Genomic DNA, 129408 nt, shown 5'->3' on the forward strand with positions numbered 1-129408 from the left:
CCCTTACAACTTATTGTTTGTAATACATCTCTGTTATTATAGCAAGGACTACAGCAGTGCTATAGTCCTTGTTCTTACTTAGCTTCTAGAGTGAGCTCGAAAAGTTGACTTTGTTAGCCATCACTAGAACTTTAAATACATCCCAGTACTAAATCGCGTAGCGGCATATAAATTTTTCAATACTTACCTCTTGTTGACGTAGGTATTGTAATGCGATTGCATTTTACCATAGCTAAATGTTCGTTAATGTTTACCTTTATATTATGTTAACAAACGATTAGCAATAAACGTAGGCGCATTTATAGAATATATTTTTCTACTAGCTTTTACCTGTAACTTTGTGCACATAACCAGGATAAATAGTAGTAGGCCACTATTTATTCATAAGGACCTAGATGCCCTTTTTTATCGGAATCAATCGATTGAAACATCAAGAGGTTCACATTTCTAATACTAAGCTATTTCCCCAGCTTCGCTGCGTGAATTAGCATATAAATAACGGGTACCTATATAAGTATATAGAGGACACTTTATGCGTTAAGTTAGGATATAATCTACTCATGTACCAAATTTCATTCTAACCCGTTCCGTCGTTTTATTAACAAACATACCAGTATTTTTAGAACTTTTATTTTTTTCTTTACTTATTTACGTTATCTTTGAATATTAGTAAGGAAAATTAGAATTGCTACTTGATTGTTAGCGGTGCAGGGGTCGATTCTGAAGCGACATTTTCTGTATCTTGTATTTCATGTATTAGAAATTTAGTTTCTATTGGTATAAACTTCTAATATTCTCGAGTTTATTCTAAAAATAAAGATTTCGCTGTGATAACTTATTGAAATTTTAACTTTAGAGAATCTATCTCCTTTTTGTCAGAATGAAGGGCATTTAGCGATTAGAATGCAATCTTTAATACTAATTTTTTTACGATTCACCATTGAACACGAAGTGATTCTGCTGTGATTATGACTCTAATTTATATGAATTTGACATGCACATAGAATATTATTTTGAAATTAGAAATGCTATCAACACAGGATATAATGTCGATGTATGCAAATGCAGTGTATACGTACCTGTAACAAACTTCAAAACTGTATAAAACTTTTAAAGATACAAAATAAATAATAACAAAGCGCATGCGTGGTTGCGCGCGCTGATACGTAGTTATATAATGTACATTATGATTTTGATGTGGTCATTCTTTAATTATATAGACCTTAAATATAGTATATTATACTGTGGTATAGACTTTTACAATTTGGTTTTGATAATTTTAATATTCAATCCCATATATCTACAAAAAATATACACAGATGATCTATTTATACAGTGCCGTATAATAAGTATAATAGCCAATGTTACATGTTGATACTATAACTTTTTATAGGTGAATAAATTTTTAAAACCGGTTGAGTAGTTTTAAATTTATCTATTACAAAGAAATCTTTTCTCTATAATATTAGTATAAGGAAAGAGGTAAATAAAGATATACAAGTAGATTGGTAGGATTATGCAGTTAAGAGTATGAGAATAAAGGATAATAAAAAATATAGTTTTTTGAATTTATTATTCCATAAAACTAACATAAACATACAAAAATAGTTAAAATAATAGCAGATTCTGACTGTGACTTCAATGTTTATTATAAGAGGAATATATCTAAATATTATATTATTAAAATTTGAAACAATACTGTATCACAAATGTCATCTCAGAAATAAATATTAAACACCTTAGAAGTCTTAATTCTAAGTCATAATTGATGATTTAAACTGTATTAAGAAATTAATTTATACAGATAAAGTGATTAGAATCTCTAATGTTTTATTTGTTATCAATAATATTGTTGAATTATTGACTGTATCGTTTTCATAATCTAGGTTCCAGCAAAAAGTACAAGGACTGTTTATAGAACAGATACAAGGGCTCGCTTTGTGACAGGAGAATAGTTTATCATATTAACACACATGTAACATGTATATTTAAGCTTAGCTAGTCTAATAATTATCAATTGTTTTTAATTTACTATGAAAATAATTTCAATGACACATTACAAGTAATTAAATATTTAAAACAAAATGTTTGACATTAATTATAACTTTCTGTATTAAAAATAATTTCTGTATTAAATGTAACATACCTATCAATTTCTATGCCCTATGATTGAAAATCTATATTTCAATAATGATTATGGTGATATTGATCTTTTTTTCAATACAGTAAGTAACATTTTACAATAGACATAAGATTTACATATTCATAGCAATTTTAGTATTTGGTTGCTGATATTACAGTCAAATACAAGGTACAAAATGAAACTGATCTCACCAAATTATTCCTAAGTTATATATGATATTGTAAAATTTAAGCATGACATTCAAAAAGTATCAAATGCTTAATAAATTAATACATTGTTCTAGATACAATATTACAACACCCCTTTCAAGACAATAATGTAAGTAAGTGATGTGAATACTCTAAAGAGAATGATTTCTCCTTGGCAATGTAATGATAGTCAACTTTCCTTTTTAATTTTTTTTAATCAACATTATCACAAATGTAGGCTAAGATTGACAATTGCCAATGAAATCTCCAGGGGCCATAAAAAGGTTAATGTTTTGCTAATCCCCTACCACATAGCGAGATGACCATTAGAGCATGGCCAATATTCCTCCAGATGGTTATTTAAGATTCATTCAGTAGCAGCCATTGCACGTGCCTGTGCTCGAACTCTCTTATCATATTCTAGCCGATTTTGACTGAAAAATAAAACAGAAGCAATAAAGTGTAATGTTCTGACTATTAATTCCATTCAATTTTCAATACACCTATTTTCTATTTCATATTATAATATGTACATAAAATATGAAAGGTTACAAATAAACTCAAAAATTTCTATCTGTAATTGTTGAGGCCAAGTTTTTATGCATTATATTATTATGTAATTATTCCAAGGATATTTTATTAACTTGAATGTTTACATACCAATAAATTGTATACGCTTCAGCTTGTGCAGGATCTTTAACATTTGGTTCATTAAGTAGGTCTTGGATACCAAGGAGGATCTGTTTAATTGTGATGGCAGGACGCCAATCTTTTTCTTCATCTAGAAGTGATAAACAGACTGTCCCTGATGGATAGACATTTGGATGGAACAATGGTGGCTCAAACTTGCATTTAGGTGGGCTTGAAGGATAATCATCTTTAAAAATCATACGTAATTTATATAGTCCTCCTTCCCATGGTGTCTGAAAAAGTTTGTTATTTAATAATTAAAAGGTTAATTTCTGATAAAAAGGTGTAAACAATATTTATAACATGCCATTGTTTATAAAGGAAAAGTGACAATGTAAATTGATCATAAAATTAACTAATAAAACTAAAAACTAAATAACATATTAGTAGAAGTATGACAATGTTCAAAGATAAATATGTTTATAAATGAAGTAAAAACACTGACTAACCCCCTTTTTTCCGGGAATAGCACACTCCCAAGTCATAAGATTCAAAGAGCCATCTGGATTCTTCATCGGTCTGGCAACAAAACCCTAAAACATAAATTTGTATTGCATAGTAAAGCAGACAATATGCAAATTGGAGTAATGAAAATATACAATAAATACTTACAAAAGGATGATCCTTGCGCCAAGCTTTTCTTTCCTCTGCTAAACGTGCACTTGCGATGCCAGACATTTTCTACTCTACCTAGAACAACAAGTAACATATTTACTATTTTTTCAACACACTAGTTAATATTAAAAGTAGCCACATATTAATCACATAATAATACTCACTTTAAAAAGTTATTGCAACCAAAATATTAAAATAAATTATTGAAATACCACAAATTAAGCGTCCACGATGCGTCAAATCAGTTCCGTGCTAGTGATGAGCGATATTACTCGATATATCGATATCTAGGATTTTATTCAAGTAAATCGATTCTAATGATACTTTTAAATTTCAAAATGTTAATATTTTTAAAAAAATATTGGCACATTGACAATATTAGCTGTAACTACACTAACACTGCTAAACGAAGTCCTTTCCCATGAGGGGGTTTTGCCAGTAGCTACCATACTTGGCAGGCGAGATGGCAAATGCATCCTGGTGATGTTTTAAGTGATTCGTTGTTCCACAATATTACCTATTTTTTTTAAAAAGTGATTTTTTATTTGTTTTACGTCTGTAATCTAGCATATCTCCCTTATTTATTAAAACGCAAATTTCTCATAACTTTATTTTAGCTATTGAACTGTTTTATCTCTTTCTCTTGTGCTAAATACCCAATTTGAAAGAAAGTGACAAAACATTATAATACTTAAAATAGGTTTGTATAAAGTTTTAGACTTTATGAATTAGAGAATATATGTTTTTTAATAGGATGTAAGATAACTACACCATTTTAACTGAAAACAGGGACATTATGTACTCTAAATGTAACCATATGAAATTATGTTGAACTACGTTTCTGCTAGTACGTTTATTTAATTCTAAAATAGTATGCTGAGATATGCATACTATTTTAGAATTAAATACGTGTGCTGAGTCCGAGGTTTTTGATAATTCATCTTTGAACGTGTGATTTCATATTTTTATTTAGTATAATTGCCTATCTTCAATGCTTGTTCTACTATAATGTTATTATTACTAGCAATGTCATGTGTATTTTGTTTTTATTTTAAGTTCAAGATTTTGTTTAGCTAGTTTTTATGCACAGGCTTTATTTTATTCGTCTAATCAACTCATTTGCATTAAGTTATATGCAAGTTAATTTATGATACGTACACTTGTACTCATACTGTTGGGTTGTTGTAATAACTACGTTGCTTATCTAATATTTGGTTTGTTGGAAAAAAACTACTCAAACCAATCTTGGGCTTGAAATACGTGTCAAGTGAAATAAATGCATTATATAAATACTAGTCTGTTAAAATTAAAAATTTATAATACATATTCAGCAGAAAACATGATACTAGTTGATTCTTGATAGAAACAAAAAAATTTTCTATAAATTTATTTTATAAAACTGTATGTCCTTGTAACTTCAAAATTTTAAGATTTTCTACATATACCTTGGCACCCATATATATCTGAATTTTTTTTCGTCGGAGTCGAAAAGACGAATATTCGTAACTTGGCTCTCAATTTACATATGTAATGTTGATCGTTTTGTATAGACACCGCATCTACCTGCTCATCTAGAGGTATAATGTTGAACGTTTTGTATAGAGACCGCATCTACCTACTCATCTGGAGGTATAATGTTGAACGTTTTGTATAGAAATCGCGTCTAACTGTTCATCTGTCATATAACTGGGGTAAATTTGACAGAATCCTTCAATCTAGGGATTTTTAGCTTTGACATTATAACTCAATATCGATATATATTGGATATCATCGCCCACTTCGCATTGCACACTCCGAGGTCATAATATTAAACGTAGAGTAAATTAATCGATAGACTATAAGCTTGAAGAACTCGAGTAGCGTAAATTGAGTTACTCATCGCTAATCTGTGGTATGTTTCTATAAAAGAGTATATAATTGGAAAAAGAGACCCCATTTCATACAAGTCACGTAAAACAACTTGGTCAGGAATATTTTATCAACGTACAAAAAAAACCTTATTTTCTTGTTATGTTGGCCAGTCTGATATTCAAAATGGAAATTAATAGGGTTATAATAAAACTATAGTTAAATAATTTTTCGATATTAATAAAATGTAAATATTTTATTGAAACGGAAATTATGCAAAGAAAGAAATATATAATTTTTTTGCCAAATTAAACGTTTCAATGAACATTTTTTTATATAAAACAAAAGATAACGTTCTTACACATATTTATTATTTTATACAATAATACCTTGAGATATCAATTTCTTAATATTATTGATAGTGAACACAAGTTTGTACCACTTCTCGTAATATCTAGTCAATTTCTAGTGTAGACCTCCTAACAGTATCAATATTAATTAATTAATTATATATAGTCCTAATTCTCGCGTCAAAATAAAAAGAAATATGAAATACGAAGCTAAAACTCTTCGACGAATAGTTTAGATGACAGCCATTTGCATCGCACTTGACAGTATTTTTGTTAGTTGGCACTATTCTGATATGGTAATTTTTGACATGTTGATTTCTGACCAAATCCATACATATAAAACTGGTATGGAAGTTGCGCAAAACTTGTTTCTTTGATTTTTATTTTTATATACACAAATAATAATTATTAATAAAAAAAAAAATAATAATTAATTTGTTAAATATAATATAGAGATTAGGAAAAAAATATTTAATGGCGGACGACGAGCAAGACCCTAAGGAATATCGGTGGGAGACGGGTTACGAGAAAACATGGTAAGATTAAACCATTTATATTTTTGGTTAGGATTTCGGTTTCTATTTTTTTATTTTTTATTACGTAATTAAATTATTTTTTTTTATTTCTAATTGATATTTTCCTCAACTTTTATTACTTATTACTGACCGAAAGATAGAAAGAAAGACTCATTCCATATCTTAGACTAATACAGGATACTGGTGGGAAAGCAATTGTTATTAATGAGAACTAATAGCCCCATCGCTAGCCTAATATCAGGTCGATTTCCTTGTGGTTCTCTCTGGTTAATAATTGTTGAATTCGTTACGATGGGCCAACGGTACTGTTTCATCCTCACCTATCATCCTTCCCTGGTGCCTCGCTAATGTATAATGATAGTGCAGGCAGGGTCACTATTTTATTTTCATTAAAAAAAATACAGGATATATTTATTTTAATTAATGGAAGCAGAGGTGTGGTATACAGTTAATCATAATTAATATATTAATAATTTTACTATATAAGATGGTTATTTTTAGGGAGGCTATAAAAGAAGATGAAGATGGTTTAGTGGAAGGTTTAGTGGCAGAGTTTGCACAAAAAGCTGCCCGTAAGGCTGCAGCGCCTCGACGTGGTCCCATCAGGCTTGGTATGATGAGACATCTCCTTGTAGCCATAGATTGTTCTGATGCTATGAATTCACAGGATTTAAAACCATCAAGATTTCTATGTACTTTGAAGGTACTTATTTCATACTTTTCATTCTTTGTTTTTACTTTTTTATGTTTACTTTAATTAAATAGTTTATTGTGACTAAATTCTTATTTTAATAATTATATTGTCTTTCTTAGTAGTATAGATATATTTATTTTTTCACTAGTTTTTGCCTTTGATTTTATTCATTTACCAGTAAAATATACCATAAAAAGTAGCCTATGTCCTCCATTGTATATAGTATGTGTGTATAAAATTAAATTGTGACTGGTTAAGTTACAAAGAGGAAACAAACTCACTTTCACATTTATATCATTAGAAAGTATGTTTATAAGACTTGGAATGAAAAATGAAATTAAAATTTTATAAACAATGCACATTGTTTACTTAAATAAATTTTAAGTAAAATGCACTAAAATACACATAGATTCATATTCATAAAGATTCATAAAGATTTTAAGTAAGAGAAATATGCTTTGAGGGTACAGAAAATAATTTTTGCATATAAAAGCTAACTAATATAAAATATAGTTTATAAATATTTTATTTAATAGAATATATAACAATTCTTTTAAGTATTTTTATAAGTTTCTAATAAATTAGTGCAGAATTTATGTAAGATATTAAAAAATAACTTTTCAGCTCTTGCAGAAGTTTATTGAAGAGTTTTTTGATCAAAATCCTTTAAGTCAACTTGGCGTAGTAGCATTGAAGAACAAAAGAGCTGAGAAAATAACTGATCTGTCAGGCAATGTGAGAAAACATATAAAAGCCGTGGAGAGGTATATTACTAGATATCAAATATTTTTAACAGTACTTACAAATTAACATCTCATTTTCTCAGTTTTCTTCATTTTAACAGTTAATTTTTACTAAATTTTATCTATGACTATGGATATGGTCAGAATATGATAATTATTTATTATTAATACAAACATTTATAATGTGTTATATAATTATAGCCTGTAGAGCTTAATGAAAAAGTAAACAAATATTTATTAAATTTAAAAAAATTAAATTAAACTGACTGATATTAAAAAGTAGTACAAATCAAAATCGATTTTATGCTTGAATGTTTTATTTAGAGAGTTTTTGTGATAATTTCAACTATTCTTGGTTATGTCTTCAGTTGCCCTCAAAAAGAAGGAAGTTCTCAATTCAGTTTTTTTTTTTAATTTTTGTTACCTCATAACTCCATTAGTTGTAAACTGATTTAGAAAATTCTTCTTTTTATCTGATATCCTTTCAGATAAAAATATTTACATATTGATCCCATAGAAATTTCATCAAAATCGGTTCAGTAGTTTAGTTTGTTAAATCAAAAATTTTTTTTTAAATACAATTATTATTAAATTTTATTGTAATTATTTATATTTATTATTAGGTTATGTATTTTTTTCAGTTTATCAAGTATAGCTTTGGTCGGTGAGCCATCTTTACAAAACACACTTGAATATGCAGGGAGGGTTCTGAGACCATTGCCAGCACATGCATCAAGAGAACTCCTAGTATTATTTGCATCACTTACAACTTGTGACCCTGGTGATATAAATACTACTATTCAAGTATGTATTATGGTTTGTTTAATTTTTTATACAACTTAGAATGGCAAATAAGTTGATGAAGGAATTGTGGAAAGTGGTGACTGTTACCTATAGACTCGAAAAGCATCATTGTTATTATAAAATACAATTGTTACTCCACAGCATTAACATCTTTATTTAAAAGAGTGTTGTTAGTGTACTCTTTATTAGAGATATTATTCACATATTTTTTGGCATAATATTATAGTCAGTAATATGATTTAGTATTATTATTTTCCTTTTATTATTTTAATACATCGCCATTTGGTCCCAGCATAGAACTGGCTACTTCTTCTTTTCCTGTGGGTGTTGTAAGAGGCAACTAAAGGTACTTAATAGTCGAGGGATGGGCAGCAGCGTCCCTCTGAAAACATCATCAAAGCTTAATTGTGGTTGTAAACCTGCTTACCAAACATGGCAACTATTAGCAAAACCCTACAATGGCAAAGGCATCATGTTCATCAGCAGACAGTTAATTGTTAATATAATGATCATGATGATGATGATGATGACTTTAATATATCTATTATAATAAGTATTTTTATTTACTCTCATAATAATTTTGTTTTATAAAGGCCCTGAAAACAGATGGAATCAGATGTTCTGTAATTGGACTAGCAGCTGAAGTAAGAATTTGTAAAAAATTGTGTCAAGACACTGGTGGTGAATATGGGGTATGTATTAAATTTCAGTTTATATATATATATATATATATATATATATATATATATATATATATATATATATATATATATATATATATATATATATATATATATATATATATATATATATATATATATATTTATTAGGTCAAAAAATACATGTTTCAATTTTACATTTGTTTCCATGAAGTCTTTGGGCCTCCTCTACTTACAAAAATTATTAACTAATATATAAACTTTAGATACATAAACAATTTAGATTTATACACATTTTTATATACATATTTTGTCATATACATATATATATACAGTTTAGTAATATTGAGAATATGTTGCTTATGAAATTTTTTTGATTGTCAAATCTTGCTTTTGTTTAAAATTATATCTAATCGAAGACACAGTTTTTGAATAGAAAAAAGATATCGGTTCATAATTGGCATAGAATCTATAACATACAAAAATGTGATGTAATTTTTGTAATATCACTTGTATATTATAGTAACATAAAAAGTGGCATACAGTACTCTTACTAAACACATCATTTCACCATCCCCTGGAATTGGAATTTATGTAAAAAGTATAGGATGTGTTGTGAAATATAGGCCAGTTGGTAACGCTACTCCCTGTTCTCCTCAGGATGTAGTAATCGGCGATTATGACAGCAATTCAGCAGTAGTATGGAAGATAAAACCTTTAAAACCTAGTATTTAAAAAATACTACACTTGTTTGTGGTCCCGGCATAGAGTAGACCATCCTTTCCTTTCCATTGGATGTCGTAAGAGGCGATTAAGAGAGGATGAGGGATGGGCAGCAGTGTCCCTCTTAAAACATTTCTAAAGCCTAACTGCGGTTGCCAATCCGTCTGCCAAGCGTGGCAACTACTGGCCAAATTCCCGGGAATGATGATGAATGTATCCGTATGAATAATTATATTCGACGACGATAACTATAAAGTGTTTTTTTTTAATAAATGACAATGCAATAGCAACCCCGCCTGTGCTAACGATATACACCGGCGAGGCACCAGTGAACGATAAATGGTGAAGATGAAAAGGCAGATCAGTTAGCTCATTGTGGCGAATTCAATGATAAATTAGTCACGATATTTCCAGGGGGAACCGCGTGGAGGTCGTCCTGATAGGGTATATTAATAGCAATAGGGACAAACTTCCCCATTACTAATAATCCCTTCCCCCACTATAAATTGTTGGTAAATGCAGGTGGTTTGGGGGGGAAAGGGATTGTTAGCAATGGAATCCATCGTGAACAATTCTTGTTGAATTCGTCATGATGGATAACTGACCTGTTTCAACCTCACCTATTATTCTTTACTGGTGGGGTGCAGGTGGGGTTACCATTTCATTATCACCCATAAAAAATGCAGGTGGTTCTGGACGACGTGCACTACCGGTCGCTGCTGCTGGAGCGCACGAGCCCGCCCGCGCAGGCGGCGTCGCGGCCGCTGCACGCCGGGCTCGTCAAGATGGGCTTCCCGCACTGTGCACCACCCGACGCCTCCTCCGACCCCGCCACCAACGCCGACCCACCTATCACATTTTGCATGTGGTCTGTACACATTTATGCACTATACTATACTATAGTCTCTTAATAGAAATTAATTAAAGGGTAATCAAGTATGCTTGAAATTATTAAATAAATACTCCCCAAATTAGTAACTAATTGAAATGTTTATTAAGAATGTTCTTTGATTATGCCACTCATTTATAGTTTATGCCACTCATATTTTCACTTGTATTATATTTTTTTATATTTTCAGATTATCCCACTTATATTTTTATTGTTCTATTGAAACTTATGTTTATTGCAACCCCAGAAAACGTTATTTATGTCCTTTACTGCCATTTACCGATAGGGAACAATCACCATATAAGCTATAGCTAGTATTTGATAAATTAAATTTTATAGAATGCGAAACGTTTCATAGCCACTTAGAAGAGGGCGAAGGCGTGGGCGGTGAAGGTCACCTGTGCCCGCAGTGCCGCAGTAAGTACTGCTCGCTGCCGGCGCAGTGCCGCACCTGCGGCCTCACACTCGCCTCCGCGCCACATCTCGCTAGGTAACTACCACGCGCTAACAACACAGCGTAAAGAATAACCAGTGGTTCAACGTTCAGAAGCACGTCTCCAACGTTTGCGATTCGAGGTGCTTTAGTAAATACCATATGCTAATATCACGATGTATGGAATAGTCATTAGTCATTTTTAGCACAAGGGGAAAGGTATTGTTTTTTTTTAATGGGTGATAATGGAATGGTAATCCTACCCGCGCTATCGGTATACGCTGGCGGGGCACAAGTGAGGGGTGATAGGTGATGATGAAAGCAGGTTAGTTAGCCCATCGTGACGAATTCCGCGTGGAGGTCGACCAGATAGGGTGTATCGCTAGTCAATGGGTCAGTTAGACACCAATACTAACAATCCCTTTCCCTCCAGAAAGGTATTGTTAGTAATGGGGACTCGTGATTTTTTTATGTCCATGGTACTGCTCATGTCTATAGGCGACGGTTACCACTTTCTATCATTTGGACCGTCAGCTTGTTTACCATTCTAAGTTTTATAAAAAAAATCTTATTGTTTAAAATACCCTGTTAGGTTGATCTCTATGCGAGAAACCACACAAAGGATTATGGAAACTATCCCCAGTAACTCTTAATGATATCATAACAATGTGCCAACTGGCCTGCTTTCAGACATTTCTACAGAAAAATATTTTGAATGTTGTGGCGTAGAAATACCATCGTGGAAATGCGTGATTATTTGTATATACAGAATTCCAGGACCAAATACTACGATGTTTTTCAAAAAATTTGAGATGATGTTGCACAGATTGAATTTTAAAACTAACACTAAATTAATTATAGCGGGAGATATCAATATAAATACTCTTATTGAAAATAACAATTCCAGTCATCTACGAGATATATTACAAAACTATAATCTTTGCATACATATACTTATTCCTACAAGACAGCAAACATGCATAGACCACATTTTCAGTAACATCTCAACGGCAGAAGGAAATGTTCATCAACTTTTCTTATCTGACCATAACACAGGACAAACTTTAACATTTGAATTAAAATGTAAAATACCTGAACTTGAATGTTATTATATTATGAGAAGGGACTTTAGTGAGGACAATGTATGCAAATTTAAAGAAGCTTTAAAAAAGTCTTACTTGGTCAGAGGTATTTAGCAAAATTGACACAAATATAGGGTTTGAATTATTTCATGACATATTTTGTTCTCTGTATAATCTCTGTTTTCCAATAAATAAAATCAAAATCAGAGAACAAAATTATAAAGCTAAGTGGATCACCAAAGGAATAAAACTATCATGCGCACATAAAAGAAAACTTAGATATAATGCGTATAAAGAAAATACAAATAAAACTAGATCAACTTATCTTAAATATACAAAAATTCTAAATAAATGCATTACTTACTCAAAAAGAATGCATAATAATAATATTATCAATAAGTCAAGAAACAAGTGCAAGGCCACTTGGGATGTCATAAATAAAAAAAGAAGCAATATAAGTAAACAAGAAATTAAAAGTATTAAGGTTGAGAATAAAAAAATAAATGATCCTCAAAATATTGCAAATGCATTTAACGATTATTTTATATCGTATACAAAAAAAAAAATTCGGAAAAAGCAAATTGCCAGCACAAAAATATTCAAAATCTGAATTCATCAGTATTTATAATACCTTGTAATGAAGAAGAAGTCATTAAAATTATAAAATCTTTGAAAAGTACAAGGTCTGTGGGTTTTGATGATATCTCAACTCATATATTAAAAAGAGTTGCAAACGAGATTGCTCCAGTGTTAACGTATATTGTGAACTTGTCTTTCATGCAAGGTATATTTCCAAATCGATTGAAACATTCAATAGTAATCCCACTACATAAAAAAGACGATAAAACCAAATTAAACAATTATAGACCCATTACATTAAACTCAGTATTTTCAAAGGTATTTGAAAGATTGATGCATATTAGACTGAATAATTTTATTAATAAATTTAATATAATTAAAAAGGAACAAAATGGATTCCAAACAAATAAATCGACAACATTAGCTGCATTTTCTGTTATTCGTAATTTGACACATTATATTGACAATAAAAAGAGAGTAACAGGAATATTTTTTGACATGACTAAGGCCTTTGACAATTTAAATCATACTATATTATTAAATAAGTGCGAAAGATATGGGATTAGAGGTCCTACTCTGAAATGGATATCAAGCTTCATCTCAAACAGAAAACAATGTGTACTTATAAATAAAATTGATAATACAAACACAAACAAGTCTTTTAAGTCTAATTATCATTGTAACCTATCGGGAGTCCCACAAGGAAGTATACTAGGACCTCTATTATTCCTCCTATATATAAATGACTTGCCAGATATAACTAAATATCAATGTGTTTTATTTGCCGACGATTTATCAGTTATTATTCCTGAAAATGAAAGAATAAAATCTGACTATGAAATTACTATAAAGAACACAATAAGAGACATAGTAAACTGGTTGCAATACAACGATTTAAGTGTCAATATATCTAAGACTAAGTATATGCAATTCTTGAATTATTCCATGAAACCAATAAACATTTTTATAAAATGTGATAATGAAATTGTAACCGAATGTAAAGAAATAAAGTTTCTAGGCTTTACATTGGACCAAAATTGTAATTGGAAAGGACATACAAATAATGTAAGGAAGCGTATAAACAGTTTTGTGTATGCTCTAAGAAGGTTAAAAAGAGAAGCAAATGAAACCACAGTCCTTACCGCTTACCACGGTTATGTAGGATCGATATTGAGATACGGACTTCTACTATGGGGAAATTCGGTATTAGTAAGAAAAGTTTTTATCACGCAAAAGAAATGTATAAGAGCGATTTGTGGTGTTGGTCCAACAGAATCTTGTAAACCTCTATTTAAAAAATTAAAGCTTTTGACACTTACCTCAATGTATATCTATGAGGTGGGAATATTTGTAAAAAAACATTTGTATTTATTTACAACAATGACAGAATATAATAAATTCACACCCAGAGACCCCACACAACTGAAACTACCCACCTGTAAGTCAACGCTGCATCAACAAAATTGCGGTGTAATGGCTATTCGAATTTATAATAGGATACCAAAAAAAAATAAGAGAATTGCCATTAAATTATTTTAAATTAAAATTGAAAACATGGTTAATAGAAAATAATTTTTACAATATTAATGAGTTTTTGTAAAATATAAATGCTGTGACATTGACTTAGTTGAAATTTAAATTGTAATTTTAATTTTATTTGACATTTTTATCATTTTATTATTTGTAGTAGCTTTATTGACTGTTTGTAATGCATGACCAAAGTGACACTTCGTACTAATAGTGATTTATTGTATATGTAATTGAGAATTAAATATATGATGTACCTGTATAAAATAGAAAATGGATAAATTCAATAATTAATATTTGCATGCCATTTGATGTGGCGAAACATAATGGACATCTTATAAACTTCACAAATGCAACACCTTTTCTACAATGTTTCTAGCAAATAAATTTCATTTCATTTCATTTCATTTCATTTCATTTCATCTTCACTTATCATCTTTCACTGGTGCCCCGTCATCGTATGTCGATTGTGAATAGTGCAGGCAGAGGCGCGGTTACCAATCCATTATTATTCATTAAAAAAGATAAAAAAAAAAAAACACTTTTAGCAGTCCTGAACGATTAATATGATCGTTTAGGTTACTGTTAAGACATGTTTATTGGACGACTGGTATAAAAGAACTCATTTCTTTAAGTCGAAGAAGTCTAACTAGACTATGCTAATGTCAAGCCACTAAGCAACTGTGCTTGTAACTGTTTGTGTTTTATTGTGTAGAGTGAGTTATTACAGTGATATTATTGGGTACAAACTCTTTTTCTTGGCCTCTCTGTGGTGTCTCACAATGAATTTTATGGTGTCTATAGTGCTGTTTATGTCTATAGGTAACGGGTACCACTTTCTAAACGATTTATTTGGTCAGCCTTTTTAATTAAGTATTTTTTTATTTTCTTAATTTTTTATTATTGTTATTTTATCCTTTCTTCAGGTCCTACCATCATTTGTTTCCAGTTGAGGCATATGAAGAGTTAAAAAATGAAGGACAAGCCCAATGTTGCTTCGCTTGCTTAAGAACATTTACTGATTTGGATAAACAGGTAACACTGTCATCCGCAAAGAAAAAAAAATATTAAAAAAAAACAGAACACAAAATTAAAGTCTATTGTGATGGCTAGAATTATACTCCAACATCAGGTTCATTTCTGACAAATGAATTGGGATATTTTTCATTTCATAACAATTTATATTGTCTCGATAAAGTTAGACATATTAGGGACTTTAAGGTGACTCTTAGGGTATCTAAAATAATAATAATTTTTATGTCCTTCCGTAAAAACAGATTAGATAATAAGTGATTTTTAGATAAATCAATTAGTTAATTATTTCTGCCTTTCGCAACCAGTTAAAGTGGCTTCCTATCCGACTTCGACGTGATATGCACATCCTTTCTTTTCTTTATAACATACTTAATAACCCCAATTCTCCTTCGTACCTCTGCTCTCGATTTAAATTATTACCACTACCAATCCGTCCTAAACGCTCCTGTCAAGTTCAGTCCAGGATTCTCGACCTACCTTTGTGTAGAACACATTTTATGGGCAACTCTTTCTCGTATCGAGCTGCCCAATTATGGAACAAACTCCCTTCCCACATACAAGAGAGCCCTTCAATTACCTCTTTCAAGAAAAGGTTGAAGTTACATTTTCTTTCGTTTGAGTCATAATCTTAATTTATTTATTTTTATAATTGAACTGTCAAACCTTAAAATCATTGAACTAAATTTCTATTCTAGGTAGTATATTCATTTATTTTAACATCCATTGTATAAGTAGGTAGATATTATATTTATTTATAGTATATGTATTTATGTAATATTTTATTATGTATCTTAATATTTTATTTAACTGTATATTTGTTTATGTACACTAAATATTAATAGTTGTAGCACTTCAACTGCCCGCTAACAACATGTTTTCTAACTGCATTGGGTTGACTGGAAGAGATCTCTGTCAGAGATAAGTCCACCCTTGCTCACAATATTTATAAATGCATTAACAATGTAATTTACAAGTGCAATAAAGAATATATATTGTCTTAATTATTGAATCTGTCAGATAAAATCACAGTGAATTAATTTAAAATCGTGTGGTTCTTAAACATTCCGTTATGGGGTTGTTATTGTAATAGATATACCGCTGCAACCGGTGCACGGAGTACTACTGCTGGGAGTGCGAGGGCGCGGTGAGCGGGTCGCTGCACGTGTGCCCGGGCTGCGCTTCACGCCCGCACCTCTACCAGCGCCTGCCCTCCGCCGACCCGCAGCCGCAGCCGCAGCCGCAACCGCAGCCGCAGCCGCAGCCGCAGCCGCAGCCGCAGCCCCAGTCCCAGCTCGTACAGCCGCTCGGCTGAACGCGTTCGATCATTGGGGATGTACATTAATTATATGAGATTTTTTTTCAAATCGTTTTTTCTATTTCGGTTTAAATTTAGTGAGACGTGATAAAATCTTTTCAGCTATGATGATTTTTTTTCATACTTATTTCTCTTCCTCTTTGGTTAGATTTAGTGGGATGTGATAAGATCTCTTCTGCCGTGATGATTTTTGCAAATATGTTTTTCTTCTTTCTCAGTTGAATTTATAATAAGATAATTTTATGAATATACAATGCAAATTTTATTATGTACTGTATATATAAATTTACCGAAAAAAATGTATATAAATGAGTATAAAACTCATACGTAAATATGTTGCGTGGTTCAGAAGTAAGCTGAGTAGCAGACACGCGAACAAGACTGTTTTATACCCTTTAGTTAGAAGTTCACATTCAGTCAGTCGGAACTAAATTATCATTATGTGCTCATAAATGTGAACTTCTACAATGTTATTTATTGTATAAAATTGAATTAAGAGATTAAATAATTTTTTTTAAAAGAAAACATGTATATTTATTTATTATTTATACATATATATATTTTTATCACAATTTGTAAAATTCTATTAATGTGATTACAAAATAATTTCTTACTAAGTACACGCAGTTGGTTTACTACATTAAAATTACATATGTACTTAACGACACGACCATTAATATAGATCACAGATAAAAATCTCGTAATACAAAATGATTTTCCCATGTATATTCTGACACTGAACTTACGTATCTATGTATACAGGCTGTAACGGAAAAGGTATAACAATATGGATAGTTTCTCCAAGGAACATGGTGCGATCATGTGATCGTATTCACCTTTGTATCGTTTAAGAAGATAGACATTTTCAATTTTATTGCCTTTTTTTTTGTGTAAGTTAAGCGATATTTTTCACCAATACAGCGATACTGATTTTGATAATTTTTTTTGCCTTAAATATATCTTACTCGTGTTAGTCCCATATAAATTTTGTCATGATTAAAGTTTATATTTTGTTAAATAAATTTATAAACACAATTTCATATTGTGAGCCATGTTTTTTAGAGATATATATCTTGTTTCACGAGTACTTATCACTGGCATTCAAATTGTGAGACCCTTTCTCTTACATCTGTATAATTTAACACATAACGAGACAAATACAAATTGTATTGTCATTGTTATCTGTAACATTTATATTTTACTTAAATGCACCATTTAAATGTTTGAAAAATAAGTACAATATACAATCGGAACAAGCCACTTGTTTACACATCACAGGTAAGTATTTATTGATTACATATAAGCCAAATTCCTTATTATTACACATAGATCTCTCATAATTATATTGCGCTTGTAAACAAAAAAAAAAAAACAGCAATAGATTTATATACATACATTTCAATTGGTCGAACATTATAATACTATACGGCAATAAAATGTGTACATTAACAGGATATATTTGGACGATCATTTAGACACAATTTCGTATTATATACTTATTATAAAAAGGACAGAGAGTGTATTGTTTAGCACCTGTTATATAGGTACATTGTAATGTGAAAATTTTAGTACTATTCCAAGACTAAGATTACAACAAAATTATAATTTTTGATCAATTTTATTTCTTGTTATTCGAGAATAAGTGTCTCAAATATCTGATATTTTAGACACGTTGTAAAATAATAGTTACAGAATTGGAACTAATAAAAATCTAATATAAAAATAGTGTTTGATGAGTCACTTCGCTAGGGCAATCTTAGACATCCAATAAGGTTCAAAATTGTTCAAACATTATTACTTTCACTACCAGCTTTCTTCCGAGTTAACCAAAAGAAGTTTGGTTTCTGGTAATACTGTTCAATTTGTATTAAGGATTTCCCCTTAGTTTCTGGTAGCATTAGGAAAAGTATGATGGTGGCAAGCAATGCAGAACCGCCGAATATGCCGAACACCCCCCCTATACCGATGGCGGTCTTCATTATAGGAAATAGTTTAGTGAAACCAAATAAGACTGAGTTAAAGAGGCAGAATATGTATCCGCCACACAAACCCCTGACTTTAGTCGGCAACAATTCCCCAATCATTAGCCCTGGTAATAAAAAGAAACCTAAGGTATTGAAACCTACGTAGCCGAGAATAAGGGTGGGGGTAAGTAGCCGTAGCCAGGACCCTGTGACAGAATCGTGGCGAGGGCGAGTGTACAGAGAGCTGTCCCTGCGCCAGACACCAACACTAGCGCGCGCCGCGTCACTTTTAGCAACAGTATACACGCGATTATTGTCATCACTAGTCGCATTAAAGCAGTTGCGTTTGCCGCCATCTGTAATAGAAATGATGTGATTGATTGACGTGACGGTTTGGATTTTGTAATATTTTTATAGGTAATGTATCATCTATATATATGTCACACACGCATTATTGAAATTAAACCTATTTTATGTGTTGATCCAAGTAGAGGTTTATTTGTACGCCAAATTCCATCCAAATCTGTTTAGTCATTTATGAATAAATAAATAGTCATGTCCAGCTACTATATACATTACATTATCAGAATTATGAGTATGCTAAGTAAGTATGTAAGTAAATAGAAAAGTATCAGTTGAAATTATTGCGATATGTGTGTTGTGCATGCCAAAAGTTAACCAAAACAGTTTAGCTGTTTAAGTGTAATTGAATAATGAACATCTACCTAACTTTTCAGTCGACTTTAAAAAAGACGGAGTTTTTCAATTCGGCGGTTTTATTTTTATATTTGTTAGATAATAACTTCGTTAGTTATAAACCGATTGGAAAATTCTTTTTCAGGTTGGTCCTTAAGAAATTTTGTCAACATCCGCTCTGTAGTTTGGTTTTTAAATTAAAATAATTTATTTTGCCACGATTGAAGTCTGTTTTTTTGGGAACAAATTATTATTAGATTCACTCGTTGCTGCTTCACAGCGAAAGATCTTATCCTAAGATGTTATCAAACTTTCATATATATAGACATATAAACTTATAAAAGATATTTTTTATAAGTTTATGTAATTTAATACAACGAATATCGCAATCTACTATAGGGTTTGTCAGAAACTGTAATATCCAACCTGTACAATGCAGCCTATACGAGCAACTATTATGTTTGGCGGTAGAAAGAAAAGAGATAGAGGCGTCTACACCTATAAACTAATTGTTCAGTCTTCCTTTGGTATTAGACACCACCTACTAATTTATGTCTTTTGTGCGTATTGTACTTACATGTGGTTGCAATGATCCACCAGAGTCTTTCACTATGTCGACAGCGTAAAAGATAACAACATAGCTGCCCGACATTATCTGCAGCATGTTGAATGCATTGATGAGAAGCAGTGGCTTAAGTACTGGCGCGCGAGTCACTGTAGCAAAGAATCTGATAGTCTCTTCACCTCTTGCTTTCTCTTTCTCGCGTGCTGATATCAATTCGTGAAGTTCACGTTGGGCCTGAAAGAATAGGCTAATTTAGTTTTAGTTTCAGTATATAAGTATAACCTACTCCTTTACATTTTATTCAAATTCGATTGGCTGTTTAAGTGTAATTGAGTAATAAACATACAAACATCTTTACAAACTTTCATATTTATATATTAGCTGTTCTCCGTGGACTTATTCAAAGTAAATATGTTAGGTTATAACCTACTCGTGTACCGAATTTCATTCAAATTTGTTCAGCCGTTTATACGTTATTGAGTAACAAACATACAAACATCTAAATATTCAAAAATCTTTACAAATTTTCATATTTATTAGTAGGATATCCAAATAGCTTTTGTAATATGGCAAGTCAGTGTCACGTTTCGTTAATAAATAGAATGAGGCAGGTTTCTACGTCGTCAGTCTTTATCTACCCACGCTGTGAACATAATAATTGATATCTTCAATTCGAAAATTGTCGTTAATTTTAACTGATTATTTACAAACATTAGGAATCTTGTTTAGTAATACATACTTTACGTTTTAAGTAGCGTCTAAATTAGTACTTTGGTATTCTATAATCATTATTAAATCAATGGGTTTACATATTTTTAGACATATATTTAATAATTGTTAAATCACGTAAATATCCTAGTATTAGTTATTAAAAAAGTAAAATAGATTTTATTTTCTAATGAGTATAAAATGCAGTATAATTATTCATTATATGCAATATGATTAAACATTAAATTTCATGACCCAAATACAATTCAAGTCTAACATTACAAGAAATGACTCTCCGATTTATAATAGGTAGTTACGTCTACGTGTTTGTTTGTATCATATCGCATTGTCGTTTCGTTCGAGAACATTCTCTTCAATTGTAAGTGGACTCTTGTTGAGCTCATTAAGAAATCATTTAAAAAGATTGACGGAATCATCTTCGCCTGAATAGTTTTAGGTTTCAGCAAAACAAAAACCTTCTCATACCAAGCATTTATAGGAGACATCGTTATAAATTTGCGGTAGACATGTATATTCTGTCTAGTCACAACTTATCTAGTAAGTAGAGGATAATCATATTTTATTACCATACTTATTTTTCATGCAGGTTGATTGCGTAGTATTACAATTTAGATAGGAATTTAAGTATATTTAGCTATTACCGATTGAAGGCATAATATCTGCTCAATACAATAACTTTTTGTTTGTAGCCATAAAAGTATGGTGATAACTATGATATTACTTTGGTTTGACGAAGATATTTCTGGAATTGTGGTAAATGTTTTAATATTTGTATACCATACAACAGTATATATGTAGTCGTACCTATTTTTTTTAAGAAGGTGATAATGGAATAGTAACTCCGCCTGCGCTATCGGGATACGCTGGCGGAGCACCAGTGAGGGATGACAGGTGAGGATGAAAAGGCAGGTCAGTTAGCCCATCGTGACGAATTCCACTAGAATTAATCACGACGGTTTTCAGGGGGAATCGCGTGGAGGTCGACCAAATAGGGTGTATTGCTAAGAATGAGTCAATTAGATCTCAGTACTAACCCTTTCCCCGACTTATTTATTTTGTTAGCTACTAGCTTTTTATTCGCTACTTGGTACGCGTAGATTTCGGAAGCAGGAACATCAGTAAAACAGACTACTTCTGGATGGCGCCTCAAGATAAAACATACATCAGTATTAGATATTAGAGACAAGAGTGTTTAAAGAACTAATTTAATAAATAAATAACAAATCTACACGATAAAAACACTGAATTACATGATTTAGCCTTTAACTCTATTAGTATTTTATATTTCACAATCACTAAGTTAAGCACAAGCGCTCGGACTCACGGTTCGCTCTAAGAATCCCAAAACCCCAAAATAAAAGAGGCAATAGTGAACAATAGTTCCACACGGGACGTAATTATTATAAACAAACTAATGGTAACAAATTCGCAGAAGTAACACTACGAGTCATTGTTTCTGTAATTTAAACATCTCGCCATTATCGAGGCCCAACTTAGGGACAGGATCTCCGTTGTTTCTTGCTCTGTCATCGGTATGTAGTGTTTCGATTGCCAACACCAGTTTTTGACTTAGAGCTTCAAGGATATATCTGTGAAGATTGCATTTAATTTGGTATAGTAGTGTTTGCATGATACCGGAACAAACATACAAACAGGAACAAAATTTCTAAAAACTATTATTTCTATTAAGGTCCCTCATATAAATTTTTCTAAAACATCCTCCATGTACAGACATCATCTAGTTATAATTTTATTATATTAGTAAGATATAAGAACGAAAAACTACAAATAGAGCTGCTTCTCAAAAGCAAATTCAATTTTAGAAAAGTTAAAACAAATTGGCAAATAGTCATTAAAAGATTTAATTTAGTACTTTCTATTATTCGTAAGTGCCGTAAGAGGCGACTAAAGGAAATTAATGGAATTGACAGCAGCGTTCCTCTTAAAATATCATCAAAGCTTAACCGCGGTTGCCAACCCACCTGCCAAACGTGCTAATTATTGGATAAACCTCCCAAAGGCAAGGCCTGTGTTCACTAGCGGACAGACGGTCGATATCATGATATATGATGGCATCCTTACTATTATTAATATTATAAATGTGAAAGTGAGTTTGATTGTTTGTAACATCTTAACTAATTACTATGAATTTTGGTATACACGTATTGTATAGGCTGCACAAGGATATATGTTTCTTTTTTATTCCGATCAATAAATATATACTGGTCACGCGGACGAAGTCGCGGATAAAAGCTAGTAAAAAATACTATACATATGGATGATCTCATGCTAGTATATTTTTAAACAACTTCCAAAAGAAGTTTCTCAATTTGTTTGTATTTTTTGCCACTTGTTACGCAATTGCGTCGCTTGTTCCGAATCGATTTTCATAATTATTTTTGTAATTGATAGCATTTACTCACATGTTGTTGATGGGGCTGTCGTTTTTCTTTGCAGAACACAATTTTTTATGTAAACATACAATGTAGGTTATCTACGAAACAAGTTATTGTAGGGTTTCTATAAAACGACTAAACGAGCATGCGGCTCATCTGACAATAAACTGACTACCACTTCCGTTGATTACAAGCAAGGAATCCTTTTTTTATGATATTTAAAATGACAAACAAGCTGACGGCCTACCTGATGGAAAGTAGTAATCGTCGCTTATAGGAGGGGATAGGGATTGTTAGTAATGGGGTTTAACAGCTCCATTGCTAGCAAAGTACTTTATCAGATCGACTTCTGTGCGGTTCCTTCTGGAAACTATCGTGGTTAACTCTCGAATAGTCATGATAGGCTAACTGACCTAACTTCATTTTCACCTATCATCTCTCACTGGTGTTTTGCCAGTATAAAGGGGAGTTATCATTTTATTTTCATCCATTGAAAATCGTCGCTTACAGACATGAACAGCACCAAGGACAACAAAATATTATGTGATAAGCATGGTACCTCTTATGTATTGCTATTCTATATAGTATTATGTATGTAAAAGTGTGTTTGTTTGTAACTTCTTGCTGTTTTATCTGCTCAACCAATATTCGTCTTTTTTATAACACAGGGGGCATACGAGCTTGCAGCTTATCTGGTGGTAAGTGATTGTATTAGTATGTTGAGAAGAAATTGAAATTTGATATGCGCATACTTATCATTTGGGATGGAGAGGGTCACAGGCACATTTTATATTGGTCAATCATATCGGGTAAAAAGTGGGTAATATATACAAAATTAAATGTTTCTTATAAACAATTATAAATTAAAGACTTACAGTGTCCGAGTTGCCTCGTAAGCAAGACATGGCTGCCATAGCATCGTGGAAGCGGCCGCGGCGCGCCAGCCACGTGGGGCTCTCGGGTGAGAAGCACAATGCCACAAACGCCAAGATGGGCAGTACGATGGACATGAAGGCCACAGTTCTCCAGGGCAGGGCGCCACCTAGTGCGTATACGTATAACACTCCCAGTGAGTAGGCCACGAATGGCGTTCCTATAAGTAATCCGCGGAGTCTTGGCTCTGAAATTTCGCCGAGATAAACCTGTGGAAAATTAAGATAACTAAGTAAGTATTCCATAGAGACAGTGACTACATAGAAAATTCTTAAAGGCAATTTAGTAACAAAATGTAACTGGCAATAGTTTTAATATTGTGTGTTTTATCGGACTTCAAATAAGTGACAAAGAACCTATCAATAGATACGTTTTGGTTATTACATACCTACTTGAGATAAAAAAAGAGAGTAAGTTCGATGTTTTTTTTTTATTTTCACTAGTGTGAATACGCAATCGTATCTACCGATAGATTGTCGTTTATTGTAGAGGAATTAGGTAGCTACCTATTTTTACCATACCACCATTTTTTAACTTTTTTTTTGTCAACAAAAAAAGCATTGGGTGTTTCAAATGGATAATAAAAAGCAAAAAATAAGAAATAGGATTAAAACCAGACGGGCTTAGACTAGTATGTCAGTATTGCAATTATAACGTGTAAAATTGTTCTTGAATGCAGTTGAGCAAGCATATAATGCTTTAGCTATTGCTCAGCACATTTCATAATAAAAAATTGAACTAAGTCGGAACTGAAGAACAAGGATTCGCTTATTTGAATCTCTGCGAAAAAAAACAGGAATTACATAGTTATTCATCATACCAATCATATATGTAATATATGAAGTAGAACATACTTGCGAAGGTGCTGCCATGATGCCCACAGCGAATCCACAGACGATTCTTCCAAGCAGCATTAATGCATGGTGAGTGGCAGTGCCAATAATAATCCAGCCTAATATTAGTGGCAATATGCATGCCTGTAATGTCCGACGCCTCCCGATAGCTTCCATTATAGGGCCTGATAACATGGAACCCAGCGGCGTCGCCGCTGAATGTATACTTGCTGTAAATAATTAACGTTATGTAGCCATTGTTACTAATATAACGCACTGGTGGTAAAAGGGGGAAGCATAAGGGATAAATAGTAATGGGGACTAACAGCCCAATTGTTAACAATCCTGTTAGATCAATCTCCTCCTCCCTCGCAACAATTGTGTCTTATTTAAAGTGAACTCATCGCTGGGCTAATTGACCTGCTTTTTAATCCTTACCTATCAACCTTCATTGGTACCACACTAGTGTATACCGTTATTGCGGGTGGGGTTACTATTCCATTTTATTATTTTTTTTAAACTAGGTTATAATTTACCTTTGTACCAAGTTTTATTGAAATACGTTCATCCATTGAGTAACAAACATACAATCGTCTCATTATTCATTTATCATCATACCGTATTTAGTAGGATAAATAATAGCGAGCGAAGTTGCGGGTAACATCTTGTAATAAATTCATTACATATTGTTTTCCTTGTAATACCTATAGATGACATAGGTTATTGTATGTGCTTATACTTAGTTACCCATTATAACTTGTTTTCAGACCATGAGCATGGACTAATCACATGGTTTGTTGGTGCTTGTAATAGTTTCGTCACGCGATCATTTTGTTTGCATTTAAGCGGTTATTTATCGGAATATGGGTTCTTTTCATAGAATAATGTTAAACTTTTTTATTTTACAGGCAGTTTACGTGGATTTTGAGTGCTAACATTGTAAAAGTTACTAATAAATATTTCTTTGATTTTATAATAGTGTTTTCCTTAGTTACACTCATGTGGCACGTATTCGTAATTTATTTTAATAATAGTTGTTCACTACAGTTCCTATATTTGTTAAGAATACTTTTTATTTTATTATTCAAGATGATAGGTATTTATTTTGTTAGCCAATTTTGTATTTAATCAGTTGCTGTTTTTTATAAGTTTTACTCCAGTGGCCATTTGTATCTAAATATTATATTACATATCAAATATTTAAATAGATATGTAAAAAGTTATAATTATCTCTTAAACAATCAGGTAGTACGTGACAGTGGCTAAATTAGAGTGTGTTGACCGTGACTTTTCGCTGGAGCATGATTTCGTGCGTCTGAGCTAGAAACGATATCAAGCATTTAGTAAAATAGATAGGTATTATCATAGTAATTCTGTGATAAAGTCTATACTATTATAACAACTAGGTGTGTCCATAACTTCTTTCGCGTGATCGGAACATTTGTATTGATTGACAGGGATAAAAATGTCTAATATCTATACGTGTATGCCAAATGCATTGACGTATTGTGTATTAACGAAGTACATTACTCAACGGCCAAAAGTATATTTTGTCATGATTATTTTTAATAGTTGCCGCCAGTTTTGTAAAGATGCGAGGTGTTGAATGAAGGTAAAGATACAAATGACAGATTTTATCTCTTTGTACAATTGCTAATAAATTGTACCTACTCGTATGTTAGTTATTATTCAGTATGATATAAAAAATCAATCATGTTATAATAGGTACATAGGGTCATTCGATTAATTAATTATTAATTAATTTATTAATTAGAAATGGACATTTAAATACGATGATCTGAGGAAATGAAGTAGACGAGTATAGTGAATTAGGAATCTTAGAACAAGTTGCTAGATAACAATTCTTATTAATATTGAAAATGTGAAGGTCAGTTTGGGCGATTGTTTATTTCACCCTCTTGGCGTTTTAATAGGTTCAACCAATCATAATAAAATATGACATATACTTATGTAGTATTTGGTGTGGGTAAGAATACACGTAGGCTACTACTATTCCTGTCACACGGGAAAAGCTGCTGGCATAGCTATTTTCTGTATAAAATATACTTTATTATTTAAAATTAACTGACAGGGATCCAATACATCTGTATCTGTTTATTTTGTCTAAATTCTGCTTTTTTATTAAAAGTCTACCAATATATAAAAAATGGTCAAATCAGTATTCATAGTTTAAATCCAATTAACGATTGATCTTGAAAAAACGCAAGGCTCTTTATTAACGTTATCATTTCAATCTTTCATTGTGTAAAAGAAAGGTCAGGACGCGGCAAATTATCTTTGTTGGTGTTATTTTATCTAACCGATCCCTGAAAATTATAAGACGTTGCATAGTTGTTAAATGTACTGAAGAAGAGCCAAGATAGGTACTTTATAGTACCACAATTATTTTATGTTTCTTTTTGTAACTTTTTTTTATTTTATTTTAAATGTACATAGATATTTTTGAGTTATTTAAATGATAAAATTGTACAAGAACCGGGCCGAAAATGGCGATAAATATGTACTTATTTAGTTAGTCACTCACCGTTTACTAGGAAACAGGCTTGCGAGCCTAGTGTTAGTAATCTTTGATAACCAAATTATGTACCCGCATTTTTGTTTGAATAAAGTTTATTATTATTAAAAAAAAATAGAGTATACAGTATTAATTCTTAAAGTGTCAGTCTATAGAGTCAGTAGCTTGGTGCTGTTAAAATAATATAATAAAATTAATATGCTATAAAAACGTTACCGATTTTCGATTATGAAAAGACTTTATGACTCTGCCTGCAATGCTGAATTGGCGTAGAATTTACAATTATAGAGATAGAGGAATAAAAAATTTTCGCATAAAACGTAAATTTGTAGTATAATAGTGAAGCCACAAAACTATGCTCAGTCAAAATAAACAAACAACATCTCGCCCAGTTGATAAAAATATAATCTTCTTATAATTATATTAAATTTCCTGAATCGACCTCTAATTGTATGTGTTCCGATTTTTTTTATTTTAAAAAATCGGATAACCATGTATTAAAATATAAAAAATGAGAACACTTCTCAACTCACACATTCAAAAGAATGGCACACTTTTCAATTTTAATTCGATCGCGTTCTGTGTTATCCGTTAAAAAAATCTTGCACCCTATATTTCTACTTCTCTTACCCTCTGTTTTTCTGATCCTGTCTTTTGTTTTGCTTTTGTTTTGATGTATTCTGTTGTAGTTATATACTGTTATAAATTTTACTAATACCAAAACTGTCAAATAAATTAGGTAAATTTCTACAAGGTCATTTAATTTTTCTCTATAAATTTCTATTCTAGCATCTGACATCACTCGTAACAAATAATTTGGAGTACAATTCAGAACACTTAGACCAACTCACTGGCCCTCACCGAGATTGAACTCGTCCTAGGTATTACGTTGATATGTTACGTTGTAACATTTTTGAGGTGCATTTGGTTTGATATAAATGATATTAGTTATATATACAAGTTATCTTTAACCTTTCCAAGCCATGGTAAGATTTAATGAAAATTAAATTTACTGTTAAACGCCCATTCACAATAAAATATAAATAATAGAGTGTATGTATATGTACATCAAGGAAGCGAACCGGATCTGTTGTAAATTGTAATAAACGAGTCCGTAACTAGCATTTAATGCCCTATGAGAAATATAACATGTCCTGTTAGTATAATAGTTTTTAATACCTTGTATATCTACAGGAAGTGATATTAATTTTCCTCGCAAACGTTATCAAGATTTATGGGCTGTGACAACACGTGCAAGTAAGTGATGTTGAGAAGAACGCATTGATTGATATTTATCATTCGTGTTAGATAGAATTTTATTCGGATAATAACTGATTACGAAAAAGTTTTAGTGATAAGTAGATATGTTTATCGGAAAAGGAATAATGATGTTTAATATAATAAAATATCCAAAATCCAACCATAGTGCCTAGTCATGGAAGTACGCAATTTTCACAAAAGAACATTGGTAGGAGACATTTGAAATACTTTTCTGGTAATGTTTGACACACGGTAAGGGCCATACTTCTTCAGAGTATTTATAGAAATCAAATGTGGCACATGTAATGTTATGCTAGAATCTATGTTTATAAAAAAAGGTTTGCTGCTTTTATATTTAGTGGATCATCAACTTGTTTGCCATTGCCAGTTGTATAGGATGATATAAATAACATCGTCATCATTTCATCCGTTATCTATCCATTGCTGAGCATCATGGAAGTACGCAATTTTCACAAAAGAACATTGGTAGGAGACATTTGAAATACTTTTCTGGTAATGTTTTAAGGGCCATACTTCTTCCAATTTTTTTTTTTTTATACATAGAATGGCAAACAACTGCCTTAAGGAACGCTCTCGTTCCTTAAGACAGTTTACCATTTGGGGTAGTGTGCCAGTAGATGCCACGCTTGGCAGGCGGATGGGCAATCGCATATTGGCGTTGGTGATGTTTTAAGAGGGACGCTGCTGTCCATCCCTTGATTAAGTTTCCTTAGATGCCCCTTACGACATCTACGGGCAAGGAAGCAGTGGCCCATTCTATGCCGTGATCAAACAGCTTATAATTATAAAAATACATAAAGTAACATATAATCTATTAAATATTCCGTATGTCGTTACCTATCCAAGAGCCCATCTCATCGTCTATTCTCATGGTGGAATTCTCATCTCTGAGTTGAGGCAGTGCAACGGCAGAAAACCCAATGGGATGCCCTGCACCCGCAGCCAGTATTAATACAGCACATGTAATTAGAGCCTGCAACAAAACAATAGTAATAAATGTCAAACATTTTCCTGCGGATGAGTTCGGATAAAAGTCGCGGATCTCTGTCCTACTGTGTTTCGATTTGAAGGGATTTTGGATTGAAATTACAGTACAGAGGTATGACAATTTCAACCTTAAAAATGGTAATGCATGAAAGCTATATTGGACGTCAGTGTATTATACCATATTATTTATATATGATATACTAAGGATATCACAGAACATTCGAACACATGAGCCTGATGGCTCATACGTTTCCATCCCTTAGGAATAAGGTGTTATACCTCTTATATAATATCAAAACCAAAACATAGTAAGACAGAGGTATTGCATAGGTATAAGCGGATAACTTTAGGGGGTTCCTCTGATAAAGACTCACTTTTGTGTCAAAACAAAATAAAAATATTATTATTGAAAGAGGTTTTTGTTAACGTTTTTTAGATTTGTCTTATCACTTATATACAAGTGTCATCATCACGTGCGGATTAAAAAAAATAGGTAAAAAAGTGCAAGTCACGGTTTTATTATTCATGAGTGTGACATTGACTGACACTTGTAGGGTTAAGCATTTAAGGACGTATCGATATAGGTACTTATTTAAAAATTTTATAATATAGTATGATCCTGCGGTTTGAGTATAAAGATTTATTAAAAAGTTAAAAAAATAACTTTTTAATAGTTAAATCCGACAGAATTTTACTCTTTTCAGTTATATCATGGAAGAAATGTGTTTCAGTGTTCCGTGTTTCAGTTTTTCAAATTTTATACGACATTGACTTGACATTACCGATGTCGTTTTTTGTTAACAAACTTTTAGTCTATAATTATAGATGCTAAACTACAGGGCCGTAGCTAGACCTATGTTTAAGGAAGGGCAAAAGAACTTTGATAGGGCAGAAGCCATAATTGACTTCTAAAAAGCGGATCTGTCTAATTTTCTCGGGACCTTTCATTTTAAAGGGCGTTGGGCCTTTTAAGGTAGGGCATTGCCTCTCTACCTACCCTAGCTACGGTCATGCTAAATTATTATTACAAAATAAGGTATACTATTACAATACAAGTAAAAAGTGCAAATTATGTATGTAACATCATCACCAACATCTGTGCAAATCTTAAATTTTAAATCTATGCTATATATTTTAAATAGTCTTAACGAATAAAACCACGGTTTGTCATCTCACTTGCAAACATATAAAGTTCCTAAAATATTTGTTATAAATTAATTTTACTATATTAAAAGGATATTAATGTAACGAGAATTTATTTAAAATTTAAATAATTAAATAAATTGAGCTCTTTTCTAGGTATATCCTTATAATCATTTACAATATTTACGCCGTGGACATGTTTTGTCAATATATAATATGTAAATACAAGTCAATGTAAATATAAATTAAGTATTTTGTATTTCAGATGCTAAATGCGACTTATAAATTTATGTATTTATTATTTCTCGCGATGCGTCCCAAGAGCGTGAAATAAGTAACTAAGTAATTATTTAAACCAAAGCTGTTTTAGGTAAGTTATTGCACTCCGTTCAAGTAAAGGTAGAGATAAGTACACATTTTTGACAGTTTGTACAAACAAATCTGTATATGCCTTTTTATAGTTTTTTAGATGTGTAAGAGGCAAAAAATAAATAGTATTAAAACAAAACAATGTTTCATTGTTAGTACTTAATAGGTACATAGGTAGGGATGTGTAGTAAATTGTAGTGTACACGTGCTAAAAATTACTTTTGTTTATTTTATTGCCACTATACGCTGATCACATGCCAAGTAATACGTTTTAATTGGGATCAATTGGTGTTTGGTGTGTCTTCACTTAGCCGCAATATCCGCCTCCAGATAAGTACTAGCAGTTAGTAATTAATTAACTACACTCACTAATTGCAATTTTGAAAGCCTGTAACTAGAGACTTTTTTTTAATTTATTTTTTGTGTCCCTGTTATTTACTAGCGATCCGCCCCAGGTTCGCACGGGTGCACATTACATTACATCACATTAGAAACCTCTAAAATTTTCAGTGTTTCTCTACTATATTATGCATATATTATACATATAAATCTTCTTTTTGAATCATTCTATCTATTAAAAAGAAACCGCATCAAAATCCGTTGCGTAGTTTTAAAGATCTAAGCATACATAGAGACAGACAGACGGGAAGAGACTTTGTTTTATATTATGTAGTGACTATGCTTTTCTAGGTAAAATATATATAAATACTTCCGTATCCAATCTTTATTTTTTACCTACTTAGTGGGCGATAGAGGATACATTAATGGAGAGACTGAAACACGAATCTCCTTTTGCAATATTTGACGAGCTCTGTAACGTTACTTTGCGTAAAATCTGGGTTCAAATCCATAATCAACTGTCAGTCAAGCCAAATTGAAAAATTAATCTTTTTCATTGTTTCATGGTTAGGTGTTTGAGATGGTACCCCTAGATATTGGTGCTCATGGTTTCTCATATAATGGGGGTAAATACTCCATTGTATGAGATATATAGCAAGGACAAATATCCTAGTTTGATCCTAGATCAGTAAATTTTTGTAGCACTTATTTGGTACAAAAAGCAAATATTCATTCCAAAAATATATAATTGCTGGCTATGTTGTGTGACATAAGTAACATCTACTTATTCAAGAAAAGTCTTAAATGATTTTTGATATAAAAAAAATTATATTATGTGACAGATTTTTTGGATGATAATAATACGGGACAAGTTTTCGAGGTACCCCTTCATGTTTTGAGGAAAAGTTTTAGTTTGAACTTAATAATATTTTGTATGCCTATAAGGTCGATAATTGAAGACCACGTTGTATTTTACTACCACATCATATGTATGTATCTATTATTTACAAAACAAATTATTTTTAGATTGATTGATTCAATCTAAAATTACAACTGGTTAAAATATTATACGTGACAGCTAGTTACATAACCGTAATATTACAACCAAACTTTGGACTTTGCCATAATGTCAATTGCCACGTGAAGTCATCATACATTATAATATGGCAAACAGAATTATAAGTAATAACAAGTTTCTGACGTTTTTTATCCTTGAAACGATAAAAGCAAAAGACCGTATTTAATAGTGACTTCTGTAAGTTAGATATGTTATTAAAAATATTTTTTGTAGATTAACATTACTTCCAAAAATATCTACTCGTTTGCTCAAGGTCGAATGATTTTCAAATGGTTAACGTGTACTGAATAAAACAAATTCGCTGTTCGGTCAAAGTCACCTTAATACGTCCCAATGGTAGAATATTTTATTGCATTATTGATACAGTAGATAACTTTACTATAGAATATCCTAAGTGGATTTTCAATACATTTTCATCTGCATGCGTATTTTTATATGATTTATTTTAAATAAAATTGCAGAAACAGTAGACAATGTCAAATTTCACGAAGATTTTAGTAAGATTTCCTGTGGCAGTTACCTTAATAAATCAAATGCTTTAGAAATTTTATTTGTTTTTTTTTTGTATATTATTTTGGAGACTTATTTAATTTTCAAATCAGACAAAAGGCTGTCCGGAAAGTTCGTATAAAAGTGTTCTGGAATGCGGAAATTCTCAATTCGTTTGTTTTTTTTTGTATATTATTTTGCCATCTGTAATGCAGTTCAAAAAAAAATTCTTTCTTGGAAGCCGAAGAGAAACTTTTTTTCTGGAGATGAGTCTTGGTGAATTTGATGTCGAATTAAAATTTTTCAAATGTCAAGACAATGTTGAGACACATATGCCAGTTTTGAATCAACTCAATCATTATATAACTCCCATGCCCCTGCCCACACCTCTCTTGTTTCTACATTAATGATTTGGCCCCGTGTGATTTTATTGTTATAATTGATAAAAAAAGAGACCGCTTTTTTTTGGCACACACTTTGAAGGGGATAAAATTGATTTACCTGAATAATTGTAAAATAAAATTTTTAAAAAACTTTTATACAGTTTGCAGTGTAACTTTGAAGGGGATAAAATTGATTTTTTTTTTTTTAATTTATTGCAAGTTTTGAATAAAATCATTATATTTGTTGACACATTGTTATAATTGAAGATCTTTTTTTTGCAGTGTACAATTTTTTTTTATTTTTCTAATTTAACTATTTTTCAATGTAATTTGTGTATGACATATTTTGTCAATTTTCATAGTTCCTCGTGTATGGTGTTTGCTGAACGTTGTTTTACCACTTATTGCGAAATATAAAAGTCGGATTAAAATAATTGCTGTATGTTTTTTATGCTAAATTATAATAAAATAAAAATAAAAAAAAAATATGAAAAAATAAAAAATAAAATATTTTGGGGTGGGTCACCCTTGTCACTTACGGGTATGAAAAATAGACGTTAGCCGATTCTCAGACCTAACCAAAAGATTTATAGAATTATATAAAGAGAGTTATCTTGTTATTAAAAATATATGAATAATAAATCCTTACTAAATACTTAGTAAGGAATTATTTTGGTACTTTAACCACTCAATACATTGTTATTAAATTTGGCATACACAAGGTATGTGAAGTGTTGATTACTAAATCTATTTGGGATTGAGATGGCGTAGACTATATTTTATCCCAGTCAATCAACATATCATGGTTACATGGATGTAGTCGCGAATAAATACTAGTATCATACAAATAAAAATCTCGTCGTCAAGTGCACGCATATGAGACTAAAAATGTCTAGTTATAATAATATCCGCGTGTTTATAAACAATATTAAAGAATTTATTGTTATTGGCTCATGCTCTGATACTGAAAGAGACTTTGGCAATGTCATTGTTTATTTACGAATTGTATTTTCTCGCTAATGTTCCGTACCCGTGGATCCAAAACTAATCTTATTTTGTAATTGCTAATTTTAGTGTAAGGTAGACAATTATAATAATGATTCCCGTGTGGTCCTGGCATAGTTTTCCTATGTGATCCCGCCATAGAATTGGTTATTCCTTCTTTTCCCGTGGGAGTCGTATGAGGAGACTAACGGAGAGCGAGAGATGGGCAGCAGCGTCTCTCTTAAAACATCTCCAAAACGTAACTGCGGTTGCCAATCTGCCTGCCAAGCATGGCAACTACTGGCAAAACCCTTCAAGGAGGAGACTTATGTTTAACAGTGGACAGTTAAAGGCTGATATAATGATGAATAATAAAACCCACACAATCAGTGCAATCGGCTGGTTTTTAGGATAGGATAATCTGTGTTATGAGAAACAAGGACTATAATAAATAGATAGATAATTTATTTGCATTACTTACAGCACACAAATAAGAAAAAACATAGATGGACATATACAATAAAATGAATGGACACGATACAATTTAGTTTTAAAAGTACGTTTCCTAAATTGATCGGAAATCAACTGACCGACCTACCTCGTTTGCGGAAAGCAATGTGCTTATTGTTGCACTACAGAGGTAATCAATATAAATTATACCTAGATATGTAAAGTTTCTACAAACGTTTGACTCAAATTAACAACTACTTATTAGATAGATATTTGATATATTCTAGGAGATAATCGTTTAAAATAAAAATTGTTTTGAATTTTTGTATATGGAATATATATTATCCCACAGTCGAATGACAGATATACATAGATTATAAATTTTATAAAATGGTAAGTACTTGTAAGCAACTCTATCTATTCATCTGCATAGTTTTCACAGTTACTTAACATTTGCAACTTAAAATAGTCGACCTACATAATTACACGCTTGGATAAAACTATGGCTAAATCAATTTTGTTGAGCTTCAGGAGAGGAGTTCCATGAAATTCGTTTTTTGAAAAAGTTTTTATGTAAGTTAAAAGCTTGTTAAATATTAAATTGACACTAATTTTTATAATTAATTTCGTAAAAAGAAGTACTTTTAACAAGGAAGCTAAAACCATTCGTCACAAAAAACCAAACACCACCTTGAAAATTAGATTAATCTAATATCTAGCATAAAAGAAACTGGCACTAAAAAATTAAGACGAATTGTTATCAGACCGTTTCAATGCCATCCTCCAAATGTCATATCCGTTATGGTTAAATGCTATTTAATTTTACAATTAATATTATAAAGAGGACATTTCAATTTTTGCAAATAAATAAATACAAAAAGGCTACAAACAATAAAGAAAACTTATTCATTTTCACAAGAGGAAAGATTTGAACTATTAAACCGATTTTATTAAAATTTTCATCTCTAGAAGAAAGGTACATTAAATATTTATTAATAACAATAGTTATATATATATATATATATATATATAAACACACACACATAATATATTAAATAATATACTATATATATAAATTTCACTTTAAATTATACTATATATATATATATATATATATATATATATATATTTAAAATAGCTGCGTCTTATATATAATAATAATGTTATACGATTTCAGTTTTGGACATTCAACAGGACAGAACTTTTTTTTATTTGGTTCCAAAACCGATATAGTTTACTACTATAAGTGGTCTATATTAATTTTGTGATGTTTGATTAAAGCCATCGTCATTTTTTACGAAGTAAAAATCTACTTGTTACCATGCAAAATCTACTTGAAACATCATTCCGCGTTCTTAAAACAAATTATTTTAATCTAATGTCGTTATAAAACATCTCGTTGTTTATTGGCCGACACTCCTCGAGGTGACCCCTTCGTGTACTATTTTTCAACAATTTGCGCTAGTCACTACATCGATCGTCAATAAAAAAAATACGTTATTAGTCGTGGATTAATAACGTAATTTTTTTTATTTTAGTAATTAATGGAAAAATAATAATACTAAGGTGAAACCTACAGTTTACACAATTACATAGTATAGTTACATAGATCCATAGCTATTCGATAAATGTTATGTTATTAATATAATAAAACTGTAACTAGACGATGCTATACATAGGATATATTCAAGAAAAAAATAATAATATAAAGTTAATAAGACCTATAGAAAATAAAATTTTTTTTAGAAACTATGTCTTTTTTAAAGTAGTATAGCAAACTGACGGTTTACCTGATAGATAGTAGTAACCGTCGTTTATAGACATGAGCAATACCATGGTCATAACAGAATATACTGTTTCGCCCATTATACTTCCCATGCATTGCCATTCCTGAGAACTCTGTACCCAGTAAATTCACTGCCATATTCCACCCTACAAATTGTCGGTCTTTTTTTTGTGTAAAAACTGCTGCACCATAAATGGTGCGGTTCACTATTGTGTTCTTAAAGGTCTAAATTATAAACTGATGTATGTTTTGATACCCATCTAGAATTGGTATACTTCTATTTAATTAGTTTTTCCACTTTTAAAATCGCGTGAAAAAAAAAGTAGCGGGTAAAACGATAATATTAAATAAAACTTTTACATAGTGATGTCACATCGTTATAATGAACGAGTAAATAAATATGTTAGATGTATCTAATACGACTGGTTTTTGCGATTTAAAGATGTTAAGAGATGACAATGACAAATGACTGTCGAATAAAAAGTGTAGGTAAAGTTTTTATCAATATACGAGGTTTGCACGTATAAAATATATACAATTATTAGGTAAATCAATTTTTTTGCTGTGACATAATGCACTTGTGCACGCCGTTTCCACTGTATGTGTAGGTTTCCCAAAGAGTACCAATTTGGTTTTTGGGAACAAGAAGAAGTCACACGGGGCCAAATCCGGCGAATAGGGGGGGGGTGTTCGGTCACCGTAATGGAAATCAAAAACTCACGGACAACTGGGCAGGGGCACTGGTGAAGAATCCAACGCCCCTCTCGCGCCAATTCTGGACGAACTCGTGCCACACGACTGAGCACATCGACGTAGAATTTTATCAAGATAATCGAAAAAAACATATACCGGGATTTTCTTGATTTTTTTGTTTTTGAAGTTACACCTGCAGAACGCGCTGCTCTTACAATTGTTGTAAACAGATGGCGTGACAAGCTTTTCTGAAGCATTGTTAGGGACATAAAAAAATTACTTTTTAGTCGTATATCGAGTATTATTAACTTTTTGCTCGCTACTTCGTATGTATAGGTTTCTAAAGAAGGAAGTCATTGGAATAAACTACTTCTAGACGGCGTATCAAGATAAAACAAATTTTTCTTAAATGCATCCGAACACATAGTACGATAGACAAAATTTGTAAAAAATATTGTTTTGGTTCTATCGCTCTTTTAAGACCCCTTATGTAAATTTTTCTTAAATGTCTCCCATGTACAGGCATTGTATAGTTAAAACTCTTTTTATATTATTACAGTTAGTAAGATTTAGTATGAATTTCATTAATTGCTTGTAGTTACAAGTTATTTAGGTAGTAGCAGATCCGAAAATTCACTAGAAGTTTATTGGTGTACATTATTAGAAATTTGCAATGCAGTCTTGGTTTTTTTCAGTAAACTGAGAAAAATCTGAATTAATTAGACTGATTTTATTAATGAGCTTATGAAAAAAACCTAGTATTCCTCTACAGCTAAAGATTTATGTTATTCTAGTGAGTTCACGTGGCTTTGTTCGCGTGCATCGATGGGGTCACTTCTCAGGCGCCATTTCTCTAACTCTATCTCAAAATCTAAAAATTCTGTTTCATATCACAGTGAAACCTTTATTTTAAAAACCAATATGAATTAAATTTGTAATAGATTTAAGTCAAAATTATTAAAAAATTACTTTATGATGATTAATAACACATAGTCATTTCGCGAAATGACGAAAATATTATGTTAAGACATACCTAAGTTTAGAGAAATGGCGCTTCCGAATCGACCCCTGTAATTAAAATATTCTACGTGGTATGTTTTTTAAATAAATGGAATGGTAATCCCGCCTACGCTATCGCTATAATAAGTCGTATTTAGGATAAATATGGAGATATTAATTGAGGATGAAAACGCAGGTCAGTTAGCCCATCGTGATGGGAACTGAGCATTGTGGTTTCTAGAGGGAACTGCGAGGAGGTTGATATGACAAGTTATAGTGTGCGAGCAATGGGGCTACTAATCCCCATCACTGACAATCCCTCCTCTCCCCCTACGTGGTATGTTAGTGTTATATATCTGTGTACCAAATTTCATTCAAATCCATTAGCCGTTTAAACGCGATCGAGTAAGAATCATTCAAACATACAAACAACTTTACAAATCTTTTATAATGTTTTATTTATAATGAATGTATGCATTATATATGTATTTTTTATTCTCGGACTTAGCATTCAAATGTTAAACTTAGATTTCTGATTGGTCCCCTATCCACAGAGGAAAAGTGGTTAGGTGACTTAAAATTACGGTATCCTTGGATTTGTCGTGACAGTCAGATAGAATGAGTACCGTCGTATAGCATGGTAAATATGGCAGTTGCAGCCGTTTCACCTTTTTTGACCCGAATTGTAAGAGATTTTGGATGGTATTGTATGATTCTTTATTATTTAAATGGATTTATTTTATTATTGTAATATTATTAAAATTGAATTTATTGTTTTGTGTAAAAAATTAGTGTCCGAGTAATGTTTTCAAATACTTTTATAACTATGAATTTTGTAACAAACGGGAACATCTTAAAGATTTTGGTAAATCATTTGTTTGTAAAATTTACGTAAGTATATAGTTGTTTCTACTTGTGCTAAGATTAGTTCAGATTGCATTAAATATAGTAGTGAATATGGATTCTAATCTGTTTACCTGGTTCAGTACTCCACGGACTGAAGAGTATGTTTCGCCTTTGACGTATGGTGGTAGTGTGGCTGTGGAACTAATGCTGCGAAGAAAGCTCTGAAGAGCTTCATACTCTTCGTCTTTTCTGCTGTCTTTACTTAAGATTTTTGGCTTTTGACCTTCACTGAGCATAGCCTCGTGAGCTCCATCCCTGTTAACAAAAATACAAATCAGTATTAAAATTGAATAAATACGAAGCAATCTGAGGTTTCTTCGAAGTGTGTCGCCATACGCTGGCTCGTATTAGAGATACGTAAATAGGTGTCGTGACTACGAGGTGCTACTGTTTTCTCTTTACTTAAATTAAATTGACAAATTAAATTAAACAAACAATTTAAAACGTATTTATAAAGAAGTTATAAATAATAATATAAATTCTGTACTACTCGTTTACGACTACAGTGAAGAGTTTGGAAATTTGATTTTGATATAGTAAAAACTTTTGATACAGAAAATATTTATTTCTAAAGAATATTTATAATTCTTAAAAATTTTTATTCATTTACTAGGACGTCTCTATATAAAAAATGTATAAAACATTTTGTTCTTATGTACACATAATTATTGGGCGTCATGGCAAAATACTATACTTAAAGCTCGAGATATGGGCAGCAGCGTCCCTTTTAAACATCACCAAACCTTACATGCGGTTGGCAACCCGCCTGCCAAGTGTGGCAACTACTGGCAAAATCTTCCTTATGGGGAAGCCTATATTTAACAGTGGACAGTTAATGACCGATATAATAATAATAATGGAAAAATGCTATGCATGACAGTGCGTTGTGAATCTAAACTGAAGTTAAATAACAAAGGATTGTGACGATTTCAAAAATCTTATTAGCTATAGCCTCTTGTTAGTATAAAAACAGTGTAACATATATGTATTTTTTTCTTCGTATGGCCAGAACAGGCGACCAAAACCGGTTTACAATGTATCAAGGTGAGGTTTGCAAACGCGTGCCATGTACAAATCTCTTGCGAAAATCTACGACACTTTTGATGTTAATTATTTATTATTAGTGATTCAATAAAAATACTTCTATTGATTGAAGTTTTCAATTGGTTGTTGATTCATAAATAATGAACTGATTAAAATTAAATAGGCGTTTAGCCTTGATTTGTTGGTAGGTAGATAATATGAAAATAATCTGTCTAATAGGTAGTTTAATAAAGACTGCGATGTCAAAATAATTATTTTTGAATTTTGTGAATATGTCATCTATCTACTATATATCTTTGTTCAATGGAATGTTAATTTTATGAAAATTCTTATTTAATAAATAGCATTACAGACATTACGTAGCTAATAGTAAATGAATTAGTAGGTATTTTAAAGCGCTTTCAAAAAAAGAAAAGGTATTTAATTGTATTTTTATCTGCATGTCTGTTACACAGCATCTGCGTCAATTCTCAACTAATTTTGAAAATTATTTTTGTAAGCGGCAAGATCTATTTCCGAATTAGTCATATATTTTATTATGATAATAGTTGTTTGTTTTTTTTTTTATGTGGAACAATATCTAAAATTGTAATTGTTTTGTTATTATAAGAATACGAAGCAGGCGGGATTTGAACCCGCATCATTTATCACGTTTTGATCATTTTGAATTGAGTCAATTGGTATCAATGTAAACATATGTCACTCCAGGGATGCATTACGTCGTCCGTCAGTTCATTTCAATGTTCCGCAACGCTTATCTAAACGGCTGAGTGAATTTGAATATTTTGTATGCAAACGCGCTTTTATGTTAGAACCTTGAAGTATATGTTTAATACATTGAATTTGAAAAGGGACTGGTTTAAATAGAGCAACAGCTGAGTTCCTTGATAGACTCCGGAAGACTACGCCCCCTAAAAAAGAGTATAAAGTCACAACAATCACATGGTTATAAAGGCGTTTTAATGCATGTTACAGTAATCGGTAGGTTAAGAATAGCCGTTTATTATCAGGCTAGCTGTTTGCTTGTTGCTTTCATTATTATATTAAATACAGTCTAAGGACAATGTATAGAGCAATAGTAGACTTGTATGAATAAATATACTATTATAACAATTAATATATAAATATGTATACTTATATATTAATCGTCATAATGGTATATTTAACATATACAGCATTGACTTTCAGATGCCCTCTTTTTAAAAACTGTACATTTGCCAATTTTGTTTATTAGAACATATTAGAAAACATTCAGCATAAACTTATAGAAATTTTATATTTTGGTCATTTTTTTCGTTTGTCTTATTTTTATATGTTTCATTGCTCACTTAGTTTCGTTTTTAGCATATTTATTGTCATCATAAAAATATTCTATTAAAAAAATTTATATTGATTGGATATATATATATATATATTAAATTATATTTATATAATATATATTATGTATTTATATATATTATTTATATATATATATATATATATATATATATATATATATATATATATATATATATATATATATATATATATATATATATAATATAAATATTATTATAAATTATTTGAATATATCTAAAGAACAAACAAACGCCCAGATGTAAAAAATAATCACCAAAACATAAAAACATATAATTATAAATAACATATATAAATATAGATTCAAAATGAAAAGATCACATAAAGATAGTAATATCCAGTTGAGATTATCATCCTTATTGAAGTGGGTTAAAAAGACAAATGATTACAAAGTGACCGGGCTTCGCCAATTTATTAATTGAAGCCTGTGAATACTTTTTCATTGAGTTCAGTCGTAATTGATTTCAGTACTAATAACGTAAATATATATGTATAATATATTATTAAATATATAGTAATTGAATATAGTATGTATATATATATATATACATATATATACATATTTAAAGTAGATAACTATGTTTAATTGTAAATTTATAGAATTTTCATTTTTACTCTATTTATTACACTAACTAGCAATAGCACTATTTTTTTCTTCTCTATCTAAAGATTTTTGGAAGAGATTATTTCAGTGACAAACGGCAAGACTAGTTTTTTAATTAATTATATATTTTTCATATAAATAGGTATATATACCTAACATTTATAATACGAATATGTATTGTTTTCAAAATTAATTGATTGAACTGTTATTGTGTTACTGCTAATTGTTACTTTCAATTTTTTTTGAATAGGTTTGAGCTGATGTTTTTCTTATAAGTAATTGTTAAAATAATTGTAATTGTAAAAGTTAGTTTTCTTTTCTTTTATAACATATCTTCTTACTATAGTTTAGGTTTAATTTAGTAACTGTCGTTTTATCTCTTACTTTGATTTATTTAAATTTGAATTTAAATTGGCGAGGACATTGCTTAATATTCCATAAAATAAAGCAGCCATCTATTTGATACCGGGGCTTTTATATAAAACCCGAGTAAACAATTTTGTTTCGGTCACAAAATATTAAAAATGCATTAGCTTCGGAGATAATATTATGCAAACCATAGCTATCGAATAGTAAATACCTGAATATTAAGAATTTTTAGCAGTAGGTATTATATATTTTATACATCTTATATATAAAATTCTCATGTCACGGTGTTTGTTACCAAACTCCTCCGAAACGGCTTTACCGATTTTTATGAAATTTTTTGTGCATATTGGGTAAGTCTGAGAATCGGCCAACATCTATTTTTCATACCCCTCAATGATAAGGGTGACCCTCCCCAAAATTTTTTTTTATTTTTTTAACAAATTTTTCCGTTTTTATTTTATTATGATTTAGCATTGAAAAATATACACAACTTTAAATATTCATCGTTTTACGATCAACCCCTGTCTTTTAATCGCGATTTTTATATTTCGCAATAAGTGGTAAAACAACGTTTACGGGGTCAGCTAGTATTTTATATAATACACTAGATCTGAAAAATGTGGACAATGAATTTTACTTTTAAATCCAAGAACTACAGAATAGTAGGTGTAGCATTGTCTTCGTAAAGTATATTAATAGATCTGTTTTAATTTTAATTATAACAATCAATTCGATAAACGAACTCATTGATTAGACACTGTTTATATCAACGGCGCTTTTGTATATCAACTGCATAATTACCGTATTGAACGGTATATTGACATAAATTTATTCTTGTTAAAGTAACATAATATCATAATTTATTGTTATTTATTAAAAGCTTACTTTATGCAATTATAATGGTAATAAGATTCAGAATTCAAATGCATCAACTTGTAATTAGAGCAAGCTATTTATTGCCTAATTAGATAGATAGATCTATATATAATTTATTTACATTACTTACAGCACTCAAATAACAACAGATATAGATACATACACAAAAAAAGAAATAAAGGAATACATAGTTAATAAAGGGAATATATATATAATATATAAAGTGACATAATGTTTCATTTCGTGAGTTTGCTACAGTAACACAAAATGGTCACAACTCAGTTTATTGCTTTGCTCTCAAAAGAGCAAAATTGTTCTGGTCAAACGCCTAAAAATTATTATTATTACAAAATTATTATAATTGATATTCATTTGTATGACTTTAACATTCCATATTTTTGTATAATTAAACTTTTTTCGATATGAATTAATTGTTGTAGAACAGAGAAAATAAATAGTATCAAATACTGTAAAAAATATCTACAATACCTTTGAACTTTGACGATTTTAAAACTGCGCGAGAAATATATGACGTATCCAAATAATACGACCATTGCATTATAATTAGTTTGACTAAAAATAAAATTTGGTAATTATTCCTGTCGTAACGTCCTATTCTTGGAAGGATGTGGCAGTACTGGCTATTTATATTAAGATTGTCCATATCGCAATATACATTAACCTTTGCTCTAAGGTTTTGATTAATTCTATTCATGACTATTAAGATTAAAATACTAAGGACTAAAATGTCTATGCAATAAGTTTTCGAGAAAATTGGCATGAATAAATAGCCATTGTTAGTCTGTCTGTTTATTACAATATATATATCTTAATACTAAATAAGTGTTTACCACCATAGGAGTATAAAAAAATAAATAAGAAAATATCGACTATTACGCTGATGTTTTCCTAATACAAGACGAAGTGGCAAATATATTGATGGTCTGATGGAAAGTGGTAGGTGGTGACCGTCACCTATAGAAATATGAACAGGAACATAGAATAATAGTATTTGTATTGAAACTATATCTATATCTAAATATGTATTATCATGACATTGTTAAAGGTTATCAATGAATTTTTTTTTGAGTTAATTGATTTAATTTTTAATTATTACTTTTAATGAAATCGAAATAAATAAATATGTATTATTTTTTGCAATAATATTGAATAGTCACATGCAATCTCATCTTTAGAGAACTAATTATAATCTTTATTTGAAAATTACTAGAAATAGCAAACTTTGCTGAGTATAAATGTGTGTCACATACATGAAAAATAATCAAGTTGGTGTTAATTATTTTATCAAACTTTATTGGACAGTTCATATTGTAGAATTCTTTGCTTCTTTAGTTAAACATAAGTATATTGTGACAATTTGAATTTTCTATACCTACTGTGCAGTCTGATATCAGTCACGATAATCAGGTGTAGTTGTGAATCAATATCATGACCCCCAAGAATGATTAAGAATTAGTAGAATGAGTATCTTACTTATATCCAAAGATAACATTACTATATTAGCTATTACTAAAATACTATGATAATCGCCTCAATAATTCATATATCAGCATAGATTAATAAAATTTTAATGGGTGTAATAAATACTTATATGTCATCAATTAATCAATACATATAATAAAATCGTAACTAGTCGCTATCTGTACATGGAAGATATATATAAGAAAAAAACTATTATGAAAGCAGTAGAACCCAAAACAATGGTTTTTGGAATTTTTGTCTGTTTGTCTGTACATTTGTGCACGCTAATCGCAGAAATGTCTCAGCCGATTTAAATGTGGTTTCCACTAATGCGTTGTGGTTTATTCCACTTAATATTTAGTGTTTGTTTTATTTCAATCGGTTCATACGAGGGCTACACTGAAATTTGTAAAACTGGCTATTCGAAAGCATATAATAACAAAAATTGTTAAAATTTTGAAAATGGAACTCTTTACGAATAAAACTGAGTATATAATTTATTCGTTTGTCATTTGTTTTACGGTTTGGCGGCAAATTGAAAATAGTCTTGTGTAACGTTATCATATACTTAACACGAGAAAATTTTCGTGCGATGATTTTTTATGACTTTCGATGTCATCTAAGTCAACAAGAAGGTTATGATAGACTACGATTGGCCTTTCACGATGAAGCCCTGTCTCGTGCCACTGTTTAAAACTGTTTTAATGAGTTTAAACGTGGTCGCACTAATCTCACCGATGATGTGCGTAAATAAAAAAAGTTATATCAATCTAAAGAATCGCATATAAAATGCTATAAAATAACCCATCAGTTGAATTGGCTAAAACTTAATGAAGGTATTAGAGATGTATTAAGTTATCATTTAAGTATATAAGACCAGATTCATAAAGAGTTCCAATGGGAATGATATACGGAAACTACATAGTTAAAAGCGGGCAATGCTGCGGGAAATGGCTAGTAATATATAAATTTAGACATTGTTTATCAATACACATATAAAACCTAGGTACGAATTGTAGTTATGAAATAATTACAACCATAGAAATAATGTGGATTTTTTAATATAACTGAAAGAAGTATAAATAATAAAGCAATGAGAATAAAATTCCAAGTAACGATAGTATAAGGATAAAATGTATTCTGTAGTATTGTTGTTCGACATAAAAAAAAAAAAAAAAATCTTTATTGATAGTGATTTTATTGTGAGTCGTGAAAGATCTCGGGAAAAATGTATACGTACATATATAATTATCTATTTAAAAGCCAAAAATGTAATGGAATTGAATACCTCCTCTTTTTTGAAGTCGGTTGAAAAATATCCAACCCATTGAATCATATTCAAATTCATTTATATATATGTATGTAAATTAGTTTTGTTATGATACACTCATATAATGTCTTTTTTGGCTGTGTAACGGTTCATTACAGTAATTGTTCATAATACGTAGGTACATATTTATACTGTGACACAATTGAGTTAGTACAAATATAAATCTATATTAATTGTGTTTATATGTCTATGTCATTAATGACAAATGAGCAGCAATAGACTTTAATTAAAATATCCCTTGTTGTTATAGCAATTTCTTCACTATTGAACTAACGCGTATCAAGTTAGGGAAACAAGTGAAATAATTTTGAACATATTAGCTAGTGATACCTAACAAATATGTTCACAATAAACATAAAAACAACTAAAAAAAATTCGTATGGCACAAATAGTTAAATAAATAAAAATCATCTTAGTGTTTGTATATTCGTCTACGTATGTCACAAGTTTTGTGTACTACTAAGTGTGACTATAAAAACATTATTAAAATATGAATTTAATGATTCAACAATTATTGTCTGATTGAATGCAATTTAGGCAGGCGGGATTAAATCCGCACCTTTAACACTATGTCGAGTGCATGCAAGTTCAAATCTCACCCTTTTCGAAATTGTATTTTTATCGTAATTATTTTTAATCGAAATTTTACTCTAATCGTAATTATTTATCGTATAAATAATACTAAATTTATTTATTTATTTATAGGATAGGACCAACATAAGATACAGCGAAGCAATTGAATACAAATATATTGGTGGATTAGATCTAACTGTTCTTACATTACTGTTCTCACATTACATATATGCAAAATATTTTATATTTACTTACTGTAATTCTTATTTTTGATAAATGCGTAATAAAGTGTAAAGAAATAAACTGCTCCACTGATTATATTGATAAATGGGGTACCATTAGGTTTGTCTCAATTGTGAGACCTTAATAGTTTTATTTGTGTTAAATATAGAAGATAGTTTAAAATAAATAATATTGCAGTCATAAATCGTTAAAAACTCTTTTTGTAGTTAGGTCATTTACTTTGTCAGGTCCTTTTGTTGTCTGTATCTTTATATAATCATTACTGCGAAAAAGTGAGGGGTAAGTAGGAAGATAAATTAGATAAAATCCAGTCATTGTTGATAATACAGTTTTCTATAGATGAAAAAATAAAAATAATAATCAGTAAAGAATTTTTTGACTTTACCAATTAAAAAAATCTTACTTCTTTATTATATTATTATAGATGTAAGTCAAGTTTAACATGCTATTTATAAGGAAATAACGAATATTAGACTAGATAATTCTTCCGCTTGCTCATATAAGATAAATAAAATATAGTAGATAAATAAATTTCATCACAATGATTTTCATGCCTCATCAGGCAAATATACAGTTTTAACAACACATATGACGATTTCTTAATCATCAAATCAACAAAAGTTTGTAAGGATTGGAAACAATAATTATTTGGGAAAATTGAAATAGGTCGTCACAAGAGGAAGACTTTGTACAAAAGTCGTTTGCTTGGGTACCTCTGTCCCATTGCAGCGTCTGCTCAACTTCCTGCCCGAGTGGCTAGATATGTGGTGCACCACCGTCAATGTGGGAAAGACGGTGGCGATAGCCACGCTAGACACGCCATTCCACCACCTCCTCTACCTCCGTGGGTTACCCATCTCATGGGAGCGTACAGTGCGCTACCTAGGGGTCGAGATTGACCGGTCGTTGCATATGACTGCGCACGTTACACGCGCGGTCACACTAAGGCCGCGCGAGCAATGCTACCACCAGTCCTCCATTCCAACCTGTCGCTGCGGACGAAAGTAGGAATTTACAAATCTTATATTCGTTCGCAGCTGACGTATGCTTCCTCCGCTTGGTACGCATTGTGCTCCGATGCACAGAGGCGGCGCCTACAGGTTCAGCAGAACTGCGCCCTGCGACTGTGCGCAGACGCAGGTCGTTACGTCAGAAATGACGTAATTGCCCGAGACCTCGCGGTGCCTAATGTGGACGAGTTTGTCCGCCGGCTGGCACGCGCTATGTTCAGCCGGGCGGATAACAGCGTCCACTCACATCTTAGGGACCTAGCCCCACTTCATGCGCGTCCACCGGACGCTACGCGCGCATTACCGCGACATCTCCTGCGCACAACAGGCCCCATGCAGGGCGACGGTTGAACCGGCCCGGCACGGTCGATGACGTCATACGCATCTATTTATTTACATTTTTTTCACTATTTATTCCCACGTTATTTATTTACTAGCCGGCGCTATTTACAATAGCACCGACTTGGCTCACTGGGCTCTAATTAATGACGCGCAGGCGGCAGCCTGCCGTCCCGAGCCTAAGCTGCGCGGCTCGGGTAAAGGGTACATGCTCGAAACTCGTACCCCCGTAAGGTGTTGCGGGTGAACCCCTTGACTGACTGTCCCATTCGTGTTTTAACCGTAAAGCAGTTGTGTTTGCATGGCTGTGTTTCGGTTTGAAGGGTGGGATATGGCGTGAATTTACAGGGTACAGAGGAATAACACCAGAGTACTCAGGAATGGCAACACATGGGGAGTATCATGGGTGAAACAGTATACTCTGTTATGTTCATGGTATTGCTCATGTCTATAGTCGACGGTTACCACTTTCCATTAGGTGGGCCGTCAGCTTGTTTGCTATTCTAAGTTGTATAAAAAAAAGACTATAATAAGGTTAATAACTGCATGTTTTTTTTTTTTGCAACACAGTTTGCATTTTGATGTATGCGGCTCGTACCTGTTAGTGACTGACCGCCGCCCATGATCACCCACAACACCAGCGGCATTTTATATGAAGGTTATGTTGTCGTATCAGTTCGGAAATACTGCTGCTGGAAGTTGATTCCAAAGAATGGTTGTGCGTGGAAGAAAGTGCCTTGAAAAACGCACGGTGGAAGACCGCCACTCGTCCAGATGATTGGGATGAAACTTTAGTTCGTGGCGGGTTGTACGGTGGTGAAAATTAGCAGCAGGTATCAATCCGAACAATTCCTCAGAACACTCCCCATGATAAATTTGATAGAAGATGCACAGAGATGCAACATCTCTGCGCAGTTTCAGTGGGTCAAGTCGGACAGTAAGGCGTTGACTATCGCTATAACAATCTCTTTTCCCCTAGTGGGGATGAATTAGGCCAGTTGCCGCACATCGGGACGAATTCAACAAAAATTAACCAAGGGTAACTGTGAGGAAGTTGAAAAGTTATATTGTTAGGAATGGGAATACTATGCTTCAATACTAAAAATCTCTTTCCTAAAATAAAAAAAAAAAATATTTGATTATTCCTTAGGCAGCAAGTTCTATATGTTAATTGGTATTTTCATGTTTATAATAATAACTTGTTTAAGCTTAGGTTAAAGGTTATAATAATAGAAAAAAATGGGTCAAGTCTATAATTTCACCATATTAGTCTCGGAGACGTTATAAATTAGTAGTTAACGAATGTCTTTTCCTTTTAGAATAAATGTCAAGGATGCTTTAAATATTAACATGTTTTAAATATAATACAATAGATAAATACTCTTAATATATTAGTATTAATACATGACAATGAAATATAAATGATACTTAGTTTAATTCTCAATAACACTAGCTACATTTCGCGGCTTTGTTCACGTGAACATATATATAATGTAACTATCTTGTGTCTTAAGTATGGTTTACATGTGGGTGAGTGTATAGTCTATACAAAATATTCAAACATTTTTACAAATTCTCACTTTATGTGTATCTATTTCGTATTAGTAGAAAGTAGATACAATAGAAGTAATATTGCAGATAGTATTGTAGATAAAAAAAATAAAAACTACCTAATAGTTTTTATTTTTTTTAATTTTAATAAATTTAATTTTTATTCGTTTATATTTTTAAAGTTATTTTAAGCTTTATAAAATTCATGGATATTAAAGATTAAATAAATGTTATTTAGAGCCATAATTTATTTTTATGTGATTTATTATTTGTTTGTGGATTAGTGTGTTGGCGCTTAAATTGGTGCTAATAACGTGGCGAATGTTGTTTGTATTTCAAATGATTTCACAATCATAATTTTCATATTAGATCTCAAAATATATATCGGTTTCTAACTAAGGCTACGGTATGGTAATCACCGAATTAGTGAAACAAGAGAAAAATAGCACTAGTCTATAACATGTTGAAATAAAAAAAAAAACCTATACAAAAACTAGGCAAGTCAATTTTGTTTTCATTAAAAGGCGACAAAATGCCTTTGAAATTTGAATATGTGTATTCCATCTCAAACTACATTGCATATCTTCTGTTATTGCTACTTGTTCTATGAACTGACGTGTTTATTTCTGCAATACCTACATACACTTCTGTTGTTTCGTTACACATATACTTACGTACAAAAGGATCTTTTAGCAAATAGTGTTTAGCCTGCTTTGAGCATGATTTGCTCTATTAACGTACTTTGGTCTCGGTACGCCTGTTATGGTTGTTGATGTAAGCATATTGGTGTACGCGAAATTGGTAGGCCACAATACTATTTAGACGTTTTTTGCAGAATCACGTCATCGAGATTAAATGAAATTTATTGCGTATTCTTTTAAAGAATTTCTTTCGTAACTGTAAATGTATTAAGCTAAAATTTATATCAAGTTACAAGTTCTCACAAATTAAACTACACTAAACTAATTTAATACAAAACTCGTAATTTTGTTAAGGTCCAAAGTTCGTCAAATACACAGTCACTGAATAAGGTAAATTCATTGTTTAATATAAATACCTTACTTGCTGTTGTTCTAGAATCAAATCTTCTATGCCAGATAGAGGAAAATCCAAGTCTAAGTATCTTTAGTTGAACTTGGATTTTCCTTTAAGTAAAAAATTTATTCATTTAAAGTTTAATTTTCTATAATACGAAATCATTTAAATTTAAATCAATTAAAAGATCTACTCCTACTTGCTTTTATAAGTTTTAACAATGTAAAAGAAATACTGGTAGATACACTCGAAATCCGGTTTTTGTGGTTAGATATACTTATTTGTACACGATCGACTTTCCTGTTTATTTTTATTTTTACTTTCCTCATACCTTCTTTCTTCTAAATAATATTTACCTTACAGTGCTTTTCAATTGATTTTAAAAAGAAGGAGGTTCTCAACTCAGTTGTATTTTTTTAAGTTTGTTACCTCTTAACTCCGTCAGTTCTGAACAAATATGGAAAATTCTTTTTTTATCTGAAAGGATATATTTACAGATTGGTCCCATAAAAAAATATCAAAATCAATTGAGCTATTTAGTTTTGAAATTAAGATAACTGGTGTTTTCTTTTTCTTCTTTTGTGGCGTTCACCCCGATATTAGGGTATTTTGCCAAGAACAAAACGGGGAAACGATAATAGTAATAAAAAAACCTAACACAAACGAATTTAGAAAGGATAAGGATTAGGTCTAGGATATTTATAGAATATGAAGGATATACTTGCACATATGAGAATATACTTATAAATATATAGGAAAAGCAATTGATGCAACTATAAATGTATTCATGTAATATAACTAAATCTTAATATTGTTATCATATATATATGAAGATAGTATTTTATAGATAATAGGATCATTGGAAGAAAGTAGAGTAAGAATAGAAGTTGGGAATGGAACACGGATGGATCGGAGATGATTAAAAAGGGAGGTGTGGTCAAATTTAGAACATGAGAAGAATATATGATTCAAGTCCGCCACTTCAGCACCGCAATTACACGACGAACTTTGTACAATACCAAGTTTGTATAAATGAGAAGGTGTGCATACGTGACCTAGACGCATACGAGTTATAATAGTTGTTGCGGTCTTTCCAAGCTTCAATTTACAAAACCATGGTTTGAAAGGAATATCGGGTTGTATAAGGCGATAAAATCTTCCTTTTATTGTACTTGTTTTTTCCCAATATTCCTTCCAGGCATACCTTAAATATATTTTTGGGAGACAAGCTAGGTCACTACAGTAATTATGATACGGATACATATCACCACAAGTTACAGCCTCTCTTGCAATAAGGTCAGCTTTGTCATTGCCGCTAATACCACTGTGTCCTGGTAACCAGGCAAAAGAAACGGAATACCCTCTCAACATGCAAAGATAAAGACTTTGTCTTATGTCACAAATAATGGGATAAACTGGTTTTGATTTAAACGGATATTTGGCTAGAGCTTGCAAAGAGCTCATAGAGTCAGTGAAAACTATTGCCTTATGTAATTTCATTAAAAGTATATATTCTACAGCTTTTAAAATACCATAGCATTCCCCGGTAAAAACTGAAGATTCCGGAGGAAGTTTAATTTTTTGAACGATATTAAATTGTGAATGAAACACACCCACACCTACACAACCGCTATTGTCTGGTTTTGATGCATCAGTAAAGATGTAGTGCCATTCATTCCATTCAATGTCAGTTATAAACATAAATTTGGCATTCAATTCTGAATCATTTTTGATAACCCAAAATCATATTTAATATTAGGAGATAAAACTAAAGATTGATATGAGCATTTATAAATGGGAAAACAGGACGATGTAAAAGTGGGAGATTCTATGGATTTATATTTTTCATAACTTTGTATTAAACATGGAGGTTTTTTATGTTTCCAATAAGATGAAGACGAAATAAAGATATATAGTTGAGATAACTTTTGAATAAGCGGATGATCAGATAATTGTAAACAACGAAAAAAGAAGCGATCAGATAAATATTGCCTTCTTAAAACCAAAGGTGGATCACCGACTTCGAGCTGTAAAGCATTGATTGGACTTGATTTCATTGCTCCAGAGATAATCCTCAAGGCCTTTGATTGAATTAAATCCAATTTCTTAAAAGCAAATGAACTTCCTGGAGCTAACAAAAAAGTTCCATAATCAATGACACTCCTTATAAGACCATTATAAGCAAGTTTTAGTGAAACGGGATGTGCTCCCCACCAAACTCCAGCAAGGCACCTAAGAATGTTGAGGTTACGCTCACATTTCGTGGAAATATAATTATAGTGGGACAGACCTGTTAATTTATTATCTAGCACGATACCTAAAAATTTAATTTCAGTCTTTATAGGAATGTATGAGTTATCATAAAGCACCTTAATTTGTTGCGGTGATCTCATTCTTGAAAACAAAACTACACTACTCTTAGTTACAGAAAGATTAAGACCATTTGCATCTAACCACGTTTTTAACAAATCTAATGAATCAGATAATTTGGCAGAAGCAGATTCTATGGACTTATAAAATATAATAAGAGATCATCAGCATATTGTAAAATTTTGACGGATTTATCAAGGAATGATTCTAGATCGTATGTGTATATGTTGAATAAAATTGGACTGAGAACAGATCCTTGTGGAAGGCCTTTCCATACTGTTCTAGATAATTTGGTATCTTCATCTAGATCCATATGTATTGTTCTTTCTGATAAAATATTAATAATGAAATTAGAAAGCATTACCGGTACATTTAAAGCTTGTAATTTAGTTTTTAAAATAGAAATTATTACATTATCATAGGCAGAATTTATATCTAAAAAGGCTGAGAGGATTGACAAATTTTGTGAGAAAGCTATATGAATATCTGAAATAAGAATGCTCATATTATCTAAGGTGCTCTTACCTTTCCTAAAACCAAACTGGTTCGGGGATAGTAAGTTATTACTTTCTAAAAACCATTCTAGACGGTTCTTCACTAAATGTTCAGCTAGCTTTAGTAAGACAGAGGAAAGTGCAACAGGACGGTATGAAGATGGTTCAGAAGGTGGTTTATGAGGCTTTAGAAATGGTATAATAATCTGAGACTTCCATGAAGTAGGTATATTTCCCGAAATAATTATGGAATTAATTATATTTAAAAAGTAAATTAATGTCGCATCGCTAGCATTTTTAAAAAGGAATACGGTATACCGTCTTCTCCCGGTGCAGAGTCTTTAATACAAGCTAGAACACCTTTAAGTTCTACAAGAGTAAAAGGAGACTCAAGTTCGGATAATTCGTCAGAGACGGATAGAGAAATATTGTAAAGGCATTCCGGCACATAACTAGGAGCAAGGCGATCTAAAAATTTATTTGCTAAAGTTAAATCGAGTGCAGAACGTGATGTATGATCACTAAAGGCAGATCTGAATCTTTTAATATTATTCCAAACGACTGATGAATTAACTTCTGGACAGATAGAAGAACAAAATCTTCTCCAACCTTCCAATTTCTTTTTTTCAGTAGTTTTCGAGTAGAACGTGAAACTGCGGTGTAAATTTCAAAATTTTCTGATGTCATGTAATTATTATAATTTTTTTCAGCCTCTTTACGATTTTTAATTGCTTCCGTACAATCTTTGTCCCACCAAGGTGGGGAGGGAATTTTCCCTGAAGCACTATTTTTAACAGGAAATAATAAATCAGCAACCTCCTTCATATTAATTATCAAGTCATTACAACATTGATGTTCATTTCCATGATAAACAATAGGTAACTCCGATATTTTATTATCTAAATATTGTTTGTAAATATTCCAGTCTACATTTGATAAATTATATTTAAGTCGAGGACCACTCTTTCGACTTGAGGGAATGGAAATTGGAAAAGAAAGAATGAGGGGAAAGTGATCGCTTCCGAAGGTAGAGGAATGAGGATACCACGACAGTGAAGAAGCTAAATCAGAAGAGCATATTGAAATATCAGGAGCACTAAACCCTTCATTCGGTGCAGTTCTACGTGTCGGTACATCTGAGTTAATAATACATAAGTTGTAAGTGTCAATTATCGTCAGAGTTTTCCACCATAAAAATTAGAAGTAGAACTGCCCCACGATTGGTGCTGAGCATTAAAATCGCCCATTACGAGAAAAGGTTTAGGTAAAATTGAAAATAATTGTTCTAGTTGTGAATATATTTGGCATGTAGGATCAGGAATATATAAAGTAACAAAACAGATACCATTTATAATTATAGCAGCTGCATTAATGCCGCTATATACAGGAAGCGAAAAAGAAGAAAAAAGAAGGGAGTTTTTGACCAATATGGCAACACCGCCATATCCGTCAGCTCTATCATCACGGAGACTTGTAAAGCCTGAAATCCTAAAAGGATATCCTGGCTTTAACCAAGTCTCTTGTAGAGCTATTATAAAAGGATTATATTTATTAATCAAATAAAATAAGTCTGATTTCTTATTTGTTATGCTACGACAGTTCCACTGAATTATTTGGACTTTGTAATCCATTGTGAGAAGTTAATAATTGAGAAAATACATTGTACATGGCATCGTTGGACGGTGGTAAAGTTGTTTGTATCATTTTTGATTGCGATAACACTTTAATAAGCATGAGAATAATATCAATGATGGATTGATTATTGTCAATATTATTTGATGATAATGCACAACCATTAGAGGGAGCAGGAATATTATATTCCTTAACTATGGCTTCATGGGCAGAACGATCATATCCTTGTTGTATTTTTTGAGGAGAGCGTGGTTTAAGTGTAACTGTTTTTTTATATGATGATTGTATATGTGGTAATGATGATTTCTCTTTAAGGAAAGAAGATTGAAAATGAGATTTATTGGAAGGAGATGATGATGTTAATACATCTGAATATAGTTTAGAAGTTGGAGGATGAAATTTTGATGCTTCAGCATAAGAAACACAACTATGGGCCATTGTTTCTTTAATGGCTTTCTGACGTGCATATTCAGGACATTTTTTACTAATTGCTGAATGAGAACCATTACACAAGATACAAGAAACATTTTCTTCATCTACTTCACATTTATCACCTGTATGATTTTGCCTGCATTTATAACACCGAGGATTTGAACGACACTGCATCTTGACATGTCCGAACCTACAGCAGTTATAGCATTGGATAGTAGGGTAAATGTACAAATCTACAGTTAATGATGTGTAAAACATAAATACTCTTTTTGGCAATATTTGTCCATCAAAAGTGATAACAATGGTTTCAGTATTAATAAAACTTGGTTGTCCTTCATTAATTGTCTTTTTCTTTATTCTTCTGGTTTTTAGAATTTTCCCACAACCTATCGGTACTGATATATTTTGGATTACTTCCTCTTCTGTCCAATCTTTAGGAATACCCCTCACAATTCCCATACGGGTTACATGGAAAGAAGGTATAAATGCCTTAAAATTATGTGTCTCTAAGTTACTATTATTTAAAAATGCATTTGCATTTTCAAAATTTGAGAAAGAAAGCGATAAACGGTTTCTTCCTATTCTTTTGAGGCTACCATTCACTATATTATTTATCTTATTAGTGTGTAAAAAGCGACCAAATGCAATAGGATGTAATGTAGTGTTATCATTAGGATGTGTTTCATTTTTTTGTACATGAACGACATAAGGTGCTATATCCTCGGCATTGTACAAAGTTCTGCTTAAAGTACTGGGTGGAGAAGCAGGTTTAACAGACTCTGTATTGTTTACAACTGGTATTGATACTTGAGTTTGATTCTCATCTTCAATACATTGACAATCACTATCTTTAATTTTAGATTCAAGACCCTTGGTGTGCCTCCTTCGTTTTTTATTGCAATGTTTGCAAATGCGACGTTCACCACGTACTCGCTTACGTTTAGAACTTGCAACGCTAGAACCATCTGTGTCCATACTAGATTCACCCAATATATCAAAACTATTATTGAATGGAATAGTTATATTTGCAGACACCTGGGGGGTTGTCCCCCCAGGGTCTATAGGTGGATCCATAATGTTAATATAGGTAATTTACTTACCAATATTTACAGCAACAAACACTATTACTACAAAATATACAATTAAATATATCTAATACACAATATATAAAAAAGACTAATCCTTATATAAATAAAAATAAAATTAATTTAAAGAAGATCAAAAAACACTCCCGCTTTTTTAAACGTTTCCCGCGCTTTTTTTTCCAAATCTAACTGGTGTTCATAAAAATAAGTTGCATTCTGTTCCTTTCTAGTTTGTAGTTCATATTTTTTTCTTAGTCTATGTTTTTTGTTTATGGTAGTCGAAAAAATGTATGGTCTATAGAAAAAAAAATTGCAGTTACTATAAATGTCTAATTTTGGCAAGGTATCCTAAGAATAATGATCTTTGAAGGTACCTACCGCTTTGCCATTGTTTTAAAATAAAAAAGAATCTTTATTATTTGTTTTAATAATTACACACACACATATTTTGTCACAACTGAAGTTAGTTCCTTGGTTATCTCTGTCCCATTCGCGTTTCTACCGTGAAGCAGTTGTGTTTGCATGGGTGTGTTATGGCATAAAGGGTGGGAAATCGCAGTGAATTTACAGGGTATAGAGGAATCATATCTGAATCCTCAGGAACGGCAACGCATGGAGGGTATCATGGGCGAAACAATATACTCTGTTATGTCCATGATACTAGTCATATCTATAGTCGACGGTTACCACTTTCCATCAGGTGGACCATCAGCTTGTTTGCCATTCTAAGTTGCATAAAAAAATTGTTATTTTGTGGGACACAATCTTTATGGGACACTACTATACGTACTTATGACTAATTAGTTATAAGTATCTATAACTATCATGAACCTTTGTATTATCTAAGTTTAGAACCAATTAAATTTAAAAGGTTTATTGCTTATCAGTTTACGTATTTGATTTCAGTAATAAATAAAGTTAAAGAATAAGATTTCAGAGATCCTTGAAATGCACTACAAATTATATTGTGTTTACTATTGGAAAATATATAGAGTATAAATTTTTACAACGTGGTTCTAAAATTTGAATATTTTATAGAATATTGACCCTACAATTGACTATGAGTTTTTGTCGTAGTACCGGTTATTCACACGTTTAAATTTCGATTAGTGATTTTTTTGCGTAGCTAAATTATGTTTGTTTGGAGCGAATATTTGGTGAATTTTGCACCGATTTTGATAATATATTTATTTAAAGTTTAATTCACTGTAATCATTTGATAGATTTAACACCAATGGTGTTCTCTACTAGTCAACTACTGAGTAGAGACTATTTCTCTGTGTAGGTAGTGCATTCAAGAATTGAAGAAATATATTAATACTTAACATATTTACACATTATAAACATATAATTTTTTGTATATGTTTTATTATTTGATAGGTTTTAGTTTCATGTTGATAATTTCGTCACAGTATTTTTTTTGTAGAACGTAATATTTCTTTATCTTCCAAAGATGTTGGCCGATATAAAGACAATGTCACGGGTTACCATCAATCAGTTTGCAGATAAATCATGAAAGTACAAGCACCTGAACATGCCCGATAATTTTATTGCTTTGTAATGATATCTGACTTGTAGTAATCTCTTTTCTATTTGTTTAATAGCACGAAGGTGGCCAACAAGCATGCAGCCCGTTTGATGGTAAACGGTCACTGTAGCCTATAAACATTTGCAACATTAGGGGTGTCATATACGTGTACTTTTAGTGTATTGTAATTTTTTGAAGGAAATAAGTATCTATCTAACTGTTTCTATTTTATATCTCAAATAAAATAGAGACAGCTAGATAAATAATTTCCATATGGTTGGTGTTTTGTCTTCCGCAATAAATATATAGTTATTGGAGAGTTTGTCTACTTATTACAACTTCGTCTGTGCGATCAGGATATGTTCACTGACTAGAATAAATAAGCATATGTCCTTCTACATTCATAGAGTAGCTGTATACCAAATTTCATACTGATTGGTTAAGCCATTAAGGCACGGCTAGGTAACAAACATTTTCATATTTGTAATATTAGTAAGGATATTATCCTTAGAAAATAGTACACAATACAAACATTCTAAGATAATAATAACAATGAGTTATCTACAAGTATAAGTATATTTAAGTATCCTGATAGCAAACCGGCATAAATAAATTTCAAATAAATAAATTTCAAAGTTTTTTTTGTAGTACACTCTCGTTCCGTATTTAGTGTTGAATAGGCCTATAAGTATTATTGATAATGAAATATTTCCATATAACAAATTTGCTATATATATTTTTATCTATATATATTTTATATTTTTTACTAGGATCGTATCATCATCATCATATCAGCCTTTACCTGTCCACTGCTGAACATAAGTCTCCTCCTTGGGGGGTTTTGTTTGTAATTGTCACGCTTGGCAGGCGAATTGGCAACCGCACTCAGGCTTTAGATATGTTTTAAGAGGGACGTTACTACCCATCCCTCGCCTTCCGTTAGTCGGCTCTTACGACACTCACAAGAAAGGAAGCGGTGACCTATTCTATGTCAGGATCACACGACAAACTTTAGCATACTCGATATACTTTTTTTATTTTGTAAGAGGTTTTCGTTTAAAAGAATTTTGTAGATTTCTGTTATTATCATTTTACATAAGTGTACCTCTCTTAAGTCACCTACTTGAATATCTATTCGATTCAATAATGACGTTAGAATTTTTTACAAAGTAGTTTAGTAAGTAATTATACAGTATGATGAGAATATCAATACTTAAAATACGGAATAAATGTCGAAATTGATGTACTTATGTAAAAAAATTTAAGTTAGATACATGCTTGCGTCACTCCGAATAAAAAACTGCTTATATAAAATCTAGGCACTTAGTTCACTGAATCTAAAAATATTATAATTTAAAGTACCGATTACGATTTTGACAGAGGCATAATTTATCAATAGTTAGTAATGTGTGTAATAGTAATAGTTGATACTTCTAGATGGTTACATAGATTAATTATATTGAAATTGAAAGTTTCGTCGATATAAGGGCAGTGCCAAACTGAACATAATGATCATTTCCTCTGTAGTTAGGTGCCATATAGCCTAACTGACGTAGCTTAAATTTCAAATAGTAGTTTTTATACAGTAATTATGTCGAAAACCATCGGCGTATTTTAGATAATTTTTAAGGATGGGATTGATTGGAAGAGACCATTGCTTTTGGGATAAGAAAGCTCACCTTTGGTTACATTGTCTCTAATTATAATTATTAATGCATTGAGTGTAATAGTTTCCATGAATAAAACTGTATCGTACAAATATGACTACGCGCATTGTTAAAAAAAATATCCAGTACAGATATCGGACAACAAAATCGCGTTGGTCACCATGAAACAATATAACATGTGTTATGCGTATAAGTGCCTAATTTTCTGATAACATATTATTGCGGCTTGTGGTATAACAGTAGGTAATATTTGGTATAATCGCGCAAACCAATCTAGTGAATAGATTGGACAATATTATGTTTTCATATAGACAATAACAAAAATAAATGTGTGTGAGTCAAACAATATTTTCTTGTAATTGTTTTTATTTATAATAAGTTTACTATTGTAATTTTATAGAGGAAACAATAAAGAGTATTTATTTATCAAATAATAGAAATATTTGTCTTCAAGTCAAGTTTCATACGTGGTAGACAGAGAAATCTAGTGTCACTCGAGTATCTATCTTTACATATATACACACATCTATTTCTCTCTGCACTAAGTAGGTATATTAACATTTATATAAATACTAAATAAATTTATCTTGTCGCTAATTAATGTTCAAAGTGATATTTTTTTGTGTAAATTTGATTTTAAATGTCATATTTTCTATATTAATTACCGAGTACCGTGAATTTTATGTAAAACTTATTTATCATAGATGTCTACCTTCCTAATATTATTAACTGGAGGTAAAGGGATTGTTAGTAATTGGGTGTAACTGACTCATTGCTAGCAATACACCCTACCTAAGTTAGCTACAAGTATAATAATATGTAAGTATCCTGATGGCCGGATGTTCATAAATAAATGTCAAATAAGTTTTTGTAGTACACCCTTGTTTCTTGTTGTTATTTAGCGTCGAATAGGCCTATAAGTATTATAAATAGGCCCATAAATACTCTACCAGGTTGACCTTCACGCGGTTCCCCCTGGAAATCACCGTGGATAACTCTAGTGGAATTCATCACGATGAGCTAACTGACCTGCATTCATCGTTAACTATCATCTCCCACTGGTGCCCTGCCAGCGTATACCATGCGTATATCATAGAAATTTTAAATGAAATAGGAATGAGCGATATTATTTAAATATTGTATTGTATTTATATTAATATTGTTAGTTTAACTTAATATCAGTAATTTATTATTATCTTAAGCTATATATATATATATATATATATTCCAGCTGCCACAATATAATTATTATTTTAATGTATAAAGTTGTTATTCATATTGTTGTTTTGTAGCTTAATAAATGATTTTATTTTTATTATTATATTTTTAAACATCGATATTTTCCTAACAATAAAATTGCGATATTTTGAAGACAACTGTATCGATATGAAAGTATCTATATTTTGCTCTTTGATATCGATATTTCGTTTATGTCGATAAATATTGTTCATCTCTAAAAAGCAATTACGCCGTTGCACCATTTCGAAGTATAGACATTAACAGAAAAATATGACTAAAATAAACTTAAATCATAAAAAATATCCTATTTAAGATTTTTTTTAAATATATTTCTATTCAATTTCACTACAGATAAGTAGTGGTAAGATACAGTAGAGGGTTCTCCATATACGAGTCTCGTACATACTCCATATACATATGAGGCAATAATAGATGGACAGATGATGTGGTTGTCAAGATACAAATAAAAAACGTGTTTTATACTTAGGTATCACAATAAGTATATATAAAACTCAGTATAAACACTCTACGTAAAATAATAATATATAACTATTGACTATGGTCGAACAAGTTGGTACGTACGTACAATAAAATAAAAAGTAATAGATAATAATTAATTTTTAAATAAAAAAAAAACTATGTTTAATTTAAATTTAAATTCATATAAAAATAGTCAATAAAAGTAATTTTCTTTTCTAGAAATGACCTAAAAATTATAATTGTAAATATGTGTTCAAAAACATCAATAACTAAACTGGCAGGACAGGTATTTAATTTATTTACGTATTTTTTTTATATGTATTTACAAAGTAAAAAAAATATGGCAACTTACCTTCCTTTTTTATCCTTCATGTTGTATTAATCAATATTTAATAAAATTTATATCTATATAAAGAGATTTCTAAACAACCTCAACTTTCACTGAGTCCAAATTTTAACTACTGGGCTGTGTTTTGGAAATAAAACTAAAAAGTCTGTTCCTATCAAATACTAATAACCGGGATGTACTGATTCATTGTGAATTGCCAAAACATTGTGAATGAAACAGATCGATAGGAGGGTTGTTACAATCGCCGCGGCGACTACAGACGGCCGAAGGGAAGCAACTGCGGTTTACGACCGCGCGTTCGCGATTCAGCCGAACGCTAGATATGCTCTACCACTCTACGTATGGAGTCTGACGTCACTGGCGATCAATGGGCTGCGGACCTTGAACTGTCGCGATAGACGCGCAATTCGACGCGGCGGGGGGGAAAGGGATTGTTAGTAATGGAGACTAAGAATCCCATTGCTAGCAATAAACCCAACCAGGTCGACCTCCATGCGGTTCCCTCTGGAAATTGTTATGATTAATTCCTGATGAATTCATCATGATAGGTTAACTGGCCTGTTTTCATCCTCATCGATCACCCTTCACTGGTGCCCCGCCAGCGTATCCCGTTAGCATAGGCGGGGTTATCATTCCATTTTTATCCAATAAAAAAAATACGACGCGGCGATGTGCGGATAAGCTTGCAATTTTGCATATTAGCCAACAGCATCGCAATGCATATTAGTAAAAGTTACACGAAATTAGTAAGTAGTATTCCGCAAGAATTGATCTGATACATGAGTCCTAGGTAATTATTGAAACAAGTTGAGGAATGTCAAATGCACCTACCTACCTTGTTAAAGTCGGATAATATTTTTTCTACCATGTATGTCAGGTACTTGACTCTGGTAGAGGAGATAAAAGGGGTCTCGAAAAAGCTTTACGAATGTTTGCTTTACGAGTGATTATGTCGGATTTTGTAGCGTTTTGGGGTGGTTTTTAGAGATTGGATTCTTTATCAAGATTTTGATCTTTGATGAAAAAATACTACAACAACAAATAAAACCTTTACCTGGTACCTTTTCTGCACTGGATTATCCAAATTAAATAATTTTCTCTCTAACTACATTGGGTTGGCTGGAAGAGATTTCTTTCAGAGATAAGTCCTCCCTTGCTAACAAGTTGTTAAACTAATCGTCGCATATATTGTTTAACTGCAATAAAGAATATATAAAATCGTGACAAAATTAATATAAGACTATTACAATAGTGAACTGTATAGATTTAAAAAATATAAAATTAACAAAATTGGTCTACATTTTATAAGAATATTTAAAGAATATCTCATCCTCAGCGGGGTGGGTTGACAAGTCTGCTAAAATATGGTATAACGCAATAACAACTAGCTCCTCGGTCAGTTGATAAGAAAGTTTGTGAGAATGAATTTATGGATGAATGTCTGTTAATGTTTTACGCAAAAACTACTGAACGGATTTAAATGAGATTTAGTACACGGATAAGTTATATCGTGACTTATATACATATATCATAATTTACATAGAATATATTACATATATCGTACATAGAATACCTTATATAATTATTAACGCGGAAAAGTCGCGGGATATAACTAGTTTATCAAAAAGCCTTTGAAAATAGGTTATTTTCGAATTCGTTTGTTTATTAATAGTTTGTTATATACGAGTAAAGTAGATTTGATTAAATAATAGACTTTTAGTTTCCTTTATTTCACATTCATTTAAATCTGGCTTAATAATGTTTAATATTAACTATATATTAAGAATAAATAGAGAACCAGTCCATGTTTCGTTTTACGTAGCAGTACGAAATTTTCATTAAGGTGTAGACCACTTTGCAGTAATTTGTATAATGGATAGTCTACAAGAGCTCGTCATCAACATATAGATTGTAACTTCACATAGTATTTTATTAATACGCAATTCAGAACAACAAAATATTGGACCTGAGACCAAATTTTGCAATAATTAGGTTCATTATTAATGATGGACTACTTTTCAGTAGCTACCTATATCAATATTGATTCCAACACTTGCATTTTTCATTCAAAAATTTATATAGATAAGTTTCTAATATTTTTAATGGACTATCCAGAATAAACCGAGTGTAAGTTCGTCACAGTATAAGTGTCGTTCTGTCGATTTCGTTTTACATGAACTTGTTATTGTGTGATAGAGAAACTTTCAATAATTACGTATTTATTGAACAGTTCATATAATATATATTAGCTACCATCCTGGTATATAATTCTAATTCAAAGTTATTTATTTTGATAAACATGGTCCTAAACGATGCCCGTATGGAATAGCTTCAAATTACTTAGTGAGCTATGGCGAGGGCTTTTTTTATTAACGGGTGATAATGGATAGGTAACCCCACTTGTGCTATCGGTACACGCTGGCGAGGCACCAGTGATAGATGATAGATGACGAAGAAAGTCAGTTAGCCCATCGTGACGAATTCTACTACGATTAACCACGATGGTTTCTAGGAGGAATCGCGTGGAAGTCGACCTGACAGGGTGAATTGCTAACAACGAGTCAATTAGATCCTGTTACTAACAATTCCTTTCCCCGCGCTATGAAGAGGGTTATGCTATGCTGAGTTTTTTTGCGTGACAGAATCCGAAATGAGGATATGCGCAAAAGAACTAAAGTTATCGACATAGCCCGAAGGGTAAGTAACTTAAAGTGGCAATGGGCTGGTCACATAGCTCGAAGAACCGACAACTGATGGGGAAGAAATGTTTTTGAGTGGCGACTACGTACAAACGCAGTGTAGGACGACCACCCCTAGATGTAATGACGACCTCAATTGCATTACAGGAAGTCAGGATGCAAGTGGCTCAGGACCGTTCCTTATGGCAGTCTATGGAGGAGGCCTATGTTCAGCTGTGGACGGATAATAACTGAGATGATGATATATTATAATATATATCTACTTCAATTGTATTAAATAGAAAAATTTGAATAAATAAAGAATTATCAATGTTCTTGTTGGATTTTGAAAACTTTTTTTGACGATTTTGATTTGGCCTCATGCTAATTTTATTAATATTAAAAATACACATAAACATGTGTATTTTTTAGAATAGAATATATTTTTAATTGATTCGAGAATAATTTATTTTATGTAGTTATCTTTTATTTATTCTACTCTACGTGTATATAGTACAGTTTTTGTTATTTTAGGCATTCGTATACCTTATAACTAATTTATTACATAATAAACAATTTTATATCAGATACGTTTAGTAGTTTTAGGTAAACAGTAATAATTATTTTATTACGCAGATAACGTGATTCGATCAGAGCTTAGTGACACGATATATTTGAATGCTAAATCATTCGTTGACATGTTGTAACATAGAGAGGTCAAATTGTGTAAAATTAATTAGACTCGATTAATTCATTATACTATGTTATATGTTTATATTTCATTGAATAAATAGTACCCACACTACCTATATTATTTGATTACACGTGGGGATTATTGCGTCATAATTAAGATTGAAAATATTACGCAATAGCTCGAAAGAGTAACGAAAGGGTCCCTACATTAGGTAAAAGGTAACTTGATCGAAATATGAAAATAACTTAAGACGCATGTAATGAGAGACGCTGCGAGTGCCTACTTTAAATTAGGTAAGCATAATATATAAAAACTAGGCATGTCGCTGGTGTCACTAATACTAAAGGGTCGACCTTAGCTCTGGCGCCCTTTAATTTTTTTTTAATGGATGACAATAGAATGTTTATTTCGCCTGCGCTATTTATATACGAGTACACTGGCGTGGTATCAGGGAGGGATGAAGCAGGTCGGGTGGTCCATCGTAACAAATTCAACAAAACAATTATGATGCTTTCCAGGAGGAACCGCGTGGAGATCTGCCTAATAGGGTATATTGCTAACAAATTGTTAATTTCTATCTATAACGTAAATTAAGATTGTGTTTCACAAAAAAAAAATTTACTTCAATTGTAGTAAAACCTGTTCTTTTTATTTCAAAATTAAACTATTGAATCGATTTTGATAAAATTTGTATGTGATTAATATGTAATCTGTTTTGTTATCTCTTATCCTTTCAGATAAAAAAAATCAAATCGATTTATATCTGACAGGATTATGAGGTAACAAACATATAAAATTGCTACCGAATTGAAAACCTTCTACTTTTGATCTATCTATCGATATTAAAATTCTTTTTCGAGCTTAACTTTTTCGAAAATAATATCAAAATAATTTAAGATTTCACACAAAAGTTTCCAAATCAGATTATAAATGACGAAGTTATAAAATAACCTAAGGAGGTAACAAACATAAAAAAGTATAACCAAATTTAGAACCGCCACCTTTTTTAAACGGTTGAAAATTTTTGGCACAAAAGGCGGACTTAATGCTACATATAAAGTATTTTCTCCCAGTCAACCTTTGAGAAAAGGCTAGATTAAGGCTAAATATTTAAATGTGTATATATATAGTTCTGTGACCACCTCGAAGATAAAGTGAATCGAAGCACGCCGGAGCGTGAAGTAATGCTTCGATCAATGCTCTACAAGACATCCTGCTCCACATGGAGTATTGCTGTTACTTATGGGCGGGAGCACCTAGACACCAACTTGAACCTTTCGACTCACTGCAAGGACAAGCTATGGGAATTATTTATGATCCCTAGCTTACAAGCAGTATCGAACCCTTAAGTCTTAGGAGACATTTTGCAGCACTCTGCGTGTTCTATCGCCTGTACAACGGATTATGCTCAGAGGAATTGTTCAATATGATGCCCACGGCCACTTTCTACCATCGTACGGCTTGCCATCAACGGGGAATTCACCTTCGCGGTTTTCGCGCGCGCAAAAACGCGGTTTCAAAAATGTTTTCTCCCACGAACATTCAGGTTATGGAATGAGTTCCCTGTCGAGGTTTCCCTAACAGACTCCAGCATGGGGTTTTTCAGCTTTCTTCAGGGTCGGCAACGCGCGCGTAATACTACTGATATTGCAGGCGTTCATAGGCTATGGTAACCGCTTACCATCAGGTGGGCCGTATGCTTGTTTGGCATCTCAGTGGTATAAAAAAATATTAATGGCAAATATGTTACATACATATTTATAATAGCGTATTATGTGTTGCACATACGGTTATACGCATATCAAACAAAAACTTGTTTTGTTTTTACAGTAAACTGGCTGTAAAAAAGTAAGTTGTAATTTGGTTTTTAACTTTGAGGCATAGCCTGTTTGAGGTATTTTAAATTGATAAAAATGCACGCTTTGTTGGTTGTCCTTAAATAAATTAAAAAAAAAAAGAAAAACCTAGAATATATTAGTTTTAAAATCAAAGTTTACATTGTGAATATTGTGTTTCATAGTACGATTGTTGAATACATAATAATATCTAGCCGATACTAAAAACATTGTCTTATTGTAAATTTCAATAAATTCGAATGACCTCGGTCATTAGGTTCACTTGCGCTATCAGTATATGGTATGCTGGCAGGGCACCAGTGAGAGATGATAAGTGCGGAAGAAAGCAAGTCTTTTTGTTAATCATGATTGATTCAACGATTCGTGGAGAGATTGTTTTGATAGCGTAAGCGAAGTTACTATTCCATTTTCATTCGTTAAAAAAAGGTAAAAAAAAACCTTTTGTAATATAAGAGTAGGAGCATGATGATGGTGATGTTGCTTGAAATATAAAGTACTTAGGTTTTTTATATTACCTAGGGGGCAAACAAACATATGGCCTGTCCGATGGTAAATAGAATTACCGTAGTCTAAGAACGCCTGTAACACCGGTGATGTCATGCGCGCGTTACCTATTCTTAAGAAAACCTAATACATCCTTTTTAAGAACCCAATGTTCTCTAGGGAAAGCCTCAGCAGAAAGATTATTCCACAACCTGAATTTCAAGGGAGGAAGCTGCTTTGAAACCGCACTGTGCATGACCATTCTGGTTCTAAGGTGCGAGGACGGAGTTCCTGCCGATGGCGAGTGGTACGATGATGAAAGGTGGCTGTAGGCATCATATTGAAGAGTTTTTCAGAACACAATCTGTTATACAGGTTTATGATAATTATTTATGTTGTCTTCACCCACGTTTTAATTTAAATTCGGCGATGCCCGAGATTAAGTTTCGAACTTAAAGGAGCACTGCATGTTACTCGCTGATAATATAGATTTCCATAAGTGAAAGAATTATTAAAATCGGTTGAGTAATTTTTTAGTATATCCATTACAAACACACAATCAAATCTTTCCTCTTTAAAATATTTGTATAGGTATATATAGCTGTGATCCGCAGCTTTGTTTGCGTTATTTGTTCTATAAATTATACTCCCTATACCTAACAATAAATTTTCCTTTAATATAAACTTCCACAATAGATGTAGTTGATAGTAAGGTTTTAAAAATTTCTTTAAGTACCAACTATAAGTACATTTAAACTTGATTATTCTCCACAATTAGTCAAGTCTTTTTTTATAGAAAATTCTTTGTAAAGTTATGTTTAAATTCAAATATGTATGCCCACAAAAGATAATAAAAACCTTTAAACAATTTCAATTGAAGAATACGGAAGTTCATTGGAGTATATCAATTAAAGCTATAAATAAAATTATTGATATTGTTGCTCCACATTTAGCTGTTATTTTTAATGAATGTGTTGATAATACTCTTAAACATTTTAATGAAAATTGTCAACTTCACAGTCAACTACAGTGGCGTAACTATAGATACCATTTGGGGCTTGTGGCAAATTCTTTAGATGAGGCCCTATCAGTAAAATATAATACTCAGTTAATTAATGCTGTTAAAGCCAGAATTCGTTGAAACCCCATTAGGAAGCAAAAAATCTTATCGCGAGAAATGAAGATTCCCGTTAGGACTCTGTCGCGTATTATAAAACAACTTATTTTAAACAAGACCTGAAGCTTGGTGCTTATCGTCTTTTGTCGCGATACCCAGGTGAAAGGCACAAAGGCACAGGCCCTTTACCTACCTTACCTTTTTAAAAAAAAATCACAATTGAAGAACACTACAATAAGCAAAATGATAGTGTACGCTCACAGTTCTAAAAAAGCTGCTCAAGTGGTCGGAAAGGTACAACGTGGTCATCATCCTGCGTAAGTGATAATTCTCTAATACAACAATCTCGATCGCCAAAACTTATTTTTCAAGCTATTTAGCTCGTTTGACTTTAGTTACGACAGTTTTTAGTGGAGGATGACCTGATAAAGTATATTACTAATATTGGGGTTGTTAGATCTCATTACTAACAATTCCTTTCCCCCAGTCCCCATTAACTCAGGGATATAGAGTTAATAGGGTATTATACCAGGTCACGTAAACCAATAGCGCAGGTAGGGTTACCATACAAATTTTATTAAAAAAATATGCTTATAATCATATAACTTGACCGTCAGTCCCCATTAACTCAGGGATATAGAGTTAATGGGGTATCATACCAGGTCACGTAAACCAATAGCGCAGGTAGGGTTACCATACAAATTTTATTAAAAAAATATGCTTATAATCATATAACTTGACCGTCGTAATTACTCTATAGTACCTAATTTTAGTATAATGATTTGTCATTTGTTCTATAAACAGCTTGTGGGTTTTATTGCAATTCGAGGAATTTAAGGATTTTTATGTACAATAACATTCCAGTTTATTAGCTTTATAGCTGTTGATGTTGCGAATGTGAATCATCTGTAGTCTCTTTGTAAAGTACCTACGGAAATCTTTGAAACGCATGCAGTCTTATTCATAGTCAGAGTGTAATTGTTAATCTTACCGCTATAAACTTAGAGCGTACGCGTTGATTTTGGAATTTTATTTTATTGCGTAAGAAGAAAATTAAATGAAATAATTCACTTTTAGAATGGTGTAATAATAAAATGATAATGAAATGGCGTCATCACTCATTGGCGGGGCACCAGTGAGTGATGACAGGTGAAGATGAAGCAGGTCAATTAGCCCATCGTGACAAATTTAACAATAAATCAATCACGATGGTTTCGAGGGGAAACCGCGAGGAGGTCGACCTGATATGGTTTATTGTTAGCAATGGGGTTGCAAATCCTTATCCAAAACAATCCCTTCTCCACTTTATCTATAGGTTAATTCCAATGAAGAACCTTGTATCTACGTCTAAGGGATTAGGTGGGTAATGCATGAAAGTTTGTAAAGACAGGATGCTTTTAACACGTTATTATGTTATTGATTTGTCTAATTCAAGTACCTGTTTCTCAATTTTTAACACATCGTAATCGATTTCACCTTTGCACTCTGACTCAGTATCAAGTATAGATAACATAAAATTTGCTATCGAGTAAATATTTAGAATTACTTTATTATCAAACGATAAACGTTAGGATTACAGTTCAAAGGACGTTTCCATATAAGTATATACTTGTAATGGGGATTGAAGTGTGATCTCCAACTATTATAATTTGAATCCTCCTAATATTATAAATGTGAAAGTTTATAAAATTATTCGTGTTTGTTAAGTGTTAAGTTTTAAAAATAAAGTTATAAGAAACTCAATGAAAGAATATTTTACAAAATATATCGATTTTGGAAAGAAAAATGTATTAAGCGTCGATATAGAGTATGAACAAGATGTCGCTATTTAGCTAAGTTACAAAATGATCAACCACAGAAATTAGGGAAACTACCTTTTATCACTCATTTTACCTATGTTTTTAAATTACGGAAGAAATACTAAATTCAATGGAATTTCACTCTGACCGGATAGTTGAGAGATATTGGTGTGCATAAAGTTCAGTCGATTAACCAGGAGGTAAAAATTTCAGTCTAATTTTTGTTTAATGTTTTTATTATATCTTAATGCCTATCCTACTGAACTGAAAACCTTTTTCTTTTCTTTGACTTATGGCTAAAGAGTTTTCCATTTTTAGTAAGAAAATTTTAAGAATGGTGAATATAAAAATAAATTTGGTAGTACGTTTAGAACTATAAGTTCGGGCTATGAATACGAACAGAGGTGTTAATTGGAAGCGACCAATGTATGAGTTATGACCCGTTACACTTCCGAAAACACCACCGTTTTGCAAACAGATGCATCCAATGTGTGTCATACAGACGATTCAGGCCCTATAAATATGGACGAAACACATTCAGTGATTAAACACAACGGTTCAATAGCCATCTGTACTTGACGCTCGGGGATTAAGTCTAATAATGGCTCAAATTTATAAATTATTTGGAATCCTTTTATTGCTTTTATTTTTTGTACTTCAAAGTCAAACGAAACCAGTAGAAAATAGTGGGGTAATACCAGATCAAGGTGAGATGATGGAGACTGCGGAGTCGCAAAACCCATTTTTACCTCGTTTTGCTATGAGGAGATTAAAAGAGAGACGCCGACAAGCTCAAGCTGAAAGGAAAGCGTATTTAGCACAAAGAAGAACTAATCCACCCTGTACACGACGACAAAAGATAAAAATCGCATACGCGGTGAGTGTTTGCATTTAGTAGTTCTATTTGTATTTCACACGTTCTTTTATCTGCAAATTAATGTAAACTTTATCATAAGCAGATTTTACAATTAGATTTTTTTTTATGAATGGATTGTAACTTTTTATTCATAGAAGTATGTTTTAAGAATGATAAGAGGCATTCCAAATTTCCAGTCCCATTTTTAGATTGAACAATAACGTGTAATTCACACATCGCTTTAAGACCAAATTGTCAATATTTATTCAACAATTTATTTTATTGAGGATACCTTTCTTTGACCTACATTTTTAGTATTATATATGTACGTAGCCTATGGCATCCTACATTGCTTTATTGGTTGCGCGATAAACAAGTCATATTGTTATTTCAGTAAATATGAAGATGCAAGTGATTATTCTGTTGGTGGTTTGTGTAGTCAGTGCCATTGCAGATCCTATTTCAAAACAAAAACTTTCGGTCGATAACAAGGAACCTTTGTCAGAAAGAAAAGCAACAGAAACAAAACACAGCGAAGGATTGTTAAACAATGTTGAACCAGAACAAAAGAACGACGCAGTGGGTACGGATTTTGTAACAAATGTTAATGATGAAAATGGCGAATACAGAGATTCTAATACGCAGATTATAATCGAAAGTATTGATAGCTCAGTCGACGAGGTCACGTCGCCATCTCCCATGTTAATCGATAATGACATTGCGCTAAATGGTGATATTTATAGCAATACACTAGTTAATAACCCAGATGAAATAATGGAAACAGCAGCCGGTTTCGTACCTATTCCAATATTCAGTAAAAGACAAAAGGCACGTCGAAGATTTGCAACACGACCTCATTTCAAAAGAAACCCATACGCATATAAGTACAGGGAAACGCAATACTATTATCCTTATTATAGATTTTATTATCCTAGCTCTCTAAATTATTATTAAATAGTCATATATTTGTATATTGGTACATAGGGTAACAATTTGTGTATATTAAATAAGGAATAAATTATTATTGTAAACAATTTTGTTTTAACACATTTATTACAAAAATTGCAACTATAAGCAAATCCCTTACCAATTTTAATTATTTCAAAATTATATATTACTAATCCGAATTATATTTACAATGATTGAAATATCAATTTGTTCACTATAACTAAATTAATATTACAGGACAAAAACATTGTACACTATATTGTATTACATCCATGGCAGTTGTTATAGTAGTACAATTTCATTACGCACTTAATAGGATCGATTCTGAGGTACCACTTCTCTAATCCTTCTTTTATCTTTATATTTTAAATGTTTTTTTTTTTTTTTTGCGAAGTGACTGCTTTATTAAATATTATAAATTATAATAATATTTCGACTTTAATCTATTAGAAAATTAGTTCATATTGATACTTACAAGAAAGATTTTGCTGTGATATTAAATTGGAATTTTATTTTTAAAGATAAGCTTTGAGAAATGGCAGAATCGACTTTAAGTAGTCGTTTAATTTTTCCCGTATTGAACGTATGACACAATAATTTAATTAATGTAAGGTTACTGCGAAATAGATGTGTACGAAATCACAAAATAGTTTCGATTCACTTGTGGCCATAAAATCATGTAAGACATAATTTAAATAATATCTACCAAGTAAAAGACATCTTACATTTCTTAAATAAATAAAACATTATAAATAACACACGCAGTTAAATGTACTTATCTCATTAAAAATAATTATCAAGTTATATAAGGCTCACTCGCTGGTACTTGTATAGAGTGCGACTCATGGTAACGACTGTACTGGAGTAGCGTTACGGCCGGAATTGATTCTTATACAACACTTCCTATGGCTTTTGTTACAGTAGGTATCAAATTGTAATGGATATTCAGTTTGATCAATACTTGTTCACGAAAATAGAAGCAATTCAAGGTCATTGTGGAAGAATAAGCATATTAGATATTCAATGATTTAGATTGACTTGATAGTTAAACTAGTTACTAACAGCAGTTACCACTTTAATTGCACTCTATATGTATAGTAAATTTGCGTGTGTGGCGATTCTCACTCATTTGCCGGGGCCGACAAGTGCTTCATCCATGAGTTCATCATCAGTAATGCATGGTGAATTTGAGTGCGGCGATGGAACTACTAAAGGGGAAGCTGCAGGGCTCTTTGCTAATTGCATAGCGAGTGCTGGTGAAGCGGGATAAACCGATCGCACCGCTACCATTCCCGATACTTTGCTGCCCGAGGAAGAAGAAAAGTCGAGAAGCATCTCGGCCGCTTCTTGCGGTGTGGTGGCACCGCTTCGGGCGACCGCCCCACTAGCTGGGGGCTTCATACAAGAATCAGCTCCCTTTCTATCTTCCGAACTGCCTTTTGGAGCAGGAAACCCCTTTACCATATCAGTTTTAAAGTCTAAAGGCATTATTGGGTATGATCCAGAAAAATCTTTCGGATCGTCTTTACTACGCTGAGGACTTTCTCCTTTAGATAGACTATCTGCCATCGCTTTGGTAAATTCTAATGGCCTATCTGATTGGTCCCCTTTGTTGGGTGTGGTAGTTTTAGGACTTATGCCGCCCATATTTAGTAAAGGTTTCGGCACGTTTAAAGTATACGTAGATTTTTGCATATCTGAGCCTCTAGCATTTGGATTATCAAAATGCGAAAATGGATATTTATTTTGGTCCATAGCCCTAGAAAAATCATTTACCATAGATCGACTGTCATATTGCGACACAGGGCTGTTTTTATCAGGAGTGCTTTGGTTTTTTAATTTTGGAATTTGAAATTTGCTAGTATCTAGAGGTTTCATTAGACCTTCTACCAGGAAATTTGCATCTTTTGAGGTCTTAAATCTATCTGAGTCTACTTCATCTCTTGAGCTACTGGGACTTGAGTGCCTTTCAGATTTTGATGAAAATATTGACTTTTCTGAATTACTCATTAGTTTAGTTCTAGCTTTTTCACGTTCCCTGTCTTTGATAATTTTTGCCAATTGATCAGTATTACTGCTTTTAGGTGAACCAGAACTTGATTTAGATGAAGACTTAGATAGATTAATCCCAGTATTAGTAGAAGTTTTAGAATAAGGCACTTTAGGTACGTTACTGTTGTTGCCTGATTCTGAAGGGCTCAAATTCGCTTTAGGCGGTGTTGAGCTCGTTGCTGTACTACTAGATTTCGAAGATTGTAGTACTTGTGTTTTTTTAGAGGCCGGCCCGCTTATTACACCCGGTTTGAGGCCCGTATGTGTTTTAGGAGAACCTTGGCTCGGTGGGGTAAGTTGAGGGGAAGATTTACTAGAACTTGAACTACTGTAGTTTAGTTTTGAACTACTGTTTGAGGACTCTTTTGTTCTAGTTTTATTTATTGTTATTTTCATACCATCTAGACTAGGTTTGACCATGTACTCTTGGTTTTTACTTTCAGACACTTTAGTATTACCAGGTGAGCTGTTTTTTGAATCAGAAAATTTATTAGCACTATTTGATGAGCTAGATTTGGCACCTGCCAATTCAGCGGTATCGGTACCGCAATGTTGAGCAGATTTTAACTTGTCTATCACAGCACTGAGAGAGCCTTTGCGATTACGAGCCTGACTGGGAGCATTCGATTTATTTACTTCAACATTAGGCGGGGATATTAACGGTTCTGTGATCGGACTATCACAGGATATAGGAGTTATTTCTAGTTGTTTTAGCTTCATAGGGTTTTTTAATTTAGGACTACTTCTACCTGAGCTGGAAAAAGATAAACTGGAATGTTTCTTTTCTTTATCTCTTGAAGTCAATGAACTACTTCCATATGTGTCTTTCGACATCTTTTTCGTTAAATCGTATCCAGTAGTTCCAGATTTACCAGAAGGAGAGCCGCTTGTCGCAGATTTTAGAGTAGACATACTAGGTTTTCCTGAACCTGATGAACTATGTTTAGGTGAGGATACGCTATGGTTTTTTGGGCTAGAATATCCGGGCAAATGTTTAGGACTGTTCTGAACGGGCGAATGCCTCGGACTACTTTGGTGACTAGATGTCCCTGATGGTTTACCCATGCCCTTAACTGTGCTAGGACTAGGCGATTTAGTGATGGACACAGACCTACCATGAGTTGGGCTAGGACTAAATTTTCTCAACAGTGAGTTTGGGGAGGTGGGCCTCATGGGAGAACCATCTGTAGGTTTAATGCTGACCGAAACAGGTTTGGTCAAGGGATCTTGTTTGGGTGGTACTTTTTCCGGTGGTCCCATGGAGTCGTCGCGGCGTCGCTTCTTTTTCTTTTCTTTACTTCGTTCTTCTCCAGATCTGCTGGATTTCTTCTCGGACCTGTTACGGTCGTCGAGTGATTTTAGTTGCGATGAAGTAATAGGTGTAATCGTTATCGAGCTGGGTAATGCCGCTGGTGCTGCAGACGTGATGGGTATTATCTCTATACCTGGACGTCGGTCCAAACAGAGCATAGACGATATGTTAGATCCTGAGTTGCTGGAGTTTGATGAATTGGATCCTATTGGAGTAATGCTAACAGAGGACGGCATGTAGGATTTACCTTCAGTAAGATCTAAAAGAAGCGATGATGTACTTCTATTACTCCGACTTTCAGAATCTTTACTTTTGAGTTTTTGCCGTTTGTGATCAGACTTCTGAAAAGAATTCCTGCAACAAATTGAATTATATTTAATTATCTAATATTATATATTTATAGATAATGTGATATTCCAGGGTAGTAAAATTTTTTATACAATTTGCTTTGACAAACAGGATCAATATGTTCAAAGATGGTAAGTGCTTGTTGTAGATAGGAACGACTTAGTCCATATTGATGTTATTTTTGAAAAATAGTGTATAGTATTTTCATACTCAGTAATTTTATTGCCATATTTTATCTTTTATTTAGAAACAGCTAAGCAAATACAGTTGCTTGGAGATACAAACACGAATGAAACACCATGGTTATTGATAATAATTTAAAAATAATGTCACCAAGATTATACAAACCTGATCATGTCCTCTACATCTCCATCATTAGAATTGTCCACGTCAGAGGATGTTCTATTGTCTTGCCCACCGAGTGCGTCGGTGGTATCCATAGCAGATAATTCTAGATCTGATGTGAACTCGTTTTGAGATACGGAAGATTCCCGCCCTTCTATGTCGTCATTTGTCGAGTTACTATTCATAGTATTTTCATCTTCATTCACATACGCATCTGAATTGTCACTTTCACTTTCTGAATCAGCCATTTCACTGAGGCCTGGTTTACCTTTCTTCTGAGTCGACGACCAGATATCTGTGTCGGATTTTCGTTTCTTCGATTTACGGTCCTCCGACGTTTGGGGCTTAGTTTCATTGTTAGTGGAGTCTTGACACATCATAGACAAGTGATGTTGCTGTTCCGAGAGATAGGAACCTGTGGATGTAAAGGTTTTATTGACATTTGTTATTGTATGTGTTTTACCAAACAACGAAAGGAAAAATGTAGAAGACAATTGATCGAGAAGGTTCTCTGAATGAATCTGAATAGAGATTCAGGACAGACTAACACATAATGGGGCAGCATTTACTATAAAAAAAGAGCGAGGGTTATAAAGGTTTTGTAGGGAGTTAACACTTTGCTGACCGGGAATTCCGTGATGGTTGAAAATTTTGGAGTTAAACTAAAATTGTGATAAAAACCCAAATAAAAAAATAAATTTTTGGTCATGAACGCTTTGTAATTCAAACGGTCTTGCCCGTCGTGGTAGAAGGACGTACCTACACGCTAGTGAAATGACGAGTTTACTCGTCACCGGTCAGCAAAGTGTACATATATGTAAATAACCCAGGGTCATTCTTTGTAGCAGTCCATGTTTGGAGGTTTACTTTTGGAGGTTTAGTGGACTATGGAAGGTTGTACTGATGCTTGTTTAAATTAGTGAAACTAGGGAGAAGAGAGATTGTTAGTAATGGGGTCAAATAACCCCATTATTAGCAATATACCCTGTCAGGTCGACCTCCACGTGGTTCCCCTTGGAAACCATCGTGGTTAATTCTAGTTGAATTTGTCAATATGAGCTAACTGAGCTGCTTTCATCCTCACTTATCATATCTCACTGGTGCCTTGCCAGTGTATACCGATAGCGCAGGCGGGGTTACCATACCATTATCACCCAATAAATATAAAAAAAGTAGTGAAACCAAATAATCAATAGTTTTACTGTTTATTTAACTTGTTGTTTATTTATTTAACTTTGAATATTAGTTATAATATGAATAAGTATTGTATATACAAGTATTGTATATTGGTTGTTACTGATAGTGTAATAGGAGGCATATACTTGTGGGGTGCTGCTGGTGATTCTGGTGGTGCTGATGGTGCTGGTGCGGCTGGTGAGCATGTCCGGAGGAGGGGTAGAGCGCGCGGCCGTGCATGTTGCTGGGGGGCTTTACGTCCCCCCCCTCCATGCCCCCCAGGCCGCAGCTAAAATTCGACTCCAGCGCGGAATAGCTGCCGTTCATTTGTTTCGTTGCCGCCTCCCGCTCCCATATTTTGACCAGGGATCTGAAGAATAGTATACTCAATAATTGTAAGGCTAATTAGACGCTTGTATGCTATTACATTTTTGTTAACAGTCTTTACCTACACAAAAAATTGTTATGGAGTGTAAACTTATAATGTTACTATTATATGTGTACTGTAAGTAAAGTGACCAAATTACATGTAAGTTTCAGCGGTAGTTATTCTGTTAAAATATAATATGTACTTAAGCAACTTTTAACAATAAAATGTTATGGTGGGGCGACACATTAAGCTAGTATGTGCAGTATTAAATTAATAATTATTAAACCTATTAATATACAATTTTCTTACTGCACTGCAAGCACTAACATAGATATGATTTGCATTATTATTTTGGAAAGTAGAATATTTATTGTTTGGATTCGTAGTTGTCATAAATTCTACTATTATTTATTTTACTTGAGTCGTAATATAGTAAGCTATGTTAGAGGCCTGCAAGTAGAACGAAGGCGGTTTAAAAACTCTTGTTATCAGTAGGCGATTACTAGGGAGGTAGCAAGATGTAAGAGTACCAACCGCAACGTGACGGGTATAGAGTGGCTCTTCTGCAGCACGCGGCTGATGTAGTCGTCGAGCTGGTCGCGCTGCGCCGCGTGCGGCGAGTGCAGCGCGTGCAGGCGGGCGCGCGGCGCCGCGGGCTCGGCCAGGTCCAGCTCCAGCGTGGCCAGGCTCTCGTCCAGCGGGTGCTCCAGCGCCACCGAGATGTGCTGCCACGACAGCGCGCTCACCTCGAATATTACCGCGTTCTCTATATCCACTGTTGAAATAACACTTAAGGTAGTACCGTATTTATTGTCTGTCCATTGTGGTACATTATATAGGAAAACATGCAATGTGACGCTGTTGATCTTTCTACGAATGTAGATGAATCCGAAGACCGAGCAGAGGTGCTAGCGTTCTGCGGCGTTACGTTGACTTAATGACTATTATTATGCATAGCGTGACAGAGAGTACCAAATTAAATGCAATTTGATGTAGGCCTAATGTAGTGTTAGCACAGAAATGGTAGCGCATTAGTGTCAGAGTGTATTCTATCATGTCTATGGTGTTGTATAAATAGCACTTTATCAATAATTTATAACAATGTGATGTAAAAACACATCACTACCATATTATAAAATAAAGTCATCCGCTGCGTCTGTCAGTTTGTCTGTTCACGATAAACTAAAAAAAGGACGAAAGTTTTGGCAGTGTATTAATGTAAATTAATATTATGTATAACGAGAAAACGAGTAAACGTAACGAAGGGTTATGATTTAATTCAAAAACTATTTAACCATATTTACCAAAACTACATTCCCTAGGAGTAACATAGACTATTTAATATGTTCTGTAAAAAAACCCATACAAAGCCTGGGCAGGTTGCCAGTTAAAGTTTAGGATAAAGTAAGTTTCAGTTCACAAATATAAAAATATTATGTTAAGGTTTTGTATTGGTGACGATTAAATTTTTTTTTTATTTTGTGGCCCGTCAATGTGTTTGCTAAGTTGTATAATGTTCACTTGCGTGCTCGTCACATAAGCACAGAGTATCTTTATATAGGTGAAACTGTATGTAAATAGCCCTTAGTAAATACAATCAGCTTCATAAGAATATTTAGTGATAGGGTGATTAAAATACATGATTTTTAAATGTATGGTCTACTGGATTGATTTACAAGTATAGAGATAACAAACAAATTCAATTTGACATTTAGTAATACTGAAATAAATGATGATGCAAAAGAACGGGTTATATTTTTTTAGACTCGAGAGAGCTCCCGCTCCGTCTGGTTTCTCCGTCCAGTGGACTTGCGGTTGTTTTTTTGTAAGCTACCAACCTCTTTCAAACCTACAGACTAATGCTGCCTGCATTTAGTCCTGCTTTTGCGTAAGAGTTGAAAACAGAAGAGATGTGTTCACTCTCACCGTGTTTGGACTGCGTGCGGACGCAGCTGGCGATGAGTGCGTTAAAGAGTGCCTGCTGGCGGAGGCAGGCAAGCAGCGGCGCCACGTGCGATGGGTGCGTGAACGGCACGCTGCCCACCACGCAGCCCTCCAGCCCGCGTCGTTCCATCACGAAGTAGCACTGCGTCTGCTCCGGCAGGTTCTGACCACAAACATTGGCTGTTTTTAATATTTAACGTGGGAGAAGGTATTATTAGAAATGGGAAGGTTAGTCAATATATCCCCATTGCTATCAATATATCAGGTCGACCTCCACGCGATTCCCCCTGGAAACTATCGTGACTAATTTATTGTTGAATTCGTCATAATGGGTTAAGTGCCTGCCTTGTCATCCTCATCTACCTCTTACTGGTAACCCGCCAGTGCATACCGATAGCGCAGGCGGGGTTATTATGCAATTTTCACCCAGAAAAGAAAAAAAAATTAACGTAGTTCGGAACGTTATCAGACGCCACTTTTATGTTATTTAGAATGGTGATTATAAGCTGATGGCCCACCTAATGGAAAGTACCAACGGGTAGAACAGTAGTAAACTATCGTCTATGTAAATGTGAACAGCACCATGGACATTATAGAATGCACAGTGGTGCCTTTATGCGTTGCCATTCCTGAGGACTATGGTATTATACCTTCGTATCTTGTAATTTCACTGTCATAACCCATTCATCAAAACATAACATCGGTTATACAACAGAAACGGGTGAGATGGTATCTATACAGACAACTTTTCTATGAAGTCTTCCTCTTATAAATTTGAGATGTTTTAAATGTTTTCTGTAATTTTCCCCGCGTGAACTCATTATCTTCTCTTTATGTAAAAAAAAACACGGCCAAGACAACCATAAGAGAAAAACGTATGCAATGGTGTAATTTTATTTTTACGCAAATTCCCAAATATTCAATTTTTCTTTTTTTTTTTTTGTAATACGGAATTTCGTCGCTTATTTTGAATCGTTTTTCACAATTGTTTTTATAATCGAAAGAGTTTATTCAATTATATAATTAGGGTGGTGATGTCGTAAGAGGCGACTAAGGGAATTTAATGGCCGAGGGATGGGCAATTTTGGTGAGTGTTTAAGAGGGACACTCCCTCTTAAAACATCACCGAAACCTAACTACGGTTGCCAACTCGCATGCCAAGCGTGGCAACTATTGACAACACTCCTCCCCCTTTCTTTTGAGGGAGGCCCATTCACAGCAAGGGACAGTTAATAGCTGACATAATAACAATATAAGAGTTTATTCCCCTGTCATATTAATTTTGTGACCAAGGGACAGTTAATAGTATAATTTTTTCTTAAATATCTTTCATATACAGACAACGACCAGTTAAAAAATTTATTACATTAGTATTTTATGTATTTTAGGTAGCATTTTATGTGTAACCCTTTTATAAATGGAATCAAACAATATCAATCTATAAAATATATTGCTATATTAGTAGGTACTTACGACGAAGAGTCCTTTGCTAAGATTCAATTCGATATTTTTTCCTGGATTAAGTTTGTTGTAAGCTTCTTGAGCTACGAGTCCAAGCATAGGTTTCGCGTTAGCCCAGTCACCAGCTACTTCCACCTAAAATAGATACATTTTGTCTGAAATACTAAACATAAAAAATTTAAACTAACAATACGGCCTGACCTCACACGGGGAAATAGATTTATCAAAAAATAATTTACAGCTTTGTGAAAGAGTTTTTAAACTCGATTGAGTAGTTTTTGTGTTTATCCATTACAAACAAATATTAATAAAATTTTTACCTCTTAATATTAGTACAGATTAAACTCTTGGCGACTTACTTGGCGAAAGAAAATTAAAATTCAAATAATTACTAAGTGATTAAAAAATTTCCAAATGGGCAGGATTAAAATAAAAAAAAATCATTATAAATAAATACTTCTGTTGTGGCGTGTATGAGCTTGGCGAGACCGGAGCACAGTGGCATAGGTTGCGATAGCTTGAGCGTGAAGCAGGCTGGCAGCATTGCACTATTCTGGGGCACCAATTGTGCATACACTGGACCATTGCTGCATAAATGTATAAAAAAGTTAGCACATGTGAGTTAAACTTTTTTTAATACTATTGGAAATAACAAAGACGAGTTATCAGAGATAGCGCTTATTGGGCGAAATAATTTCATTAATTACATCAACTAGGCTAGTTGTGTTTCAGTATGACATTAAGAGTTATTCAATTACTTTTGCTGATTGTACTAATATGGAAGATTATCATTAAAACATACATAGTAGGTTTTTATAATGTATTTTTTTTATTAAAATGTTTTCTATTATTTATAAACCGCAGTTGGTTTTGAACCATAAATTATACTGATATAAATGATCAAGATACTATAGTTACAATAAGTATAATGAACCTTATTGATGTAGTTTTAGATTTATGTTAATTTATGGTGAGCTCAGATAATACATTTTTTGACAACATGCCGTAAAATGGACAAAACCCTTTTGATGAAAAATGCTTCAGCCAATAGACATAAGCAAAAACATAGCTAAAATATTCTGACTAGTCTGTAGTATCTACGTCTGTCAGCATTATTTTTTTATTGATCATTAATAGGTAGTAATATTATTTTGTTTTTATATATTTTTTTTATTAATTAGGATACATTATACTCATACTGCTAAATATTTTATGGACACATGGAACTTACTAGAATGTGCTTTTACAGCATCAAATTTTAAAGAAAAAAATATTCCACATATTTTATATGTGTAATATATATATTTGTATCATTTTTTAAGTGGTGCAATGGAGAGTAAATAAATAAATATGTATACACAGTCCATACATACCCTTTTCCAGTTCTTTGTCCTCCTGATATGATAGGCGACAGTTGCAATTTATTTGCAGTCGAACCTTCTAATAAAACAGTAGCAGAATGACCGATTGGTGTATGCGAAGGCGCGACCAGTGACGCTAGGCCACTGGCCGCCGCAGGTTTGCCTAATGTTAAAAGCTCAGTTGTCAATGGTTGCAGTCCTTTGTCTCGATCCAGCAGTTCATATGGTGAGACGAAGTATGTGAGCCGCATGGCGTGACCTATAGGTAATAAAATAAAAATTTATCTCAGTTTCTTGGATATGTTTTTTTTGCAAGGTTGGATATATTCTAGTATACCAATTGTCTTATGTGGTAAGTTGAATCTGGAAAGACGTGACACATATGTCCTTTTCTTTGCAAATTCAAGGTTGCTGCCTAAATGCACCCCACTTCTTCGCATTCAAATAGGGTTGCCACAAATTTGTACTCATTTAATAATTTACTTTGTGATAAAAAATAAAATGCAATCCATTATCATATTAAAGTGGAAAAAGTTTCATAAGCAATAACCTTGTACAAACAAAAATATGAGTAGGTCGACCTCCTATCAGTAGAAGCAATGACACATACAATTTAACAACTCTTACATGACATGGATAAATATCAGTAATATACAAAAGGTTGAGGGGGGGGGGGGAGAAGGGATTGTTAGTAATGTGGACTATTATTACTTGTAACTGCGCCTCCGCCTCCCGGTAACGGTATATGTAGGCGGGACACCAAAAAGGGACGATAGATGAGAATTAAAAGGCAGGTCAGTTAGTTCATTGTGATGAATACACCCGGAATTCAGTACAATGGTTTCCAGGTGGGACCATGAGGAGGTGGAACTGACAGGGTATATCACTAGCAATGGGACTGGTAATCCATATTATTAACAATCCCATCTCCTCCTGTTGACAAGATTAGGGAAGAAATTTAATCTTACCTCCTCTCCGTTTCTGCAAAAAACCAATTGGGCTCTTGTGAACTTGGGCCCAAGGATCCTTTATGAAGCTCTGTAGTTGACGTAGTGTACAAAGATCTTCTTCTAGACTTTGTAGTGCACTAAATGCTTTACATTTAACCTGAAATGATTTAAATTATCTAGTATTAATTAGAAAAGTAAATAAATATTTAGAATTGTAGATCTATTTCATTTAAAATAAAGTTCACAAAGTGAGTATTCGTTATAATGAATATATTTGTAGACTTTATTAAATATATTTTATGGACATTTTTAATAATTGGTTGGAATCTATGTTTGTGGTTTTCTATAAAAATTACAAATTAATGCAAGCATCCTATGTTTAAATTTAGGATATGTAAATGACTGAGTAAAGATTAATTTATTCAAATTTTCACATAACAGATTAATTCTTATTAACTTGGATATTTCAAATCACTATTGATAGTTGCAATTTAAAATTTATAACAAAAATAACTAGTGGCCTGCCATAGTGTACTCATGAAGAAAATGAGGCCAAATCTTTCTTTTACTATACAATGTTTAATACTAAGTAAAGTTAACTTACTATTTAATTGATTAAAATAATGATTTTATCAGTCAAAATGTTGCTATTCCGTTTTTCAAATCAATGTACAAAAATCAAAATACATTTGAATCATAAAATTAATCTTTTCAATGGGCTTTATAGCTGGTTCATCATCATATCAGCCATTAACTGCAAACTGCTAAATATAGGGTTCCTTTATAAGGGGGTTTTGCTAGTAGTCGCCACATTTGACAGGCGGGTTGGCAACCACAGTTAAGCTGTTTAAAAAGGGATGCTGTTGCCCATCATTCGACCATTAAATTTCTTTAGCTGCCTTTTATTATACCCATGGGAGAGGAAGTGGTGGTCTATTCTATACCAAGACCACACTAACAGCTGGTTGGTAGCTAGTAATTAGTGAATAAAGAACATTATCCTCAGAGAATAGATATGGTCATATAATTCACTGTTTGTGTAGATATGGTCATGCCTGTGAAGTGAACACATTAGTGTATCTACTTACTTTTTTCTCAGCATTTAACTGGTAGACTGCAATGAGTCCCTCTAATTGTGCAGTGAAATCAGCAAAATCACCTCTTGTTATACATGAAACTAGTTCTTCACAACTTTGCTGTTCAATCTAAAACAATGATTCCAAATTTGTATTTTTTTTAAATTGGTAGTGTTTATATGTCTTTACATATATTATAAACATGTATAATATAATATCATGACTATTTATCCCATTTTATCATATCTAGGAAGTGTATGAACATATATGTCTCTTAGAATTATAAGTGGAGTGGTGCCTAATTCAGTACAACCCTGTATTTAGGTACTAGGCAGGTACAGTGTCACTGTAGTATTATTTGACAGTTAAAAATTAAAATAATCTTTATTCACACTTGTTTATAACTCTTTTAAATGATAATTTTTATAATTCTACTGTTGGATTCATTTGTTGTTATCTGCTGAGAAGAACCAACAAGAAAATCAGCAGTTACTATTAGCAGTTTGTATTGTGGAATTGTAAAATATCCCACTGTTATATAATCTGTTAGATTGAAGGAGTGTCTCTCAAAAAAATATTACTTTTTTGTTGTATCAATATGATTAAAAGGTCAATGAAGTTACAGTTTAGAAATATGAATATTGGAATTGATGGAATAAATAATATTAAAATAAGAAATAAGGTTTTCTATATAAAAAAAATTACCCTTCCTTCATGATGAATTTTAACATCCTTTACTGCACCAGAGAATTCCACTAGTATTTCTAAATAGAACATGTCTGATGATATAAAGATATTTACTCCCGATGTGCCCACTACAAATTTTAAACTGAAATAAAATAAAATTTTGATTATATTTTACTAGTTGCATGGCTTTGTCTGCATAAATCAATATATAAAGTATTCTACATGGTAAGTTACAATATAAGTTTTTTATGTATTAAATTTCATTTAAATCGGTTCAGTAATTTTTGCATGAAAGAATAACATGCTTTCATCCATTCTCAAACATTTTCATGTTTGTAATAGTAATAGGATAAGACAGAATTAAAAAAAAAAAAGACGATAGGAAGAAAAATATAAATCTTGGGGATAACTGTATCATATGTATAAATTTAATGTATTTGGTATCATAAAATAAAACTATTTATACATATAAGTATAGACAATTGAAAGTACAAACCCAAGTTGTCTTGATAAGCATTCAAGCCTTTCTATTAGGCTTTGAAGAGAACTAACTTTAATGCAGTGTTGTAAGCTGTCCAGGCATTTTTGTAGTGTCATGCGGTCTGCACTGTCAACAGCCCATCTTTTGTCCTACAAAATACAGTATTTTAGATAATGTTGTTAAAAAAAATTACAAAAAATATAGATATCCATACCAATAAAGCCATCCGAACGGCCTTAGAAGTTTCTGATAAATTTTTAAACTGTGATGTTTTCGATCTGAGTTTCTCCATAAGAATTTCCTTTTGAAGCTCCTTAGATTTATTTAGCAGGCCATTTGTAGGCGCCATGATTACAGGTTTATTTTCCGTCATTTCGTCGAGTATTTTTATTTCAGTAAAAATTGAAAATTGAATGTTATCACACTATGAGGCACGGAACACCTGATACGTTTTGTTTTGATTCTTGTTGACAGTCATATCCTGTAATTGATGATTTGTTTAAATGTCCTTCAGTATTTTCCTCATTATTAAAATAAATTAATATCAAAAACACTTTTACTATTAGATAAAAATAATTTCTTTAATCCATTCACAGCACAAAATGTCATTTTCATGCGATGCCATTTGCTATAAGCCAAACTGTTGAAAAAGTATTTCATATTATAAACTAAATTGATAGGAAGCTAAAATTGTATATAAAATCTGTACAACAGTAGAGTATAGATGAAATGTCAAAGGTTCTTCTTAGGTCTTCTTAATTTATCTGGATAATACTAATGCCACAGCAATAACTACGTTCAGAAATCACAGAGACATGTTTGATATTTTTTTTTCAAGTTTATCTTTATTTCTAAACGAGGAAATATTTATTTAGAAATTTGTCTGAATTGTTATATGAAGAAGGACCATGAAAAAATGGTTCAATTCTTCAGATTTAGATAGATAACTCAATTTAGACTTTTTAGTCAAGAAAGTCCTTTTAGTCCCTGCGAGCATTAGTGTATTAAAATTATTTTTAGGGGGGGTCTAGCCCCTAAAAAAGCTCATTGAACACTGGATAAAACTGAAATGGGTTGAACAGGGTTGAATCCTCTTCTCCAAATCTTAAAAACGTTTATGCCCACGAGATTTATTAAACAGTAATTTCTCGAAATTATTGAATTAAAATATTAGATTAACATATAGGTTTACAGAATATTGTTTCAGAATCGAGCTCATTCTTTAATTTTGTATTAGGTACTTAAAAGCGATTAGGGAGTGAAAAGGTCACACATTAATTGTTGCCTCTCTAGAACGATTTAAGAACTAAATTTACTGTTGTAAATTAGTCCTCTCTTTTGTAACTTGATTGCAAATAACATTATTTGTCGCAAAAAAATTTACTTAATCTATTTAGCGATTAGGAAACAATTGTGCTACGTAATACCATTTATTTATATTTATCGTGTTGAATAGATTGTTTTGAACAGTTTGATTTTATAGGGAAACACACTTCGGTATACACTTATGGATCACCATCGAAGGTGATAGGTGATGATGAAAGCAGAAAGGTGATCCATCGTGACGAATTATACTAATTATTTAAACATTAATTACAGGTGACACCGCGTGAAGGTCGATTTGACAAGGTATACTTATTGGTAACAATGGGTCATGAGGCCGGTAGTCCTTGTTACTATTTCTTCACCGCCTATTTAAATATATTTGAATCTTCTTACAGGTGAAATAGAAATCTTTAGCATCCTCTTATAGGAGTGGAGTGTCCTACCAGGGAAACTGAATATTTCTTTATTCTTTATTGTACACAAAATATAATGTTAACCACAATTCATGTGAAACATAATGTAGGTACAAAGGCGAGCTTATCTCTAATAAGAAATTTTTTCCAGCAAACATTTTCATGTAATTTGTATATTATTTTAAAATTAAAAATAGGCAGTCATATAATTACGAATAGATTAAATATAGAATATTTTACGAATAGATTAAACTAGCTTTTACCCGTGATTTCGCATGACTGGGACATGTTCATAAATTGGGATAAAAAGTACCCCATATCTAATTTTCTCCTTCTCGAGGGAAAAGGGATTGTTAGTAATGAGGAATAGCAATCTATATTACTAGTAATCCTATCAGGTCGACCTCCTCGTGGTTCCCCGTGGAAACCATCGCGACTGATTCATTGGTGAATTTGTAACGATGGGCTAATGACTAACCCAAATGTTTCATCGTTATTTATCATCTTTCGCTTGTGCCCTGCCAGTGTATACTGATGTTGTAGGCGGGTTTATTATACCATTACCATGAATAAAAAAAAAACCGGTCTCCTTCATATACATATCAAATTTCATAATGATTAGTAAAGCCGTTAAAGCGCTATAAGGTAACAAACAAACAAATTTACTTTTACATTTATAATATTAGTAAGGATTGTAGCCATTATAGTTCTTGTGAAAGTACAAAATATAATTTAGGTATAGCAGAAGCAACTTCATTCTATTTATTAAGTGTAATTTTAAAAAATAATTGAACTTTTTTTAACTTCTTTGAGTGACTATTGAAAGAGTATTCTGCTAACGAACTAAAACGTTAATCATGCAATGATGTTATTATATGCGATCAAAATGGAAATTTACAAAAAGGTATTTGAAAAATTTAGAAGCATAATAGGTGTAAGGTTTTTAATGGTAAATTTATATGTAATGATTAACGTTTTAGTTCGCTAGCAGAGCAATTTTTAAATAATCAGGATAATCAGACTTATCAAATTGTTTTTGAAAATTAATCGGTGACAGCGACGTTGCCACACTTCGTCAAGCTAAAGTTATGAATGTTCTTAATATAAAAATCCAATGTAACCATTGAAATGGATTTCATGTGAACAATTTTAAAATCCCTTATGCGTATATTATGTGAACTCTTAATAAAATATTTGCATAACTTAAAGTTTGCAATATGAGTTTTATTTATCTGAAAAGAGTGGTTACATAATCTGCCTAGTTAGAGAAAAAAAACATCCTTATCCATAGCTTATATAATGAAAAGGAGAATTTTTCCTTAAATACTTAGGTAGTACCTGCTAAATGCAGTTTTTCATTCAAAATATTTATCTTAATCTTTGTATGTGTAAATAATATAGCTATACTAATGTAACATGTAAAAAAAATAACGGTTTTGAAATGTTTTATCAATGTTGGCACTAGCTATTTCCCGTATTTTGGTCCAAGGGGACTAGTATTATCCATTCCTATGGGACTTTCCAAATACCATTCACTTGAAACTGTGCAATAATATTTCTAACAGATTCGGCTGTGTGTTGATCTGTGTGATTCTTATGGTTATATATAAAAAACTGATTCTTATGTTATTGTATTACATAAGCATATTGATTTTATACGTGAACATGTAATACTCTGTTTTACTATGTCTATGGATTTTAGAAAATGAAAATATATAATAATGAAAAAATTGTTTATTTTCTTTTTAATAAATATATGATAAAGGGATCGATTAGATCAATTATTCCCCAAGAATTAAACACGATGGTTTCCAGGAGACTGCGTGGAGACCGAGCTGACAGTGAGCTTCATCCAAAAACATAATCACGGTCTAAAACATTTATTCACAGTCAGTTAGCGATGCGCGAATCAGAATGATTTTGTTGTTCGAATAATTAGTAATTACTAATTTTATAATTCGACTACTAAATTAGTAATATACTAATTTCCGTATTCGAGTGATTTTACTAATTAGTAACTAACTACAACCGTCTTTTTTCTGAATCTGTTTAGTACTAAGTTTATTCCACAGTCTGTATTCATTACTACTACCTACATTACTAGCTTAGTAAAAACGCGAACGAAAAAAAACTATCATCAAGTACTGAAATATAATTTTTATAATACGTGTTGTAATACTTTCGCAATTTTCTATAAAAATTTTACTTACTTTTATCAAAACTTGGTAACTTTAAATTGGCAATTCATTAAAAAATTAAAACGATCCAATGATCGGGTTGAGTCGTGGTCGTTCGTGAATGTTCGTGTCGAACGACTACTAATAAATAATATTAGTAGCCGGACGAGATTAGTAGTCGACTGACATTAGTAGTCGGATGAATAAAATTAGTAGTTGAATGATTTAAAAATAATTCGAATAATCTGAATGATTTGTTCAATCGAATAATTAGTAGTCGTAATCCGACAAAGACTAGTAAAGTCCTACATCACTACCCTCAGTCACGGCCGCGTACACGTGCTCTTCGTGTGAACACTGCTTGTCTCAAAGTTACAACTTCTGAATAACCATCAGTGAAACGCACAATATTTTTTTAAATATAGACCAAAGTCATATCTCTAGAGTTTTTCTTTTTTTCGGTAAATTATTGAATTTTCGAGATTCAGGGGTCGTCAGGGGTCAGCGTCGAGCGTCAGGGGTGTTCTTCTCTAGAAATCTGTCCGATTCTAGAATAAGGTCATACGAGTATGCGACCCCGGCCTCCCGAGCCGCTGCAGTGTCCCAGTCTTTCCGCAACTGCAGTGTCCTCCCCACTTTTCCTTTCCCACATAAGTCCCTTATTCCTTTCATTCACCAATTTCCTTTACTCATTTCCAACGTTCCCTTCCTTTTTTCCTCAATCCTTTCCTCCATACCGTAGGTGGCGGAAACCACCAACAAATGCATTCTCAAAGAGGGTTGACGTCAGGCAGGAGGCCGGTCGTAAAAAAAAACACATCTTTTTGTAATATGGATGAAATCATATTACGCCGACTTCAAATGATTGGGATAAGGGTAGGAAAATGATGATGATTGTATTTTCGAGATTGGAGTTTTTTGACAGAAATAGACTGAAAAACACCATCATGAAAATTGCAATCAACCATGTAGTCCCTAAACTCTTGACACCAGGGAGATGTCGCGCTTTCGATGAAATTTGATAAAAAAAAATTCAAAATAAAAAAAGAGTGATTCAGGCCTGTATGTTCACTTGTGAATGTATATATATATATATATAAACATATATTACGTACGATTGGTATTTTTGCCATCTGAATTTGGAACATGCCTTTTGTATCCTTCTCACGTCGCGGCCTGAACTAAAGGGATCAAATGATTAGAATAAGTGAGATACCTTAATGAATTGAATAAAGATGCTCTCGCTACATTACACGACCAGTAAAGTTTAAATATTTTTTTCAGATGTATGTTGATAATTTCGAGGTTGCCCTCGCATATTTTTTTTATTATTAATTATTATTGTTTATGATCGCATTTTAAAAAGAGTTTTAAGGCATTAACAATGATCCGATCAATAAATATTTTTCATTCAAAGATTTCATGTATGAATAAAAAGTACAGTTTTTATATATTATTCAATTACAATTAATTTTTTATAAATAACAAGTATAAATCGAAACAGTTATTGTCCAGCACTATGTGAAATACGGACATACGGCTAGACAGCTTGCTTGCAGATGTACAAAAAGAAATTATATGGGTCTCGTTGTAAAGGAAAAATGTAACTTATTTCTTTATAGGAACTGAAGGTTGTTCCTGTTCATTTTACTTGTTTTGGTTTATAATGAGAATTTAGATAAATGTCGATATATATGGTTACTCGTATATGAAATGGTTTTGGCAGAAGTCGTATTTATCTTCGTAATCGGCTACTACAATGTGATACTGGAGCTCTCTTGGTCACTCAGTGCTGGACGCTGGATTTTGCGGGCTTTTGGATTGTTTTTGATCCAATTTATTTTGTGATTATCCTTAATCCAATTTGATCCTAACTTATTTCTCTACAAATATAGTAAGCACCTACTTACCTATTTTTTTTATGAACGGCATTGTGTGGTAAACAAGTAGACGACGAATATTTTATCAAAACATATTTACGAAAAAAAAATTCATATTTGAAAAATATTTTCTATGCTTATTTTTATCCATGGAGTAAGGTAACTGGCACTTCATTCACATCCTTGGCCCTGTCTAGTGCACTGAAGTCTCTGTCATATTTGTCGAGTGTGAGGGATGATAAATCGCCTGGAAGAGTGCTTAATGTTTCTGTAGTATTAATATGTAAATAGCCCTGGACACCCTCACACAGTGTTATTTAAGTAGTCCCTCTAAGTAAAGCTTGTACTATGTATAATAGAAAACATACATACAAGCGTATACTCTATTGTATGTATGTATTGTATGTATTCAAAGTGTGTATTAAGGCTACTTTAGGATCGCCAATACGTACGTGACACTTCTTGTCCAAAGGTTATAGCGACCATTTACCAACAGACGACCTGTATTTTTATTTGCTCCAACTGGTAATATAAAAAAAAAATATGGGGATTGAGCGTACAATTATTAGGTGAGGCATAGCCACGCCACTATATAATTTACGAGTAAATTATTTAATTCATATAAACGTAAAAATAAAATTTAAATACTTTTCGTTGATATCAGTCGAGATTCTGGACCGATTCATTAATTTGTTGTATAATGGTATAACACCGAGTATGTGTATTAATCGATTCATAAAGTTCTTTAACTAGATTAATACAAATACGTATTCTCTAGAGAAAAGATCAGTATCAATGCGTATAAAATACCCATATAATTTTCTAAATATTATAATTCTTCTAGTAGTTTTATATACTTTAATCTATATAAAAAAAGTTATGAAAAGTTATTTCATTTCTATAATATCAAACAAGGGTTCTAATACGGGTATAAATATTTTCTATTGTTTTCATATGGGTCTGTTTAATTTAATTTGCATTTGTATTGCATTCAGTGCATATTCTCATTCTGTGTTCTGTACCGCTGCGTGCAGTTGACGAGTTACAAAACAACTTTTTCCATTGTCTCCCCACGTGTTGTATCTGCCTATTCTTTTATTTCTTGATTTATTAATATTGTTTAATGTATAATATAGACAGTTAAAACTATTAAATCCCTTAGTAAAGTTTTCTTTTTCATATTTTTCTTTTATAAAATGATATACAAAAAGGCCGGCAACACACCCGCAATGCCTTTGGTGTTGCGGGTGATTATAGTGGCGGTAGTCACTTACTATCAGTTGAGCCGCATGCTTGTTTGTCCTCTGTGTTATAAAAAAAAATAGTGCAACATTATTTTAAATTATTTCAAATTTTAAATTGATTGCTTTAATACTTGCTGATGTATACCGATGTCTCAAGTCGCACCAAGATATCTTTAGTATAATTTTATTATACTCGTAAGAGTAAAAATCTGTTATGTTACTATGTCAAACAAGCTACCTATATATATATATATATATATATATATATATATATATATATATATATATATATATATATATATATATATATATATCCCCATATATATAGATACATAAATACCTATTTGTTTCATCAATTACTTGTATCAAACAATTATCTATTTCATTGATACAAGTAATTGATGAAACATTTTAAACTATACTTCGTTAATGAAAAACTTTGAAACGACTTTACTTATAACAGGTAATAAACTGACTTACGAACTAACTGAACATCAATTATTGACAAGTTCACTCTAACCATCTCTAACCATGTAACCACCAACTAGTTAGGTAGTTTCAGTTATGAAATTTTGTCAGAAGTACCTAGGTAGTTATCAACTGTTATATAATAGGAAGATGATAAATTTATGTGTTCTCAAATAATAATTGAATATTTGTTTTCTCGCCATTGTTATAAATTTACTATCCTGTTGTCTACGTGAATTATGATAAAAAATATCTGTGTTAAATAAAAACATGGTCTATCGACTTATGTGCCAAATTCAATCAAATCCTTACAGCCATTCAAACGTGATTGAGTCCATCTTTGTATCTATTATAGATTTCTTTTTACGTATCCTTTTTTTATTCTGTAAGATATACAATGAAGAATTATAAATAAACAAATACGCAAACATTTATACCTATATATTTTTTAAAATTTTATTATATAATATTTCTCTTTACTCTTTTTAGATTGGCGGACTTTATTTATTTATTTATTCTTTATTGACCACATTACAAAAAAAAAATGTTTAATACAAAAGGCAGATTTAATACTATATAGCATAGACTTTTATCTATAGTACAGATAATATAATAGTAAGATTTTCTACTAAAGTATAGCTTATACGATTCTTGTTGTGGAATAAGTTTCGATCATAATATATGCTTAGATGTAGTGTTGAGTACAAAAATATCCCAAAATAGCCAATATGGAGTACCATAACATACCGTTTTTTAAAACAAAACAAAGCGCACTGTTTATAAATGTTGAATGTAATAACTTATATTCATAGATTATTTTGGTATCTTTATTCAGGTACATATTGAAATTACTGTGTTAAATTATTGATACAAGTTTACTCGGACATCATCAATGACTGTAGCGTTAATTTTGTAGTTTGTTTTGTTAAGCATAACCAGTAGGTTATTATATTATATTTTTATTGTTGATCGTGTTTTCGTCCACGTAACGAGAATATGTTGATTAATAAATATAGCCCGTCTTTTCTTTACCGTTCATACGTTATACTAAATTTTGTGACGATTGGCAAGAAACAAATTCACTTTTACATTTATAATAGGGATTTCAAACAATAGAGTCATATTATATTATTTTTAAATCAATTCGATATTACAAACATAAAACAAGTTATTTCTGTACAAAATAAAACAAACAGAAAGACGGGTAGACAAAAGTCATGTGTGATGGTCAGTATTATAGTCCAACAGTCTTATTGGTAGGAAGTTCAAATAAATTAATAATTATGACTTACCTTTTTGTTATAGGTAATTGATTCAAGTTATGAAATAGGTTAGTAGGTAGACACCATACACGTGCACGGATACGAGTTAATCGAGACACAGACAGACAAAAGTTTAATTGTTATTACAACTGTAGCTAACGAGTGTGTGTGAAAGTATTAAATGGAAAAACTGGAAAAAGTTTGGTACCCTGGGAGAACATCAAACTTGCATTGTTATATTATTATGTCCCAAAAATAAACTAAATTGGGAAATAAGAATTTTTTTTTGATATATTTTTAAAGAAAGTTAAAAATGATTAATAAATATTAAAATGAATTTGTGAAAGTGGAAGATAGTTCGACACGTAAGTGACAAAAATGATGCATGACAAAACATTGTACGATGGAATTAAACTTTATCGATTGTAAATGATCATTCAAATTTATTCGGATATGGTTTAGCACTGAAATATATATGAAATATATATTTCATCATATGAAATATAGAATAAATACTAAATAAAATAAATATACTAAATAGTATAAAATAAAAAAAAAGACATATCATATATACTATTATATGGGTTTTATATATGTACATATGTACTATAATCTAAAATGCACACTAACAGATTAGAATCGAATAAAATACGTCAGTGAAAAGTTACAGTTATTCATACCTGGGGAGATATGTATCAACCTACGAGTAAATGGAGATAACTATAGTATAATAAAAATTACAACCGCCGCTCCAATATTTTAATGAAGTAATTGATGTACCTTTAATTAAATAATCAGCTGACATCCTTTGCCATAATTATGAACCAAAATTAGTAACACTTTATTTTGCAAATTGCGAAGAGTCCATTTTCAAAATTGATTTAATGCTTTTACTTTAAGTGCACTCAGTATTCGATACAATCCATGAATCGATATCGAAATGTAATTTTCGTCCTATCTAATGACATCAGGACGTTACTTAGCGTCTTGCTGAAATGTTTTCTCCCTTTCTTTTACAGTAGAAGAATTTAGTGAAAACGAGAACAGCCTGAACTCTAGAGTCCAGCCGTAGTAACGTATATATTTTATATTTTTTCCATAAGTAAGAGACTTTAATCTTGATCACACAGATACGTCGGTGAATATTTTTTCATACCCATACATAATATAGTTTCACATAAAAAATATATTTTTTTGTATTCAGAAAGGCGTTTCATGTGTATCTTCATAAAAAAAAAATAATAATACGGAATTACAAATTCTCGACTGCAAAAAAAAGTGAAAATCGGATCGCTGTTGGCGTAATTGCGTAATACAAATACAAAAAATTAAATAAATTGAGTATTTCACAGACTTGGGGTATACTACATTTCAATTTTAAACTTTTAAGCATAAAATACTATAGTGCTTCTTAGTAATAGCGTGAAAATAATTTAAATAAGTAAATGTCAATGAACTCTTATTGATATTTATTTGAACTTATGCAATTATAAAGTGAATACAATTATTCGTCTTTCCTGAATCATATCTATTTTCCATTTACACGAGCTGTCAAAGAATATATGTGTTTACGGCAACACTTGTTCATGGTGTGATGTGCAGTCAGGAAATTCTGGGTGGAAAACATAAAAGGAAAATGATACCTGTCACACATAATATAATAATATCTACCGACTTATCTATCTAGTTATAAATCAGATATCTATAGATACAAATTTGTTCACTGTAATATAAGAAATCTCTTATTTATATAGGACGGACCATATTATTGCCTTTAAAAACAAATATTACCAATTTAGTGTATAACTGTATCTGTTGTTGTTGTTATATATTAAGTGACATTACCTATATTGACTGTTTGAATTTAGAATAAACAGATTTTTTTCGCAACAAACAGTATTTGCTACGCAAAGAGAAATTATAGTTTGTTTATCGTAAAATTAATAGAACTAACAAGCGAGTAAAATCTAACGATTTCGTAAACAATTAACCTGTAGCCACAAAAATATGGACATATTGAGAACTCTTTATTTTGGATAGACGTAAGTAGTTTGAAAACAAATTTTTCTGCAAATGGAATTTATCTTAATTATATCTTATTAATCTTTCAAAACAGATAAATTAAAATGTCTATATTGACGTAAGTGTAAGGTATTATGCTCACACATTACTTAATTTATATTTAGATACGTAAAGTATGTATTAGTATAGTTAGAACCCACGTCTTTGTTTTTGTCGAATTTGAATAAGTAATATGCTAATAAGGATTTTGGATAATTTTGTTGTTTAAGTGCGTTGAATTCAAAGTTCCTTAATCGGTGGTTTAAAAGTTTTGAGTTTGTTTGATTTTAACTTTAAATTTCCATTAACTGCTGTTCTGGATGAATTGAAAATTTTATGGGGGCAAATTCACAGGATTATGTAATTTAAAATTTTGCCCCGTAAAATAAACAACGCATTAAAATACGGACCCAACAAGGAAATATATATATATATATATATATATATATATATATATATATATATATATATATATATATTCGATTGGAAAAATAATAATGGTAACTGGCACAGAATGGACAAAGAAATCGCATCACTTACTTACTAATAGATATAATTGTAAGCCTTCTTATTTATAAATTGCTTAAAAAATAAAATTTATAACATAAAAAAAACCAAATAAACACATTTATAAGCTTAAATTAAGACAGCTATAGGCAATGTAAATTAAATTTTTGAAGATTATACCGACTGGGAGCGAATTTGCAAAAATAAAGCTATTGTTGTTAAAATGTATTTATTTTTCTGATATATCCTTCATTATGCTTTTAATTGTTAATAAATAAAATATACAATTTTTAATAATTACAAATATTCATGTTTAATTAAAATAAGAAAATTCACAATGTCGCTTACTAATCTGTATATGATGAGTTGTGATGCTAGCAATATACTTTTTTTTAAAAATCTTTATAACAGAAGACAAAAATCTAGTAAGAACTTTTTTTGGTGTGAAATAAAGCTCATTTGGCTCGTTGTGACGTAGGGGGAACCGCATGGGGGCCGACCTAACAGAGTAGATATTGCTAGCAACGTAAAACTTCCCATTTTTCTCATTACGTACTTTCTATATCTACCGTATGGTCATAGTGGAGAACTATTAGATTAAAGCAAATGAAATGTTATTTCGAAATATTATATTGTTGTAAGTCTTAATTGGATTTCATTCGTATGGAATAATATAGATACTAAAGGGATTTAAATTTTTTGAACTCGCTTTATTAATCCCATTGGAATACATTTTGGGATTCTGGAACAAAAAGTATTGTTCTATATTATAAACAGATATAATAGGGTCGGTTTGGGCGGGTAATTGTTATTGATTTGTTTTATTTATTCGCACCTGTCGTTATAACCTTTAGTGATTACTGGTATTTTTCCTAAAACCATAACATTTTTAATAGTAACATTGTGATCAAAAATTCTCAATTTCCACCACAATTTATAATTTCCGTGTGGTAGAGGATTTAAAATATAAATGCCACTATATACTTTTCCTCTTTAGAATGTTGTAGGAGGTGATAGAACAACGCAATACACTTATGCGTGACAAGATAAACCAAAAGTACTTTATCCCACGTTGTCTGGCTGGCTAAAAATCGGTAATAGGCTATACCTTCCTTCTACATTTACATTAAAGGTAACATTAAAGGTTAGTAAACTAAACTATTAAGTTTTTTTAATGGATGAGAATGAAATGGTAACGCCACCTGCGCTAACGGTATACGCTGGCGGGGTACCAGTGAAGGATGATAGGTGGGATAGAAAAGCAGGTCAGTTAACCCATTGTGATGAATACACCTGGAATTCAGCGCGATGGTTTCCAGGGAGGATCACGTAGAGGTCGACTTGACAGAGTATATTGCTAGCGATGGGACTGGCAGTCCGCATTACTATTAATCCTTTCCCCCCAAACTATTAAGTTTGATCAAGTACTATTATACTACTAGTTGTAATGTATATAATTTTAATGTATTAAATAATAACTTTTTTGAAAAGTCTTAAAAAAGTGTTTCGAAAACGTAAATACTATTTCGAGTTAATCACTAGTTTTTCTCTACTATTTAAATTCTGCTGAAAGTATTTTGTGACCTGGCGGTAGAATTCAACTATTATCATAACCTTACATGAAAAATTGAATTTATATACGAATATAAATAATATATATATATATATATATATATATATATATATATATATATATATATATATATATATATATATATATATATATATATATATATATATATATATATATATATATATATACAAACTATTGCATTGCTTAGCCACGTAATGCTGTGACACACAAATATAATATAGTTTTTAATAAATGTAGTTTTTTCATAAATATTGTATAATTATTTTATACTTGTTAAAAATATGTATCTATGTAGGTACCACTTTTGTTTCTTTACTATTGATAAATATGTAAAGATTTATGAATAGCATAGATATATAAAAATAAAAAAAAATACCGGTATAGTATCTATTTACAATGGTTAGATGCACTAGTAGTAGTAGGTATACAAGCGCGGGTGGTATAAAGTATTACTTACAATAAATAAATTTTAATAAAAATAAATTTTTATTTCATATGTTTTAATATATAAATTTGTTGTGTAGATTCAACAAGTACATAAGGTCTTTGCCGCCACAATTTTTTAAGTTAATAAAAATTGTATACTATTACAAGTATGATGTCGCTTTGATAAATGAATTGTGAATGAGGAAAGCAGAAAATGTCGTGTAGGGTTACCAAAGAGCGCGTGTAGCCCAGTTACCTATATCGACTTGAGGATATGTATATTATATATTATGTTAAAAGTACCATTTAATAAAATAATAAGGTGCGACTCGTGACGTTACCCATTAGAATAAAAAGTAATCTGTTTTAATTACAATTTGGTCCATTTTAATTTACATACGTGACATTTCTAGTGTTGCAGGTGTTAATAGGCTATATTTACCGTTTATCACCGGACAGGCTGTATGCTTGTTTGCCACCTTTGTAGTATAAAAAACATCCTGTTTAAGCTTGATTGATCATCAAAACTATTTCATATCACTTAGGAAACTGGCAGCATACCAGCAGTGTCCTTATGTTTATACTTAAAACTTTATACTTATACCTAAGCATTTTGTTATAAGATGTAGTCTTTAGTCTATAAACTAAAAAGGGATGTTATTTTGTTGTCTTCACTAACCTCCACATTTATTACCTACATTAATAAGATATACTCATATTTGTAATCTCCAAATGACGTGGTCAGAGACATTATGTTACTCGAATTTTACGTTGTGTTGAATATAGCACTCGTCGTTCGTTTTTATGCACAGATTTTTGCTGGGGGCTCATTATCTAAAACAGCAAACATTGCGTGATCACTTCGTGATCGTTTGCTAAATGTCAACAATAAAGGTTACAAGGCATGATTGCTTCTTCATAGCTACAATTGATTAAATTCACTTTGTTCTGATAATCAGTGCTATTAGCGATCAATAGATTGAATTTACAGTTTATGTAGATATATTGTTGTATGCGGTTCCAAATTTTGTTTATGTAGAATTTACTAACACTCAATTACCGGGGGGGGGGAAGGGATTGTTAGTAATATGGACTACAAATCTCATTGCTAGCAAAATACCCTGTCAGGTCGACCTCCACGTGGCCCCCCCTGGAAATCATTGCGCTGAATCCCAGGTGTATTCATGGACTAACTGACCTGCCTTTTTATTCTTACCTGTCATCCTTCACTGGTGCCCCATCAGTGGATACCGTTAGCGCGGACGGGGTTATCCATTTTCACCTATTAAAAACACTCAATTACCTTAAGTACTCTTGACATAAGCGTTCATATAAACCAATTACTTATTATCAATTTATATCTATTTATGTGTTTACAGCTTTTTTAGTAATGAACACCTATAGATAATAATCGAGTTTGCATTCGACATATCGCATCAAACTTTGATGTGGACGTATTGTTGAACAAAGTTTGATAAGTCAGTGAAAGCTGAATTGTACTTAGATTTATGCGGCCCCAAATCCAATTTAAACGCTGAATTCATGATTGATAGCGAAGATCAGAGGCTCATCTCTTGCAACAAGTTTACGGACTTATGATGCATATTAAACAGTATACATTAGCGTGGAGGTCGCTTGTTTCTTACTAATAACAAAGTTTTCGACCACTTATATAAAAGTATAATTTTTATTTGTTCCCGGATAAATAGAAAATTATTATATTATAAATACATATTTTATTATAGTCATTTGTAAGAGTACATACTATAATAAGGTACGAGACAGGTATACGTGTCCCAGACATGTATGTGCCGCTGAATAGGTGTGCGTGCATAACTGTATTTCGGTTAGAATGGTGAGATATAGCAGTGAAATTACAGAGTTCGGAGGTACCTTAGTCTTTAATGATGGGTGCTATAGGCGTCTCAGTCTATTATGATATCTATGATCATGTCTATACGTCGCTATTACTTTCCATCAGATTGGGTCGTCGGTTTGTTTGACATAAGCATTCATAAAAAGAGATTTTCAATTTTTGTTGTTTTAACCTAAAATCTATTTAATTGGTGGTACAAATATAAAGATGTATTATATCGTCGTAAAGAGGTAGATAGTTCAATAAACTTACAAGGATATTATAGATGATCTGTCACTAACAAGCTCTCGTGGGATAATTTCCAATATTCTTTTAAAATGAAGATAAAAGTTTTGAAACATTATATGGAAATAATTCTTCTTGTTTTCAACTTATAATGAAAAGTGTAAAAAAATCTTATTTGTGAGTTATTGAAGCGAAAAATTTTAAATAATTATTATTTTAAAAAGTATTTGTTATTTAAATATAATAGGAATATAAAGATTGGTGCTTATAAATTATGTTACATATTATGTTATTTATACTTTACTAGATTTTGTCCGGGACTTTGTTCGTGTGACCGGGGTATTCACTGACTGTGATAAAAAGAAACCTATCCATTTCACAAATTGGTTAAGCTGTTAATAAACAAACAAACTCACTTTCACACTTATGATATTAGTAAAGATAGCTGGGCTTGCTATGTAATCTAGTATTTTAACTACAGTTACCATCCAATCTAAGGAACTCTTAATCACATTAATGCCAAGGTATAACGTGGGTATCTATCACGTACGAGTATAATATGTACCAGTATAAATTACCTCATATTTATTCAAATTATGTCACAAGGAAAACAATTTTTTTTACATTATATGTAGGTACGGAACCGCACATGTGTGAGCCTGATTTACATTGGACTGTTATTTTTTTATTGATTACTATTATAAAAAATTATGTCTGTCTGTCCGTGTATCAGAAGGTCATCAGTTTTACAGTAAGTTCATAATTTGTTGTGAAACTTTAGAGGAAGATTAAACATCTTCCTGTGAACTTTGTAATTAGTTGCAAAAGTTATGTAAGTTGTGGCTTTTATCTAATCTTCTAATTTGTCAGAATTCAATAATATTAGTCAGAATATATTAGATTCAAAAATGTTTTTAGATATATTTTAAACAGTATGGGTACGTGTGGAATAATTATCAGTTGTTAAAGTTATGTAAAAATATGTATAGTTAAGAGTTGACACTACCATGACAGACTGCCACAGACGGAGAGGAAGGAAGTGAGCACTAAGGGTTCTATTTTGAACATTTTTGTTATGGTATTCCTAAAATAGTAAAAGACGGTTAAATTCTTTCCGGTTAATTAAAGTTGATAAATTTAATTCAATATAGAGGCTTTGTTAAAATAAGTAGATATTCAGCGTCCAACACCTGTTATCTGAAGGATAATAAAGTATTATGATGTTAGTTAAATTTAAAAACAAAATTTAAAGTAGTGAACTAGAAAAATTGAGATTGTGGCTCGGCTACCTCAAGTTGTAAGTATAACCAGAGGTTAAAATACAGCACCGAAAACAGAGCGTATTCAACTAAATTATACATTCATTCCTCAAGTCTGATGTGTGTTGTGAATTATTTTCAAATAAAAATTGTAAAAATATAACAACTCTTGAAAGATATATATATTTAAAATCAATCACCAATACTTAATCATTAATAAAACCACAAAGTATTTTATATCCAAAAGCCTAACTAAACAAATTACGAGTAGAGTAAAATACCTACTGAAAATACGAAACTTACAATATATATATATATATATATATATATATATATATATATATTGTAGATGATACCACACTAAGATAAAACCACAAAGTAAAGTTTTATTCCAACCGCCTGAATGAGTGACGGTCTTCCACTGTGTGTTTTTAAGAAAGGCATGTTCTTTTAGTATTCCATGCTTTAGCAACAATAATATATGTTTTAATATATATTCTGACATCGTATATATAATATAGAAAAGAGTATATATTCCTTTTAAAAAACCAGTAGCACGTCTGCATTTCCTCCGATGTTGCGAGTGCTCATGGGCGACAATAGGTAGTCATTTCACACATAAGGTAAGTAATAATAATAATTTGCTCCTTGTGTTATATAAAAAAACGAAGACGTGTAGTTTCGTATTTTCAGTAGGTATTTTACTCTACTCGTGTTTAGTTAGGCTTTTAAATATAAAATACTTTGTGAATCTAGGAGTTTTTGTACATTAATGATTAAGTATTGGCTGATTGATTTTAAATTTTTTGGTTTTGACACGTTTTTATTATCTTTCAAGAGTTGTGTTGTAATATCAGATTAAAACGCAAACCTTCGTAGTAACTAATATTGAAATCTTAAATACTAGCGATTCGGTCCGGCTTGCCACTGGTATAATGAATTCAAAAAAATATATATATCTTATGTTACTTGCTGATTATATAGCTTTCTATGGGTGAAAGAATTTTTAAAATTGGTTGAGTAGTTTTCGAGTTTATCCATTACCTATAAACAAACAAACCTTTCTTATTTGTAATATTAATATAGATATTATATTAAATATATTAGAATAAAAAGTACATATAAAGTAATCATCATATTCGTTTACGCATAAGTACAGAGGTAATATTTGTCATATATAAAGATTAAAATATCTTCAGATTTATAATGTTAGTAAAATTGTGTACCAATCCCAAAATTTTTATATACTTATTATAAAGGATAGAAGGCCGTCTTCTTATGATCGTCGAATTTCAGTAACTTTAGTACCTATGTAATTTTGGGTAATCTGAACCCCTATACCAAATTTCAACGCTCCAAGATTTTCAGAAGCGGAAGTCATTTTCATACATTAAATATGTATATTGCTCTTTAAATAAACTTAGATATTCGCTACGGTAAATAAACAAAGACATTACGTGGGTATGTGGTGACATTACGAGAAAGCCACAATATAACAAGGGGGCCACTAATGCAATATATATCGCATTAGTATTATTATAGTCCCAAATTAAGCGAAACTTGTAATAACGGTACTAGACAACTGATAGATATAGTATATTCGTCTTTTGTAAAGTCTTACTAATATTTTAAATGTAACACATAAAATTGACTCTGACCAATATAAACAGACATACCTACTAAAAATATTTGTATTGTGCGTGTATAGAACCCATGATTGTCGGAAGGTGGTGCGGTGTTGCGGCTGTTGGTGAAACTGCTATACCACCAAGGTCAGCAATCATTTCGGCCATTAACTGTCCACTGCTGAATACAGCCTTCCCCATAAAAGTGAGTTTTGCCAGTAGTTGCCACGCTTGGCAGGTGAGATAGCATTCACAGTTAGGCTTTTAGAGATGTTTTACGAGGAACGCTTTTGTCCACCCCTCTACCATTGAGTTTCTTTACTCGCCTCTTATGACATCCACAGGAAAGAAAGAGGTGCCCTATTTTATACCGGGACTATACGGCCATAAATGTACCATAATATGTATAATATAATACTAATGTATAGAGACTTATATTAATTTTTTAATTCTATCGGAAATAAAAAATACGCTATTCGCTGGTAAGAGTATCACTTGAGAATGGATAGATTGAGTTGGTTATTTTGTAATAATATAAGTTAAATGTTTGTAATAGCATAGTATAACTAATAACTCCGTACTATGAACAGCAATCTGATTGAGATTTAGTGTAAAAATATTTTTAACAGTTCAACATTCATCGAGTCAGCAAAAAATACATAATATTATATATTGGATAATATAGGTACAGTTTTTTAAAATGGTATCGAAAAATAATTTAACATTTTAATAAATGTCATATGTGGGCCATTAAGAAAATTTTCTTTTCTCATAAAATGCTTGTATATTAAATTCTTGCTTACAATGTATGGAAACTAATGTAAAACTGTTTAGAATTTGAATTGCATTCAAATGATGAAGAACAGTAATATACAGCATTTTTTAGAAGCATCTAGAAATTAATTAAGTTTTAATTTAAAACCAGAAAACTACAATATAATGAGTTACGTATTACGTATACGTTAATAGTATTGATATATAATTAAAATATGTGTATAATTAAAAAAAGTGCAAGTTTTTCATAAACTTTTATATAATATTACTAAATGAGTACACTTATTGATTGAACCTCACTAACCAGTTTTATCAATAATATAAAGAAAACTACAAAAACCCATAACATGATTTCTGGCCACTCGAAATGTTATTGACAATTGTGAAGTGTCTCATTTATTATTATTTGTTATATGTATGTTATATTCAAATATCTACTGAACTGTAAAGAGTCAATTACATGGGAAATTGGTAAAATCAAAGGTATATATTGTAGATATTTCTACCTAGATATTCAGCTATTTTAGCACTTAATCAGATATAGATACCTACCAAATATTTGCACAGGTAATGGAAATCACGTGTGCGTATTTAAATTTTTAAATATGGTAATGAACTCTACAGGTTTCACTATTAGGATTTCCTGGAATCTTATTTTTATGGCAATGAAATCTGCCTCTAGGTGCTAAACGAAATAAAAAGTAATTTGAAATTCACATGAATATGTAATACCGCGATTCATAACTGAAAAAAGTTCAAGTAATAAAATCGAAAGACGTTTATTTTAAGAAGTCACCCACACTTATAGAAAGGGGGAAAATAAGTAGGTCAATTTTAGAACCGTTCTGATGAGTGCATTACTGTTTGTCAATGGAACTGATATACCCTATATATTAAGAAGTAGTAATCGATGCAGGAGTTGGTATTTTAATTTTATTATTAGTTATATCAATTAGTCGTTTCTTAGTCTTTCATGCTATGTCATTTATAGATTTCATTCTATGAAAATATGACTTATTTTTTGGATGCATGATAGAGACATCCATTTATTGGATGAATATTGTATTGACAACTGTATTCAACTGTCAGTTCAATATTCACAAATATATAAGTAGTTCATCTGAGATTCACACATTCCTTTCATTTTCTTCACTTATTTTCTTTTGGACGCTTAGTGGAAAGCAAATAATGTTTCGATTACATTTGGGTGTACTCGATTTATTTGTGTACATAAAATAAGCATAAGTTGAAAAGAAAAAAATATTCAGTTACTTTTTTAAGTTTTTTTTTTCAATTATTGCGTGAATACTAACTATATCCAGCAATTTTTCCATGTGAATTAGAATAAAATTTAGGGAATATACATACTATTCCATCAAAAACATAAATGTGAAATGAGAGTCAAGTTCAATATTATGATATATGCCTTGGTTGTTGACTTCAACGACAAAAGAAGTGAGATCTAAATGGGTGTCAAGTTCAACAGTCAGTCCTGAAATTTATTTATAACAACATAATCATTATCATAAATCATTTCTTCTTATAATTTAGGATAATATATTATAGCCTAAAGTCTGACTTGGCTAGTTCTCACATACGAATTATTATGTTCGATGGCTAGTTACTTAGCAAGCCAAATTTTCGGAACAATATAATAAAAAAGAACCGACAAGTAACAGGTTTAGAACTTGCAAAGACTATAATATAATTCGGTCAGCGATAAAAATGACGATTTTAGGACGTTAATATCTAAATAAACATTTGAAATGTGTTTATAAAATTTGGAGCATATGTGTATCTTGCAAATCTCAATATATGAGCCAAATTTGACATGTTTATATGAAATAGTTTTTGAGTTATGAGGGGGTCAAAAGTGGCTCTAAATGGTTCGTGTAATATGTATTACACACGGTGCTGCTCGCTAGCTTGACTTGGCTTGACACGCTACCGCGTGGTTAGATATATTTATGTATCGAAATATATTCAAATCGGTTTTGCTATTTTGAGATTTAGTGCATAACAAATAGTAGAATATTACTAGTATTTTTATTTAATTTACTCCTTGTCTTGATAATTTATTTAATCCCTGTATAGAATGAGCCACTCTTTTTTCCTGTGGGTGTCGTAAGAAGCGACTAAAGGAACTTAATGTTCGAAGGATAGGCAGCAGCGTCCCTCTTACAACATTACTAAAAGCCTAACTGCAATCGACAATTCGCCTGCCAAGGGTGGCAAGTACTGTCAAAACTCGCCTTATGAAGGAGACCTATGTTTAGCAGTCAATAGTTAATGGCTGTTGTGATGGAACTTGGAGTATCTAATTACTATTTTAAAAATATCTAAATATCTATTAAATCTAACCATGATGATGTATTACTGAATTAATTAACTTAGGAGAGTAGTAAATAGTTTACGTTTGGTTTAAGCGAAATGCAATAAGTCACCGACGATTTGTCACAGTTCAGATTGTTTTGAAGATTGCACGGCTATCACGGCACAGGACAAGTTTAATTAATTCAAAATGCCACTCACCACTACTATTAGCTGTAACCACACCTAGGTTTTATGATTCACGTATCTAACGCTAGAGGTGACTACGTAAGTATACTTAAATTAATTTGTTTTCTTGTTTACTGTACGATACTATGCCATTTTGATATTTATTTATATGTATTAAAGCCACTTAAGTATCAACATTAAATTTAAAACTGAAACTTCTCTATTATTAATCTTGAAGAAAACAATGGAGAATTCTCTATTTTATGAAATAGGTAATCATATAAATATGTTTTTACATGTTTACATCTGTCTCTCTTTTTCTATAAATATAAAATATGCTATATTTTATATAATGTAATAAAGTTGTAATGAGACAATGTATTTACTAAGGTCTTTATATAATAAAAAAATGTATGAGGGGTCAATCAAGCTAAAAAACAATATTTTTAAATAAACTCAATCTGTATGTTTATTCCTGTATCATTTAAAAACTAAACAATAAATTGAATGCAGTTTTCACAGTATTTGTGAAGGGCGAAAGTCTTAAAATATGGTGTATATTTATTTTAGAATTTGTACGGAAATAATTATAATTCCGATTGTAGTGGAAAACATTTTAAGAGTTTAAATTGATTTCAATTTGAACTACAGAGAATAAAATGTTATTATGTCTCTCTGGTCTCTTGAGAAAGTAAGTAGGTTATGTTATATAGAATATAGGTTTATATACGTATATGGGGAAATTTAGAATATACAGTTAAAAAAAAAAACTTAATTTACATGAAGCCTGTACATTAATGTGAAACAGAATAATTGTGGCAGTTGAGCTATTGAATGCCAGAGATAGCAAATAGCGTTAATATACGACAACTCGTATATTATTTTTAGGGAACTATTAAATATTGTCTGTGATGAAAGTAATTTTACACATATCTTCAAAAAAATTACACTCAAAAGGACGGTAGTAATAATAATTATTATTCTCATGAGTGACACATATACAGAAGATCATTATTGGAATACAAGGAAATTTGCTATTACTTGATTTGTAAATACCTAGTTCCAAAAATATATGTTTAGTCAAAGAATATTTTAGCAAATATTTTATATACCTAGAATATTTCATTTTATTTTTTATATTATGATTTTGTTCTATTAAGGTACTGTTTTAAAGTTAGACCAATGAAAACCAAAACAAATAAAACAAAGTCAAATTAAGAAGATTCATAGTCTTTTATTAATTATCAATATAATTATCTATTAAAAATAAATTAAATATGCATCTTAAATCACAAAACATTAAAACTTACATGTATATATTAATCGTCTTAATAAATTGTTGTTCTGATAATATCAATATAACATTTAAATATTCTAAACCTCTCCCTCCTTAAAGTTAATTAAATTTAATATCTAAATTTCGAGTATCTCAAATTTACATTACTAAACGTAATACCAAGTTTATAAAAGTTCGAATAGTTTTCAAGAAATCGATCTAAGGAACAAAGATTGAGTTTTACCTTGCAGAATAAACCCTGCTTCATGACCACTAGGTGAAGGGTTTAACAAACATATGTAATAATACTGTTGGACTAATAAGTACATACATTTAAATGTAGTTGTTGGGAAGAGAAGCGTTTTTTAAACTGGCAACATTCATAATTATTAACACCTATAAATCTTGATATAAACAGTGGCAGCAATATTTTGTCTAGGTCCCTAAATTAATTCATGGGTCGAAAACTGTCTTGCGATCTCTTGGAGCCGATGGGGAAATGGGATAGGTCAATCTCGTCCATGGGGAAGTCCAGTCTGTATCGCTTCTTGTCGAAACTTGAACTGCAAATTTCATAAAAAAAATATTACTATGATGGAGAATTTAATAAATACTGGTATTATTACACAAAAAACACTAATTATAGTCTAAGAAAGTTGTGATACTATTATGAGAAACCCTATTCCTAATATGTTAAAGCATTTTAATATAAGTCATTGCGAGTGCATTTTATATATAAGGAAATAAAACATAGGAATGCAATTGTTTCTTTATAATCGAAAGAAAATTTTAAACAAGATGTTTTATATTTACTTTCGATGACAAAGTCATGCCATGCACGTTTGTGATATTAGATTATTAAAAGAGGCTCTATAGAATTACATAGGTAGACTGCTTGCTAATTGTATTAAATTAAACGGTTTGCTTGCTAAAATTAGACAGTAACAAGTAAATCGTGTGTAATTTGCTAAGATTAATCGTGAACAACAAAGAAAGACGGAGACGTGTCGTATTAAAATGTATAGCCTTGCCGTAAATCGTTGTAAATTGCAAGAGTTTCATATACAAGAGTTCTAAAGTAATGATTGAATAAAATGGATAAAAAAGTACGCTGAGTTTTGTTTCTCATCCACGCAGGTCATATGGGACATGAAAAACGGATATCTTACACTGGTGAATCAATGTCAAGGTAGTTGGGTCCGAAGCGGTAGAAACGCTTGGTAGCATACGGGAACGGCATTGAAGTCTGGTCGATTTCATCGAAGTTCCTTTTCTTCACGAAGTTGTCGAGCCCGGACCTGATAATACAATGTTTTTATTTGTATCTAATAATTAAGGTTAAAATCTATAATTAATTAGAAAATAATAAAATATTAAGTAACGGAATTTAATATGTATAAATATATGTAGAACTATAATTGGTAATTGTGATAAGAAATTTGAGTATATTTTTATAACAATATATGTAAAAAATAAATTTATTCTGTAAGTTTTTACCATTTTTAAAATAAAGAATTGTGTTAACAAGATAAATTTACAGTTTCTCATTACTGTTTATATTTCAAATATATTACTTGTACCTTTAAAATTAGAAGTTCTAACTTTGAAGTCAGCAACCAATTCTCATAAATTGAAAATACCAAAAGTTCTTTACAAACACCAAGTCCCCGAAGTCATCATCAAAAAGAGCGAGTTTACTTTATAAAAGCAGCTAACAAAAGAAACATTTCAACTAATTCAATTAGCTTACCGATCCACAAGTGAGTAGACATACATATTTAATATAGCAATGTACCTGTCTATGTAAACAGAAATATGATCGTTAAAAGTTTATTTTTTCCCAACAAGTTTATTACAAACAGGCATGATTAGATTTTTGTTTGAAGAGGAAAGACATTAGTACCTACCATATTTGCTAATATTTTTGAGTATGTAGGTATTATACACACGTATGATAAAAAAATATAATAATGAATCATTCCAGATTATTTAAGAATAAATTTCAGTTGGCAACTAAAAAACTACACGCGCTTCATATAAAAGTTCTGAAAGTAAAAAGTTTGTAAAGGACGAAGGACTCAGGGGGGAAAATGGTGTAAAGTTTTCTAGGTCGTGTAGTTGGAGACTTGATTTAATATGATAATAATTTTGGTTTTGATTAAATTTTACTTTTTAGAATGAAATTTAATAATACCAAAATTTGGTTGTGGTTTTCAGTGCGTATTATTACTGAGCTTTTCATTATTGAGCGTATTTTTTACTACACTTACCTGTCTATCTCATCGAAATTGCGCTTGGGAAGGCCATCAGCGTAATATCCACCATACTGGACGGGTGATAGAGGCCAATATTCACGTTTGCCGTTGCCGCCGTAAGGGCTAGATACAAATTAGTACTTTTTCATATTCGTTTTATTATGCTTTACTATATTATCAGCAATTATTAATTTTTAACCGACTTCATAAAGGCGGGTGTAGATATAATTTTCACCAACTGTAAACCGATTTTGATAACTGTCACTGACTATCTTTTTATACGAAACATGGTTTTAAAATTTATATTGTAAAAAGAGAACAATAAATGAACAAGAAAACAGTAAATGCATTGACCCCACTTAAAAGTCAGTTTTTTTCGTGAAACATAATATTATTTTTTATTAATAAATCGTAAACTTGTTTGCATAAAAAATATTATTAATAGGAATTATAAGTTAATTATATTTCTGAATAGGAAACCGTTGATTAAAAAAATATATATGTATATACCTCGCATATTCATAACGTCTGGATAAAAGATAGGGTATGAAGTGGCGGGCATCGCGTATCTCTCGTACCTCTCGCACCAAATTGCCGCTGCCCAGAGGATCTAGGTTTCGAGACTTGTGACCTATTTATATAATTCAATCATCTGTTAAATCAATCGCAATTAATGATAATAATAGTATATACCAATCAATACCTATTAACACATTTAATACAGTTAGTTAGTCTTACCTCTGACTAGTGTAGGAACTCTTGGAAAGGGCAAGAAGAATACATTTTATTGTTGCAATGTATGGGTATTTATTCGAAATATTTATCAACACCAATAATAACGACAATTTAAACACAACTATTTGTAGGTATCACATTTTATACGTTGTACGTTTTGTGGAAATATTAACAAATGTAATAGAATAGATGGAAAGTATTTTATTAAACGAGGTTTGCTCCTCCAATTGAGTCCAATTCACGAACGAAATTTCCACCGCCAAGAGAGTCTAAGTTGCGTACGAAGTTCGCACCACCCAAGGAGTCTAGAGTCTTCTTAACGAGGTTAGGACCTCCGAGCTGGTCAAGGTTTTTCTTCACTAAATTGGCACCACCAATAGAATCTAGGTTTCTCACAAAATTCGCTCCCCCAAGTGAATCAAGGAATCTGGCATATTGCCTTTTATTTCCATCAATACTTCTCCCCAGAAGAGTCGAGCCGCCAACTCCGTTAAGATTTCTGTTATACCCGTACGCGCTTTCTAAACTTCTTCCAGATGGTATTCCAGATCCGCCAATACCATGAAGATTTCGCACTTCATATCCGTAAGTACTTTCCAGATTTCTTCCTGGAATTCCCGATCCACCAATACCGTGAAGGTTACGACCCAGAAGAGATGAACCTCCTAGACCTAAGTTTCTCCCCTCGGACGAATACCCTTCAGATCCACCTAGGTTGCGACCTAGAATACTGCTACCTCCAAGACCATCCAGATTTCTACCCAGCAAAGTATTACCACCGATTCCATTAATGTTACGATTGTCCACAGCGTTATCATATAAGTAGAGGAATCGTAGGAAATCTTCGAGTTCTTGTTTTTGATGAATTCCTGTAACAAATCCAGTCAATATATATTAATGTAACAGAATATTTGTCGTGCACAATATGAAATCATAAAAATTGATCGATACTCACCACAATGCAGAGTAAAAACAGATGCACAGTGCTGGAAAAGCTTGTGATTTATCGATGTGCAAAGGTATGTTCTGGATAGTGCGAAGATCCATCACCATTAACAGTTAAGTGAATATAAAATTGTAAAAAGTGCACAGACGTACTAAACGTAGGTAATATAAGTGAATAATAGGTACTGTACGTGAACTGGTGGTTACAGATACCAAAGTGCACTAAGAGGACTAAGAGGAACGTTCGGTAAATAAAGACTGTGGTAAGGTGTTATATAGGGTGATAGTGATAAACTTCGTATTAGGGTTTGCCTTTGAGTGTACATGTGCTAGGGATTGTTCCTATGAATCGTACACATCTAAAATATTTATAATGTCGATATAGGTAGCAACAAGTTTAATTATATATAGGTACCTGTATATGTTAAGTGTGTATACTTATTTTATAAAAATAAAAAATGTATTTATATTACTATCTATTAATTCAAATTAATTTGAGTGAACTATTAAGCACAGAGCAATAAACTCGATTTTTGTTAGATTGTCTTCGGTGTGGACGATTCATTTAGTGCGAAAAAGTGTTATGAAAATTTTCAAACAATATGTTTAAGTTCAGATAGTCAAAACCATTGTAGGAAATCTTACCGGCATCGTAGCGGTCTGCGGAGTTGTGTTCGCTACCACTCACTTCCGATTCCTGCCAAATATTTAATATTTGTTTAACATCTTTATATCTACGTTATAATTTTTATACTACTTGTACAAGTTCTAAACCCAATTTCAGAATGCTTTCACTAAGTGCTAACTGCTCGTATCTCCATATAGGTTTAATAGGTGTATCTATTAATTATATAATAACAGCTACCTAACCAATATCACAGATAATATAAAAACAATAATTTGTTACATTATTTTATTGATGACAGAGTTTTGTTTGAATTGTGTTGGTTATCTGTTTTGCCTATTTCCTTTCATCATCATCATCATCATATCAGACGTTAACTGTCTACTGCTGAACATAGGCCTCCCTTTTGAGGGGTTTTGCCAGTAGTCGCCTCTTACAACACCCCCGGGAAAGGAAGGGGTGGACTATTCTATGCCGGGAGCATACAGCTGTTTCATTTATAAAGCAGTAATTGGTGCATTCACGTTTCAGTCTGAAGGTAACTAATCTACATAATAGTGCTAGTGCAATTAACATCTGACAAAGAGGCATTGTAATTCAGTACATAGAAATTTGAGTGGAGGAGGCACAATGTGTTTTTGTTATATCCATGGTGTTGTTTCCATTTATACATATATTATAATTAATTTACATCAGGGGGAGTTCTTAGCTTGTGTGATTAGTAGCTTTAACACATACATTTACTAGTATGACTGTAATTTCTCTTTCCTCAAGAATTACGTTTCCTGCGAGGGATTGTGTTACCAAAAATATGGTACTTGATGCTTTTAGTTGAAATATGCACTAGAGTAACGGTCTACGAACATAATACCTTTTTATATTAAGATTAATTTACCACACTAAATTAACTTATATATTAACAATTCTAATATAATTTTATATTTCTAGATACAGTGAATTGGATTATATAACGTTAAGAGTATATGCTGGTAACTCCAATTCCAGAAACATGAAATGTAATTTACTTGTATTTAAGAGTGAAATATAAAGAAATAATCAATTACTTTTTAATTGTTTTTGGATTTAGAAAACTAATAAAAGAAAAGTAATGATATTAGCAACTTGATATAATCTTCAAATCTTCGATAAACACTTAGTATAATGTTTCAATATTTCCATCTAAGGGATTATTACAGTCAACGCGGCTATCTTGGTGTTCGACATCGACTAAGTTGTGATTGCTTTAAACTTTGATCGTTTGAAACTTTTTTTTTACAAAAGGTATGAGTATTGCCGCAGAGAGAAATGTTTTTACTATTGGAATTGGTTAAGAAATTGATAGCCCATCTCTCTGAATATTGTATCTGTCCTTAGTTATGAACCAACTTGTTTGTATTACAAATTATTTTATGTCGCTTAAGCGCTATTACTAGACTTATATACCACATGGTAAGACGCCAAAATATAGCTATAGATTTGATGAAAAAGTTATCAATGTAAAGTATTTTGCGATTGAATATATATAGAATTTTACATTATGAATACTGTATACATAAGTGGGCAATTTTTTTAAGTTTAAATTGATCTAAGTTAATTCTTTAAGTAAATTTTAGAAATGTAACAAACATGCAAATTAACTGCTTATTTTAACATTTAACAAGAAGATTTCATTGTAAAAATTTTAAGACGATAACTTTATTTACGATTCTGAGATGTTATATTTGAGGTGAATGTAACGTTTTTATTTCTATATTACCTCTATGTACAGTTGGTAAGCAAAAGCTTATAAAGAGAATTTTCTAATTGTCTTTTATTAATGCAAGCGATTTTGTTCATAAAGTCACGATGATTATATAGTGTTTGATTGCAAGCTTATGTTATTAACACAGTCTCACTAGAACCACGCTATCTGAATGGCTCTTAAGGACTGAAACGGTCAATTAATATTCAGAGACTACCATTAATTTGTTTAAATAAAGAATAGAGCATAAATGAACTAAAGAACTAATTAAGATGGTATCTGATTGTAATTTATACTTACATTTAGTAAGTGCAAGACTTTAATAACGGATTATTTATTAGTATTATTATTTAACATTACAAAGAATGTAAAAATATTGTAGTAAAAAAATATTTCGAAACATATCAGATAACATAGGGGAAAAATGGAAAAGAATAAGTTAATTTACCGTAAGCTATTATATTATATTATGCATAGTACTATATGATTCAAATATGCCAACTATGCTGTAAGTTAAGCATGACATTCTATCTGAGTATATTGTTAGTTCGTGTCTCTATTTTACTATCAATTTTAATTTTTAGCGTTTATTTAATAAATAAATTGTAGTAATATATATTGTATACAAGACTAGACGAATTATATACCCTTAACTACTATATTTCACAATACTAAAATAGTATTTAGTACTAAATTTAAATATTCTGTAATTATAATAAAAAAATATGTTTAGTTTTTAAGTTAGTTTAAACTGACTTTAGCAATACTCGTAGATATAACAATGAAATACGCAAACGTTCAAATAAGTATAAATATTTAATTTCGAATTGTTCCGAAAAATAAAATCAACCAGCCAAAGATGAAAAGCAAATATAGCTCGTAACCTCAAAGGGATTAAGGGGTTAATTTATATTGTGGCGGTATAATAAAAATGAAATAAATATATATTCGTGATATTATGTACATACAATTATATAACTTAGGTATATCTATATGGATAATTAAAATAACGATTAATTATCCTCACGCCGAATCTCTTAGGGAGTAAGCAATGAAAACCGGATACAAAAAAAACCTCTATCTTAACATACATGATACATATCTAGAGGGAGACTTTGTACAAAAGTCGATTGCTTGGGTACCTCTGCCCCATTCGTGTTTCTACCGTGAAGCAGTTGTGTTTGCATGGCTGTGTTTCGGTTTGAAGGGTGGGATGTGGCGTGAATTTACTGGGTACAGAGGAATAACACCTGACTCTTCAAGAATGGCAACGCATGGAGGGTATCATGGGCGAAACAGTATACTCTGTTATGTCCATGGTACTGCTCATGTCTATAGGCGACGGTTATCACTTTCCATCACGTGGGCCGTTAGCTTGTTTGCCATTCTAAGTTGTATAAAAAAAAACCATCTTTTGCATCATATACTTTCATAAGTTATCTCACGTATACGCTACTAAAGAATATACTGTGATAATCATACTCGTAGTACCCCTCCCTCACATATGCCATTTTTCCAATTTAAAGGTCACCAAATGCAAGCATGAGACACACCAATAAGACAGAAGACTTTTGATCAAAGTATTCTCCTGGTATACATTTACTTGTAACAATTTTTCATATATAATATAAGGAACCTTCTTACCTGATGAGGATCAGCACTACAACAGACAAGCAGCGCGGCTACGGCCACGGCCAGCGCTCCGCCGGCTCCACGCATCGTTGTTCTGATGACCTGTTTGTAATACATATGTATATGACAAATTATTTATAAACTTTTAAAATTATTCATTAATATGTATAATATTTTTTTTTTCTGAAATTAAAGTAGTTTGGCAAAAGTCTATGGAAAATTGTGGCCTTTTTAAACTTAATAAATTAAATAAATAAATTCGCTATAGATAATCATTAGGATTGTGCCATGTTGGTTTCAAGCTCAATACAACTACTATGCGGCTTTGCTCGTCTGAATTACGTTTAAAAATATTCATTGTATTATCCTAGGATGCAATAAATTTGTGTATATTCTATGGGTTTTTTTTTAATGGATGATAATGAAATGGTATCCCCACCCGCGCTATCGGTATACACCGGCGGGGCACCAGTGAAGGATGATAGATGAGGATGAAGTAGGTCAGTTGGGCTAATCGTGACGAATTCAACAAGAATTGTTCACGATGGTTTTCAGGGGGAACCACGTGGAGGTCGACCTAATAAGGTATATTGCTAGCAATAGGGCTGTCAAACCCCATTGCTAACAATCCCTTTCCCCCCTATTCTATGGGTTACTGTAGTATGAATGACAGCTGATAATTAAATACCTTTTTTTATTAACAAAATAATTTATTAGTGAATATAATCGTAAAAAAATATCAATATTGATTATAAGGTTGACTTTGGTTCCAAAAATCACATTTAATACAACGTTTTTATTCACCAATAGGTGAATAGGAGTCTATACCTCATTATGCTATCATAATACGAATGGTAATTATAACAGGTTGACAATATGAAGTTATTAGTAGAGTATTTCATCCACATACAATTAGAATAAAAAAAAGGATGATGGTTTAGGAACGTATATTATATGATTACACTATTACAACAGTGTAACTTAGCTTTGCTCTTTTGAGGGCGAAGCAATAAACTGAGTTGTGACCATTTTGTATTGCTATGGCACACGCACAAACGAAAAATTGTATTTAGCTTTATGTATTTTTTTAATCATTTATGTTATCTCACTTTTTTGTATATCTATGTTGTAATTTGTGTGCTGTAAGTAAGTAATGCAAATAAATTATCTATCTATCTATGTATTATGAAATAGTACATTTCTAGAATTTCGTTACAGTCGAGATAAAAAGCAAACAACGATACATCCGTGCAAAAGAAGAAACCCTCAAAATCCTATACGCAGCCATCTGGCTGTAATTTTTTTATGGAAATAAATGGGGTCATTACATGATGATAAAAATGGTGAAGTAATAAATATGCAAACGTCTACGTAAACTATCTTTTTTCTTTTTATTCTTTAAAATGTTCGGGCCTTCTAATAAAAAGTCCCGGCCATTTTGAAGAATTGTCTACATTTTATGGGAAGATTCAATATTGAACAACGATACAGAATAGAAATAAATTTTGCAATATTCGCGAAACGATGATTCCATTATAATAATATGTGTATAGGAGCGTTGGAAATAAAGTGAATAGTAAACTCACCGTATATGTTATTTATGATGTGAAATGTGGTATAATATGATGGAAGACGTATGGTTTGATTTATTAACTTTCTAGTTTTTAACATACCTGAGAACAAATAACTTTCATTTCGTAAATGGAAAAAGAGTTATGTACCTATTTAGGAACATATTAAATTTTTACTGCGACTAAGAAAAATAATGTTTTCATTTGTATTTTGAGTATTTTTTATTATTATTTCACTGTGTGTATTTAAGTCGTGGGGCGTTCCACATCAGCGAAGTTCTTTTGTCTCAGAGTTTTTAAAAATAAGGACCACAGGCAATGAGAAATGACAAAACCCCGACAAATTTGGGTTATACACACCCAGGTTTTAATTTGATAAGCGTTCGATTTTAAGTTATGCACATCCAGACATTATATAAGTACTCGATAAGTTAACTACAATAATTATTTGTAAACCATTTATTTAGTTTATCAATAGTAATTAAAAAAGAAACTAAAAAAAATTTCGTAAAAAAGACATCAACGAGAGATCCGTACAAAAACATAGTTATCACAAATCTTTAAACACGTAGTAACTCGTAGGTAGAATTAAAAAATAAATTACGTATTCTTTATTTTTTTTATGCAACTCAGAATGGCAAACAAGCTGACGGCCAATTTATTTACTTGATATTACAACTTGGTATCAATATATCAGATGCCGTGTGGTTCGGCATAGAATGGACCACCCTTTCCTTTCCCCTAGATGTCTTTAGAGGGGACTAAGGTAATTTAATGATTGAGGGATGGGAAGCAGCGTTACTCTTTAAACATCATCAACTGTAATCGCCAATTCGTCTGCCAAGCGTGGCAAACTACTGGCAAACACGTCTTTATATAGGAGGCCTATGTTTAGCAGTGGACAGTTAATGACTGTTATGATGATAATAATGGTGATCAATATACTAAAATAATGAACAAATTGTTAATTAGCTACGAACGTTCGAATTGTTAGGTTTATATAGAAAATGATGTAACCTTATAGTTCGATTATGTAAATGGGATATACGTATCTACAGCAATGGCGATTACATATAAAAGACGATATTTTAAAAAGAAAGAAATTTATTAATATTTCAATATAAATTATTTATAATTAAATATATATTAATAATATAGCAATTTTGTTTTAGTTTCTCTACTCTTTTACGATATTATCTGGATGCTCGAGATTCGCTGGGTGTGTATAATTCTAGAAAGGAGGGATTCATCAATAATGGCGCTGGAATTTTATGTCAAGCCACTGCCATCTAATCACAGGCCGTTGGGAATATCGGACCCTTCTCAGTTTAGATTGTTTGAACATTACGTTATTAAATTGTAATAACAGGATGATTTGAACAAAGTCTCGATAAATTTTGTATCGATTGATACTCATATCTAGATTAGAGAATTAAGACAGTACAAACAATATTTTAATAATAAATAACAGTGTAAAAAATCAAAGTGAATGTAAAAAGCATATAAAGAAATAAATTATACAGTGCTATTTAGTCCTAAACTAAGCAATGCTATTTTAATTATCTATGAGGAAGGCCTAGGGCCTAAGGCTGAAATAAATATGATGTCAATAAGCAGTGTTAAGGATACCTTTTTTTTTACGAAACTTAGAATGGCAATCAAGTTGACAGTCCACCTGATTAGACCTGAAAAGCAGTTACTGTCGGCTATAGACATGAACAGTACAAAGAACATCACAGAATACTCTGTGATACCCATGGCATCCCTTATGCGTTGTCGTTTTTAAGGACTATCGTGTTACACCTCCGTACTATGTAATATCACTGCCATATTCTTCAAACCATTCTACCCTTCAAACTGAAACATAGCCAAGCAAGTACAGCTTATTCCATGGAAGACGGGTAGGATGGAGGTACCCATGCAGACCGCTTTTGTACAAAGCCTCCTTACGGTATGTTACAACAGAAATTCTTAAATGAAGAATATTATTTTATGATTTAGATTCGCCATTATCGGCATATTGTTTTGATATATATTTTGAGTTTTTGACATGTGTCGAGATAATATTAAGTAATGAATTGGATGCTGTAAAAATTAATTTAACACGTGTTTGATTTTAGTTAATCATTTTTTTTTTTTAATACTTTTAAACATAAATATTTTTCAGCAATAGTTTAATAAGAAGTTTTAGTTCGCTATAAGAATAATTTTCAAATAATCATTCAGAAATCATGTTGTTTAATTGTTCTTAAAATTTCCAGAATAAAATGTTTATTGAAATCAAATAGGTTTTTATTAATGATAAATACATTGAGATATATTGGCATTTAATATTATTCAAAAACATTTTTTAATATGACTGATAATTCAGACGTCATTAGACTTTTGTATGAACGCTTTTAATATTATGTCTGGTAGCTCATACCTACAGATAAAGGCTACACGTGCACGTTACCTCGACACAAATGATTGCCAGCAATTTTCTTACTCTAAATATAGAATGATAATTTTCATTCAATAACAAATCGCATTTTGTTATCCATTCATGAATTATTCTTGTCTTACTTAAAAAAGTTCAGAAATACTTTAACATTTTTTTTATTTTTAGTAAATTAGAGATGTATATTATGGTTTCAAGTAGTATTAATAACGTGAATAATATGTTTTTAGTTGGAATTTATACGAATAAATATCAATATGTAGACGCAATTATAATAGTACGACAAAATGATATATAATTCATTGTTAAATTTTAATGCATTTTTTCATATACATATCAGTTTCCTTAAGAGACAAAGAGTATCAGACTAGGATTAAAATTTCCTTTGCTTATCATTTGCTTTATCCAACTTCACAATTGTTAATTCATCATCTATTATTATAAAAACATAGAAATATTTGTCTGTATTTTATTTCTTAAGAGTCATCTTTTCTAAGTACTCTTAAGAAAAATGACAAGAGAATTTTTTTCATACATTGTCACCTTTGTGACATTTATTTATTTTTCTATGTGGCGTTTAAATAATGAAGTCATGTCGAAAAGTGTCATGCCCCTAAGGATAAGGCCCAACTATTATTTTAAGCGAACTGTTACAGAAAGGAGGATAATGTTTTATGTATATGAATGTACGGATACTTGTAAATCTCTATTTTAGCAGTAGTGGATTGATTGATAAATATATGACAAAAATAATAGGTGTTATAGCACTAAAAAGCGTTAGAGTAGTTCAGATTCTGTTTGTATCAATAATAAAGTTATTTATTTCAACAAAATCCTTAGAAAAGCCTTTGCCCATCAATTACAGTCCATTTCTTTGGTATTATAACAAAAATGTAATGACTTATATGTACTGCAATAACATCGTATATCGAAAATATCGAAATGTCTAATACTGAGGTCTTTTTTGAGAAAATGAACTAAAAAAAAATTGTCTGTTATTATGAGAAAATGAACTAAAAACTAAAAACATATTTTATCAGAATCGTTCGAACTGTTCGTGAGATACAGTTTAATTTCCGCATTATATGCGTAAAAGTCCTTAGTTGGTGAAGTAAAATATTTGTTAATGTTAATCAATCATGTATTTTTAAGAATTATAACTACCATCCGGTAGTTCTATGTTCGACTATACACTATTTTTGATGTACGTATATCAATTTCTCCGTCAATTGTGGACTGACTTTTTAAATTCTTTTTTATAATCTTATATTGTATAATTCAAATAAAGTATAAAAAAAAGATAATTGTAATTATATGTAAACGTGAATTTAACAAGAATAATTTTATGATATGCGGAACAAAAACTAACAACGAACTTATATACTTGAACTTCATTTAAACAAAGTTCCTACTTGCTACACGCAGTGGGTGTTACGATCGTACATACTTGTATGCGTTTTGTACATTTTAATTAGAAATTATATAAACAAGCAAGGTAGTTAAGGAAATATGTTTTCACATTTGCATTGCACGCTTTACATAACTTAGGATGCAGACTTCATTTGAGTGTAGTTTATACTATAAATGAAACCGTCGTGTAATGAATAAATTAATGAAGAACGTATATCGTAGGGTTTCTATTACGTAACATACTTTCTTAAGAAGAAAAAGGGGATACAATTGTACAATAGACCTCTTAAATAAATAAAAGATCCCGCGGAAATTTTCAAAGCAAACGAAAATTTGTCGAAGAGAAGAATAACACATCTCCGGTGAATGATTTCTTTACAATGAACAATGCACAGTTTTTATCTAAAGAATGAATCTCTTTTCACGAAATACGTGCTTTAAAAAAAAATAAACACAAAATATGTGTTCTTCTAATTAAAATCCTTACTAATATTATAAATGTGCAAGTAAGTTTGTTTGTTTTATTGTTACCTTATACCACTTTAACGGCTTAACTTCTACGTACTACATATGATAGAGACGGATATAGGCTACTTTTTATCCCAATCAGTAAATTTATCTCGATCACACAGAGGAAGTCGTAGGTAAAAATTAGTATACAAACCGGTTAGGTATAATATATAAAATTAAAAATGTACAATATAAGTGTTTATATAATTATTATAAATTAAAAATTTCACTTAAATACAACAATCAATATTATTAATACAATTAACGAAGGCTTATATATATACATATATATGTATATATATATATATATATATATATATATATATATATATATATATATATATATATATATATATATATATATATAATTTTGTTCGTTAGTAATAATATATTTAGGAACGGTTAAACCGAATTCTCTATTTTTTAAAATAGATTTAGGATTTAATGATGAAACGGGCGGGATTTGAACATGCACGTATAAGGTGTAGGTTCAAATTTGCTTCGAAATTTTTAGATCACTCAGTAATAATAAGAAGATGATTTTCATATATTTAAAATCATATTGGAGACTTATTGAATAAAATAATGTGATTACTAGTTCGATTAAGGTTATTACTTTTGAAATGAAATATTACAGGATCACGTTTGTTCAGTCAGCTAACTAGCTGATTATAACTATTATAACTATAAATATACATGATTCTAGATTGTTAATCATATTTATGTATAACTACAGTCTTTAATAAAGAAATCAATATTATCAAGTCCAGTAGTCAGTCAAGAAGATGTTTTTGAACGTGAAGGACATTATCATTCTAAATAAATGAAAATTTCTTGCGATCTTATTGAACTGATTTTATATACTTTTTATATTTATATTATAGTTTTAAGCTCTTAAGATAATGAGGGTTAGATATATTATCCAATAAGATATTTTTTAAGTTAACATGTAGGCTGCTGTTTTTAAATTTTCATTTTTTTTTTATTTATTATAGTTTATAGTTATTATTTAGTATTGTAGTTGGTTAGTTGCTAGATACAAACAATTATCTTAGTTGATGTAATAACTACTATGCGTTTTAATTGTCTATTTTGTAATCCTGCAATGAGAAGGAGGGCATTGATATTCGCGACACAGTTTTATACTTCTGCGGATATCATCATTTTTCAATAATATTGTAACCAATGTTTTTGTTCCAAAAAAATTATTATTATTATTATTATTAATTAGTATTTAAATTTAGTTAACGATTATTTAATTCAGGAAATTTATACAATGCACTTCAGATATACAATTATTTATCAATGTCAAAACTTTCTTATTAAAGCCGAGTTAAAGCATTAAATTAATTAGAGATCTAATATTATCCAAGACTAACTATTAAACAAAAATAAATATTTTACATATAAATTAAAATGTTGAAAAATGAAAATAAGAAATTACTGCTGTCGTGATTACAAATAGACAAAACCAAAGAGACGTAAAGAAAACGCCACCAACCTGTTAGCGAAGGAGTGAGAGATAGGAGCTACCGGTGTGTCGGTTGTGGTGCGATGTGCCGGAGATGTCCTGGCGGCGGCTTATATACTCGCCGATTGGGCGGGCGGCCGCCCCCTTGTTATCGTCCTGCAGTACTCACTTGCAAACCACTTGCACTCGACTTTGAAACACGTTTGCTATTGCTGATATTGATATTTATTTAATTTTTCCATGACTTTTCTATTTGTTCTGTGTTCCTTATAAGTACAATTTACTCTGAAAAAATGGTGACTTCAATAATATAAAACACACATACGTCATATTTCGTAAAAAAAGAGTAAAAATATAGGAATTTAGAATATAAAAACGTTATTCTATGACAGTTTGTTTTCAATAGGCAGTTTTTTACTCTGTAAAGAAAAACAGCAGCATGAATCGTTACAAAAATTACATGAGAGGTTATTGATTATATACAAATCTTATAAAAAATAATTTTAAATATTATTTTAATCAAAACTGCGTGATATAGTCACAAAAAGTACAAATTAATAAAACATAATATTAAATATGCTTTAAAACATAATATTTAATATTATATATTAAGAAAACGCGTTTATAATGTTTTTGCTGTTAAAATGACAAGAGTTTCACTAACATGTTTAGTTTATTTGGAATTTCAGTTGTGAGAATATTTTTGTTTCTCGAACAATAGTCAACAAAGTCTTTACGTGTAGTAATTACACGAACACAAATTTTCCAGTTATACAAACAGTTAAATACAATTAAATCTGTAATTTAATTTATAACGATATTTCATTATTTTTTTACTATTTTCATTATCCCATTACTAGTGATATCCTGTGGTTGCACACGCATAAATTAGGATAATAGGTAGTGTGTAATCTAGGATACTGTATATTTACATATTAAATTTCTTCGAAATTTGTTTAGCCGTTTTTGAAGTGTGATTGAATCACAAACATCTTTACAAACTTTCATATTTACTAATATGTAGTAAGATTCAATCGATCGATATCGATATATTAAATATCAGTTTGAACATATTGCACTGATAGTACTATAAAAATGATAAATTATTTTTATTTCATCCTTTCGTGGTTCTTTTTCTAATAATGTGAATTCATATGCTTATCTACGTACTTTTCAACCGACTACAAAAAGAAGGAGGTTCTAAGTTCGGTTGTATTTTCTTATATTTGTTACTCTGTCAGTTGTAAACTGATTTGGGATATTCTTTTTTATCTGAAAGTAAATATTTACAATTTGATTCCATAAAAGTTTTATCAAAATCGGTCCAGTAATTTAATGTTTAAATTAAAATATCTGGTTTTGCCACAATTGCATTCTTTAATGAATTTCATATTTGTATTTTTAAAAATTATTAGTAACCTAATGACCCATTTGAACTTAAAAGGAATTGAAAATTGTTAAAAATTGTAGATATATACATATTTGAATTTAAATTTTTTAGTATTTAGAGCTTTCATCATCATATCAGCCGTTAATTGTCCACTGCTGAACAACCGTCCCCTTTGGGGAGTTTGCCAGTAGTTTGCTTGGCAGGCGAGATAGTAATCGCAGTTAGGCTTTGGTGATGTGTTAAGAGGGACGCTGCTGCCCCATCCTTCGACTATTAAGTTCCCTTAAACGCCTCTTGCGACACCCACGGGAAAGGAACGGGTAGCCCTTTCTATGCCGGGACCACACGGCATTTAGAGCTTTAGTTATTATTGTATATATCCCTTTTTACGAAAAGTACACGGATGGAGGAGTATGCGTATAAATTTCGCACACTTATAGTGGAAATTATATAGAGAACGACCTCTCTACAGATTTAGAATACTAATACTTTTTTTTTTTAAATTATGCATAGTTTAATAAGAATACTTTAAATCAAAAAATATATAAAAAAACATTTCATACACACTTACCATGTATTTCACACACACACGCATATATACTGTTTTGTTTATTATTAAATTCTGAGGTCAAATTGAGAAAAGATTAATATTGTTTGTCTTTAATATTATTTGTCTATAGTTTTACTGAATATTAAATTTAATATGATATGGTTAAATTTCGACCACTGGGCGACCACTAGTTCATATAAAACTCTAATAATTTTTCTCTGTACGACTTAAGAGTTAAACGTTTAAAGTGAAGTTATCTACTCAGGTATGTGTAAAATGTGTAACTTAATTTTAGCGGTTTTCCGCGTAATTTTATTATATACAGGTGCCGCATAAGTAACCTTAACTAATTACATTTACTTGAACGAAATTTCAGTTCAAGATGCAAAAATAACCAAATTAAAAAATTATTTAGAGGGAAACTTTGTACAAAAGTCGATTGCTTGGGTATCTCTGTCCCATTCGTGTTTCTATCGTGAAGCAGTTGTGTTTGCATGGCTGTGTTTCGGTTTGAAGGGTGGGATATGGCGTGAATTTACAGGGTACAGAGAAATAATATCTGAGTCCTCAGGAATGACAACGCATGGGGAATATTATGGGCGAAACAGTATACTCTGTTATGTCCATGGTACTGCTCATGTCTATTGGCGACGGTTACCACTTTCCATCAGGTGGGCCGTCAGCTTGTTTGCCATTCTAAGTTGTATAAAAAAAAATAGGTGATTTTGCTTAACTATTTGAGGCGAGTCTATGCGCCATATTTTACCTATTTTACTCTAACTTACTATATTTTTATATTCTCGTTTATATTAGTAGTCTTTAATTTTTTGTTTTATATTTTATGTTATAGAATTTGAATTTACATATGCAATGCGCATACCTAAATATAATGCAATGTTTACTGACGTTCCACTAGATGGAGCGACGACCTCATATGTATGTCCTGGAGTTCGTGGATGCATGCGATTGAGGACTGTATCTGTAGACAGTTTCTAGGAGAGACGAATAACCAATCTTCTATTGTTAACCTTGGACTCTATACCTATATATATATATATAAATGAATACGTTGTCAGTAAAATGAAAACTGAAATGATGGTGTCGATTTAGAACAGAAGTTCTCAGACTTTTATTTCTCATACACCACTTTCAAAATTTAGCTAGTTCCAGTGGATCGTCTACAGCTATACTTCTACCATATTCCCAAAACTCAATAAAATATGTGAACTGACTAATATGACTATGGAATTGGAACTAATTTATTTCATTAATAGTTTAAAAAAAACTATCAATTGATTGGTTAATTAATTAATTGATTGTGCTGTAAGTGGATGTCAAAAAAGTAAAGTTAGAAGGAATTCCTTTTTTGATTGGCCAACTTTACAACTTAACTTACAGCACAAGGAACCAATCAAATCTTACTTATTGTATTTAGAAAACTCCCCATTTGGAGTGATAAAAATAAAAATGATATATATATATATATATATATATATATATATATATATATATATATATATATATATATAATATATATATAATATATATATATATATATATATATATATATATATATATATATATATATATGTAATTATTACACTATTAATTAATATTGTTATCATATTACATTGCATTATTATTGTATTCTTGCATACAAATTGTGAACCCCCTTTTTTGTCACTCTAACGTAGACCCCTGTCCCCTTTCAAGTGGACCCCCAGGGGTCCACCTGAACCGCTTTGGGAACTAAGGATTTAGAATAACAAATAAACTTGCTGCTCATCTAATGAAAACTGGTAACCGTCATCCATAAACATGATCAGCACCATGGACAACACAATGTGATAAACTCCACTAAATCTTTTTTTATGTATTACTATTTTTTTTAATATGATGGGTATACTAAAGATACATATAAGTAATTGACGTATCTGTCAATAACTAGCAAAAAAGGTTCATCATCATTATTTCTGCTATTATCTGTCCACTGCTAGGTGCTTATCTATCCATAGGCTTCCCCCATAAACCGCCATAAGAAACGGTTCTGAGCCATTTACATCCACTTACTCCCTGCAATGCATTTGAGGTTGTCACTTCATCTTATGGAGGTTAGTTCTACACTGCATTTGCCCTTACGAAGTCGCTACTCAAGAACCTTTATTCCGCATCGGGCATCAACAAAAGGGGTTGCAATCTATAAAACATATTATAGCATAGCCAAATAGAGGGCAGGAAATATGCCTGTTACTAAGATACACCAAACAGGACATTAAATAATTTGATAAAAATTATTATTAAATAGTTATGAGACATAACAGGCTAATCTCTAACAATATAGCCCGTCAGGTTGACCTCTACGCAGTCCCTCTGGCAACCAATGTAGTTTATTTCCGATGATTCGTAACGATTCGTATCTGACTTCATTCTTATCTACGAGTATCCTCACTTATAGGTGCCTCGTCAACGTATACCAGTAGCGCAAGTGCGATTACTATTTCATTTACATTTAATAAAAAAAAAAAAAAATTGCTTACAAACTAAAAGTTAAAAATCTCTTTGTAAAACGATTTAGAACGTTGCTCTCTCGATGAAATGACCGCGCCGTCTTTTTGAATGAGGTTTAAGTTATGGCTAATGTTTATGACATCATAATATTCATAATATTGTACGCGCAAAAGTTTATGTGATGGTTTATTAATAGAAATTTCCGGTAATTCAAACATCACAAGAACTTCTTTGAACTTTTTTATTTCCTATGTACTAG

At 31.6% G+C, this 129408-nt stretch overlaps 6 protein-coding genes across 7 annotated transcripts; 2 read left to right on the plus strand and 4 right to left on the minus strand.

The window, feature by feature from the left end:
• Positions 1 to 1554: 1554 nt before the first annotated feature.
• Positions 1555 to 3921, minus strand: LOC113520564 (SUMO-conjugating enzyme UBC9-A). Its single transcript, XM_026905933.3, has 5 exons — positions 3801 to 3921; positions 3634 to 3711; positions 3471 to 3554; positions 2992 to 3254; positions 1555 to 2765 (listed from the first exon to the last, which is right to left on the minus strand). Exons 2-5 carry the CDS (start codon positions 3697 to 3699, stop codon positions 2699 to 2701), a joined length of 480 nt encoding a protein of 159 aa, XP_026761734.1. The 5' UTR covers positions 3700 to 3711; positions 3801 to 3921; the 3' UTR covers positions 1555 to 2698.
• A 2208-nt stretch (positions 3922 to 6129) lies between these two features.
• On the plus strand, positions 6130 to 18067 carry LOC128199993 (general transcription factor IIH subunit 2). Its single transcript, XM_052891693.1, has 9 exons — positions 6130 to 6370; positions 6872 to 7073; positions 7689 to 7828; positions 8449 to 8611; positions 9205 to 9303; positions 10680 to 10861; positions 11241 to 11372; positions 15430 to 15538; positions 16629 to 18067. The coding sequence occupies exons 1-9, from the start codon at positions 6309 to 6311 to the stop codon at positions 16848 to 16850; spliced, it is 1311 nt and encodes a 436-aa protein (XP_052747653.1). The 5' UTR covers positions 6130 to 6308; the 3' UTR covers positions 16851 to 18067.
• Positions 17359 to 62789, minus strand: LOC113520659 (facilitated trehalose transporter Tret1-like). The gene is given in 8 exon segments (XM_052891691.1): positions 17359 to 18996; positions 18999 to 19173; positions 20091 to 20312; positions 24079 to 24345; positions 24991 to 25199; positions 29624 to 29759; positions 39464 to 39647; positions 62484 to 62789. Coding segments are annotated over 8 exon segments (1572 nt in total). The 5' UTR covers positions 62504 to 62789; the 3' UTR covers positions 17359 to 18637.
• An 8861-nt stretch (positions 62790 to 71650) lies between these two features.
• On the plus strand, positions 71651 to 72928 carry LOC113520537 (uncharacterized). Its single transcript, XM_026905897.3, has 2 exons — positions 71651 to 71984; positions 72358 to 72928. The coding sequence occupies exon 2, from the start codon at positions 72363 to 72365 to the stop codon at positions 72915 to 72917; it is 555 nt and encodes a 184-aa protein (XP_026761698.2). The 5' UTR covers positions 71651 to 71984; positions 72358 to 72362; the 3' UTR covers positions 72918 to 72928.
• Positions 72929 to 72997: 69 nt separating this feature from the next.
• On the minus strand, positions 72998 to 87120 carry LOC113520748 (mediator of RNA polymerase II transcription subunit 1). Its single transcript, XM_052891689.1, has 13 exons — positions 86689 to 87120; positions 86490 to 86623; positions 86012 to 86135; positions 85319 to 85435; positions 84249 to 84387; positions 83293 to 83539; positions 82377 to 82506; positions 81932 to 82054; positions 80441 to 80621; positions 79049 to 79289; positions 78291 to 78514; positions 76972 to 77383; positions 72998 to 76629 (listed from the first exon to the last, which is right to left on the minus strand). The coding sequence occupies exons 1-13, from the start codon at positions 86845 to 86847 to the stop codon at positions 74037 to 74039; spliced, it is 4824 nt and encodes a 1607-aa protein (XP_052747649.1). The 5' UTR covers positions 86848 to 87120; the 3' UTR covers positions 72998 to 74036.
• A 22184-nt stretch (positions 87121 to 109304) lies between these two features.
• On the minus strand, positions 109305 to 124877 carry LOC113520747 (orcokinin peptides-like). 2 transcript variants are annotated; one of them, XM_052891695.1, is made up of 7 exons: positions 124732 to 124877; positions 117312 to 117401; positions 113947 to 113998; positions 112132 to 112252; positions 111637 to 111744; positions 110536 to 110664; positions 109305 to 109929 (listed from the first exon to the last, which is right to left on the minus strand). In XM_052891695.1, exons 2-7 carry the CDS (start codon positions 117384 to 117386, stop codon positions 109815 to 109817), a joined length of 600 nt encoding a protein of 199 aa, XP_052747655.1. In that variant the 5' UTR covers positions 117387 to 117401; positions 124732 to 124877; the 3' UTR covers positions 109305 to 109814. The 2 variants fall into 2 exon arrangements, with proteins under 2 accessions (XP_052747655.1, XP_052747654.1); XM_052891694.1 differs by lacking the exons at positions 109305 to 109929; positions 110536 to 110664; positions 111637 to 111744; positions 112132 to 112252 and adding an exon at positions 112404 to 113225 and having other exon boundaries at positions 124732 to 124874.
• Positions 124878 to 129408: the final 4531 nt, after the last annotated feature.

The sequence above is a fragment of the Galleria mellonella genome, unplaced genomic scaffold, assembly GCF_026898425.1.
Source record: "Galleria mellonella isolate WM207_F2 unplaced genomic scaffold, CSIRO_AGI_GalMel_v1 utg1432, whole genome shotgun sequence".
NCBI classification, from domain to species: domain Eukaryota; kingdom Metazoa; phylum Arthropoda; class Insecta; order Lepidoptera; family Pyralidae; genus Galleria; species Galleria mellonella.

Bases quoted from the DNA above. Each gene is read 5' to 3' on its own strand.
- LOC113520747 (XM_052891694.1), bottom strand. From the start codon at position 117,386: ATGCGTGGAGCCGGCGGAGCGCTGGCCGTGGCCGTAGCCGCGCTGCTT. The intron at 113,999-117,311 runs GTAAGAAGGTTC...AATATTTGGCAG, and splicing joins GTAGTGCTGATCCTCATCAG to GAATCGGAAGTGAGTGGTAG. The intron at 113,226-113,946 runs GTAAGATTTCCT...GATTTGTTACAG, and splicing joins CGCAGACCGCTACGATGCCG to GAATTCATCAAAAACAAGAA.
- LOC113520564 (XM_026905933.3), bottom strand. From the start codon at position 3,699: ATGTCTGGCATCGCAAGTGCACGTTTAGCAGAGGAAAGAAAAGCTTGG. The intron at 3,255-3,470 runs GTTAGTCAGTGT...AAACTTTTTCAG, and splicing joins CTATTCCCGGAAAAAAGGGG to ACACCATGGGAAGGAGGACT. The intron at 2,766-2,991 runs GTATGTAAACAT...TTTATTTTTCAG, and splicing joins GAAGCGTATACAATTTATTG to TCAAAATCGGCTAGAATATG.
- LOC128199993 (XM_052891693.1), top strand. From the start codon at position 6,309: ATGGCGGACGACGAGCAAGACCCTAAGGAATATCGGTGGGAGACGGGT. The intron at 7,829-8,448 runs GTATATTACTAG...TATTTTTTTCAG, and splicing joins CATATAAAAGCCGTGGAGAG to TTTATCAAGTATAGCTTTGG. The intron at 8,612-9,204 runs GTATGTATTATG...TGTTTTATAAAG, and splicing joins ATATAAATACTACTATTCAA to GCCCTGAAAACAGATGGAAT.
- LOC113520537 (XM_026905897.3), top strand. From the start codon at position 72,363: ATGAAGATGCAAGTGATTATTCTGTTGGTGGTTTGTGTAGTCAGTGCC.
- LOC113520748 (XM_052891689.1), bottom strand. From the start codon at position 86,847: ATGACGGAAAATAAACCTGTAATCATGGCGCCTACAAATGGCCTGCTA. The intron at 86,624-86,688 runs GTATGGATATCT...TGTATTTTGTAG, and splicing joins CCGTTCGGATGGCTTTATTG to GACAAAAGATGGGCTGTTGA. The intron at 82,055-82,376 runs GTATTTATTTAT...TATCTATTTTAG, and splicing joins TCATACACGCCACAACAGAA to GTGGAAGTAGCTGGTGACTG.